Source organism: Phacochoerus africanus, chromosome 15 (genome assembly GCF_016906955.1).
Source record: "Phacochoerus africanus isolate WHEZ1 chromosome 15, ROS_Pafr_v1, whole genome shotgun sequence".
Lineage (NCBI taxonomy): Eukaryota > Metazoa > Chordata > Mammalia > Artiodactyla > Suidae > Phacochoerus > Phacochoerus africanus.
The window spans coordinates 90,719,914-90,864,092 of NC_062558.1; the positions used below are offsets into that span (position 1 = coordinate 90,719,914).

A 144,179-nucleotide genomic window follows, 5' to 3' on the forward strand; every position below is an offset into this window, starting at 1 on the left:
GCATTGCTCTCACTATGGCACAGGCCGGCGGTGCAGCTCCAATTCTACCCCTAGCCTGGGAACTTCCATATGCCGCAGGCGCAGCTGTAAAAAGAAAAAATACTTTTTCTCTCTTCTAGCAGATTTGGTCTGAGTCCGTCTGGCCTCATACATGTGATTTTAACCCTGAGTCACCTCTAACACATCATGGCAAGTTCATGACCAGCAGCCTAGAGTATCCACTAGAAACACTGACTCTGGAGTCGGCCCTGGTTTAGAATCCTGGGACACAGTGAATCTGGTTTAGAACCCACTGCAATCCTTCAAGGCACATAGTTCTATGACCCCCATTTTACAGATGAGGAAACTAAGTGCAGAAAGTTGAATTAATTTGCCCGAGGTCATTCAGGCAGACCCACAATGTGAGGCCAGGTGGTTTGACAGGGGACCGTGATCCAAATTGTTTGGGGGTAATACTAGTGGCCGCCCCCAAGCATTGTTAGGAAAATTAACGCAGAGACGCATGAAAAGCACTGAGCACGGTGCCTGGCATCGGGTAATCAATCATTTCATGAACATTATCAGCTAGTGTTATTATCGGCACCATACTCAGGAAAGGAGGCAGCTTGTGATTCACCTGCTCTAAGTGCCTTCCTAGAGGGGAGTGTGGAGTTCTTTAAGCCTTGGAAACCAAGACCACGTTTGTAGGGCAGCCTCATGGCAGCCAGGCAATCTGGGCCCACATTGTTCCCAGAGGTCAGTGAAATCTTGCCGCTCTTTACTCCCTCCAGCTAACTCTGTTTCCTCCTCTCCTAGGAGACAATTCCTGGCTTAAAAAAAAAAAAAAAAGCTTGGCTAGACCTTCCTCCTATTCCCCTGGGCATCTTCTCCTCCTCAGCAGGCTGGCCCAGGAGAAAGCCTGGGTCCTGAGACTGAGCCCTCTGCCAGCCCATTCCACCTCCAAATTTTCATTCTCCTTTCACTGAGTTTCTTTTTTTCTTTTTTTAATCTAGTTGGCTTTTAATTGCACATATCAGCAACCATTGAATAATGATTTTATCTATATTCTAAATTTAGGGCTGTTAAATGCAAAGCAAAATGCAGACACTTTCTAGCGTCTTAATTGAATGAAGGTCACAGCTATAACAACATTTAATTGAGCTATTTTTCATTATCATATTTTAATGACTTTGCACTGACAGTTCGCCTGCTTCTGAGGAAAGAGCATGATGGAGTCGTTTATTTCCCTATTTAGTTATTGTTTGACAACATCAGCTTCGATTAAGACCCTGCTTTATAGAACATTAATCATATTTGAATGAGCAAGGGGTATAAATGTAAACACATCTCCCTTCCCGCCACCGAAGCCGAGTCCCCACATGGAGGCTCACTAAACAAATGCTTCACAGCCATTGTCTGTTTGCATAATAGCCAACAATAGCCCGAACAACAATTCCCAGCTTTAATTGTCACCGCCCCTATCTCACCCTTGCACCTTTCAGAGAGAAGTTATGATCTTCCACTTCTGAATGCTCAATAATTGTGTCATTTATCTCAATTTGCAGTTCAGTCTTTAGGCAGCTATTGGCAAGCTGGCATTAAAAAAAGAAAGGATAAACGGCATCCTGGCCAAAGGAGATTTTCATTTCCAAATAATAATCAGTTTAATTTGCCCGCATATGACCAATGATTCATGTTCAGATTTAATAATCAGGATCACATAATCTGATTATAGGGGAAATAATTTGTTTACAACCCCCAATTTACTGCTCAGAATTCCATTATCTCTCTTCAGCCATTGGTTTTAAAGAGATACTAACATGACCCAGGGGAACCGAAAGCAAACTATTATATTTCCTACAATTAGATCTTTGCATAGTCTTAACCCCAAGCCCCTACATAAAGAAGAATAGAAACAGCATGGAGGAAACCCCATAAATAAAATGAATATATAATTGTGCTCAAAGAATAGCTCGCCCGGAGAGGCAACGCTGTGAATCTGTTCCTCCTGCGTTCGGGCCCATCTGCTGGGCTCAACGGGTTTGTGCACTTAAACATAATCACCATGTAGCTTCTCAAAAGAAACCCTGCTTAGACGCGGTCACCGCGAGCCATGCTCATCTCTGAGGCAGCCCTTTCTCTGCTGCCGTTTAAAGATTTTTAAATTGCCCATGCTCTTCGCATCCACTTCGCTGAAAGAGTCCACATACCGGGGAAAAGTTGGACATGATGCAATTTCTGGAAAGCAGATCCTACCCTGTTCCCATATGAAAACACAGTTCTCTGCAATTGACCGGCCTTACCCCAGAGCGGTCAGAGCTGCTTTGAGAATAGCATCTCAGCTCTTTTTTTTTTTTTTTTTTTTCCAAAGCAAGGAAATGGATGTGCATTGATGTAATTTAGTACCTTAGAGACGCGGACAAATTAGTGTAGAACATTATCACTAGTTAATTATGAATGACCGATTAATCAACCTAATCTAATATTCCACATTATGTTGATGTTATTAAAGTGCATCATGAAAATGACAGATAGTCTTCATTTGCTTTCTTTGGCCAAATGTGCACTCTGCAGTCATGATGTCAAAAAAAAAAAAAGTTTGCCAGTTTTAATATTAGAGAGTTAAATAATTAAAAAGAAGGGTTACCTGCACTCTGGCTTCTGTGAGGTTGATTTTCATGGCTAGCTCTTCTCTGGTGAAGACATCAGGGTAGTGTGTTTGGGCAAAAACTGCCTCGAGAGCTTCCAGCTGGTAAAAGGAAAAAATATTTACTGGTGAGAGGTTGTGGCTAGGTGAGAGGAAGCAGATGCATATTTCAAATTTGCTCTGAGTGGTGAGGAAGTAGTTTCACAGATCAAATAAGGGAAGGAGAGGGAGAAAAGAGCTCTTTGAAAAGATCCCACAGAAATAAAATTTCAACCATGGATGACTTAGTAGCTAAGACTCACCAACAACTTCAGCGCTTCCCTCAAGAAGTAGAAATGAGAGGGGCAAATATTTGTATTTCGCATGTATATATGTATTTTGTATGCATTTTCAATTTTGAATCTAAGAATGGCTTTAGGAATTAGTGCAATCCACACAGCTTTCACTAAAGGGCATAGGCGAACAGAAGCAACTTGCAGAAGCCCTTCGCTGTGTTAGTCCCCTAGAAACCACCTAGGGTTTCTGCTCTAGTGCACTTTGGGGGTGAGACAGATCTGAGGAAGGAGCCAGGTCCTGGAAACACAATATCGAGTTCCAGCCGCAGCCCTTCCACTTATGGGCGACAATACCTTTCATAAATCAGTCAACTGCTTGGGTTCCCGGTTTCCTCATCTATCTATTGAGGATAAGCATACCTGACCTGCCTTCCTCAAGAGGTTATTTCAAGGTTGAAATGATATTGCTGATGTGGAAATATTCCCCCAAACTATTAACCTAAGACAAACGGGAACAGTCCTCAGTGCCTCCTCATTTACTATCTGGGATCATAAGGTCAAAATCCTCTGCTCCTTCCCCAAACAGATTCCTAGACACAAAAATTGTTCCAGAAGACAGAAAGACCTAGATACCAAAATCAGTTGACCGTATTTCAAAAGACAAAGAAAAGCTGCTCAAACTCTGATTCTTTTGGAGGCAGGAAGTGGCTGACTCTCATCAGGGAAACATCATTACCTGCTGAAGAGTGAACGTGGTCCGGTTCCGGCGCTGTTTCCTCCGCAGAAAGCCGTCGTCGAAATCTCCCGTGGAGTGGTTGCCAAAGGGTGCAGTGCCTGCAGGGCACAAACTGGATCAACCTGAGCAGAGCCCCCGACCCTATCCCACCCCCAGTCCCCACACTGAGCCCCTGCCATGCACACTTACTCAGAGGCAGGGACGGTCCCCTCCAGACAGAGCCCTGTCTGTCCCAAAGCGCCTTTCTCTGCTCTCCTTATTAAGGCCACCTCCCCTTTTCCACTCTCTTATGCTCTCTCTCCCAGTAACCTTTGACTTTAAGCCCAACCATGCCTATTTCACAGGGTGAGCGGTGACTTTACCCTTGGCAGCCCAGTCCACCTGTGAAATTCTGGACTCTGAGCCCAGAAGGGTCACTGACTTGAGATGGAGCCCTCATTGGCCTGCTGGCTCCCAGCTGCACCTCTGTCCAATGTGCCTCCAGTGTATCCCTCCTACCCCTGATCCTTCTATAGAAGGCTCCACGTTTCCCTTTTGCTCACCTGTTATTTTACTTTCACTTATTTCTATAAACAGTGAGGATTAAAAGCTAGGGAGGGGGGAGGAAAGAAGTCCCCAAGAGCTTTTCACAGCACTTTTCTCCTAGAACTTCAGGACACGAGGAGGTAAGAAATTTATAAATGAATATTAATTACCATTGGTCACAGCTCATCAGCAACATCGTGGATCTGTTATATAGATGTCAATTAACAAGAAATCTGCCCCAATAGCGACCATCCTGAATTCCAAGCAGATTTTAAAAGGACCCTTCTCAAAGGACACCCCACCCTCTGGCCAGGCTCATAAAAGACCCACTGCTCTCGCTTCCCTTTCCACAGCCTCCAAAGCTCGTATTAAGCCAGAACAGAGTTTGGCCCCAAACGTGCATTCAGATCATTTTCCAAATGTGCGCCATTTATTTGACAGTCCACAATGGCTTCTTAGGAAAATAAACGAGCAAGTTCCCATTAGCCTGTGAATGCTGTACCTGCCATGGGCTTTGGTCTCAGAATCACTGCATCTTGGGCATTAGGAGCTGGCAAGTCACAATGCCCAGGCATCATCCCTCAGAAGGATCTCTGTCCCAAAGAAGCAAGATCATTTGGGCTCTTTAAAATTCTATCGACTAAAGGGGGTCCCTTCTACTTATTACTCTGTTCCCTGGTGCCGCATCCTTTGCCACCAGATCTCCACTCCCTGGCGAAGCCTTCCCCCTCCGCTGTCCTGACCAAACTGCTTTCATCCTCAAAACCCTAGTTACAAATATTTCTCTCCAGCTCATTGGAAAGTTCCAAGGGACAGCCTCAAATCAGTCTTATTTCCATTATTTTGTGGGAAACCAAATTTTCTCTTTTGAAACAAAGCACTTGACTGGTGAAGATGAAATGCAGTCTCAGAAGCTCTCCAATCACAATCAGCCTCACAAACATACCTGCTTGTTCCAAATCATTTCACAAAGTGTACCTATAACATCTTTAAGTGAAATACCACGTGTCAAACTTAATCCTAAACAAAGGCTGACAGTTCATCAAATTAATAAGAACAAAGATTGACAACCTAATAGAAAAGAGGAAAATATGAAAGAGGGCTTTTTACTTCAAAACAAATTGAGTGGTTACTCATGTTATGAAAATGTTAAGCCTTGTAATAATTAAACAAAACATTTTTGCAAAAAAAAAATATGCATAATTATACCCAGTATAGATAAGAGTGTAGTGAATTAGCATTTGCAGGAGCAGGAATTGGTGCAGCCTTATTAGAAGGTAATTTGACAATATCCATCAAAACTTTAAGTGCACACACAGGCATGGAATCTAACAATGTACTTACAAAGTGTGCCAAAATAGAATACTGTTCCTGGTAACATGATAACAGAAAAAAAAAAATTGGAAACAACCAAAGTGCCCAACTGCAGGCACTCTTAGCACAACTTATAATGGAATACCACACAGCTGTTTAAAAGAAGCCAGTAAATCTACATACACTGACATGGAAAAATTGCCAGAATCTTTTATTATGAAGTGAAAAAAAGCAAAGCCCTGAATGATGGGAGCAATATGATCACAGCACAAATAAGGCAAAACATATAGAGGAAAAAACTACATAAATGAGGATAAATGCAGGTAAAACTGTGTTTTTCTTGAAGGAACCACAAGAAACCAACAACAGAGAATATCTTCAGAAAAAGAGATAGTGAAGGAGGATCTCCCTTTTCAACGTATAAGTTTCTGTTCTATTTAAATTTCCTAAGCAGGTAGATGTAGTACTATTAAACTTAATATCAGCAAAATCATCTGAGAAGTGAGATTATGAACTATGCTTTGCTTTCTCCTGTATGCCTCCCTAGATTAATAAAAAATAAACATAAAAATTGAAAAACTGAAAGACAATGACAAGATATCAAATTCCGAAGGTCTGTCCTCAGCCTTTCCACCTGCAGCAGATCAGCTTCTCCCCGCTGACACTAAATTAAAATAAACATCCCTTTCTGCAAAACTGGCTTAGAAACGTATCTGCAAAGGAGTAGAAAAGTTCTTAAACACTCATCTCTTTTCTTCTGGCCACAGCAATAGATTCAGTGTCAATGTGGGAGATGTGCCCCAGGTGCAGAAAGGAGAGGTGAGCCAACTTATAGGAGCTGGGGGCAGCAAGCAGCTTGGGGTGCTGGGGATGTGAGAGGCTGGCCAGGACTCTCCTCAATCGACTTCTGCAACCCATCCTGAAGACAAGGCTTTTCCCTTCAGTCACCTAGGCAGCCCACCACCTGCTAAATGCCTAAACCTCAGCCTTCCCACTTTAACCAAAAGGGTGATCTGCCTGCGGGCATCAATCAGTCCAAACCTGAGGTTCAGAGATGCAGAAAAAGTGTGTCCACTGCACGAGCAAAAGATGTCCCTCCAGTCTTAGGGTACGATATCAGGGAATAGACCTGTCAGACCTTTATGTAAAGCCCATTGGCAGGGGTCTTTGGAGGTAAAAGGAGGTGAAATGCAACCAAGTTTATGACCTTCTCTTCTCAGAAACGCTGATCGAGCTTTCATGGCTGAAACACTGGTCCTCATTAGCCTCCTTTAGAAAATCCTATTGGACTTTTAAAAGCTTCCATGGGAAAAACAAGACAAACTTTCTGAAATCCCTGTGCACACTGGCCAGCTGCGGCCAGCTACGGTTCAAGGTGACTGGGGCAAGCAGAAGGAGCATGCTCTGATATCTCAGGGCCCCCAGCAACTCACAACTTTTTATTCTGCCCCATACCTTCCTGAATTTCTCCAAAATTTCACTTACCCCACCCCAAATAAATCAAAGGAGTATGCAGCCAAAGCCAGGTCCTGGTATTGCTCCCAGTTATGTAAATCCTAATAGCATATGGCTGAGACTACTGGCCTGAGGAAGGCGCTGTTAAAAGGTCAGAATGTGTGGCTCTGCACTTATCTGATGCATAGTAATCTCCTCCTTGTGTGAAAGGCCCACCCCTGGGGATCCTCCAAGACCAGAGATCCAAGCTGTCCCCTTCTCACCAACCTATCCCCCCCACCCCCCAACAAGCCAGTACAGAGACCATACCAAGGATCCTGAAGCGAAATTTTTTCAAAGAACTGGAGACCCTTAAAGACCCAAACCCTGCCCATGGGTTGCCCCCGGAAGGGGGAAGTGGTTAGCAATTGGGGTCAGAAACCCAGTAAGTCACAGAGGAGGAACCATGCCAGGGCAGTTCTGGCAGTGGCGGGCATGGTCATCCAGCTCCTGAGAGCCATATGGGCCTGGAACAGACCTTGAGGACCTGGAGCAAGATTGTCTTGGGCAGGAATTGACAGCAAGCTTGGCCTTGGGTCCTTCCTGCTCATGTCCAGCCCAGGACCATGCCGGCCACCCAGTTTACCTCCAATTATCAGTTTGTTTGCAAAACACCATGAAAGATTGATGTGGCCCCCCAGGCAGGGGAGCCCCGATTAAAGGCGTGACACCAGCATCTGTGCTGGGAGGACCCACTGGTCCCTGCAGCACTCAGAGCCCCTGGGGCAGCGGACTGGCCCAAGCAGGGAGGGAGGTGGGAGGCAGGTGGCAAGGGGAGGGAAGGCTGGAGCAGGATGTGGGGAGGGGGCCAAGGGCACTCCTACCCACCACCCTGAAGCATAGCCCCCCTCAGAGCAGGGACCCAACCAAACACCAGCCCCAACTGCGGCTTTGGTGCTTTCTGGCCGGCGCCAGCTTTTGGAGCAGCTCGTGGCTCCGCGCTTACTCACCCTCTAGCTGTGGCGGACAGTGGAAATAAAACATCGCGGTCGGCCGGATGGGCTGGACTGCCAGGACTCCGGAGAGTAACCACGGGATAACAAGATGCGCGTAGATCTGGCCTCGCTGCAAAGTAAACAGCGACAGACCCTAGGTCTCCCTTTGCCTTCGCCCTAGTCTAGCCCCAGAGCGCCCCGGGGCACTCCCTTCCTGGAAAACCCCCTCCCAACACCCTCAGCCCACTGTGGAGGCTGGGGGGGTAGGTGATAGTACTGTTGCTAGCCGGGCCCGGTGGGACAGCCCTTCGGTGGGGTCCACCACCTGGGCAGAAGTCCCCCCACCTCGGCTTCAACACCAAAACCACTCAGTCTGGTTCCCGGCTCTCAGAGGTCCCTGCTGCAATCCCTGCACCCAGGCCACCGCAGCCAAGTCCGCCAAGCACGCCAGGCTATCTGCACGAAAGGCAGCCCCGGTCAGGCAGGCAGCGAGCCCCAAGGCCAGCCTCCAGCTGCGGCTGGGTGTGTGAGTCCGGAGCCCGAGCATACCTCGGCGGGCGCCGGGCGGCAGGCGAGGAAGGCCGGAGCGTGACCGCCTCTGGTCCGCTCGCCCGGCTCGGCTGGAAGCGGGAGGGGCTCCGCGCGGCTGGCGCCCGCAGGACTAAAAAAGTGACTCGGGAAGTGGCCAGATGTCTTGCTGTCTGTCTACAGCGCGCGCCGCGGCTCAGCACTCGCCTTTATAATCTCACGCATAATTGGCCTTAATCTGATTATTTCCAGCGCTGTCTACAGCGAGTAACTTGGATAGGTCTATTGGGCCTTACAAATAGCCCACGTGGTGTAAGAAAAAAAAAAATCCGTCATTTTTCAGCAAACATCAGGAATGTTTTTCCTCTTTTCTTTTAAAAGAGGGTTGAAACAACCACTACTACTGCCACCCTCCCAAAAGCATTATTTTCTGAACACTTTACCCTACCTGCACTCTGAGCCCCCTCTGATTCAAACCTTCTTCCTCCCGGAGAGCTCGGCTTTGGGCTCCCCTTGTCAGAGGCCTGGCGACTCCCGGGCTGCGAATTGACAAAACGCTGCTAATTGTCGCTGCCGGATGGGTTTTGGGGGGACTCTGCACACGGCTTCCCTTTCCAAGCAACCGTACAAAAGGAAAGTTTGATTTTGTTCTCAGCAAGGGGTCCCTGAATTTATGTTCGCTTCTCCATGCAAATGATATGCGGTGGGACCCTTCGCAATTACTTTTAAAATGCATCCGAGGCAGACACTCAGCGGAGAGAGACCGCCCTTCCCTCTGCCTGGGTGAAAATTAAACTCTAAAGTACCGGGCTGAAATTTTCAAGTCAGGGGCGCGGGATTGGATCAAATCACATAAACTGCAAAAAAAGCAAGTCTAATGGCGCATAATTGGTTCTGTAATAGCATTACACCAGGATAATAGCCCGTTACGGCCCCCTGCACTATTAAGTGCTTCCCTGGCGGAAAGCCTTTATGATATTAAAGGGGGAATATAATGATATTTTGGTTATTAAATGCGTGTAATTAATTTATGCACCACTGAAAATAAAGTTGGTATTATGACCCACTCAAGATGCATCAGAAGATGCAAGTCAGACAACTGTTGATAAGTTCTGGTGTCTGTGTTCCGTCTAGACTCTGATTTTATTTTGGGACGATGGCTTCTTGGACAGACTGCATAAATTGAATATTTTATAAACATTTTAATGCTTCGTTCGGGAGCCCTGGCGAAGTGGTGGGCCGGGTCCCTGCACTGCCTGGGATCCCGCCTTGATCTTAAAGACACAGTGAGTTGGAAACAATAGGCCTGGCGGGCCCACACGTGGACAACCGCCCCGGTCCAGGGGCATCGAGCTGGAGGGCAGATGGCCCCGAGCGGATACCCCTCCGAAAACCACCGCGAAGAAGTTGCACCACCGCTACGGCAGAGGCAAGTCGGGGCCCGGTGCATTTTAGAGGCCCCGGGCCTCAGCCCGCCCAGGCGCGTAAAGTCGACCCGGTCACGCGGAAGAAACCACTGGAAACGCCGACTGGGTTCAGAGCGGAGAGAGCCTACAGCGCCAGCTCCGCCAGGGCCACTGACTCCGCAAGTCCAGGCGACCCGCCAGCGGGGAGTAAGCCTGCAAGTCTGGGAGGCTGCAAGAGAGCAGGCAGGGCCGGCGGGGCAGCTTTTAGCGCCATTTTCACTTTATCCAGAGGTCTGGAGCCCTGAGAACCGACCCTATTTCAGCCTAGGCCAGGAAGCTCGGTTCGTTCTCTGTGTGTGTGTGTGTGTGTGTGTGTGTGTGTGTGTGTGTGTGTGTGTGTGTCTCCCCCTCAGAGCACCCCTGCTCTGGGAAGCCCTTTTCGAGGGCCCGAGTCTCCCCTTGCGCGTCTGGGGCTGTCAAAACTCCCCCAAACTCCCACCTGCCCTAGGCAGCAGGTCCCCGCCTGCGCGCTCTGCGCGCTCCAGACCCAAATGCCTGTGAGGCGAGGTGTGGAAGACATCCAGTCGGGCCTCCGCCAAGACGCTCCAAGGAGCACCCCTCAGCACCAGGCACCCAGCACTGCGTTGGCCCCAGAAACCAACGAGGTCCAAGCCCTAGTCTCGGCTCCCTATTCCTTACATCCGCCGAAGCTGTTTCCTGTCTAAGCCCAGAGATGTTAGGGGGGCTTGGACAGTCTTGTCCTGGGTCTGTGGGCAGCGCACTCCCCAGCCCAGACTCGCCGGTCGGTCAGAACCCTGGACAGCGGCACCGGTTCCTCCCGGGCTGCAGAGGCAAAAGAGGCCAGTTAAAAGGCCCTGCGCTGCGCTCCCCACCGGTTTCCGATGTTGAGGAACCGAGCTCAATCCTCTCTCGGCCCAAGCCTGCGAAAGTTACTTGGGGACGCGCGCTCAGTACTCGAAGCAGGGGATGGAACTCTTAACTCCGCAGCCCCAACCGCGGTTCTTGTCCAGCGGCTTCAGCCGAGAAGCGCCCCGCGGCCGGTCACCTCCTGTTCCCGGCCTTCCCAGCGTCCCCGACTCGAGGCTGGCTGTCTCCCTGCTGGGACACTTAGCCGGCTCCCGCAAAACACACGCACCTCGCGCGGGGCTCGGAGCCAGCTCGGACCCTCCGCCTCGTCTCGCCCAAAGTCCCTTCCTGGGAGCCGCGAGACCAGGCTGGTTCCTGTTGGCAAACAGTGAATAAACAACCAACTAAGCAATCGTAGGAAGGAAAGGCTACAGCAAACTTTGATGACGCGGGCCCCTTTTTTTCCTCCGATTGTCTCCGACACCGACACCAGGGTCGGAAAGAGGTGACTAAGATGCATTCGCTACCGTCCCCCCCACCCCACTAAAAAAAGGCGTTAGTAACGAAAAGGTTATTTCTCCTTATTTCTTGTACGGTAAAATGTATTTTCCAATTAACCAAATTCACCGATCTGTCCCGCTTGGACAGTGATAATTTACAACCTAAAAGTGTACTTTCTTTATCTAAAGACCAAGGTGACTGCTTTTAATTTTCTCTAACCTCTTTACACTTGATGTTCACCAGACTCATAATGTTAATTGGCTTCATATACGGATCATCAGTTTAATGAAGAAATAAATCCTGTGTTGCTTTATGTTTTAACAGTGATTGCTTTAATGAGGAATGTGACGTGTTCCAAAATCAAAGCTGCAGGAAACATTAAAGGGGGCTTCCATGAGGACAGAAATGCTTATTTAAAGTTAAAACCATGGGTCATACTTCAACAGATTCTCACACCGCATGCCCTCCCCACCCCCACCTGGGTTGCTTCCAGCCTCTGAAAGGAGACAATTCTGTGGTTGGTCCTCAAAGCTCCATCTCTCCGTATTTAATACACAGCAGCCACAGTCTCCATTCCCTCTAAGAATCATTTTCTGGTTACTAAACAGGCATGCTACTTTACCTCCTGTCCAGCAGAGCAGAGAGAAGCCCAGAACAGAGTGGGGAGTTCAACTTTCAAGGTTGTTTACTTTTTAAAAAACACAATCAAGTGGGAAGAGAGGAACACACACCCTAAGATTTGGGTGCCAGGGTTGCAGAGCGTCTCCCCAGGGCAGTGCATCCCTAACACTGAAAATCAAAGACTCTGCTCTTAAAGACAGATCGCTCTGGCTTGGGCCGGCGGGCTCCTGCTGAACCAGGCTCTGGCCCCTGAGCTTATCTGCAGGGAATGTACTGGACTCCGTCTGGGTGATGGGAGCTTTCCATCTCTGTATCAATTAATAGGAGAGTAAATCCGCTTTCTCTAATGGGTGTTTGATTTTTCTAATTTTAAGCTTGTTCTATGAAGGGAGAACTGCCATCTCAAAAACAGTGAGAGCAGCAATAAAATGCTGGAAATTGGAGCAGATATACCTGGAAACCTAAATTGTCTTTCAGTGGAATAATGAGTTATTTTAAATTGATTCCTGAAAAGAATCCCCAATCCTTAGAAAATGTAGGGAGTTGGGGCTCCAGGTCAGTGTCTCAAACACCACACACGGTATTTATTTCTTGCCATTTGCTCTGTTTTAGGAAAACGAAGAAATATTTGGATACTCCACTGTTAACATCTTTTGAGCCCAAATGAATGAACATGTGTTGAATATGACATCTCAATTGTGCTCAGAAGCGATTTTTTTCCTACCTCCTTTTACAACTTTCTTTAGTAGAAACATTTTCAGTAAGCACAATTTTAAAACCATAACAATGGGGTAAAGTAGATAAAACACTTCAATTTTCAGGAGCAAAAAAAATCACACTGAATTCCTAATTATGTGTTTTGAAAGGGTCAAGGTGATTTTTAACATTGCTTTGTAATTAAATTTTTTCAAACCTCGCTGGTGTAATCCCAAGTAGCCATAGAGCTCTCCCAGGACAGAAGGTGCAGCATATGCATGCTCAGTGTGGACCCCACACATCCTCTAATTGTCAGAAACCCTATTGTCATTTTGCAGTTTGGAAAATTACCAAGAAAGTTTGGATTAGCTAAACACAATGGAATAAGTGGGAAAAAAGAGCAGCTTAATTGAAATTCCAGATGAACAAAGGGCTATGAACAGGAAAAAAAAAAAAAAAAAACGTGTATATGAGGGATAGATATGTATTTTATTATCTTTGAAATTTCCTATCATTCATTAGTTTTACTGTTATACAGAAGTAATAACAGCTACTTAAATACAAGCCAACTTCTGATAACTTTACCTGCTGTGGCACAGGGCAAAATATATTCCCATGTGGTTCCTGGGGAATCTCATATCTGGCGCTAGTCTGCCTAATCCTCCCAAGGTAAGAAAGCATTGCACCTGAGGCAGGCCCTCTGCCTGGAGTCTGTGCATACTGGTCTTCACTCAAGCAGGCTCCAGCCCTCATGAGCAAAGTGAGCTTGAGCAGGTCACATACTCTTTCAAAACCCCTCGTGACTTTCTCTGTGAAGGGGGAATTTAAAAAAAAAAAAATGCTTATATCAAGTGCTGGTGGGAGGAATAAAAAACAGTGTTAGAGGGTTTAGGGCAGTGAAGATATTCTGTATGATACTACAGTGGTGGATACTTTTGTTAAAACCCATAGAATACACAACTCCAAGAATGAACCCTCTGGATGATTATGATGTGTCAATGTAGATTCACTGATTATAACATCTGATGGGGGATGTTGATAATGGGGAGGCTGTGCATGGAAAACTATGCTAAAAAATAAAGTTTTTTTTTTTTAATTAAGAGGTGCTGAAAAAACAATGCCTGGCATGTGACAACCACTCATTAGCTACAACTGTTCTTGTTATTATTGACTTGCCTCTACTATGGCCCACCAGGGGGCCACATTCCTGGAGAGATGCTACCCTGAGCTGCTTGGGTAGTTACAGATGGCACCTGCTTCCTCTGGATGTCTCCAACCTGAGCCCACTTGGGACCAAAGCAACATCACCATGAGGAGAGGTCCTCTGCAGCTCATCCTCCTACCCATCTGCCAGTCTGCCATGCTTGTTTCCTTACATTTTCCCCTTCTTCATGCTTTGTTACTTGGTTTGTTGAGTTTTACTCAGCATACACATATTTGACTAGAAAACCTAAACCAAAGGCCCAGCTTCATCAAAGGGTTTTTTGGGAGGGATTTTTGGCTTTAAAGGCCACACCCATGGCATATGCAAGTTCCAAGGCTAGGGGTCAAATCAGAGCTACAGTTGCCGCCCTACACCACAGCCACACCAATGCAGGATCCAAGTTTCGTCTGCAACCTACACCACAGCTCATGGCCATGCCAGCTCCCTGACCCACTGAACGAGCCCAGGGATAGAACCCACATTCTCATGGATAATAGTTGGACTCATTTCCACTGTGCCACAACGGGAACTCCTATCAGAGGTATTTTATTTGGTCAACAGAAATTTTTTGGAAATGCATATTAAGTGCTTTTAGACTGGGCATGTCATCCCTTCTTGGCCACAGGCCCCACTATTTCACACTACTTTCCTCCAGGTCACCTCTCAGATCCGTGTGATCCACATGGTTCCAGCAAGCATTTGAGTTTCCTACCCCTGACATTAATTCTGTGTGAATCTATCATAATTTCCAGACAGATAACACCTTCTTTATCAAATGTTGGGTGATAACGGTAAGGGTGTATTAAGGGAAACTAAGCCCATCGCCTCTGGAGTTTCAGTGTCTAGTTCAATCCACTTCAATAACTATTTATCTAGCACCCACTCATTACTGGGTGCAAGAGACACAGACCTGATTTTTTGGCCTCAGGAGCCAGCCCCTGGAGATTCTGGCTATGGAAGAGTTGGAATAACCAGGAGATGGGAAACTGGCACCATCCAGTACCACACCAAAAAGCACTGGATTCCCTGAGTCTTCCCTGCTTTGCCCCGTAGAGCTTTCTGGAAGGGCAGATCTCAGAATACAGCCCACTCCCAGCTGGAGGAGGAGCTCCCATACTCATGCCATCCTTATGCAGCTTCAGAATGAGAAGCACCCTCCCTCCCCACAGCCCATGGACCCAGCCTCCTCTCAGTCCCCAGTGTTCAGACCATCACACTAGAGTCCAAGGGTCTTGACAGGCTCAGCAGCAGCTCTGAGCCTTCTGCTTCCCAATTCCAGCTGCAGCGAAAATCTCAAGGGGCTGGACCACAGTATGGAATACATCTTACCAGCGCACCTCCAGGATTCAGTTTCTAAGATCCCAACATCCAAGACTACGCTGATGGATCTCCTGGAGTCACTGATTTGGAGTAAAATCATTTTAGAAACATTTAGTTGGTAACTCTAGCCAGCTATTACTAAAGACATAATCATGAGTTGCTAATAAGAAAATTAAATCAATTTAAAGAAATCTCAAATAGGATCCAGCCAAAAATAGAAGAAAGAGCTGTCTTCGCATTAAATTATCTCACCAATAAATCTCTGGGAGAAATAACTTAAGGGAAGCTCTTTGGATTAAAACACTTCTCTGTGGGGTTCCCTGATAGCCTAGCTATTTAAGGATCTGGCACTGCTGTGGCTTAGGGCATTGCTGTGGTGCAGGCTCAATTCCTGGCCAGGAACTCCTGCATGTTGCAGGCACAGCCAAAAACAAAACAAAACAAAACAAAACAAACAAAAAAAAACAGGAGTTCCCGTCGTGGTGCAGTAGTTAACGAATCCGACTAGGAACCATGAGGTTGCGGGTTCGGTCCCTGCCCTTGCTCAGTGGGTTAACGATCCGGCGTTGCCGTGAGCTGTGGTGTAGGTTGCAGACGCGGCTTGGATCCCGCGTTGCTGTGGCTCTGGCGTAGGCCAGTGGCTATAGCTCCGATTCAACCCCTAGCCTGGGAACCTCCATATGCCGAGGGAGCGGCCCAAGAAATAGCAACAACAACAATAACAAAAACAAACAAACAAACAAACAAAAAAAAAAAAAACAGTTCTCTGTAAGAATGAAATTAGAGAGTTGCAGAATATTAAGAGGAGGAGGGAGATAAAAATTGGAGAAGATGGTTAATGACAGAAGCAGGACTGGAATCTATCTTCTAGCCCTAAGCCCAGTGCTCTTAGCTGCACCCTCTTTAATAAGGCATGTTCCTCCCGAAATAAAATGCACAGACCATTGCCCATGCTAAGTGCTCGATAAATGTGCAGAATTTAATTGAAATGACTATTAAAGAAATGTTTGCTACTTATTAGCAAATGATTAGTAAGGACAATGAAAGTCCTTCTAATTTCTGATAGACTTGAGTTATGTAAACACCTACAGTGGGAGGGAAGTAGGTTTTCAATCAGGCAGACTTGGGATCAACTTTGGCTTCTTAAGACCCCCTTTCCTTGTCTGCAGAGTAGGACTGACAACACCTGCCTTTCAATATCTGGGCAGGCAATAAGAACATGTGGAACAGCAGTAGATTAAGATACTGAATAGATGTCGGGAGCGGATGTAGGAAGGAGGAAGGAGAGGAAGGAAGGGAGGGAGGGAGGGGGAGGGAGGGAGGGAGGGAGGGAGTGTGAGGGCAAGGAAGGATAGGAAGGAAGGAAGGAAGTCAAGGCATGGAAGGCCTTCCTTCCTTCCTTCTTCCTTCCTTCCTTCCTTTCTTTCTTCTTTCTTTCTTTCTTTCTTTCTTTCTTTCTTCTTTCTTTCTCTTTCTTTCTTTCTCTTTCTTCTTTATTTCTTGTATCTCTCTCTTGTCTCTCTGTCTCTCTCGCTCGCTCTCTCTCTCTCTCACACACACACACACACACACAGAGAGAGAGAGAGAGAGAGAGTAGGTGCTTCATAACTGACTTCTCCATGACATCTTTGCAAACCTGGATTTCTAGGAATGTCCCCTTTCTCTTCTGATCATGCCATTCCTGTCCATGGTTATCCCCCATGGCTAAGGGTGCTACCCCCACCCACCATGCCCAGTCCACAGCACTGCTCATACAGTCTGGTTCTCCCTTTGTGACTTGGTTGGCTATGGCCTTGCCCAGCATGGATAGGCCATGTGTGTGCATAGCAAGACTGCTCAACACACTCCAATGGTAGGGTCCTCACTGACTCCATTCCCTCCTGCTGGCCTCAGCCTCACTCAACAGCAGGCTCTCAGAGCACATTTAAATCCAAACATAAATATCTATTGAAGGTAATTGACTGGTGTCTGAGCAAGGCTGATGCAGGTAACTCCCACCCCTCAGCCCTGTCGCCCATCAGTGAAGGACAAGGCTCAGCTTGACATATTAATGCACACTGGGGCACTCACCATGTGTCTGTCTATCCACACACTTCTTCATTCATTCCACAAATAGCTGTGGAGCACCGGTTTTGTGACAGGTGCATTCAGGGGATGCACATGTAAATAAGACCAAGGGAGGGAGGAGGTTGGTTTATCAGGAAAACCTCTCATGACCATTGCAGCAGCACTTGCCAAAGCCCAAGCTCCAGTGACAAGCTGCAACCCTGGAGAGGACCCCCGATGCCCAAGGCTATCCCCTCAACCCCCCAGCCTCGTGGCCCAGAGTCCTAGCCAGAGAGACTGAGTCCAGCTTCTGCAGGAGGGCAATGAAGCAGGGGTGGACAAGAGAGGTGAAGGTCCACCCCGTAGCTCAAAAATTCCTCTTCCCCTTCATCCCTCCCTCCTCCAACAGATGCTCACTGAGAACGATGTTTGTGCCAGCCTTATGCCGCAGGCAAGAGAAAAGAGATGTCTTTTACTGTGCTTAAAACCTTTTAATATAGTATATTTGTGTGATTTTTTAAACTAATATTATCTGCCCAAGTAGACAAAATGACGTGAAGGTAGAGAACAGGTCAGCATGGTTCATCATGATATTCTCAGCCCCTGAGCTCAATGCCTGGCATGCACTAGACATGCAATAAAGAACACATTAGAATAAGACAAGTGCTATGGGCTCTAGTCCAAGAGGCCATGGACATGAACGGAGCGTATGGCAGTCAGTGCTGGCCTGTGTCCTTCGATGTTCGATGTTCTCTGGGACAAGTCAGGGCATAAATAAGTACATGAATCAAGGGCCAATCAATCATCTGCTTTCCCCTGTATCTTAATATTGCTGAGGGCTTTCGAATAGTCACAGTCACCTCCAAGACGGTCATGAGCAAAGTGGACACACTGCCCAGGCTTCCAGGAAAGCAATGGATGAAAGCACATCTGGGCTGTTTTGCCCAATTCTACTCACAAACCATTCTGGCGCCTTCTCTCTCCCCACTCTGCAGCCCACAGTAGAAGACTGCACATGCTGTTTCATAGGCAAATCCCCGGTGCTACTTTCCAGCTCCCGAGTTCTCTTAGCTTTTTGAACATCATCTTCCCATCTGCAACAGAGAAACGATTCCCATCTCAGAAGTACTTTATGAGATGGTAAAAGGCTCCGTAGATGTGGTGGTGGTTAGCATGTGTGAGCTCCCTTTCATAAAACTAAAGGGGGCGGGGGAGGGTAACAGCCCTTCCACTTTCACATTCTCTGTCTCTCTCTGTCTCTCTGTCTCTCTCTGTGTGCCTCTCTGCTTCTCTCTCTCTTCCCTCCCCATTTCCCTCTCCTCCAATGCCCCCTCTGAAGTTCAGCCTCTCACTGGTGATACCTGTGGGTTAAGAACCCGACTAGGATCCATGAGGACACAGGTTCGATCCCTGGCCTCACTCAGTGGGTTAGGGATCCAGCATTGCCGTGAGCTAAGGCATAGTTCGCAGACACAGCTCGACTCTGGCATTGCCATGGCTGTAGCGTAAGCCAGCAGCTGCAGCTCCAATTCAACCGCTAGCCTGGGAACTTCCATATGCCACTGGTGCAGCCCTAAAAAGAAAAAAGAAAAAACTCTGCCCTACATGAGGGATGCCCATCTCCTTCCTTCTCAACTGTTGCTCTCCCAAGTGTGTCTGTGTTGGCTCTAACCTCTCACTACCTTCACCCTTTTAACCAAAAAATAGTGTTTGGATGCAGGGGAGGGAGGAGTGAAGACAGGGGTGGGGGGAAGGAGACCTTTGTTTCTTGCTTTATGAGGGTGTGGCCTCCTGGCTACTGCAGTGGAAGTTTTTTTTGTTTGACCAAGATCGATATTGGCTTTGTTTTATGGTGTTTGAAACCTGAAAATACTTGTACGGAGCACACCTGACCACGGTCCCTACTCTGCCCCTTTGTAACACTGGTCCCTTAGCACAATGATGATCTCTATCCGATTTCTGAAAGCATCTGAACTTACAATCTCTGGATAGATTTTTTTTAATTGATGGGTTTATGGCTGACTTTCCTTTTCTCCTGCTCCCCGGAAAATGTTGTCTACAGGAAAAATAAATCAATCAATGAATGAAATGTTAAGATGTTTTTGAAAAGCACATTAAGACAATGAAATTAAAAACATCCACAAACTCACAACCTAAGAGAACTGTGATTCACATTTCATTATCTAGCTTAACTGATATTTTATGTGAATTTAATTTGTGCATACTCTTTAAATTAAAAAAAAATGGGATCTAGCACTACATGGTTTAGTAGTTTCTTACTCACTTAACAATATATTGTGAATGTCTTTCTGTGTCATTAAATATTCTTCCACAGTATTCTTAGCAGTTCAACTCATAGTAAGGGTATATGTCCAGTTGCCATAATGGAGACCTATAACAGTGGCTCAAACAAGACCATTCATTTCCCTCGTATGCGGATGTCCAGTCTGGCCTGTTGGCTTTGCTCCATGAGGTGGCAGAGCTCTCTTTAATCTGCTTTCTCCGCCATCCCCGGAAGTAGTCCTTGTCCACACAGCCCCAGAGGACACCTCTCTCTCCATGTCTGCCACCAGGGAGGATAGAGAAGGGGGTAACACACCCTTCATCAGAGGGCACAGTGCTCCCAGTGTCTGGAGCTGCACACGTTGCCTCTGCTCTCATCCCCTCGGCCAGGACTGTGGCTACACCCAGCTGTTAGGGAGACACCTATGTACCCAGATAAACATCCTATTACCATGGGAGAAAGGAGAGTGGATCTTGGGGGACAACTGTCAGTATCTGCCATGGTGTTATTTCACCTGGGGGACAGTTGTGTACACCCGTTGTCATTCTCTTAAAACAACTTTTCAGTAGACAAACTGCTTGATCCAACAATAAGCATGTTGAAGAGTCCTGAGAGTCATTTGTGCTTCTTCCCAATTCTGGGCAAGCCCATTCCCACTTGAATATTTTGCTTTGGGGTTTCCCTTCCACCTTGAGCACCTTGCAGCTCTCCATCCTTTAACAGGGGAACCAGCCTGCCTGGGTAGTGGGCATCAGTGAGCCTAACCCCGAACTGAAAATCCAGTCCCACAGGTGGCACGCCCAGTTGCTGGTGGAAACCCTCTAGCTGCTGGTAGCAAAGTTGGAGACAGACAGGGTCTCAGGGACAGCACAGAAAGTCAGATACTGCTGGTGACCCATCGGGGGTGAAGGTCTGAATGGAAGCTGCTGACCATCCCCTCGCAAGCTGACCTTTGGGAGGCTAGTTGAGGACAAAGGTCACAATCGGGAAGCACAAATTAGGAGTTCCTGTTGTGGCTCAGCGGGTTAAGGACCCAACATTGTCTCTGAGAGGATACAGGTTCAATCCCTGGCCTCGCTCAGTGGGTTAAGGATCTGGCATTGCCTCAAGCTGAGGCACAGGTCGCAGATGCAGCTCAGATCTGGTGTTGCTGTGGCTGTAGCATAGACCGCAACTGCGGCTCCAATTCAACCCTAGCCCAGGAATTTCCATATGTCATGGGTGTGGCCATAAAAAGAAAAAAAAAAAAAAGAAACCTAAAGTAAAAGGACACTGGGGTGGGGGCTGGGAGGCTGCAGAGGCAGGTCCTGTGACAGGAGTGAGGTCAGGGCTTTCTTTCCCAGATTGAAGAGGAAGATATTCACAAGGTCAAAGACCAGGGAAGTCAAGACGCCGGGACACTGGCTGATTTCTCCCTGAGGCAGGGCACTCGGCAGTGGCCCTTGGGACTTCCAAAGTCACTCAGCTTCACCACCAGCTTACAACCTACAGAGTGACCGCACTTCCTGGGTCACAGGTCAGTATGGTAAACTCCATGAAAATGTAAGTTCAGGTGAAAAGGAGAGCAGGGCTAAGTGGGGGAAGGAAGGAAGGGAAAACGCTAGGCAACCCCATCTTGGGGAGCCAAAAAGTGGACAGGGGAGGGCTCTCTGTGTCCCCACTTCTCCCAGCCCAGTTTCCTTAGACGGGGCCAACTAAGTGTTACCAACAAACTAGGCAACTTCTGCTGTTATCGTGATGTCTCATGAAGCACCGCAACCCAGAGTCGCCCCCATGGATTAAAGCCAGAACCAACAATTGCCACCAGGTGGCACCAAACTGCAAAGACAGCAGCTCCTTCCTCCAGAGGAATTGCTGTGCAGACAGCTTCAGGTCCAGGACTGGAGCCCTCGCTGATTTATCTGGGTGTTGCCTGCTCCCACCAAGGCCCTGGCCCAGAGTGGGGGCTCAGAAGTTGTGTAAATATCTCCTGCCTGCAGGGTGGGTGGATGGAGCTGAGGCCCCCAGCAGGGTTGGGCACATTTTCTTTTTCAAGTGGGCACTACCGAGGAAGATGTGGGTGCACCCTGGGCCTCTCAAGTAGCTCCAACACAAGGACAGGCCTTCTCAGGAGTTCCTGTTGTGGCTCAGCAGTAACAAACCCTACTAATATCCATGAGGACGCGGGTTCAATCCCTAATCTCGCTCAGTGGGTCAGGGATCCGCTGTTGCCATGAGCTGTGGTGTAGATCACAGATCCAGCTCAGATGCTGCCTTGCTGTAGCTGTGGCATAGGCTGGCGGCCACAGCTCCAATTCAATCCCTAGCCTGGGAACGAGCTTCCATGTGCCACGCGTGAGGCCCTAAAAAGCAAAAAAAAAAAAAAAAAAGAATAGGAAGAAAAGAAAACAACAGGCCTTCCCAGGTGCCTCTGCCTCTGACTCCATCTGGGTCCACAGCCTGGGGAGAGCATCTTTATTATACAAATTGATGGTCTACCTCTATGTCTCCCAGGGTGAAGGGCAAGAGGTCACTGGGGTGTCCTAATGCTGCATCTCCTCTGGGGCGATCAGAGCCACCCCAGCCTGGCCAGCTGTCTTCCCACCCTAGTCCTGGCTCTTCTCTCCATCCGGGAAGCCTTCAAGGCTCTGGTCCTCACATCATCCATTCCCAGCTCAAAGTCATCTCTTTAAGAGAAGACCTCCTACCCTCTGCACTTCCCCCAACTCTCTGCTCTTCCCCTGCTTTCATTTCCTTTTCAGCTGTCAACACATTTCACATGTTCTGTTGGTCCATCTCCCTACTGGGGTGCAAGCTCAGTGGTGCATCCCTGTGTCTAGAATGGTACTTGACACACAGTATTCCACTGACCGAACAAACCCCAGCTCCTCCCCTGGCTGAACCTGCTACCGGCAGCCCCTGGTCCCCTGGGCCACCACAGCCAGGACTCCCACCACCAGGGCTCATTCACTACCCCTGAGAAGTGCACCTTCCCATGACAAAGGCGCCTTCTCCTTAATTACCCTGCTGAGGCTAAGTCCTGCCATCCTGGCTCTGCACCCCCACCATGGCAAACCTCATTCCCTTACAAAGTCCAGGGTAAAAAAAATCCAATATATTTTGTTTTAATTATTGCTGTTTAATGAGCCATAAGGAAACTACAGTGAGGGTGCAGGAAAGGAGACCATTTAGGGGAGGTGCCAGTGCGGAAGCTGCTGGTGAGTGAGAAGCTCGCTGCTGTGGGGGCTTCATTTACTCTCACCCTGCTGCCTCCCTGAGCCCAGAAGCCCATCACCTACTCACCCCTGTCTGCCTTTGGCTCGAGCCTACCACCCCAGCAGGATATGTGCCCTCACAGAGAACAGTCAGCGACCCAGGGACCAGGGGAATAATGGAAGCTCCCATGGGCTGAGTGCCTAGATTGCTCCCCCAGACTCAAGGAGGCAGCAACTTTTTTTTTTTTTTGGTCTTTTGTCTTTTTAGGGCCGTACCCATGGCATATGGAGGTTCCCAGGCTAGCGGTCTAATCGGAGCTACAGCTGCCAGCCTATGCCAGAGCCACAGCAATGCCAGATCTGATCTGCGTCTGTAAGCTACACCACAACTCATGGCAACACTAGATCCTTAACCCACTGAGTGAGGCCAGGGTCGAACCCGCAACCTCATGGTTCCTAGTCCAATTTGTTTGCCCCGTGCCACGATGGGAACTCCAGAGGCAGCAACTTTTTAAATCATCTCAGACAGTCTGATAAACCACACCAGAAAAGGTATCTTTTTTTTTTCATTTGTATGGGATTAAAGAGTTTACATACACTGCCTATACTATATTTCATTTCTTCGGGTTTTTTTTTTTTTTTTTTTTGAGGGGGTTGGGGGCCTTCTTCTTTCATGCCTATTTTTTTTTGTTGGAGACTTCATCATTCCTGCTGTTGGGTGCCCACGATTTCTATTTGTAAGATGCAATCATATTTTACTCTTCTGATGGATAAGCAATGAGGTCCTATTTTATACACAGGGAGCTATATCCAATCACTTGGGAGAGAACATGATGGAAGATAACAACGTAAGACAAAGAATGTATATATGTGTGTGACTGTGTCCCTTTGCTGCACAGTAGAAATTGATAAAACATTGTAAATCAACTATAATTCTTTTTAAATGTTAAAAAGACTTTACTCTTCTGTTTGTCACCTGTGTTGCACATGTTTTTCTTGGTTTATATGTGACAGTGGCTGTGTGTCCACTGAGGGTGATCCCAACTGCTCTGGGCTTTCTCCCTGGTGAACTGGGGGTTGTCCCCCAACAGCTCTCATGACAAGTCAGGGGGAGGCAGAGTCCTCCTTCGTCACTCAGGCGCTGGTTCTCTGGCTGCCCAGGAAAGGACACCCCTCCTCCCCAGCCCCCAGGAGGGTGCAATCTTGCCATGTCACCCCCATCACTTCCCCTCCATCCTGCAGGCTCGCATCCCTGCTTTTCCAGCACTCACTATATTCTAGTCCTACATTTAGGGTCCTGGATCCTTTGAATCCTTTTGTCTGCTTAGGAAGGGACTGGAAAATGAAGACATAGCCCTGGGGCACCAGTGACAGAATTCAGGGGAAAGGAACTATCCGGAAAAACCACACAGAGGAGACTCAGAGCCCCCTGCATGACAATTTCTCTTATGTGTGTTCATAGAAAAGCTTCTAAACTCATGACCAGTCTCTGAGCAGGAAGAAGGCGCCTTTCAAGCATCTGCCCTCCTTCAAAGGAGTGTTTGATGATGGAATCTGGGGAGGCTGTGTCAGCTGCAGAGAAGGTGGGGGGGATCTTGGAAACAGCCAAGAGCTCAGGTGATGCTCTGCTCTGTAGAGCCACATCAGATCACTCACAAACTGCCCCTGACCATCGAGAGCTGGAGTGCAGGGAGGAAGGGGCAGATACACACTTGCATGGGATTTCCTGGCTCAGCCTGACCCAGGTCTTGGACGCACAATAACTTGGTGGGGAGCAGAGGCACAAGGGGGGCTTGTCTGGCCCCTAATTACAGCCAGGAGATTATCGGAAGAAAGTGGATATTGCCTGTGCTTTCATCTATTCAGTCAACAAAGCATTGCCAGTCTAGAGGGGCCAAGACACACTCAGAGGCGTCCTGCTGTGGGGACACCTCCATGGTGAAGCAGCAGCAGGATCTGCAAAGCTAAATCATTCATACCCATCTCGCTCTGAGACAGCCAGTGCTCCCATAGACTCGTGCCTGTGCAGTTGGGTTTTTACTGCAAAATGATAAGCTTCTGTCCAGGGTGGGGGATCATGGTTCAGAGTTGGGGGACCCATGGGCCACAGTCTCTGAATGCCAAGCTGCTCTGCAGACTCCAACCCCACAGAAGGTAAGAAAGGAAGGTAAAACCACAGATCCATGGAGGGACTGTGCTAGAGCAGGATGAGACACTGCCTGTCCGCCCCCAGCTCCATCACGATGGGCTGATGGAAAAACAGTCAGGACTGGAATCAGGTCTTCAAGCTCAGGAGCTGTGCCATGGATGGAGCCTGAGAAGCTTCTTGCTGGTCCAACAGGCAGGACCCTGCAGGGGGTGGTGGGGAGTGATTAGGAGAGAGGGGAGGGCTGAGCAAGGACTCTGAATGCAGCTTCTGCTCCATCAGCACTAGTGGCCAGCACCCTCAAGCTCTGGGCCTGCTCACTTGGCACTTTGTATTCTTGGCATTTGTATTCAGTGCACAAAGGGCTGGGACTTGAGCGCCTTCATCTCTGATGTCTCCCCTGCCTGTCAGAGGGGCCTAGCACACCCCGCACACATCAACAGAGCCCTCCACCACTCAAGCTGAGTGTGAGAAGCTGTCCTCCCCATTGGGCAAGGCTTGGTAGTCTTCCAGGGAGCTCCTTGCCCCTGTTGTTGGTGTAGACGACAAGCAAGGAACCCCTGTTCCTTTTCCTGTCCACTTCCGGTCTATCTTGCCACAGCCGTCCTTCTGTGACCCACCCACGTTCTTCGTGGTCAGGACCAGAAAGCTCCTGGCCAAGGCCTTTCTCTGGACCAAGATGACACTTGGGAAAGACATCTAAGACATCTAAGTGCCAGGATCCAAACAGGTAGGAATCAAACAGATGGTCCTTTAGCCACATCACCTGGGTCCAAATTCTGGCTCTTATTAGCTGAGGTTTGCTTTTTGTTTGTTTGTTTGTTTGTTTTTAATAGTTAGCATTTACTGGGAACTTTCTGTATGCCAGTTATTTGACAGTTTACGTGCATTATCTGAAACCAGTCTTCACAATAGCCTCATGAAGTAGGTGCTATATTTACACCCATTTCACATATAAAGGATCACATCTTTGTAAATCTCAGTGATAAGTACATTGCTTTAATATGTACCAGTTTCCCTTAAGACAAACCAAATGAGCAAGCCGTGGTTTTCTGCCTAAACAGATCCAAGCCAGTGCATGTTTTTAATAGAAAGACAATACCCAATAAACACTTTATCTTTGCATATTAGCCATGGAAGATACATTAGATTCCATGCAGCTCCACCTGCCACACACCAAATTAAGAAAACAGAGATCAGCATCCCTGAGCACCATCACCAACTTGAGTTACTGCAGCACCAAAGAGCCCTGCCACACTGAATGGTCTTCTGTGCCTCAGTTTCCCTGTCTGTACAATGGCGGTAAGAATGGTATAAACCTCATAGGCTTGCTGAGAACATTAAATTCCTATGATTTGCTATGGATGAACTATTTTTTTCAGCCCAAGGCAACTTCCCCATAGGCTGGGCATTCCCAGCCTTTACTGTGCTAAGGGGATGCCCAAGTGCCCCTTAATGTTCAAACCCAATCCAGTGCAACACAGTTTGGGGCTTCCTGATTTCATTCATTCATTTCCTACCTTCACGATGTGAAACAACAGATCCAGGGCCTACTATTGACTTTATATTTTTATACAAATCACTTCACATTGGTAAACCCAAATTTATTTTAAGTGAACACTTCAAAGCACTATCATAACCCCAGTATCCTTTTGCTTCAGACTGAAAATAAATACGGAATACAAATGATACTCCAACAGCAATGAACATATATAGCACTTGGTTTCCTAATATCATTCCCCATTAAAACAGAAGCTAGGCTTGCAAACGCTATGTAATTTTGAAACTGTATGAGAATAAAAAGTAAAATAAATAAATAAATAAAATCATTAAAATTTTAAATTCAGGAGTTCTTGCAGCAAGGTGGAAATGAATCTAACTAGTATTCAAGACGATGCAGGTTTGATCCCTGGCCTCACTCAGTGTATCAGGGATCTGGGGTTGCCATGAGCTCTGGTGTAGGTTGCAGACACGGCTTGGATCTTGCATTGCTTTGGCCGTGCCGTAGGCTGGCAGCTGTAGCTCCGATTCGACCCCCAGCCTGGAAACTTCCATATGTCATGGGTTTGGCCTTAAAAAAGCAAGAAACAAACAAACGAACAAACAAAAAAAGAGGTCAAGGGAACACAACTCCTCAGAGAAATGGCTGATTCAGCTGGGGCAGGGAAATTACGCTGTGAGCCTGCACCATTGTGAGGTGCCAGGAGGCAAGGAAGTAGTCAAAAAGGCAGCAAGTAGATTATATCCTACTGAACAAAAGAAAATTCCATGAGTCTATCCTGCTGTAAATAAAAAAATAAGCAGAGACAGCTCTTCCTTCCAGTAAATGCCAATAATAAAGGTGGATAGAATGATGGAGTCAGAAAATCCTCTGGCACTCACCAGAGTAATCATGGATTCAGGCAAGTCTCATCAATGATGCCTAAAAGCAGTGGCAAAAGTTTAATGGGGAAGAGGATAGCCACATCATCTGAAAAGCAGCTCCTCACAAATTGTGTACTGAGCTCAAAGAGTTACATAGAGGGGAGGAGCCTGGGGGAACTCACCTTCCCCAGGTGGTCAAGGTCAGTCTGACCAATAAGGGGATGTGGCTGCTAAGGCCATGCCCTAAGGGAACACTGTACCACCTTTGCTAATGATGCTTCACCAAATCCTCATTGTGAACCAACACCCCAACGGACCTAAACCGAGAGAGAACTTGGAATGTCCCAAATTGTGAAGGTCAATTTGGAAAGGCCAAAGAAAGGTAGGATACTCCCACTTAAAGGAGACTAAAAGGATGGATGACCAAAGGCGGTGTGTGGTCTTGGGCAGGGTGGTAGGAGCTACAGAGGACAGAGTGGGACAGCTGATAAAATCTGACTGTGGACTTTGTGTAAGACCATAGCATTGCATCAATGTTAAATTTTTTGCCTTTGATAACTATACGGGGTATCTAAGAGATTGTCCTTGTTCTTAGGAAAAGCCCACTGAAATATTTAGGGGTAAAGGGCATGTCCACAACTTACTCTCAAATGGTCAGGAGCAAAAATGTGTTAGTGTGCGTGTGCGGGTGTGTGTGCGTGTGTGTGCACATGCGCACAAGTAAGTGGGGCAAAAAAGTGTAAACAGTTGGCGAATCTGGGTCAAGGGAGTTCTCTGCCATTCTCGAAACTTTTCTACAAATTTGAAATTATTTCAAAAAAGAAACATTTTACAACTAAGGGTATTGGTGTGCTGACCTAGATCCTCTGCTTTCGGCATCATCATAAAGAGAGAAAGGATAAGGTGGCCAACAGCCAGCCTGCAGCCCAGCAACTGTGTGTGGTGCCGAGGGTCCCTGAGCGTGACCTCACCTCCTGGGAATCAGAGTCAGAGCAGCCTTGGTTTCAGGTTGGGGAGGACTGGACAAGACTCCTCTGAGACAGTGTACAAGCAGCAGCAGCAGCAGTGCCCAGCCCAGAGCAGGCGCTCAGCAACGCTGCTTCCCTGAACTCCCAGCCCCTCCAGCCCAAAGGGTTGAAGCCCTCCCTTCTTACATCTGGGTGACACCAAGTAACTGCCAGCCGGGGGAGGTCAGGACAGGTGCCTGGCTGAGAGGAACCTTCCTCACTCCGACTCCAGGGTGATCCCAGGACCTGAGGGACTTCCATCTGGGGACATGGCAAGCCTGTCATGCGCTGAGCCCATATTCCCAACAGAGGAGGAAAAAGCTCCACAAAGCGCCAGGACCAAATTTGACCCAGATGCTGAAAAACACCAGGCCAGCCAGGGAACTGGCCTCCCCCTTTTTGATGAAGGGAAAGGACTCTGACGTGGGAATCCTTCCAGGAAACTGATCCAGAATGAAAAAGGAGAGAAAAACTTCATGCTCGGAAATGTCCACCAGTATTACAAGAGAAAATGGGAAACTGATGTTAAATTATGATATATTAAATTAGTAAGAACATGATAAACCTCACAGCCTTATTGGTTTGATTAATTAATTATATCTGCATGTGACCATGTTATGTCACTGAAAGAATTCTTAACACGGAAAAGTAAATGAAGGAAGACACCAAATGAAAAAATATATATAATATATTCTATTATTAAAAGTATTCAGAAGAAAAAAAGGCTGGAAGGAAATACATCTAGAAGTTAATTCCTGTTGCTCATGAATAGTATATGATTATGGATATTTTATTAGTTCCTTACTTTATATAATATCGATTTCCTCCAGTGAGCATGTTGTATCCCCTAGTTATCTTAAAAAATAAAAGTCCAGCTCCTTCCTTGTTATTCCAGGCCTTCTAGGATTACCTCCAACCACCCACCATGCATGTCCCAGCACAGACTGGACTCCCTGGTCTCACTCCTGGGACATCCTTCCTTCTCTGCCTACCAACGTCCATACATCTCTCAGGGCAGTCCAGAGAGCAGTACTTTTCTGCAGATGCTGCCTGGCCCAGAGCAGGTGCCCAATGTGTGGCTGAGAGATGAGTGAGTGCAATGCCACCTTCAATATCAGCTTTCCTTGGAATTCCTATCTCTTGGGCATGGGTTCATCCTATTTCTCAATAGTTCATTGAGAGCCTGTCGCCTCCAGGATTGGGTCTCTTTGCAAATAGAGACATTGCCTTCTTAACCCTTAGAGAATGGATTAATGGGCATACAGTTGGTGCTCAATAAACATGACCAAATGAAAGAGAAAGGGAGGACTAAGGGGAAGGGAGAATAAGGGGAGGAAGGTGCATTTGGAGACCTGATGAATTCACCCCAGAAACACAGAGCCCTTGCCCACAAGGCCCCCTGCTGAGGACATCCACTTGGTCTCCCTCAGAAGGAAGTCCCTGTGGCCAGAGGTCTAGTATCCATGAGGATGTGGGTTCAATCCCTGGCCTCGCTCCATGGGTTAAGCAAACTGTGATGTAGGTTGCAGATGTGGCTTGGATCTGGTGCTGCCCTGGCTGTGACATAGGGCTGCAGCTGCAGCTCCAATTCGACCCCCAGCCAGGGAACCCATATGTCACGGGTATGGCCCTAAATAAACAAAATAAAAATAAAAATCCATTTGGGAAATTTGCAGGCTTTATTTCTCAAAATATTTTTTTCTTTTCTTTCTCTCCTTCCAGGACTCCTGTTAAGCATATATTGATGCACATTTCTCTTTGGCTTTGTGCATTTTCCTTCACTTTTTTTTGTTGTTGTTGCTGTTATTTTTGGGGTAGCATAAATATCCATTCATCCGCAAATTGGCTGAATCTTTTTTCTTCCAGCTCAAATCTACTGCTGAGCCTGTCTAGTGAATTTTTCATTTGTTATTATACTTTTAGCCCCTGCGATTTGGGGCTGGAGGGGGTGAGAAATGCTGGCAGCACATCCCTCCCAGTTACTATATCCCTTGACTGGGAATTAAAGGAAGGAGCCCCGTTTTCTTGGCTAAACCTACCTGGGTTACAGAATCTGTCACCACACTGAGATAGGGAGGAAGCAGGAAGGAATACACTGTGGTTCAAGAGCCACAGCCTTTGGCTGTTCTTACAAGACTCAGTAGATCCTTTTGACTGTCTGTTCATCAACAGTAGGCCCTTAGGACTATTTCCAGAAACATTACATTTTCTGGGGGAGGGAAGGGGGTGTTTGACCTCTGGTATTTTGTCCGGTTATAGCTGTTTTCCGCGTTGCACATCTGGCCCTTCACACTGCCGTTCTGGAAGCGGGAGTCTAAAAGATGTTTTAATGTTGGAAAACGTAACTGTGAACTTTGCAACACTAAGAGAGATATTTAAAGGAGAGATCGCACAATTAAATCAATAGATGCAGAAAACGCATTTAATAAAATTCAGCACTGGATTCGCGGCTGGAAAGAGCATTTCCTTAACTTGATAAAGACCATCTGCCAGAAACAACAGCAACTGCATATTTAATGGCAAAATTTCAGAAGTTTATCTTCAACGTCAGGAATAAAGCAAGGAGGCGAAGCATTGTCATTTATATTTACTATCATATTGGAGACATATAAAGTGTTAAGTATTGGAATGGAAGAAATTCAATTGTTATTATTTGCAGCTGACATGATTGTTACAAATAGGACAATTTATAGACTTACCACAATTAATGAAAGAATTCAGCAAGGTTGCTAAATACAAGACCAATATGTAAAACCCAACGATACTCTTATCAACTAGAAAATGTGATTTTAAAAATGTCACTTATGGGAGTTCCTGTTGTGGCTCAGCAGGTTAAGAACCTAACTAGTATCCATGAGGACGTGGGTTCAATCCCTGGCCTCGCTCAGTGGGTTAAGGATCTGGCCTTGCCACGAGCTGCGGTATAGGTTGCAGAGGGGGCTCAGATCCCTCAGATCCTGTGGCTGTGGTGTAGGCCAGCAGATGTAGCTCCAATTCCACTCCTAGCCTGGAAATTTCCGTATGTCACAGATACAGCCCTAAAAAAGCAAAAAAAAAAAAAAAAAGAAACTCCAAAAGACAGTGGTTTAAACAAGTCAGGAGTTTATTTTGCTCTCAAGTAATAGGTGAAAGGAAAGCGCTCAAGACTGGCATCCTCAGGACATGACTTCTGCCCACTTCACGTCACCGCTTAAGCTCCCACATGCATCTCAGCCAACATAAGGGGAGAAGAGGGGACGCCCAATCCCTTATTTATGGGTCCCATCTGGACATTCTCTTCACAGCCCATTGCCTGGTCACATGGCCACAATGAACTATAAGGTAGGCTGGGAAGCAGGGTTTGAGCTGAGCAACCACATGTCCAGGTAAAAATCAAGACTTATCAGTAAAGGAGAAGGGAAAACTGGACATTATAGCAGCAGCCTCTGCCACATGTGCCTGTAAAGCCAAGTAAAATAGCCTGGAAGAATACATGCCAAATATAGCACTTATCTCCTGAATAGGAACAAGAGTAGTTGGGAGGCAGAGTATTGCTTAAAACGTCTTAAACAGTGATAGTGCATTCATGTATTAACTAAAGAATTATAAAAATTTCACAGAAGTTTAAAATCTTTTACTGTAGCTTAATACCAATATAGCATGTTAAATATATTAAATCTACATTGTACAAAGCTTTTAAAATTCCAAAAGTTAATTTTCTCTAAATGAATAAGTTACTCTATTAAAACCATCACACCAGAGCATCTGCCTCTGAGTCTGTCCACCCAGAGGCATGATGACAATGGTCAGAGATACCCACAGGCAAGCCAGTGACTACCCAAGGCCACAGCATGCTGCTGGCAGAGCTGAGACACGGCCTGGAGTGAGGACCACCTTGCTGTGACGGCATCCTAACTTTTTTTTTTTTGCCTCATAACATTTGATGGCATCTTCAACCTGATGAGAAGGCTACAACTTCCCTCGCTCAGTACAGTTTAGATTTCTGACAACAGAGCTATGATGCCCAAGTGCTTCACACTTGTGAACTGCATCAGTACCTCAACTCAAGAACAAGAGGGATGCAATTTTCCCATAGGCTGATTAATGATCACAAAACAAAAGCAAAAAACTTGGAGTTCCTGTTGTGACTCAGTAGTAACAAACCTGACTAGTATCCATGAGGACATGGGTTCGATCCTTGGCCTCACTCAGTGGGTTAAGGATCTGGTGTTGCTGTGAGCTGCGGTGTAGGTCACAGACCCAGCTCAGATGCTACCTTGCTGTGGCTGTGGTGCAGGCCAGCAGCTGCAGCTCTAATTCAACCCCTAGCCTGGGAACATCCATATGCTGTGGGTGCAGCCCTAAAAACAAAAAAACAAAAAAACTTCCCAGGAACAAAAGTCATGCGTTTTGACTCCCTTCTGAGCCAAGTTGTCAAGTTTAGGATGTACTGATGACCTGTTTAGAAGTCTCTTCTATTATTTCTAGATAATAACAGCAGGATGAAGAAAACAATAGAAATCTTCCTCCTCTAATAATGAATTGTTCTAAAAACTGAATAAAATGAACAAGCCAGAATCCAAAAAAGAAAGGTAAAAAATCCCAGTAAGAATTATGACTGATTATGACATCTCCTGTCAAAGGGGAGGGATTCACAGCCCAAGCTATTGAACAAAATCTCAGAATAGAAAAGTAAAACCCAAGTCCTCCAACCACAAGCTGCCCAGCAGCAGCTCTCCCCGACCCCTTCTCTCTGGATGGCAGGGAAGAGCATACAGGAGACCTGGACCCAGCTGCCCACTCTCAGCTGAGTAAGATACGAAGAAATGGCATGGGAGGAAGGCAAGCATGATACAGAAAAATGTGGGAAACAGCACGCCTGAGGAAACAAATCCAAGAAACAAACTGCACTGTGATAGCTCTAGAAGACATTTAAGGAATCCAAAGAATTTAAGAAATCCAATGAATTTAAGAAAACAAGGCTTCAGAGCTGACATGATAAAATAACAATGAGAAGGGAAGGAAAACAAGGCTAAGAAAACAAACTGTGGACCAAGACAACACCAGCACCAAACTCTAAACACGTTAACAACAGCCAGAAACAGAACAGGTGCAGCTGAAAACCAAACCTCTAAAACAGGAGAGTCAATGGTGAATGCAAAGGGGAAAGAGAGATGAAAACGACTGGACAGAAGGAAAACAATGATGCCTGATTCTAAGTTACTAGAATCCTGAGAAAGGCAGGTAATGAGTAACATTTAGTATGTTCAAGGTTCCCTCCCAGCATGTAAGCAGAGCGGTCTGGAAGGTGGAGGGTAGAATGGGGGGATGACAGTAGATCCTGGTGTGGTCTGGAGTGATGTTTGTGAGCATGTGCCTGTGTTGGTAGTTTTATTTATACTTACTTTTGGTTCTGCTTGGGTTTTTTTTTTTTTCTAATAAGATAATACATTTCATTTTCCTAAAACAAACAGTCACACAAGGGGGTGAGAGGTGTGAGGAGAAGTACCCTTTGTTTAAAGCCACTGAGGAAACTATAACTTTCTGCAAAGACATGTCTCATCATTTATTACCAAGCTATTCCATGCTTTACCAATAAAAATACCTGTCAATTTATGAGCACCTTAAACGGAAGGTCGTTTAAAGGCAACTAATATGATTCAAAAGGTAACAAATCTGGTCTCTTCTTGAGTGATCAATGATCAATTTAAACATTTAAAGCTAGGTACTAAAAACAGAACTGTAATCACATACTGATGAACTGACTTACTAGACAGGTCTAACTGAATATAAGACATGTTTTTAGCACCAAAAAGAATTCTTGGGAGTTCCCACTGTGGCACCACAGGTTGAGCAACTGGTGTTGCCGTGGCTACAACGTATGACGCAGCTGCAGCTCAGATTTGATCCGTGGCCTGGGAACTTCCATATGTCATGGATGCAGGCAAAAATAAAAAGGAGGAATTCTTGAGGAGTTCTGCTCTATAAACTTCTAAATGAGTAATAATGTGTTCCCTGAAGCAACTTCTGGGTAAAAGAATAAATACATATTCCAAGGATTAATGGTTAGGTCCCTGTTATAACATAATTCATTTTGGGAAAAAAAAAAATCCAGGTATTTTTTTAAAACTTAAGTTTCAGAGAAGAATTTCTTCGTCCTTAAAGTTTAAAGTATGAGGTAGTTATCATTCAAAGTAAACATCAAATGCAGTCCACTTTCATTGACAAAACATATGATTATTAATTGTTAGATTAATAACCAGAAATCTCTGCTAGAAAAAGTCAATTAAAAGCTCAGGAAGTCATGTTGATCAGCAATATTCTGGCTTGAGTTTCCAAATTCCTTCCCCACCAGAAGTTCTATGAAAAGTGCACAGATTTCTCAACAGTTCTCGAAAGACACAAGACTGTGATGCCGATAACCTGGGTTCGAACTCCTGCAGTATCTCCCGAGTGCCGGCCTGGCCGTCGACTTGGGCCTGAAAGGCAATGAAGTTCCTCATTTCTACCAGGAGCTCGTCGTGTTCCGTGCTGGAGGGCAGCGGGGCAGAGGCCTCCGGAACGTGCCCACTCTCACTTTCTAAGCGCGCTGGCAAAATGAGGTGGTTTCTTGCTCTCATTTTCGCCAACAGTGAGGAGGAAGTGAGGGCCCCGGATGAAAGTTCTGCATCTTCCACTTTTCCACTAAAATGCTCAGAAACACTGTCTTTTCCATCCTTTTTCAGAATGCCGTCCTGGAGAGAGATGATCAGCACATTAATATAGTTAACATCCAGTTCATGCTTCCACTTACTTCCCCAGAGGCTCTGAGGGGCCATAAAATAACACACATGCCCAGGGTGGTGAGGCTGTTGGGGAAAGACTGGGACACTGTCTAACGCAAAGGGAAAGGGAGACCCAGGAGTCTAAATCCACCCAGTCTTACAGAACATTTCCTAAAAAACAAAAAACTACACTCTTTGCTTCATCACCACCCTGAGTGGTGACTGCAGGGAGGGAGGGCTGGGCTTCCAGAAGGCTCGGCTCTGTGGGCCTTTCCTGTTCTTCCTCCCCAATTTCCCCTGATCTGGACACCATGGGATAGCGAACAGAATCAGAGCTGTACTTTTATTCCTTCACTTTCAAATCTCTTTCCTCTTTTATACCTCGTATGAATTTCCTTAGAACAACTCAAACCTAGCTTTTCTTCACATCACTACTGGTAAAATAATATAACATGGGAGTCAAAAAGGTTCTCTATTCCTAAATGTGTTCATATTAATCTAAAATAGGAATCTGAACCTGGGGGTTTTCAAATTTCCTAAGTAACATGACCCTTACGTAGAGAAAACTAAAGAAGAGTATGACATCACGAGAGGAGGGTGAAGCACTCCAGGCGTCTGGGGCGGGGCAGGGCGGGGGGAGAGACTGGCATGATGCTCTGGCAGCTAGTAAGTTACAAACAACATTCATGGTGGTTTTCTAGACCTTTATTGGAGCCAGTACCACACCTCCAGATGGGGCAGGCTATACATGCATCTACTCACACATCAGCCGTCCTTGTATTAATTTTCGGAGGACAAAACAGAGATTCCACTATAGATCTTGGGATTAAGACTTTGTCTCTTCTAGGAAGTTAGCCGGCTCTTTTATACATATATATGTGTATGTACGTATGTATTTATTTTAGGGCTGCACCTACAGCATATTCAGCCCCAGGTCAGGGGTCAAATCAGAGCTGCAGCCGCTGGCCTATGCCACAGCCACAGCAAGGTAGGATCCGAGCCACGTCTGTGACCTACACCACAGCTCACGGCAAAGCCAGATCCTTAACCCACTGGATGAGGCCAGGGATCGAACCCGCATCCTCATGGTTACTACTCAGGTTTGTTACCACTGAGCTACAACAGGAACTCCTGGCCAGCCCTTTTACATTCACATGAAAGTGCTTCATAATTGAGAACATAAAATACAAACATCAGACGCCATTATGCATGTGATTTTCTTCACATGCAGAATCAGGGGAAATTTTCACAGCAATTCAATCAAGCAAGTTTCACGAATGAAAAATAATCTCTCATGTTACCTGGCTTTTCTCCTTTGGAGATGCTGAAGAAGGATGCTGCACAGCGAAGTTGGAGTTCCTTTTCTGACCAAATCTACTCCTAAACAAGGAAAAGAGTCATAGGAGGTAAAATGTTACTTTGTGACTTAGAGATGAGGATGCCCTTCCAACAATTAAACTGTTTCAGGAGAAATTTCCTCCTGCATGGTTATTCCTTCATGGCCATGACGCTTCTGCTCTATGCCCTTAGATTCCTAAACTCTACTCTCCTGGGAAATTACCACTGCATCTCGAGTAAGAACCACTCAATATCCTTGTTCAACTTACAAAGTACCCTTGAAATCTAGGTAGGAAAACTAAAAGAGCACACTGGGAGTTTCCGTCGTGGCACAGTAGAAACGAATCTGACTAGGAACTATGTGGTTGCTTGTTCGATCCCTGGCCTCGCTCAGCGGGTTAAGGATCCGGCACTGCCATGAGTTATGGTGTAGGCTGCAGACATGGCTCAGATCTGGCATTGTTATGGCTGCGGTGTAGGCTGGTAGCTGTAGCTTCGATTAGACCCCGAGCCCGTGAACCTCCATACACCATGGGTGCAGCCCTAAAAAGTAAAATAAAATAAATAAAAAACCACATTGGTTAGCATTGTGACTACTGACTGTTGAAACGTGGCTAATCATCTTACTAAAGTTTAATCATTATTCTGTATCTCTTACTATTTTTTACGGCAGCACCTCCTAAGTTCTCCTTTCCTTGAAAAATCAACTTTGGAAAGGAGGAAATGAAAGCCAAGAAGAAGGTAAGATGAAAAATGCACTGCCCCAAACCATGAATCTTTGGCTGACCCAAACCCTGAGTGATTTCTACTTCTGCAGAGAAACAGGAGGAGGTACCCGGCCTACCCTGATTTACCCCCGGCCTGGCCAGCTTGGCCTCCTCACAAAGGAGGGTGGGGTAGTAGCCTCTTACTTTCTTCCTGCTGGGGCACCAGCAAGCCCCCTGTGACCGGTCCAGGTGGGAACACCAGACGCCGCTCCCAGACACCGCTGCCTCGAGAGTCTCAGTGCTTTAAGGGCATCCTGGGCCACGCGGTTGGCCTCCGCCTCCACCAGCATGTAGTCTGGACTGGCTCCGTCCATGATGGCATCATGCTTCATGACGCTGTGCACGCCCACTGGCAAGAAGAGGGGAAACCGGGGGTGTGTTATTTCAGCTCATACACAATCACCTGTTCTCAGCACAGGCTAGCTGGCTTTGGGTGGAGAAAAAAATCATGAACATTTTTGGCAGCTATTCACCCATGACCAACAGGACCCAGGAACTTTACAAATGCTGCTGCTCTTCATCTGTGTCTCTACCAATGAGGGAGGGACTATCAACTGTCCCCGCTTTGTATGATCACAGCATAATGCTTTAAATACCACACTTCAGCATAACCTCTTCCCTGCTATCTGGGAAATTTTAAAACCTATTAATGTATTTATTGAGGGGAGAAAACATAAAAATATAAACCAAAATCGCAGAATTTCTAAAAAGTAACAATCACAAAAACAACACATATGAGAACTCTGTGCAGAGCCTTAAATACTTACACCAACGAAAATGAAAAATAATTCAGAGCCTTAATTACTTCTAGCAATAAAATTCAGATCCTTAACTACTTCTATCAATAAAAATGAAAGAATAAAAATAAATGAACTAAATTCCAAGTCAAACAGTTTTAGAAAAATTAAGACCAAAAAAATTCACCAAAAACAAAAGCAATAAGGAAAATGTAATGAAGATTAAAGCATAAATTAAGGAGGTAGAGAAAAACCATGGATCTAACTAATAAATCAAAATCCTGGTTTACTAAAAAATCATAAAGTAGACAATCTACTAGCTAAACCTACTCAAGAAAAAAGGGAGAAATTCGCAAAATTAGAAATGACAAGGGGGAAATTATCATGAAACAGAAGCCGATTTAAAAAAAAATTATTCTAAGAGTATTTTCTACGCCACCATGCAAATAAACTTGAAAACTAGACAAAATAAATAATTGCTTAGGAAAACAGACCAGGAACTACAGAAAAAGTAGAGAAAGTTGACAATGAGCTACCATATGAGAAAGCATCAGGCTCAGATAGTTTCTTTCTGAGATGCCATGTTTCGGCCTGCCCACCTGCACCCATTCAGTGATCTCTGGTAACTCAAGTGCGTCACATCAGGACACAATGACTGGCGAGGCCTGGGCCAGGTGATGGTCCCAGGTATGACTAAGCCCGTCCTCCAGGGTCCCGAGCAAATGTTGAGTCTGCTTTCCTAATTTTTCTCCCTTGATATTGGCTGCCAGCCTTTCTACTTCCACAGTGCCTGTCTTGGCCAAGCCCCTGCCTTTCTCCTCCACAATCTGTCACTTTACACTCCTGTGGCTGGAAAAATCAGATAAATATAGCATGCAGAAAAATTTTCTACAATGCTCAGGTAGTGCAAATCTGTTTTAAGCACTACATCCCTCCTGTGTGTGCCCAGAAGTCAAGGACTACTGTTCTCCCGAGGTTCAAACTCTTCTAGGTCTCCAGGAAACAGAAGCGAATGTGATTTTCAAAAATGTCAACACATTTCAAATCTGAGTTTTAGAGGGAAAAATATTTCCAGGGGAGTACCCACTCCGCACTGTCACGAAAGGCTTCTACTGCTAGAGACAGCCCCTCATTTTCTATTTCTAGCGCATCTGCGGCAACTCAGCAGGAGGAATACCTGACTTTTTGAAAAGCTTTTCCAGAACGTAGTCGTCATTGCTGCGTTCCTTGACCTCGCTCTCATTTTCATTGTCTTGCCTCTGGTACTGCCTCTTCTTCACTAGGTGTGGAATTCGGGTTCCCTCAAACTTGGCGTCTCTGCGGTGCTTGGAGTTCTTAGGCTTTTGCTTTGGCCTCAGGTGTTTCTCCAGGGTCTCTTCTTCCGTCACAAGGTGTTTCGTTTTTGACTTGTGTTTCTGAAAACTAGTGTCCGTTTGTTCATTCTCCCAAAGGGGTTCTGTTTGAACCTGGCAGCTTTCTCTTTTATCAGAAAGACCCTCCTTTTCTTCGATGCTGTCCTCACCAGGAGTCCTGCACATTTTACCGATTCCTGGAGAGTCTGAACACTCCCCATTTCCTCGAATCCCTGAGGACTCCTGTAGTCTGGACTCCGCATCTGTTTCTCCTCCAAGTCTGTCACTGCTGGTTGGACTACGAGGTGTCTGAGGGGCATCTTTCAAAGGATCCTCTTGATTAGAAGTTGCTGCATTTATTTCAGCTCCCATAGCTATAGATTTCTCTTCAGATGACGTGGCATCATTTGCAGATGCGTTCGAATCAGGGAGCTTTTTGCCCATTGCAACGTTCTGGTCTGTTCCAAGGACGGGGTGAAGTTTTCTTTTTAAATGGCGTTTGGGTGTCTGAACATCTGACCCAGTCCCTGTGAAGAGGGAAAATCATGCTAATGTTATATTGCATATTTCTTATGTAATTCTTTACTTTAAGTTAAATTATTTTATGGAATACCTGCAAAAATAGCACTTGTTTCAGTGCTCTGGGATGTATCAGGACTGGTCAGAGTAAACAGCTCATAAAGATCATTGGACTTGAAAAATCGCCTTTGTTTTGGATCTTTTAGCACTCTATTTGTCAAAAACTGCTTGAAGATTTGTCTATAAAGATAAAAATTAAACTGGTATGAGACAATGGTTTAGCTCTACCTCAAAATCCTAAACATACTGTAATTATTTACTATTAGGGTAGAAAAATAATCAGGTTTAAAGATTTTTAATTTTTTTATAATGACTTTTATTTTTTCCATTATAGCTGGTTTACAATGTTCTGTACAGCAAGGTGACCCCATTACACATAAAAACAGAGAATAAGCCATCTAAGCTTATTTTAATGAGAAAACAAAACAAAAATTTTTAAAAAACCCTACACATATCTCTGAAGTCACAGCAACTACTGCTGTTAAGTTGGAAAGACTTCTTAAAAGCAGTATTTCTAAAAAAATTCTCTACTCCAAACCCTGATGACGTGCTTGGTATGCTTCCACAGCTTGCGGCCAGGAGAGCAGGCCCCAGTCAAGAAGCGGCAGCCGCGGGTACTGACCGGTGGTAAATCTTTTCTTCAATGGTGCCCGCAGTGAGAAGCCTGTACACCGTCACCTGCTTCTTCTGGCCTATCCTCCACGCTCGCTCCCGGGCCTAAGGCAGAGAGACGCACCTCAACAAGGGCCCTTCTCAGTGACCAGCGCTAAGAGCTGGTCGCTCCCTTCCACTCCTTTAGTAGAATCTGGGCTAATGAGGCTAAATACACCTAAGACCTATTAAGGAAGATAAACAGACAGGTGACAAAGACAGACTGAGCCAGCTCTATCTGAAAAACAACCCATGTTCATCCCCTCCCACGTTCTCTTTGTACCCAAGTCTAGTGTGAATGCTTCAGATAAACTGTAAAGACCCTTCCCACCTGTGCTGCTGGAGGGTGCCTTCCTCTAGGATGAAGACAAGACCTGACTGAGAGGTGAGCCACACGCTGAGGCTGACGTGCCACCCGAGGATGCTCCCGGGTGCCAGCCATCAGACAGCCCATCACAACGCACTCCTTTAAAAAATAAACAGACCTGTGTGTCTGTGCTTGGGTTCCAGTCGGGGTCATAGATGATGACTCTGTTTGCCCCCGTCAGGTTGACTCCTAGGCCACCCACCCGAGTGGTCAGAAGAAACACAAATATGGATGCGTCCTGGAGGTAAGACACACAACACTCAGTATGCACGTGGAAGACAGCTCTCACCTCTGCCTTCACATGCTCCGCACCTCTTGGGAAACCTCTTGCCAGTCTAAGCCAGGGGATTATTATGCCCTAGAGACCTTTGGTCAGGCAGGACGCAATGTCACAGCTCCTACTTTTAATATCAATTATATTAGCAATATTTAAGAGTTGGGTTTTCAAGAAGGAATTCTCTTCCTGACATTCTCTGTTTAAACACACACACATCCCAATAATCCAGAAATGCACCGAGCTAAAAGCATCCCCCACTCAATCCCAGACGCAGGCACTGTGGGTGTGGACCTCTCTCCCCCTCCCCTCTGCACACAGCAGCACCATGGGACTTCACCGCTATGGTCACATGTTACCTCATTGTATCTTGTGATCAGAGGTTGTCGTGAAGCTATTGTAGTGGTACCATCCATCTTGAGATAGGAATACTTTTGGGCTCTAAGGAATACTTCAAGTATGTCCAACATCTGTTTGGAAGAGGAGGTGGGGGGTTAAGAGTTTAAAATTCAAATGTACACCTTCAGTGAACATTTAACATTTGTGTAAATAGTCACGCCTTCCCCAGCAGGCAGGAATTAAAACGGGTTTCTTGAATTGAGGTAGATAAATATAACTATTGCAAGAGTATTTTTGGCATCTCCACACTGCTAATTCTTCCAAGTTTTGTAAAGAGCAGGGCATTTATTTGTGTTCAGACCCAAACATGCCTGTAATAAGCAAGCCTTTCTGAAAAAGCCAACCTCTGGGCACAACTCTAGAGAAAGATCCAAGCTCCCAAAGAGCTTTGCAGGCTGTCACCTCCATAGCAGTGGGTATAGCTGCCCTTGGAATCATTTTCTTAGAGTATGTCCTTTTTTTGAATTAATTCAAAAAATGGGACATAATCTAAAAACCGACTTGTTTCTTCTATGACGTTTACATACTCACCTGTCTGGACTGAGAAAATAGCAATACTCGTTGGCCCTGCTTGTGCCATATTTTCAACAAGGACTCAACAACTATCATTTTCCCAGAACGTTTCCAGTATCCAAACTGATCTTCCTCTAGTTCCTCGCCTGGAATACCTTTAAAGTTCTTGGGGCCTCCAGAAAAGAGATCAGGGTGGTTGCAGATTTTTCTTAGGGCTACAAGTCCAGAGAAAATCTATGGGATAAAAGAATTACACACACTCAGATTATCCCATGTAAAATAATATTCACCCAAGAAGGAAAGGAAGGAAGTTGTTTGATACGGAGCACAGATGAAAAAGTAATTCTTCACCAGCTTCTTAGTTTCCTCCCTGATCACAGCCTATTAGGAGCTGGAAGAAATCTACCTCTGCACATCTTCTTTTCCTGATAGGGCAACTTCTCTAAAAACAAAAACACTCGGGTGGACCAAACTGGAGTCATGATTTATGTTCCCTCTAGAAAAAAAGGTATGTGGTTCATAGCACATAAAAATCTGACCATCTTTTAAATTAAATGAGAAAGTCATGCCCATGCTTCTAGGCTGTACCTTCAAGGAGGACAAACCAAGGACTAAGGAAGTCTTACATGTCAAATGAATAAAGTACAACTCACATGTTAAGATAATGAAGCACGAAGAAGTTGAGGAGCTGACATGAAGCTTTTAACTACAGCTGAGAATAAACTTCTATGGGTGCTTAATGAAGAGACATTTACCCACATACATTGCTGACTCTGGCCAATAACTAACATGTTATTATTCACACAAAAATGTATAATAGACGGAGTTCTCGTCATGGCTCAGTGGTTAATGAATCCAAATAGGAACCATGAGGTTGCGGGTTCGATCTCTGGCATCGCTCAATGGGTTGAGGATCCGGCGTTGCCGTGAGCTGTGGTGTAGGTTGCAGACAAGGCTTGGATCCGGTGTTGCTGTGGCTCTGGCGTCAGCTGGTGGCTACAGCTCTGATTAGACCCTAGCCTGGGAACCTCCATATGCCACAGATGCGGCCCTAGAAAAGACTTAAAAAAAACCCAAAACGTATAAAGTAATTCTTCCTCCATGCACCTGCTAACCCCAGCAGTCTGGGACTGCTCCCCACATTCTGCACGGAATCAACAGTCCCTACAGGACCCACCTTACAGACCCCATTGCCTAGTGCATTCTTCCACTAGACCACACGGTGCTGGGTTCAATGGTAACAGTGCTGCAGTACAGGTGAAAGGGAACATGCTCAAATCATGGGTTCTCTTACTTCTGGAAGGGCTTCAAACTAAGTGAAGGTTCACACCCAAATGTTTTCAAGAGGGTAACAATCCCTGACTAGCAGGAGTTTCCTTTCCTCCTCCACTTCCCTTGGTCCACAATTCATTTCTCCAGCTTCTATTATTTAGCTGACCTGCATCTCTCCATTGAGAATTCTGTAAACTTCTTTGGAATCAATGAAATTTTGGTAGACTTTATGTTGCTCATCTGTAAGACGGCAAAATAAGACCTAGGAGGAGAATAAGAACGGAATTGAAAAAAAAAAATTAACAGAATGAAAGAATTAAAATATCAACAAAAGTTTCTAATCAAAAAAGCACAATGTATGCAATTTTAACAATGCAATCTTATCAAAAACAAAACAAAAATAACGATGCCACATCTCAGAGCTAAACAAGGAACAGTTCCCTCCTCTCACCAGCCCCCTCCATTATCCACTTTTTGGTCCCCATGTCACTTGGTTCCCACCTACTATCCCGGCAGCCTCTGAAGACTGGCTTCCTGTTCACGGGAAAGCCCAGGACTCCAGGCACAGCCCCGCTTCCATCCTGGCCTCCAAGTGCTCACACCGTCTCAACTCCCATGTTCCTCCCTGACACTTCACCTGGGCAAACCTGAACAGAGACCTTATCCTTGCCTGGTACCCGCCCCTTCCTGGAGTTCTGAGCCATCCTCAAGTGTCTCTGACAACAATGCCTACCCTGCCAGCCCAAGTGCGCCAACTACTCCGTGCCTTCACGTTTCCTTTCTGCCTCTCAGCTCTCCTGTTTTCTCCAAGATGCCCGCCACCACCTCACTGATTTTGTCCCTTGACTAATCACAAATCCACAGTATTTTCCTTTAGCTACCCCTCTGCTGCCCACTGCATCTGCCCTATAAACTTTCAAATGAACTGCCTGCCTCTCCACTCCTCTCTGCTAAGTGCTGAGCGCTGCTGGAGACCATCCCACCCAGGTGGTGTCCTCCACTGCCAACCACTGGCCTCCTGGGAAGGCCAAGAGGATCCGCTGCTCAGCACCTGCTCACACCAAGACAGCCCACCATCTCTGTCTCAAGCTCTACTTAAAAATATCAAACAAAAACAAAACAACCAAAATTGAAACAATCTATCAAATATTCATTTGCCTAGCGCCTGCAAATCGTTGTTGGTGTTACACAGCATTATTTTAAGATGGGTAAGACAAAGCCCTGTCCTCAAGGAGTCCCAGTCTAGCAGAGAACGCCAATGGAAAGCCTGGTGAGATCTTATAACCTCTCTGTATGCTTGCTGGGGGGATGGAAACCTCCAGGTGGGGGGATATCATATGCAAATACAAAGACAAGTGGCATGTGTTTACAAAGTGGAAAAAGATTTGTCCTGGCTACTTCGTGGACTGCAAGGAGACACGCTGGGATTCCATAGTGAATATAAGTTGGTGCAAATCAGCTAAATCAGTATTCTTGGTGGGGAGAGAGACATCAAAGGTATGTTGGTGGAAGGAAGACAAGCCTTGGAAAAATTAATCCAGGCCACAGCAACTGGTTGATCTGGAATTGGAGACAGCTCAGAGCATAGTGGCCTGAGAAACTGGCAGGACAGGGAGCCCTGTAAGGGGGATGGTAAGATCAAGGGCTAAATATAGAGATGAGTTTTGGGGAGGGAAGAGGCAGACCTCCAAGATCCTTTATAATCTCGACAATTAAAATCTACAATGCACTTTCTTTCAGATGCTGAATAGAAAGTGCAGCTGTCTATTAAGATAACAGAACACCAGGACGGAATTTAAAAGGATCATCCTTTTAAAACCTGAGTCAGATGGCAGCACTGCTTTGCTGGGCATCTGCTTTGCTGAACTGCCTCCTTAGAGTAAAACCCCAAGCCTTCACCACGACTAGTAGACTCTTACAATCTGGCCCCCAGCAGGCAATCTGGCTTTTTCCCTTAACCTCTCTCCTCCTGGCTCCTGCCCTCCAGGCTGGCCTCCTTGCTGGTCCCTGAATGTCCCAATGCCCTCCTCACATTCCAACTACCCATAATGCTCTTTCTCACATGACTCGCTCCTTCACCTTCTTTAGGCCTCTTTCAAATGTCAGTTTATCAGTCTTCTCTGACCATCCCTTATGAAAAGCCCACTGCCCCAAATCCTGGCCCTGGCCACTCCTTATCTCCCTGCTCATTTCACCTCCATGCTGCCATCTGATATACTTCTGTTTCCTCAAGAATAGATGTGAGTTCCATGAGAACAAATGTTTGCTTGTTCACCGCTATCTCCCAGGTATGTGGTCAGCACTTACTACAACCTGTAGCATGAATAAACTGGGGACTTGAGGGAAATGAAGAATTTTAAAAAGTGTGGCCACAGGAATCTGTGTGATAATAAAAGAGATCAAAGCCTGTGGACTACAGGTAGAGTCCTGCCTAGGTCAGAGGCCACAGCACGCTCACCTGGCATATGCAGGTGTACACAGATGGAGACCAGTCTGCCCACAGGACCAGAGACCACACCTGTTAGCCTCACCAACACTGCATGTAAAAAGCAGAGTGAATGACAGGTACTCCTGTGCTTTAGGAATGTTTTAGTAACTCGTGGATTTACAGACCTGTTCATTTTTATCTGGCAAAGAAAGGCTCATTTTGACATCCGACTTCATTCTCCGCAGAAGGTATGGATTTATGGTGTCTCGTAGGACACATGCACACTTATAAGCAGTTTTAACCTTTAATAAGAGAAAAGGGAAAACAATTACTGCATGTCTAAGGAATGCATTTGTCCTTACCTCTCAATTGAGCCCAATGTTTAAAAAAAATTTTTTTAAAGAATGATCAGTGGTTGTACAAAATTGTTGGAAATGGCTGGAAAATGGTCTGGCAAAATTACCATAAGTTCTATATACTCCAGGAGGTGGCAGCTTTCATAATAATATCATCAGCTAAAGTAAATACACAAATAAAACTTCTCATTAACCAAAATGGACCAAAAAAAACCCCCTTGTAATCCTGTGCCCTATTCCACCTCTATTTAATTATTATCACATAGTTAAGCCCTAAAGTAGAGATTTATTCGGTTCTCGACCACCCTCTAGGGAAAAAACTGCTTTCAAACAAATCTCAGTTTATAATCTTGTACTCTCCAACGGCTACAAAGGAACAGCTACCCTGCAAGACTGAAGATCAAACACTAACTTGGGGAAACACCGCAGCAATGGGAAGAGCAGATAATAAGCAGAGATTACTGGCCACTGGAGACTAGGAGGGTAAGTTCAAGTAAAGCCCTATGATCCCAGAAATGAAAGGTCACTCTAGCCTACAATGGAGCATATGGTTCTGTAATGGAGCACAGCCACATGAGATGGGTATTAACTGTACAGAGAAAAACAAAGACCCACAGTGCAGGAAACCACTCCCTCTGCAATTCACTTAAAGGCAAACAAAGAATTCAATAAATTATTGATACTTAAAAAAAAAATCTAAATAGGCTTAACAACCTAGTAAATTACTATTTAATGCAACGAGAAAACTTCCAACTAAAGCATAAACTTAAGAAAGTTATCAGCAAAATGAATAATAACAACAGCTTGACCATAATAAACACAGACAAATTCATGTTAAAAAGATTAACATGGTAAAAAAGAAAACATTTCAAAAGACCTTAAGAACACCCTCCTCAAGTTTGCATACATGTATGTGTGTATATCTTTTGCATGTATAAATATAAAAACAATTTTACTTGGACCAGCAGACAACAACAAAGAAGCCCCATTAAATTAACAACTTTTAATGACAGGAAGCCCTGTAAATGTATGGTTCAGACATTGATAAAAATTGCCTTTAAAATGATGATCAGGTACATTTCATGGTTTGTAATACACAGATGATTAAATTTCAGAATTAAACAAGACATTGCATTCCCATCAAGGAAGCAAGTACATTGTTTAAAATCTTCCTAAAAAAAAATATATATATATATATATATATACATACACACAGTGTGTTAAGGAAACTCTGCCCATATGCTCACTCCTACCCCCCATTTCTCTCGTCAGGAAGAATGAGTGAGCTGGCTGATGATGGTGGAAAACGAGGGCTGGGCTGGTGAGGGGCCTGGCAGCTCGCTCCTGCTCTCTCCTGCCTGTCCACCCTTCTGGGGGTTCTTTCCCCCTTCCCCTGCTCCTGGCCCACTTGTGGTGAATTCATAAGGGTGGGGGCTCAGAGTGGTTGGGGATGGGTCTGTTTTTTTTTTGGACTCTCCCCAGTGGAAGATCTTAAGCATCTGCCAGGGGTGGAGATGTGAGAGCAGGGAAGACCGAGAAACTCTGTTTTAGTCTTGATGTCAAACCACATTCTCCAGCCCATCCTTCCTAGAGAATCCTGAGCTTCAAGCAATAGAGCCAGTTCTATACTGAATTCTCATCTGTTTCTTGTGACTGTCTCTCTGGGAGTAAAAACACATGATGGGAATTCACTGTACTTCCCCATCCCTCCCACCTCCCCCATGCCTTGGGAAATGTTTACCTCGTTGAACTTTCTATTCCTATTCCTTCCTTCCTATTCCTGACAAGGCAGAGTGATACTACTCCCCAGGTCTGCCTCTTCCAGAGCTGAGCAACCTTAGGCAAGTTGCCAAAATGCTGAGTCTCCATAACCTTGAGTGTGAAATGAGGAGACTCAAGCAGATGACTCCTCGGGTTCTTTTCAGCTCTGAATCCCCTGAGCAAACTCAACGCACAAATGCAAGACACAGTCCGTGTTTCTGGAAGTTAATGCTCTTCCCCCTCAGCCTCCCCAGCGTTTGGGGTCCAAATCATGCCTGGTTCAGGAAACCTGTCTGGACTCCCACACGTGCTGACACCGGATAGCGCCCCTGACCACAGTGCTCATCGCCCTGTACTGGGGTCATCTGTTCATTTACCGCTTCCCCCTGCACTCTCTCCACCGGACCAGGAGTACTATTCAAGGGAAGGTTCTGATTGTCAACTGTTTCCCATCCTTTTAGCCCCAGCCTGATACACAAAATATCTGACAGACTACCTTCTTCAGATTCAATAATTACAACTACAAACTTAAACAAAAAAGGAGCAAATAAAAACAACACCTCTGCTCCCGAGGATTTGACAATCTAGAAAGGGAAAGGAGATAAGTGCACAAACTTCTGAAACAAGGACTTCAAGAAAGAAACGGACTATATTTACATTGTCTCAAAGTATCTCCCCATAAATGACTTATGAACTATAAAGGAGAAGGGGTCCCGTCAAAGAGTTTAGAAATCTGGCAAAACCACCTCACCCAAGTCATGAGACCACCACCAATGAAGGGACAGCACGTGCCTCCAGGTATGAAGCACAGAGAAAGGTCACTTCTGCACTATTCCTGCCAAAAAGGCATAACCTGAATCTAATCATGAAGAACGGAGGACAAGCCCAAAGTGAGGCATATTCTACAGATTATCAGGCCTGTATCTTCAAAAACATTAAGGGCATGAAAGCAAAAGACAGACCAGAGGAACTGGTACAGATTAAAGGAGACCGAAGAGACATGGAAATCACTGGAACAGCTGGAACAACATGAATGACATATAGATTAATAACAGAACTACATCAATGTTAAATTTCCTCCTGATTTTGATGTTTATACTGTGGTTATGGAAGACAGTGTCCCTGTTCTTAGGAAATACACACTGAAGGACTTGTAGGAAAGGAGCATCATGTCTGTAACTTGCCTTCAGGTGTGGGGGTGTGGGGGTGTGTGTGTACACTCATGGAGAGAGAGAGAGCGAGGGAGACAGGGAAGGGAGAGGGAGGGAAGGAATGATAAAATTAATATGGCAAAAATGTTAGCAAAATGCTAACAATTAATTAGTAAATCTCGATGAAGAGTATATAAGGAGTTCTTTTTTACAATTCTTACAACTTTCTGTTAAGTTTGAAATTATTTCAAAATAAAAAGTTAAAAAAAGAAAAAAACCAGGATAAATGAAGGACAATAGGGATTCAATAGAGGAAGAAAGCACTTACAAAAGTTAATTAAAAAGCAAAAATCATTCAATCTCAAAATTCAAAAGGTTTTATAAATGCTTTTTAGGGCACTTCTCTAATTTTAAAGGACTAAAATCTTTTTCTAGTTAAATACAGCAAAACATGTGAGCATCTCTCTCTCTCTCTTTTTTTTTTTTTGGTCTTTTCTTGTCCTTTTAGGGCTGCACCCATTGCACCCATGGCATATGGAGGTTCCCAAGCTAGGGGTCGAATCAGAGCTGTAGCCACCTACCTACACCACAGTCACAGCAACGCCAGGTACAAGCCGAGTCTGCGACCTACATCATGGCAACACCGGATCCTTAACCCACTGAGCAAGGCCAGGGATCAAACACACAACGTCATGGTTCCTAGTCGGATTCATTTCTGCTGCGCCACGACGGGAGCTCCGAATGTCTCTTTTGGTGGCAGACTTTATTTCTAGCTCAGTCATAACCTGGCAGGTACAGGCCTCCATCTAAGGGCTATGCAGAGACTCTGCCTCTTGCCAAGGCTGAAGCTTGCCCCCCTAAATGCCACAAACTGCCCTCCAGTCAGCTTTACCTCCTGACAGCCCTGTCTGTGACAATCCCACTCTACCAGTCACCCAGGCTGAAACCTCAGGGTCAGCTGCAGCAAGCTCGCCCCTCAACACCCAATTTGCTTTATCTTAACAACCTCCACGTCTTGTTTGTTCTGCCTTTAAAAAAATGCTACTTAAGGCTGGTGCTCTCATCTTCTTTCTCAGGACCACCGCCCACACCCAGGTCCAGGTCCTAATCACATTCCTGACCACAATTCCTACCAGTCCCTCAATGCTGGCCTCTCTCCCGTAACTACCTGCAGCCCGAGAAACCCTCCAAGAACAGCCGGCTCCCAGCCTCAGACACCTTCAGTGGCACCTCCCAGCGTAAGCGCTTATGCCTCCCCCTCAAAACCCCCACTGCCAGCATCTGCATTTCCTGCAATCAAGCATGTCTCTTCAAGGCTGACAGCCACATAACATGGATGCCATCACACTACTGCTCTAATATAGAATGCCCACTCCTCCCAACCTGTTTTCCAAAAATCAGGTTAAAAGACACATTTCTCAAGAAGTCTTCCCTGGTTTCCTCTTTTCTAAGCTTTTACGCTACTTTATAAGATGTACTACCCAAATTGGCACTATTATATGCTGTCCAGAACTGATTCACTTTGGTGTCATAATTCCTGACTGATCTTGAATACTCCACATGATTTTTTTGTTAAAAAATCATCAGGAAAATTATGAGCTATCAAGCTAAAATAATTCTGTGATTTTTATCAGATACCACTTTAAAAGCTTGGCCATTTCCCTTACACTCTGAATGACTTGGCTACAAAGCATGGTATTTAAGGAACATTTTAATATATGGCACAAATGAATGTTTCCACAGAAAAGAAAATCATGGACTTGGAGAATAGACTTGCGGTTGCCCGAGGGGAGGGGGAGAGAGTGGGAGGGTTTGGGAGCTTGGGGTCAACGGATGCAAACTATTGCTCATGAAAGGATTGACAATGAGATCCTGCTGTGTAGCACTGAAAACTCTGTCTAGATACTTACAATGCAGCACGACAATGGGAGAAAAAATTATGTATACATGTATGTGTAACTGGGTCCCCATGCTGTACAGTGGGGAAAAAAAAATGTGTTGGGGGAAATAACAATAAAAAATCAATTAAAAAAATATGTTGAAATGCCCCAAATGTTACCTGTCTGATTCGTTACCTGTACCGGGGAAGCGTTGGAATAGCCTCCCATGGTGATGGGGACTGAGAACTGCTCCATGAACACGGGCAACGTGCCCAACTTTCCTGGGAAGATGAAGTCAAAGAGCGACCACAGCTCACGGAGGTTATTCTGCATCGGTGAGCCAGACAAGATGATGCGATGAGGGGTGCGGAACTGTTTGGGGAAAGAAAGGACTTTTCTATTAAATTCACCTTTTAACAGATGGCCAAACTTACCCCAAAACACTTGCATGCGCTCTTGTTATTTAACATAACTCCGTATCATATTAGTCTACTCTAAAAGGCAGACATTTTATGCAACTTTAATTATTCAATTACACATAGATGAAAAAAAAAGCATGTATGGAAGCATTCTGCTCATTGTTCAAGCTGAAGACTATGGACTAGAGCTGGATTTGGTTACACTCTAACAACTGATCCCCACAAGAGACACACACTAAATAATGTGAATAATTAGAATTTTAGAAAACATGGTTAAAGGCAAGAATAAAAAATTTTCTGCATTAAGGCAAAACGTGTATTTCAAATTCCTACGCACAAGCACAAGGAAAGAGTCAATAAGTGCGTTACTAAATGCAGAGAGTTTATTAAATATGATCCACCTGGAAATGCCCTTTGTTACAAGAGGTCACACCTGTTTGCAAGCAAGGGTGATGGCAGCATTTGGATTTCGGATTTTGTGTCCTTCATCCAGGATCACGTAGTGCCAGTCATGCCTGCTAATATCATCTTGCATCAGTCGAATGTAGGAGTAAGAAGTGATCAAAATGCCATGGCAATGAGCAATATCTCGAACTAGTTTCTCCTAAAACGATGACAAAATGGTAAAGCCAGTTTTAAATAAGAAATTAAATGATCATGACTCTTAAAAATCAAACCTTGCAATCATGAAGCAATCTACAACACTTTATAAATATGTACACACACATAATACACACAATGTAATTACACATTATCAGCAAGTTTATGTTTCATTAATCTGTAAGTAGTAAACACTGACTACTGTAACCACTATTGTTGGGGAGGAGGGCGCAAAAGAAAGCCAGAAAAATTATAATACGTAAACACCCAATTTTTACTTTTCTAAAACATCCTTTATGTTAATCCTTGTTAAACTTAAAACAAGGTAGATGGAAAGTGATTTACTATTTTAAAACAAAAGCAAGAAAAGACAGAAAAGCCAAAGAGACAAGATAAATCCAGGAGCTCTAATAAGGTATAACATGAATTCAAGGAGGATAGAATAGAAAGGATATAAAAGAAGCGATTTTTTTTTTTTAATGACAGAAAACACCCTAGAGAGCCAGGCAGAAACATCACAAAAGCCATCCACCTGGGTATATACCTTCTAGATAATCTGAATTCCAAAAATAAAGAAAAAAGAGAGAAAACAGATTTTTAGTCAGAACAAAGCAGATTTTCAAAAAGATTCCCTTCAGAAGAAAAAGACTCTACGTGCATTGGATATCTTTTCCACAACACTAAAAATGTCAGAAAGCAAAGAGAAAGGCTTCCCATAATTCTAGGGGGAAGGCGAAGACCCTGGAATTCTGCGTTGATCCAAATTACCAGTCATACTTGACAGAAAATAAATACATAACTCCCACCTTCAGACATGCAAGCACAGAAGACAGACCAGCTGGAGATGGGTTACGAACAGCACACCCTCTCCAGCCAGTGCAGGGGCACAGTCACTAAAAGAACATGGTCCCTCCCTGCCCGGAGGAGGAGGCTGCTCAGGATGCCGCATGGGAGCAGACACCAGAGCTCCCCACCAGGATGCTCATCCCAGACAAGCACTCACAGCAACTGTCTGAGAAGACAGTTGGCCTATTAACCCCCAATCTACAGATGAGAAAACTGTGGCTTGGAGAGACAATAAACAATATTATGAGGTCACACAGCTGGAAAGTGGTGCAGTCAGGCTCTGAGTGTAGAAAAGCAGCCAATTCCAGAGCTAGTATTAGCTGACTATGAGGCAACACTGCTTCTTTCTTTACTATATTAAAAGAAAACATTTTAAAGAAACAATTACATGTACCATACATACCAGTTCTTAAATTATTAAAACAACAATTAAGTAAATATTAAAATATTGTTTTCTTTTTTTAAAAAAAATGTATTGGACTCTAGCTGACTTACAACCTTGTGTTGGTTCCAGGTGTACAGCAAAGTGAATCAGTTATACATATGCATACAGCCATTCTTTTTCAGATTCTTTTCCCGTACAGGTTATTACAGAGAATTTGAGCAGACTTCCCTGTGCTATACAGTAGGTCCTTGTTACTTATCTATTTTAAATATAGTAGTGTGTCTACAAAACATTGTTTTAAATACTAATGAAAACTGTTAAGAAGGGATCTAAAATATAAAAAGGAATATATTTTTCTGCTACTGTAATTCCAGTTTAACTTAACAAAACCTAAAGTGAGAACAGGAGAAAAGAACGGTGTACTAAAAACCCCACCTTATCTAAGAGTAGAATAAGGCACAGGTGATGGATACTTTTGAATTCTTTATCAAGAGATAAAAATAGGAGTTCCCATCGTGGTGCAGCGGAAATGAATCCAACTAGGAACCATGAGGCTGCGGGTTTGATCCCTGGCCTTGCTCAGTGGGTTAAGGATCTGGTGTTGCCGTGAGCTGTGATGTAGGTTGCAGACGTGGCTCGGATCCCCCATTGCTGTGGCTATGGCGTAGGCCAGTGGCTACAGCTCTGATTCAACCCCCAGCCTGGGAACCTCCATATGCAGCAGGTGCAGCCCTAAAAGGACAAAAGACAAAAAAAAATAAAAATAAAAAAATAAAAAAGAGAGACAGAGAGATAAAAATAGGTTGAAATACATTTGAAAAAAATCTAAGCCCATTTACCAAAACAGCTGCTACTTCAGCATAAATGTCAAAAAAGAAAAAAGATTGTAGAACTGTTAAACCACTGTCAGGAAAAAAACTAATAGGAAATAGAAAAGAATTAGAGAAATATAAAAGGTAGCAAATACAATAAACAGGAAGTGAGGTAGTTGGTTTCAGACTACACATTTATGTCAGGGTCTCCAGTGGGTTGTCAGCAGCGAGACTCTCTATTGGGAAAGTACAGCCAAAACCTAGCCTTGCGTTTAGGAGATCCAAACCAGAATGGCACTGAAAGTTAAGAGTAGGGGAACAATCAAAGGTATACCAAAGAAATGCAAACAAAAACACGGCAGGATCAGAAATATAAATATCAGACAAAAATAAAATGAACAGGAAAGGGAGGGATATTTTGCATTTTTAAGGAGCCAACACACGAGCAAGAAGAGCCATGCCTGCCTGCCCAGTGCACTGCACCGGAACTGAAGGCACAGCCCTCAGAGCTGCATGGGCCAAGTGGCACATCCACAGCCAGCAGGGACACAGCCACAGCTTCTGAGTTCAGCAATCAGAAAGAGAAGATGACGAAAGACAACTAAAAGGTTAAAAATTAGGGGAGTTCCCACTGTGGCTCAGCAAGTTAAGAACAAGACTAGTATCTGTGAGGTTGTGGGTTCGATCCCTGGCCTCGCTCAGTGGATTAAGGATCCAGCACTGCTATGAGCTGCAGATACAGGTCACAGTGCAGCTCACATCTGGCACTGCTGTGGCTGTGGCACAGGCCAGCAGCTGCAGCTCTGATTCAACCCCTGGCCTGGGACTTCCATATGCCACTGGTGCGACACTGAAAAGACAAATAAATAAATAAATAAATAAATAAATAAATATTTATTTATTTATTTATTTATTCAAGGGATCTGTGTATCACCATCAGTGAATGTCTTTTAACAGCTCTCAGCAGACCTCAGACCACATGAAGAATCTAAGGCTGAAATCAAACTGAGCAGCCAATGCAATCGGATAAAGAAGGAAAGTGGCACAGTAGGACAAAAACATTAGTGAAGCTTAAGGAAAAAACCTGGCAGACCTGATAAAGCAAAAAAACCTTTTGAAAAGACCAAAAAAACAGACAAACCTCTGAAAAGTTAGCTGAAGTAGCAGCTGTTTCGGTAAATGGGCTTAGATTTTTTTCAAATGTATTTCAACCTATTTTTATCTCTCTGTCTCTCTTTTTTTTTTTTTATTTTTATTTTTTTTGTCTTTTGAGAAACGTTAGAAGAGTCACCACAGATGCAAAGAACTCAAAATGTTAGCCAATGCCATATGCAGTCTAATGCCAAAAATCTGAACACTGACAGAGGACAGTTGCTAGAAAAATAAATTACCAAACAGACCCCCTAAAGATGAGACAAACCAATCAGACCAATACTGAAGAACTTGAAAAGAATGCTCTGCTTTTCCCACCAGAAGTCTACCAGACCCAAAGGGTTTTATGACTGAAGTAGGAATCGACCTTGTTATTTAAATGGTTCTAAAACACAGAAAAAGGATGTATTCCAAATCATTATCTTAAGGCTAGCAAAACCCTGTTTTTAAAACTCACAGATGCAACACACACTTGTGCATACCCCTCCCCACTAGAGATGTATTACTTTGTAAATAAAATCTAGCACCATACTAAGCTAATAAGACATCACTGGAATAGAAGAATAGCTAAATATCAGGATAACTGATACAGTAATTCATATAATCATAATTATACAAATTCTATAAAATTCAATATCTTCAAAAATGATATTATATTAATAAATAAGAATCAGAATAGTTTCTAATTCAACAGAATATAAAAGAGTGTAACAGGCACCAAGAAAATTTTGAAAGAGGAGAAGAGAAACTGTATTCTCATGTCATAATACAAAACTTCAGCGTCTAGAGCTATAATACCTGGTACTATTACAGGTTCGACAGGTGAAAGCTATACTGTTATCATGAATACTGTTCTGCCACCTTCCTATTCACAGTCTTTAATGCCACCATTAATACTATCTCCGGGGCCACAGTCATCACTTCCTGACTTTTTAACCTTATGATGAATGCAGCAGTAAACACCTGAGGGCTCACAGCCTCACAAACACAAGCACAGGTTCTCTCAGGCGTCACCTCCATCCACTTCTCCCTGACGACTGGCTCCACGCCTGCCAGTGGCCCCGCCATGGCGGCTAGTGTTCAGTGAAAAAGCAGCCGGCTGTCCCAAGATGCAATGCTCCACCCTGAGCTCATCCCACCAGCCCTGAGCCTTTAGAAACCAGAGCTGATTTCAACAGCTCCTCCACATCTAAATTTCCCACTGAGATTCTGGGCAGGCAGCTATCCCAACTCTCTCCCCATTTCCACCTCTTCTAGGAGGGCAAGGCAGCCAGAAGTCAGGAAACAGGAAGGGCATAGGGTGACAGCAAACTCACAGAATGCCCCGTGCCCTGATCTACTCCAGGCACGGAGCTGCATGTGCATGAAAGAATCAGGAGAGGAAAACAACAACGGTTTGGGGCTTGAGGTAGAGCAGAAGTGAAATTACCACTCATACATATAGAATGTCCATGGGTCACAGCCAAACCCTGGCCATGTGGATCCACTTGCTCATGACCCTGGAACTCCTAACTGCTGGCTGCATAGACTAGCCACAGTCATTCCACATACCCTCCAAGGAACATCACCCTAAACTGGATTCTGGACATCACAGTACCACAGTTAAACAAGATGCCAAGCCTCTCAAATACATTCCACCAGAGCAATGTTTAGCCTCTTTGGAGCATTTAAGAACTGAAGTTTATATGGAACATTCTGTAATGTTAGCTCTAGAAATATAGAATTTCTACCATATGCAGAAAGACGTATGATGACGAATAAGAATCAAGAAGATGCTTTTATAAAAAGAGTAAGAAAATAAATCTGTAATGTCATTGCAAATATAACCTCCACTTAACAGACACTGGGTAAAAACACATCTATTTGTTTTCACCTGATTCCATCTCAGAATTCTATAACTGCCTAGACCAGAGTTTCAATAACTGTGAATTGTTGAATATTATGGACGTCTCTATCCAAACACTTAAGACAAATCATCTCGGGCGGTTTCAAATTAAAAGCTTGTAAAATATGTAACCTCTCCTAGTTTTTGCAATTAATAGGGTACATCTGCAATTAGCCTGACTTACTGAATGCAGTGCTGTTGTCATTAAAAGATGTCTGTGAGAGTGCTGCTGTTATTATGGAGGCTCAGGAGACCAATCCCTCCTAGAGGGCAAACAGTGGACTGGTGGAAAACAACAGCCATAAATCACACTGTCAGGCAGCGGGGAGAGCGGAGTGGAGCACAGGCACATGAAGGCCATTCACGGTAAACACAGCACGGCAGCTTCCCAGGCAGGATTTACTGCACCTGTAATTAATTAAAATTTCCTTCAAGCTAAATCTTTAATAAACAAGGATTTGTGCTGACAATGAAGAAAAAAAAAAGGGCTCCAACAACATAATTTTACAATATCCCTCAAACAACAAGCAGAGCATCTATCATTTCTCGTACCAGGTGTATATACCATCTCGAAAGTTAATAGGAACTATATCACTTTGTGTTATAATCTGTGTACTTGAAGTGGGTCTGAAATATTTAGGAAACTTGAGGGACCGTGTGGCCCTTTTCTGCTTTTATTCATTATGTTTTTACGGACTCCCAGCTTTTCACAAAGCCAGGTCTTTTTATACTAGTGTTTCAGAAAACAGGCCTTTTTAAAGGACACGTGATGGTAGCTGCATCAGATGGCCATGTTTCTGTGTGGTCTGTTCTTTAACCACGCTTTGCATTTCCCAAAAAGAATCATAACATTCTATTTCACTGCTTCTATTTGGGGCTAATGCATTTAGACATGAGGAAAAAAGGTCTAGATGTGAATGACCGTGAATGTTTTTGATAAAGCAGGTATGAACCTTCTATCTTGAATGTATTTATGCTGAATCAATCAGAAAAGTCATAGCATCTTTTCTCAAGTACAGAGATGAAGAGATCTACTATTTCCTTCGTTTCTAATAGTGGGAATTACCTGAGTAAATGTTACATGCCAGGGACCCCACTAAGCTTATCAGGCACACATATTGACCCAACGAGTCCTCACAAAATTACCCCAAACTGCCCATTTTCAAGAGATCCAACTAGGCTCAGAGAAGCTAAGTGACTTGCCTCAGATCACAAAGATATACAATGGCAAATCCAAGATTCAAACCTTGTTCTGGTAATTATAAAATCTAGGCTTTTAAATCTTTACGCTATTGCTTCATTTCCTAATCCTATGCCTCTAAATGCCATGAACGGACCAAAATGATACATCTCCTTGAATTATCAAAGATATTCCACAGAATTACTCTATCTTACAGAGCAGGGTAAGGTGGGAGAGCTCCAAAGTGACAACTGTTTCAGAATATAAGCAAGAAATCTCTCATTACACATATTCCAACACACTGAAAAAAAAAATGGGTCCTTAATAATTAAATAAACTTTACAACACAGTGCTAAAGATGCCACCACCTACTGTGAGTGATGGGATAAGTATCACAAAACTGCCTTCTTTTATTATCGTTCCATATATTTTCTTTCCTCAAGAAAATGATTAGCTTTTCAAGGTCATATCCATTTTTTGGAGCCCTAACAGCATCAAATACATGCAATATTGTGTTTATAGTTATTCAACAAATAAACATTAATCAACTTACATATCAAGTTTCTCTCCGTTAGAAAACAGGGACCATAAAACATAATGAGAAAAGGAAAATCGTAGATTCCTATTAAATGAAATTTCAGCTGACCATTAAAGTAGATTCAGAGCCGGAAAATGTCTTTATCTGATTTGATCATTTGGTTGAAAATATTAGCCACATATTTTTTTGCCCAGTTCCTGGGTGTGTTTTTGATAATTCTAAATTATGCTGTCAACCAAAGAGAACATTAACAAAGATAATATAGGATCACATGGTGACAGAGGTGGGAAGCTAAAAGGCAATTTAAGGAAGAAGAATGATAAACACACTCCCTTTAGAAGTTGTTTGATCATTTTCTATTTGTTCTCTAAATGAAAACCTTTCAAAATTTTCAAAATTTTACATCTTACCAGTTACAACAAATCATTAGAAAAATAAAAATAATCTATATAAGCAGAATAATTCTGGCATTATTACCCATTTAAGTTATCTAAAGAGAAATTCCCCACCCTCTTTCCTCTAGCACTGAATGTCCTATGCCAGAGCACAACTATTACATTTAGACAGGACAGCCAGTGGGCACAGAAAGCTCCCCTATGGAAAAAAGGAATCTCAACCTATAAGGATGGAAAGGAAGCCAGACATTAGACGCTGGGTTAGAGGACAGACCAGCACTGACTGAATATCTGAATTGTGATTTTCTTTCTATAGTGTTTACTTTTTCCATTACAGTCACTTTACAGTGTTCTGTCCATTTTCTACTGCACAGCAAGGTGACATATACATGTATACATTCTTTTTTCTCACATTATCATGCTTCATCACAAGTGACCAGACTAAAACAGACAGACAGACCAATGGAACAGAACAGAGAACCCAGAAATAAACCCAGACACCTATGGTCAATTAATCTTCAATATAGGAGGCAAGAATATAAAATGGGAAAAAGTCTCTTCAGCAAGTGATGCTGGAAAAATGGGATGGTTGTATGTGAATCAATGAAACTGGAACACACCCTCACACCATGCACAAAAATAAACTCAAAATGGCTTAAAGACTTAAATGTAAGACAAGCACCACCAAACTCCTAGAAGAGAACACAGGCAAAACATTCTGATATCAACCTTACAAATGTTTTCTCAGGTCAGTCTCCCAAAGCAACAGAAATAAAAGCAAAAATAAACCAATGGGACCTAATCAAACTGACAAGCTTTTGCACAGCAAAGGAAACCATAAAAAAAAAAAAAAGACAACTTACAGAATGGGAGAAAATAGTTTCAAGCGATGCAGCTGACAAGGGTTTAATCTCTAAAATAAGCAAACAACTTACAAAACTCAACAGCAAAAAAGCCAAAAACCCAATTGAAAAATGGGCAAAAGACCTGAACAGACATTTCTCCAAAGAAGACATAGAGATGGCCAACAAGCACATGAAAAAATGCTCAACATCACTGATTATTAGAGAAATGCAAATCAAAACTACTATGAGGTACCACCTCACACCAGTCAGAATGGCCATCATTAATAAGTCCACAAATAACAAGTGCTAGAGGGGGTGTGGAGAAAAGGGAACCCTCCTGCACTGTTGGTGGGAATGAATTGTGATTAATGTAAACTCGGAGTTCCTGTTGTGGCTCAGTAGGTTAAAAACCGACCAGTAATCATGAGGATGCAGGTTTGATCCCTGGCCTTGCTCAGTAGGTTAAGGATCCAGCGTTGCCACAAGCTGCGGTATAGATTGCAGATGCAGCTTGGATGTGACTGGCGTTGCTATGGCTGTGGGATAGGCTGGCAGCTACAGCTCGGATTTGACCCCTAGCCCGGAACTTCAATGTGCCAAAGGTGTGGCCCTAAAAAGAGAAAAGAAAAAGAAATGTAAACTCTCTTACAATCTGACACACACCTGTAAGCTAACTGAGTGCATAGGGTGGGGACAAAGATCTATATACACAAATATAAAAGGAAGGAGCAAAGGAATCAAATGCCACTTGGTGTTTTAATCCAGAAGCCAGAGTTCTGACCTGGGAGGTGTTACTAACAAGGTTTGTGCAGAGGAATTAACACATTTTCAACACATTGGCATCACAAATGATAAACTGATATTAACATTAATACATTAATAATAAATTGCCTTTTTTTTTTTTTTGGCTGCACCCATGGCATATAGAAAGTTCCTGGGCCAGAGATCCAACCTGCACCACACACAGCAGTAACCAGAGCCAGAGTCACAACAGTGATGCCAGGTCCTTAACCTGCTGAGCCACCAAGGAATTCCTGATTGTGTTTCTAAATGGAGAGTCTGGTTTGAAAGATACAAAAGAACATCTTTTCAACTTTTGCATTACAGCTTACCTCTTTAGCGATCTGGGGTACTTTATAATGGAAAAGGAACTGTCCAAAGAGTTAAGGGTCAAACGTAAAAACACAAGTCTACTGCTTTTCCTCAAAAGTTAAGAAACTTCAAGTTAAGTCCTTGGTAAACTGTTAAGCACTAAAAAAATTATGAGCAAGCATATGTATGCACGTGTCTGTATGTGCAAAACCACCTCAGAAGGGGCATAACTATAAACAAAAGTGAAATAATTTATTCTCCAAGCAAGTTAAGGAAGCAAGTCTCACGAAAAGAGACAGTGACCAGTGTCAATTATACTTCCATTAATTAGTCAATATATTTCATTCACATGAAGGTTGTTCTTCAGGCTATAATAACAGCAGAAATGCAAGTAAGCCATGATATGGTATAGGTATGAAACGTATTAATTCACCAGTGCAAAATAAAGATAAACATGAAAAATATGCCTTTTAAAGACATTCACCAACAGATGAATCCTACTACAGAGTTCTGTAATACAAAACATTAGAGATGTCAATAGACAAGGGAAGTGAAAAAAGAAATAAAAAATGTTTTATGAGGGTGATAACAGAACAGTGATAACAATTTAGTTTGACTAGAAAAACAATCTAAACTTATTTTCATGCTGCTAAACACAAAATAACTTGTCTTTTTTTGTTTTTGATTGTGGCAGCTACCCCACTTCATTAAATTATTTCAACTCATTTGCTCTTTCATTTATCATTTAAAATTCCTTTGGGAGTTCCCGTTGTGGCACAGTGGTTAACGAATCCGACTAGGAACCATGAGGTTGCGGGTTCGATCCCTGCCCTTGCTCAGTGGGTCAAGGTTCCGGTGTTGCCGTGAGCTGTGGTGTAGGTCGCAGATGCAGCTCGGATCCTGCGTTGCTGTGGCTCTGGCGTAGGCTGGCAGCTACAGCTCCGATTCGACCCCTAGCCTGGGAACCTCCATATGCCGCAGGAACAGCTCAAGAAATGGCAAAAAAGACCAAAAAAAAAAAAAAATCCTTTGATTTTAACAATAGCTAATAAAAGCAAGATTCCGTCTCATCAAAACTGAGCCACCAAATTAGAGATAGTCGTGATTCACTTCTATCGCGATCATGAACAAAATGGGGATTTGGGGGAAAGGGGGTGCTGGCAGAATTGCAGACACTGGACTTTGGTGGCTGACATGTATGTAACTGAGCAAGGCAAATGCTGGACAGCTCTTTTAGCTGACACTGCTCAAGTGCTCTGAAACTCAGAACAGAGAGAACTCACAACAAACTGCCACTTCTTGTCTACAGAGTAACCTGCAAACCCACAGTGAAAATGTGTAACTGTTGTCTATTCAGCTACAGAGCACTTGGGATACAAAAATGATAAGGGTTGGTGTTCCCCCTGGGGTGCAGTAGGTTAGGAATCTGACCACGGCAGCTCAGGGTGATGTGGCGGCAGGGTTCAATCCCCAGCCTGGTATAGTGGGTTAAAGGTTCGGGTGATGCCATAGCTGTGGGGTAGGTCACAGCTGTGGCTCCAATTCAATCTCTGGCCTGGGAATTTCCATATGCCATGGAAAATAAAATAAAATAAAAAATGAGGCCACCCTGCAGAGCTTACAGTCTAGATTGTAAGTCCAGATAAGAATTTCAAAAGCTTAATATAAACTATCTATTGCTACCCGTATAAGAATAGGTCAAAACTTCCTTCTTGATGATGTGGCTAAAACTACGAATAAGTGAGGAAATGCAAATTTCAAAAAACAGTGATTCTACTTACATGGTGAACAAGGATTCAAAGAACAAAAACCAACTAAAAGGCAACACTACAAACTATAAAATTCTCAAAATGGCAGGCTGGTTTTTTGCTCATTAAAAACACACTTTAAAAGCATGTTAACAAATGGATTTACCAATTAAGAGCTATTACATTACATTTTGAACCCACTTTCCTAAAATTGTGTAAAGCCAATAATGCCCCAAATCCAGCCAGTTAAATGCTACATAAGCCCCCTGATTTCTAGTCCTACTCAAGCTACCAAGTTTGTGGCACCCTGCATGTGCTCAGTTGTGTTTTACTGGACAACAAACATGTCTCATCACCACTATGGACTGTTAGAATGATAAAGCCTAGTTGTTCTGAAAATACAGAGTTCTAAATTAACTCAATAAGTTTAAATGCATGAAACAAACATAGGAACAAACATTTGAGAGATACATGGATCAAAGCAAAAACAAAGCAGAGAGCTTTAAAACAAAACAAACAAAAAGGTACCATAATACTGTAGTGTTACCTTTTTGTGGGTAAAGGAACCAGTTTCATGCAGAATTGCCACTCTGAATGGAGGCCACCACGTGTGAAATTCCTTCACCCACTGATGCATCACTGTCGTCGGACAAACGATTATAGTTGGGCCCAACCCCTCGAACCTGCAACCAAAATGTCCAAGAAGAAAAGACAACCATGAATGGCAGCATATGGACAATCAACTGACAAAAAAACACATAACAGTCCAAAAAGAAAATCCTAGTTACTGAACTTTACTGACATTTTCTTGAAAGAAAAAGCTATTGGAGGATAAAAACCACTATGTGAAACCCTACAACCCCATCAATTAGTGGGGCAGGTGTTAAGAGGAAACACCAGCTAGTACATGAAAAGACAATGTCTATAACAAAGTAAAAGACAAACAAAAATCATCTAACAAAGGAGTTCCCGTGTGGCTGCAGAGGATTAAGTATCCAGCATTGTCACTGCAGCAGCCCAGGTCACTGCTATAGTGCAGGTTCAATCCCTGGCCCGGGAACATCCACATGCCACAGGAAAAGCCAAAAAAAAAAAAAAAAAATCCGTAACAAAAACACTTCTCTCTCTTCTTCTATTACAGATTACTGCAAGTATTATACAGTGTATTGTAGCCTAAGTGAATACAAGACTATTTCAATTGGTCCCAAGCTTTAGAGTATACTAAGAGTCTTCACCCCTAGGATTTCCTCCTCACAGCCCCAGGAAGTGAGCAGAACTGAAATCCTGCAGTGTTTGGGGCTGCTGAGGGCTGGTGTGCCCAAGGCCCTATGGTCACCAGAAGATGGATCAAAGCCTCAAGTTGGTTTTCCAACCACTGCAGCCCACTCTTGCTATATCATGCCGCTCACCTCTCAGTGGGTGAGCATCGGAGTGACCGTTCCACCCAGAAAGCCTAAAGGAATGCAGCCTACTCAGTTCCCATGGAAAGCAGCTGAGCACTGCGTAGCAAGAGTCCTAACAAGAGGCATGTGTTGACCCAGCAATCCCAGGACAAATATCTGTGTACCAGGATACTTTCAGTAGCATTATTTGTATTATGGGGAAAGTAGGCGCTTCCTGAACGTCTATAAATAAGAGAAGGCTTGAATAAACCATCCCATTTCCTCACGACAGCACAGGCTAGGTGAGGAGCACTGCCTGGGTCTGAATCCCAGCTCTGCACGCACTAACTGAACCTCAGCATCTCATCTTAAAATGGGGACAAAAATAATACTGCTCTTACAGGGTTATATGAAGGTTAAATCAATATCAAAAGTTCTTAGAACAGTATACAGTAAATATTATTAAGTTTTGCTAAATAAGATGGAATATCACATAACCATTAAAATCATCTTTGAAGAATATCTAAAGCCTAGAAAATGCTCATAAGTCTTTTAAAAAACAAAATTATTTAGGAATCACTCCTATTCACTTACACACCAGGAGCCAGTAAACTGGTCATAGTCACTGTCTCAACATCCATCTCTCCCCTCTCTCCTTCCAAAAAGAACCACAATCGTGTGCAGGTACCCCCTCTTCCTTCCTAGACATGTACTGGAGGATACTGACCACTCTCTGGCTGTGGCGAGGAGGGGAGAAGCCAGAATCTCAGTTCACCTGTGACCTGTCAGCACACAGCACTCCCCCAGCAACACTCAGCAGTCCACTGAGGGGCCCAGGAAGAAGAGCTGGCTCAACTCAGGTAAGGTCTGGGTTGGTTTCGCCTGCTGCACAGGAACAAGGAAACAGCCTGACAGCCACTGGCACTTGTGAGGCGATATGACCACTAGAATCGGCTTTAGAAGCCCCTGATGACATCACTGAGCTGCTCTGATCATGCTGTGTCTACAACCTACCTCCCCTCTGTAGGTTTTTAAGTGTACCACACATTTTGTGAACATTTAACCCAATTTGAGGCCAGGGTTTTTTTTTTTTTTACTTGCAGTGAAAATATCCTGATACATGGTGTACCCTCCATATAGGCAGCACCTGACTGAATCTGACGCACCCTGCCCTCCTTCTCTCCCGTTACCATGGAACAGGTGCCCTTTCTTTTTTTTTTTTTTTTTTTTTTGTCTTTTTAGGGTGACACCTGCAGCATATGGAGGTTCCCAGACTAGGGGTTGAATCAGAGCTACAGCCACTGGCCTACACCACAGCCACAGCAACGCCAGGTATGCAACCTACACCACAGCTCACGGCAACACCAGATCCTTAACCCACTAAGCAAGGCCAGGGATCGAACCTGCGTCCTCATGGATGCTACTCAGATTCACTTCCGCTGAGCCACGACGGGAACTCCCAGGTGCCCTTTCTCGTCTGAGCCCATAGCCCCACTACATCAATGCTCCTACATGGACAAAGCTGCTGCACTTGGGTCTTGCTGGGAGATGGGTGCTAGTCAGGGCATGAAATGAAAATCAAGCAAAAGTCAAGCTAACTATGGGACTCTCCTCAGCACTGGACTCACACTCAGCTGGTACTACCTAAGGCAACAGGGAGCCAAGACTGACAGATGACACAGAGTCACCGGCACTTTTTAAACTTTCACTCTCTGCAGCCTACCTTTTTCTGCCCGACAAGGATGCCAAATATCTGAAGCTGGATGCACATATCCACTGCACACACCTTCCCCATGCTATCTCATTAACCCCCACAGTTTCAATTACTCTTTCTACATTGACGATGCAAATCTCAGCCTCTAGCCCCAATCTTTTTTCTGATGTCAAATACCATACGCCTGGACGTCCAACTGCTGGCTGATCTCTCGGCTTAGATGTCCCCACAGCACCATACGTCATCCTCCTTGCACCTGGCCCTCCTTCATGTTTCGTAATCCAATGGGAAGAACTGTCACCTATCTCCAGGCACCTCAACTGGAAATCCAGGCCTCCTCCTTGGTCTGCCTCTCTTGATCACCTTATCGAAGCTGTACCAAGTTCATGTCATATCTACCTTCTAAATCCATCTCAAAGTCACCCAGTCTCCCCGTCTATACTGTTAACACTGCACTTCTGGCCACTATCATCTCTTACCTGGGTGACTGCACTTTCTAGCAGGATCGTTTTAAGAGTTCAAAATCTGAATGCCTCATTCTTTTGCTTAAAAGCCTTTCCGTGTTTGTCAGGACAGTTTGAATGCCTTAACCTGGCATCTGAGAACATGAAGATCTGACCCCTGCCCACCTCTTCAGCCTCACCTCTCAGGGCCCCCACCCAGTTGAGCACTCCCCAGCCAGTGCCATCTTCAGCTCCTCCAAAGTGCATACTCCTCTGACCTCTTGGCCTTTGCTGTGTCCCATCTTGCTCTCTTCACCTAGTCACCCTCTACCTGTCCTTCAGCCCTCAGCTTCTTCTATAGAGCCTTCCCTGTCCCTTTTTCTCCAGATAGGTTAAGGACCCTTCCTTGAAGCACCCACACCAGTTAGGACCTGTCAGAACATGTATCACCCTTATTGTAGTTGCGTGTTAGATCCTTCCTAAGCTCCTTGAGGGTATAGGGACAGCCTCTCTTCTAATGATCTCCATGCCTAGACCACAAGAGGTAACGAATGTATACTGGCTTTACTAAAGGAAAACGTTTTAAAGGCTGGAAGGAATTATACTGCAACGTTAAAAGAGATCATTATCTCCGAGCTGGGAAATCATGGGTGGTTTTTATTTTCTTGCTACAGTTCAATAAATGATACCTGAACTTAATTTTTTTTTTTTTGTCAATTAGAGTAAATCACACAGTACTCGAAATATTAAAAATAATCTTCTGTACAACTGAAGTACTTTGCAGTTCTAGTAGAATAACAAGCCATGACTTAAATGGAGTTTACCCTTATACTCCAATGTAACTAAATGCCTCCATCCACTTCTAAATCCTCTTAACCTCCAGCTACAGTCACTGTCCCTGCCCCTCTGCTCCGCAGAATGGGCTCAGATTGCAAGAAGCCAGGGGCTGACCCTTCCCACAGAACTAAACCCTGCTCTGCTCCTCCCCAAGGGCAGGTCTCCCTCCAATTTGCAGGCACTCCCTCAAATTCCCTGAAGGAATATGACTCTGCTGGCCCCTTCCAAGACCATATTCCTTTCTAAAAAGGATTAAATGCCCCATTCTTTCTATCCTCCAAGGGGAATTAAAGAGTTATCACCAATATGCACTTAGCAGGGATTAGGAAACAACCAATCAAAATCTATCTAAAATATTTAAAAACAAACTCAGTTTCAAAGAGACATGAATACATACATATGCTTTTACAGGTTACATAGCATTTTTGCTCATTTAAAACACACTTTCTACCAACTGCTAACTGATGACTCACACTCTGCCATTGGAGGCCAATATTTTATTCTGGCTGAACATCCATCTGGCTTTATTATGCCCTTTAATTTCTGCCATTCTGTCTATTAGAAGAGTATGGAGGTTTTCACACTGAGTGGCAATCTAGGAGCATACCTAGATTGCCCTGAACCACAGAAGGAGCAATCAAATCCATTAACAGTCACATCAACTGCACCACCTTTCCCAACCCTCAATACCGGTGAGAAGAGCATAACAAACAGCTAAATGTATGAGGATGATTAGCATCAATTACCAAACTGGCTACAATTCCTTTCATCTTTGATTATCATTGATTACCTAATGAGTTTACAACAAGCCTATAGCTCTATGGTCAAATATTTCAACCTGCAGGATGGAAATCTACTCAGAGCCTTGAATTTACTAGGAAATACAAAGTAAAAATATTTCACCTTTGAAATCTTATGAACTTTTTCTTGTCATTTACTTGTAATTAGGAATTTACTAAATGATATCAAAGTATTAACTGAAATTTGAAAAGTAAATAATTCACTTCCCCTCTATCATAAAATTCAGGGGGCCTATTATTATAATATGAATGGCAAAGTGAAAAGAAGATAGTGTACACATTATGAACTGGAGACACAACAACCAGTACAGATTTTTATAATAACCACATGTAAATATGCTTCTCCCTCACCTTTTTTTTCTTTTTAGGGCTGCACCTGTGGCATATGTAAAATCCCAGGCTAGGGGTTGAACTGGAGCTGCAGTGGGTTAAGCTGTTCTTAACCCACTGAGCCACAACAGGAACTTCACTTTCCCCTTTTTAAAAACATACACAATAAAACATATTAAAGAAACAAAAACAGGGATTCCCACTATGGCGCAGTGGAAACGAATCTGACTAGAATCCATGAGGATGTGGGTTCGATTCCTGGCCTCGCTCAGTGGGTTAAGGATCCAGTGTTGCCACAGGCTGCTGTGTAGGTCACAGATGCAGCTGGCATCCTGTGTTGCTATGGCTGTGGCTGTGGCATAGGCTGGCAGCTGTAGCTCTGATCCAACCCCTAGCTTGGGAACCTCCATATGCTGCAAGTGTGGTCCTAAAAAGCAAAACAAAACAAACAAACAAAAAAACAGGAGCTTCCTGATAGCTGAGCAGGATAAAGATCTGGCATTGTCACTTTTGGGCTTGGGTTGCTGCTGTGGCATGGGTTAAATCCCTGGCTGGGGCATTCCCATCATGGCTCAGTGGTTAAGGAATGTGACTAGCATCCATGAGGACGCAGGTTCAATTCCTGGTCTTGCTTAGAGGGTTAAGGATCCAGCATTGATGTGAGCTGTGGTGTAGGTCACAGACGTGGCTCAGATCCTGTGTGGCTGTGGCTGTGGCTGTGGCTGTGGCTGTGGCTGTGGCTGTGGCTGTGGCTGGCAGCTATAGCTCTGATTTGAGCCCTAGCCTGGGAACCTCCATATGCCACTGGTGCAGCCCTAAAAAAAAAAAAGAAAGAAAAAAAAAATCCCTGGCTGGAAACTTCTGCATGCTATGGATGGCCAAAATAAAAAGAAACAAAAGGAGTTCCAGTCGTGGCACAGTGGTTAACGAATCTGACTAAGAACCATGAGGTTGCAGGTTCGATCCCTGGCCTCGTTCAGTGGGTTGAGGATCCGGCGTTGCCATGAGCTGTGGTGTAGGTCACAGACACGGCTTGGATCCCGTGTTGCTGTGGCTCTCGTGTAGGCAGGCAGCTACAGCTCCAATTGGACCCCTAGCCTGGGAACCTCCATATGCCACGAGTGCGGCCCTAGAAAAGATGAAAAGACAAAAAATAAAAATTAAAATTAAAAAAAAATAAAAAAAAAGAAACAAAAATTTTAAAAAGTCTTTTACCATGAAGTTCCTTCTTGACATCCCAGAGACGTACACAATTTCAATGACTTGGTGACCTTGAAATTAGAACCACTAAGACCATCTCAAATTAGGGCCCCAAAATCTACAGCCTGCAAGCGTTCAATGGAAATGTACATAGCCAATGAAACAATGCTGGCTCATGCAGAACTTAGGTTTGACTATTCATCTATTTTTCTTTAGGACATAAACACAGAGTAGAACTCCAAATTCACCTAGTTTCAGAGGAGGACATACTATAAAATCATGAGAAAAATGTTACACAATTTGTTCTGGCACATGCACGTGGAAGGGACCAAGCTCCTCAGTACATCTCTATTCATAAAGATCCCAGTTGTTTGGATGATATATATCTGCATTCTGGGAAGGCACTTCTACCAATACTATTTTAATAAAGAAGATCTGGGCTATAGTCCAACATGCCACACTATTTCATTATGGAAAAGAGGAGATGTGCATTGATAGTTAATTGATTACAGCTGCTACTCATTATTAGCCCTGACTTCACTCCTAGTAGGACTGTCACCACTTGAGAGAGCATGTTTTAATTTTTCGATCAAAACTACACTGCAGGGATGACTTTAGGTTTCCCAGACCCAGCGTATTATACTCCACACAAGTTTCATGGTAATAGGAAGGGAAAGGAAGCAAAGAGATGGGAAATAAGAAAATCCCAGAAATCATTTAAAGGAAGAAAGACAGTCTTAGAAACTACCTGGGGTAGCTTGGAGCATTCTAGTTATCGAAACAAAAAAACAAAAACAAAAAAACCCAAGAAGAGGTATAGAGAGCCAAGCTAACCAAAGAGCTTTTTCAGAACAGAGAAAGCATTTTTTAAATGGTAAACTAATGGCATTCATAGATAAGAAAATGCTAATGCCCATTTTCAACTGTGAATTTTCCATTCAGATGGTTCGGATGGAATGTATTCATGCACGATGTAACAGAATTCTAATATCTGAAGAAAAAGCTCCACTTCAACACAGCTTCCTTGTAATAATAGAACATTCAGTATTTAGAACTCTGCAAATCTATTTTTCCCTTCCTATAGTTATATAAAAATGTCTAAAATATTCTAAAACTTTAAGTAACTGCTCACGGGAAGTGCTGATCTGCTTAATTAATGAATGGAGAAAGGAATAAAAACAAAGCAATAAACTCTGAAGATTTAAAAAAAAAAAAGTCTTTATTCAGTGGCTTATGGTTTGTATTTGGCTCTCTACTAAACATCTCTCTGCTGATGAACCAGACTGTAGGACAGCAACTCTCTGCTGTTGCTGCCTTCAGGCACATAGACACTCTTTTAAAGGGGTCACCAAACCACAGCTAGTGAGTGCCTGAGGTTTCTTGGACATAACTATCCCGTCAATCTCTTGCTGTTACTCATTAGCTAAGCCTATTGGAATCCAAGGAGCTCTTGGATTAACTGGGTTCAAGATCAAACATCCCACACAATTTACCTAGCATTGTTTTTCCCAATACTAATTTACGTAAAGCCAATTTACAGCTTAAATATGGAAATGCTCCCTGGATTTCAAGATAAAGTACTTCAATTCTACCACAGAGAACTAACACAGTTTAAACGATTATTCTTTCAGAATATTAAAGCATTAATAGTTCATTTAAATTCCTAACGAGAATAAAGATTACAACCTGAAATTAGTTTTCTAGCATTTTAGATAGTCACTTAGACTTTGGCTTTAAAATTTCTATAAAATTCTCAAAGACTGGGAGAGGGAGTAGAAAGCACAGTCAGCAGACAAGTAGGTAACTTCATTAGAAAGGGAAAAAAAAAAGCACCATCTCTAAATGCTATCATGTATAATGATTATAGAAGAAATTCACGAGAATGGCTTCTCCAAAGCTTCAACTTTCCCCATGAACAGACTTTGTACTTACTGTAATGCTCACCTGGTCTCCTGCCAGAACAAATATTTTAATGTAAAATTTAATAAATGGAACTAAAGGTATTATGTCTAATTTAAAATTCCATATTGTGTAAACTATTGATATTAACATAATTGAGTTTGTAAACAATCCATTTGTAGATGCTAACCTTAGACACTGTATTGACCCAAAATATCTAGTGGGGCTCATCTGCAAAATGAAGCATCAATGCCTGGAATTCATTAAAAGTGTTACATGTTTAATTTCTCCTGCCCTACAGCTCCATTGTCTCGTAAAAATTTTCCTTTGATGTCCCCCACTAAAAGAATTAAAGGAATATTGTAATTGAAATGTCATCAATAATTCACAAGACCTCCTCCACAGCAATACATCTGATGAAATATTAATTGAGCTCCACAGACTGACAGTCTGCAGAGGAGCACTTGCCTGTAATTTGAACCACGAGTCCTGATCTTGCTGTAGCTCAGACCTGCCAAGAAGGCAATTATCTGGATGGTCTTGCCCAATCCCATTTCATCTCCCAGAATTCCTCCTGCCTGCTGGCAGTGCAATTCCCACAGCCACCTAACACCTGTCTGCTGGTACCTACAACAACAAACACCAACAAGAAAAAGAAAATGGCAAATGGTGGATAATACAGATCATAACAGAAAGTACTCATGAATTAATCATTTGGCGAGGTTCTAGTACCAGTCAGAGAAACATGCCGGATGTGTGTTTTACATGAGTATTATATTTATAAGGTCATACATTTTTGATTACCTAGGCATAAAATCACAAATTTTTCTTTACAGAACATTAACACATTTCTAATTAAACTGATAGATGGGGTAGTTAGGGACTATTTCATTTCTTTTTCAACATTAGGAATAGCTTAGTAAACAAGCATAAACTTATTATCTTTTATTCAATATCTTTCTAGAAAAAAACCTCAAATATTTTTAGTTATATAAAGGTCCAACAATTTTTCTATGAAAGGACACATAAACATTTACTTTTTCAATCTGAACAGCATCCAAAAGCAGGACAGAAAACACCATGATTTACCTCATATACTGTTGAAAAGTCACTTGCAAATCATAGTATTTTTTATAGGAAAAATTAAATTAAATTTTAAGGCCATTAACAAGTCTGAATAATAGGGCTGCTCACAAAATTAGCACATAACAGATGATTCTGTCACATTACCAGCAGGTTAAAAAAAAATAGTTTAAAGACTCAACAACACAAAGGTCTTTTTATATTTTAAAGAACTTGATTCAGGAACTTTGTCATAGATACAAAAAGGTCAGAGCTATTAAAATTTTAAATAAGGAGTACAGGTCCAAGAGGAATAATACATTCCCCTCTAAAAAGAAAAAAGAGTTGGGATTTGCCTTTCTCTATCAATGGTATTTTAATTCAATAATCTAAAAATTAAGTTAAAAAAGGAATAAGGCAAAAGGAATTTTTGAGAGTAAAAGAAAGATTCAACATCATGGAATGCTATGAAGATTATATACCAAGTTAAAAAAAAATGTAAAGCAAAACACACTTAAAAGACAATGAAATCTGAAGGGTTTTTTTGTTTTTTGTTTTCCAAAAAAAACCCCAAAGCTAATGAGCTGCTCACCTTAAAAGAAGGTGGTTTTGTTGTTGTTTTACTGCCCCAATGTCTACTCTTTAGTACGTGGTACATCTACCTATAATCTCATCGTGGATTTCAGTTCTTGTTAAAATTAGTTTTTATACTCCTCTTAGTAAATATGTTATAATTAACTTTCCCCCAGTATTTTGCAAATCTATTCCACAAGTATGAATCTAGCTATTGCCATGATTATCTATCTTATAAGGAAAACTTTGAGAATTTTGTCACTTAAGTTTGCTAGTTATAATATATACACTGAGTATGCACCCTGGAGGAGAGGATTTAAAAGCCAAACACAGTGAAGTCTAGTATGGATAAAAGATTATTTAATTTGGGATGAAGGAAAAATTCTATTAACACATGGTATATAATCAGAAAATAAAGGCTACCAATCACCAAGGAGGCCTATTGCTAGGGAGGCACCAGACCAGGTGGTTTGGATACAGCCTCACAACCACCCATTTTATGGTTAGGAGATGAAGGCACAGAGGTGAAGTAACTTGCCAAGGGTCACACTGCTAGAAAAAAAAAAAAAAGAACAAGCCAGAACTGAAATCTGGAAAGAACCCCAAAATTCCAAAGTGATTCCACTTTGGAGACAATACTGACCAGCAGTTCTCAACCAGGGGTAAGGGGTGGGGAGCCTATTTTGCCCCCTAGGGGACAATGGCAATACCTAGAGACATTTTTGGTTGTTACAATTGGCAAAGTGCAAATGTTATCCAGTGGGTAGAAGCAAGAGATGCTGTTCAACATCCTACAATGCACAGAATAGTTCCTACAACAACAAATTATTCAACCCAAAATGTCAGCTGTGCTGAGGATGAAAAACCTTGTGAACGAGTTACACTGGACTAATCTCAGCTATGGAAAAAGATGTAGTCCAAAAAGCAAAAAGCTCTCCAAAAAACTGATGTACATTCAGAATCACTAAATTCTAGTCAATCAGCCTCCTTCTACTGAGGTATAGAACAACCATGGGACCAGCTCTTCTGGGAGAAGAGGGGCCAAAATCTCCCAGTGGTCAGTCCAGCGTCTTACCACTATACCACACTGCCTCCACCCAACAGGGATCCAACACCTCTCTCTGTTTGGGGCCAATCACCTTAAAGTGGGAAGAATCTAGAGAGGAAAAATCAAGAAATCATAAAAGGAATAAGAAATGGTGACCAGCATGGTATCTCAAAGGGAGTTAGGACCTCTGGATTCTTGGGACACATTCTCTGTGATTCTAGGCAGAGACAGTGTGCTGGATGCTTCCTCATCCACAAATGTAATTTCCAAGAGTATCCAAACAGATATGACTGTGTGTTTAAGAAGATGATGAACACTGAAGAAATGACTTAAGGAAAAATATCTATTAGGCAGCCCTGTAAGTCATATCACTACATGGAAATCCCCAACCATGACTGGGACATTGTACAAAGATGGCGAAGAGTGGTTCTCTCTTTCCACAGAGGCCCTCAAGGCTGCACCAGCACACTGACTGGCAGGCAGGTATCACCAGGTGAGGACCTGGGTGGCCTGGGTTCTGGCTCCAGCAGTGCCACTAACTGACTCAGGTTCTGTTGCTTTAATTTCCTAATAATAAACACTGTAAAACAATTATATACTTTATTTATTTTATTTTTATTTTTTTTGTCTTTTTTTTTTTTTTGCTATTTCTTGGGCCGCTCCCGCGGCATATGGAGGTTCCCAGGCTAGGGGTCAAATCGGAGCTGTAGCCACTAGCCTACGCCAGAGCCACAGCAACGCAGGATTCGAGCTGCGTCTGCAACCTACACCACAGCTCACGGCAACGCTGGATCGTTAACCCACTGAGCAAGGGCAGGGACCGAACCCACAACCTCATGGTTCCTAGTCGGATTCGTTAACCACTGCGCCTCGACGGGAACTCCACAATTATATACTTTAAATGAAATCCAAGCAATGGAATTCAGTTTTCAGAACCTCTGAAAAAAAAATTACTCTTGAGGGAACGTTAAAGACTTCTACACACTACTGTACAGTAGTAAAAAAAAAAAAAAAAATTACTACACTCTGCATCTCCCATGACCCTTAAGTATCACAAAATAACCACAGATAACTGGTATATCTGGGCATTGTCACATTCACCCAAGACTGCATTTACTAGTATTGGCTAAAAGTAAGGGCCAAGGATTAAATTTTGTCATTTGATAGCCAAATCACACAGTCAAATACATCTGCTGGGCAAATTTGCAAAAAAGAATTTTAAAAGTTAACCATGATCTTGCAGAAAATAGAACTTAAATAGATAAGTGTACCTGCTGACTCCCTTGTGTACAAATATACCCTGTTAATTTCATTCCACAGAGTGAGGTAAATACAGTAAAAATACATCTACAGCTTAAAATTAAATTGGCCTGGCTAAAACTTAATCACGAAAGAAAAATAGAGATTCTACCAATCCTATTATTTTTCTTCATATAGCAGAAGAAAAGGAACAGAAGTTTCATAACATTTATGAAATGTTTAAAATCTTGTTTTTGAGAGATGAAAAATGAAAACAAAATACTTTCCAGGAATGTGCAATTAAGGCAATTAAAAAAAATAACAACCTGTATTTACACCAATTATAGTAGGGTTAATAATCAATACACTGAATCATACGTGCTTGTGGTAGGCAAAGTTTGGTTCTATTAACTGTGAAATTCATTTGCTAGAAAATTCCAAATGTACAGAAAAAATACACATTCAACCTGATTCTTGGGGATATTTGCCAAATCACTTAATACACATGTAGAAGTATCCTGACTTTGTTAAATCAATTTGATCTATAAGCTGGGTATTCCTTTTGCTAGCACAACACTGATACTATTTGGCCTATTTCATAATAAGCAATCACTTTAGAGAAGATGAAGAGTTGCCAATAAATATTGTCTTTATTTACTTTTTCATAGTTAATTTTCATTTGGGAGGAGCAATAAACAGAGTAGCCATCTCTCCAGGCTATAAAATGTCTACAAAAATTACTAGAGAGATTCACGTTTGAACTACGCTCTAGTTCTGTCCAGTATGGCAACCCAACCAAAACACCTCACACCTTTAGGATTTAGCTTTCTTAGGTTTAGTGGGATAAAATAACTGCTACCTTTGTCCCCTCCACCCCAAGAGAAAAATGAATTAAAACTATAATAAAAGCTCTCCGAGAGGAAATATAAAAAGCCTGGTAGTGGTAGACATCTAGGACACATCTTGCACAAGTTTAGGGTATGGCTGACAGCTGAATCTACAGAGGAGATTAAACATAACCGTCTCGAGAAAAGAAGTTCCAATCATGCACCCAACTACAAGTGATAATGCAAGAGACAGAAAGAAGCTATTTAATGGTTTAACTTCCTATATGCATTGAAGAAGCCTTCCTAAAGTACTGTGTTAAGTAAATCCCAGGAAGAATGAGACTGCATTCGTGGGGCTCAGTATTTACATTATCATGGAGACGCACCCAGGCCTTGTAGGCTCCAGGCATGCCTTGATCACGCAGCATCCGGTTATCTGCAGCCCTAGGCCACTTCACATAGGAAACATAGTCAGTTTCCAATAGCAACTCAATCCTGAAGGTGTTTGCTTATATCTTCTCTTTTGATATCAGAATGACATCTACAGAAAATACTTAGAAGTACCTTCAGCCAGCTCAAAAGTATCATACCCTTAGGTACAATATAAGACACTAAGAAAATCATCTCTACACAGTTTTCTACTTCAACATAGAAGTAACCCCCCCCCCATATTGATTTTAATAGGCAACTCTTCTTAATGAATCTGCCTTAAGAAATTAGAGGTTTGGCTCCTTAAAACTGCTAAGAACAACAACAACAAAAAATAACGATGTAGATGGCTTTTAAATGTATTGCTTTCAGTCTGCTGAGATAGGTCCACATAGATTCATCAGTTTACAAACATACCCAATGCACACTTTAGTCAATTTATTATCATCTAATTTTAATGAACAGCATGTGGCTAAAATTTCATTTGACAGTATCTGTACTTGCAATAAATTGCTGCAAGTACCTTAAGGGCCCACAGGTAACTACCATGTAATTCCTAAAATATTAATTTGTACACAATGGCTTGACAACAATATAAAGGAAAGAACACATGGCACATACTTAAAAAGCTTTTTGAACAGAAAACCCGGCATTTTAAAACCTTCATCAAATTCAGCATCGCTTTCCTCAGAATCGTCTTCAAGCTTCAAACACTTCTCTTTGTCCTGCAGCCTCAGTTTATTCCATCTCCTACCATGAAAACAAAAATCATATTTTCATTATTTTAGTTCCCAACCAGATTAAAATAGATAATTCTAAGTAATGCATAGGAAAAAACAAAGTAGGATGGCCTTTCAAGCTTTCTACTGACATCATTACCCAAAATACTGATATTTAAAAAAAAAAAAAAAGACAATTGATTCTCTTTTCCTTCCTCCTCAAATTCAATTCTTATTTGAATTATTATAGCTGCTCTAGAAATATTTCTGTAAGGTCTCATTTCATTATCAAAACTACTCGCTCCTCTCCTGGCATACCCTAAGGGAAAATTTCTCTGCTAGTTCCTAAGATATATGAACTTAATTCTAGAAAAGATTCAGTGAAAATTTCAATATAACTAAATTTATAGATACTAACTGATCTACAGATACTACCTCCAAAATGACAATGTAAGAAAAAATCGATTTTATTTATAATTACTATTTCTGTGCTAAAGATAGGATGGTCGTGGAATAAAACAGCACAATATCTTAAACATAAAGCCAATTTTTCATCAAAATTACTATATGTTAGATTCATATATTGATTACTTAATTGGAGGGAGGCATCCGCAATATAAAAGTACTGATAGTTATACCACTGAGAAAAAAAATGCGTTCACTAAATAAAATCCAAGTTACAAATTTCATATGATGCTTTTCAAACACGAAATAAGATGAACATTTATATTTCAGAAAACTGACGCCATATATGTATAACAGAAGAAATGTCTAAAGATGTGAAAGTCTTAGCAACACGCCAAGATTGTTGGAAAGGTGCAGCCATCTAACTAGATTAATTTTGCACCCACATAACTGTAAGGAACATTCACGTCAAGAGTGGTGGTGGGGGGGGTGTCAATAGCTTCACATTTCTAGTCACTTCCAAACTAAAAGGATGGCTTTTTTAGTATACATGATGCAACTGACACTGAATTTCACAAAATGGTGGAAATGAAATAACGCTGATAAATGCTTTCAAAGTAAAAAACTCACAGGAAGGGAAGGAGAACAGCAACACAAATAAGAAGGTATTTATCTTCCACTGACTATGCAGGAATAATAGGGAAAGTGTGAGGGAAGATCGAGGAGAAAATGGAAGCATAACACTGCACAGGCTGCCTGGTTGTAGGAATGGTATGTTTTCTAGCACCAATTACCAAACCAGCACAGAGGCCAAACACCAGGGCGACAGGCGACCCCGTGCAGGAGCTACTAGAGGACCTTAAAGCACATCCTCTGATAAATTCTTGCCTTGTTGAAAACTTCAACCCTTCAACATAACAAAAGAAAAAGCTAGTTGAGGTTTAATTGTGATCAGTAAGAAAGAACTAGTTGGTGATCTGAAACTGCTTTGGGGAATTAAGAGAACCTATAAATAAGCAATGTTGGTGATTTCCAAAAAACATCCAAGAGAAGAGGTACGATACGGCCAGGTCTAAGGAAACAGCTGTCATATATACCCATAGGTTTAATATGCGACAATCTTTTTATGTAAAAAAATTAATGACCTTTTTGTGCTTAACCTCTGAAGGCAATCTCTTCCTCCTTTTTTTTTTTTTTTTTTTGGTCTTTTTGCCATTTCTTGGGCTGCTCCCGCAGCACATGGAAGTTCCCAGGCTAGGGGCCTAATCAGAGCTATAGCCACCGGCCTACGCCAGAGCCACAGCAACGCAGGATCCGAGCCGCATCTGTGACCTATACCACAGCTCACGGCAACGTCAGGTTCTTAACCCACTGAGCAAGGCCAGGGATCAAACCCACAACTTCGTGGTTCTTAGTCGGATTTGTTAACCACTGAGCCACGACAGGAACTCCTATTTGTATTTTTCTTTCTTAAAAATCATCACCATGAAGTTAATGAAATGAAGTACCTCCAAGTGGCTGTAACAGTCTTTGCTACTCTTCTAAGTTTCTCATTGCCTACAAATTTAATATAATAGTATACAGTAGTGGTTCTCGACCAAGGGCAATCTGGCCATCCTCCTTGGGCAACCCCTGCCCACCCCCCCACACCTACCCCAGGGTAATGTGACAATGTCCGGAGATGTATCTGGTTATTACAACTGCTGAGAGGGTGGGGGGACACACTACTACTACTTAGCAGGTGGAGGCCAGGATGCTGCTAAACATCATACAATGTCCAAGACAGTCCTCCACAACAAAATGTTACATGGTCTCAAATGCCAATAATGCCAAAGCTTTCTCTCCTTGTGGAAAAATCACAAAAACTACCCCAGCCACTTAAAAATACTTCAATATTTTGGCAGGAAGAAAAAGAAAAACACCAGAAGATGCTGACTTCATTAAGTGTGGCACAACAAAGTCAAATAGTTTACCTAAACAGTATCATACATTAAAATTCATTGATAAATGACAGCTATTTCCTTAGACTTAGCCAGTTAGTCTTTATGGCTATTAAATCTACCACCACATCACTCTGCTTCATCAGGGTTTCACCTTCCCCCATCTCCCTCCCTCCCTCCTAAAATATACAGGCACCATGTCACCACAGAACACACAGCACCTAGGAAACCACAGAAGCCACTACAGAAATGATTGCATTCCAGTGCCTTCCGATTCATAAAGAAAGATGAAAAGAGACGAATGTTTATTTCACTTGGCTAAAAGATGACTGAAGGTGGTGGGGAAAAATCATTATTGCCTACAAGTATTTGTATCACTGTGAAGACAAATCGCCCCAGTAGAATCGTATACGCATATTAAAGACAGAGAATACCAGGGTTAGAAAACCACAGCATGTGTAGTACAGGCTGAGAGATCCTTCTGTTATATACAGCAGTAATTCTATCCCATCCCAGATGCCACCAGGGTCTTCAAGTTGCTTTCTTTACTGTGCTTACTTGCTGGTCCTATAGCCTGGCGGGCTGAGTGATATGTCCAGCCAGCAGGTGTAAAAGGGGACTCTGTGCTATGAATAAAGTGGGTCTGACACATGCAATGAGCACAGGCCCAAACTCACAGACACAGACAGCTCTGGAATCAAATCCCACCTGTCATGTATTAGCATTTTAGCCCTCAGCGAGTAACTTAACCTCTTTGGCCTCTAAGTTTCCTCAACTCTGGAAGGAAGAAGAAGGATGAAGAAGGAGATGGGAAGACAAAGAGCATCTACTTCGTTGGATTTGGGGGAGGATTAAACAGATGCCACATGTAAAGCACTTAACCAAGAACATAAAAGTGTTCAATGAATTAATATTCTGTTATATACTATGGTACTTACTGACTGAAAACCTCACATAACCCTGAGTGAACTATTACTATGTTCACTTAGAAAGAAAGAGGCATTATATAGTCCCATACAAGCTGCCTGTGATAACGCAACTCACCACAAGTGTTTGACAGAATTTCTGAACATGTACATTTGAACAAACTGTGACAATCTGTCAAATGGATGCTCAGTAAATTATAATGAGTAATATCATCACTCAATATCATAAGTAAAGACACCTAGGCATTAGATGGTATCTGCTGGAAGAGCTCCATTCGAAAGTTCTATAACATATTTGTAAACAGTAAATTGTCATGAAGTATGGCCAACCTTCATACAATAGTAACAAAAAGATAGCTACAGAATGACATAAAATTAGTTGGGGGGGTGGGCCAAAATTAAGATTTGGGCCCAAGGGATCTGAAATCTTAAAAACTAGCAATGACTTCAAGATGTCTAAATTCTGTTATTTCAATAAAGAAGCTTGGAGTTCCCTTCATGGCTCAGCAGTTAATGAACCCAACTAGGATCCATGAGGTTGCAGGTTCGATTCCCGGCCTCGCTCAGTGTGTTAAGGATGTGGCGTTGCTGTGAGCTGTGGTATAGGTTGCATACGCGGCTTGGGTCCTGTGTTGCTGTGGCTGTGGCGTAGGCTGGCAGCTGTAGCTACAATTCAGCCCCTAACCTGGGAACTTCCATATGCCTCGGGTGCAGCCCTAAAAAGCGAAAGCAAGCAAGCAAGCAAGCAAGCTAGATAACTGACCTTAAAGGTGGGAGAGGGCAGTAAGAAATCCAATATTTACATTTTTTGGAAAAGAAATAACTTCATGTTTTCTATCCTCTCATTTTAAAAGAGCCACACACGTTAAGAGTCACAGCTGCAGCCACATAAAACCAAGCAGGCCTGGTGTGCACTGGCAGGGCTGCCAACTCCCCACACGACTGCCACACTCAGCCCGCTGCTGACTCTGCTGGCAGTGAGTCAGAGGAGAACCCAGCAATAACATAAACTTACAATTCCAATCAGATGCAGGCAGGGAAAATGCTCCTTGGCTTTGCCACATTCACTCAGGAATGAGGACCTGGCCCAGGCTGTGGGGCCTGGGGCTGATATTGCAATGATGATCTATCAGGAGTACTCGGACCCAGGGCCAGACTGCAAGCAACACGGTACAGCACATGCAGCTGAACGGCACCAGGCACAATACTTCCTTCAGGTGTAACAGTATTTCCTTCTGTTGTAACCTACCGGCATGCCCTGTCCATGGAACCCTGAGAATACACCTCAGAAGTTAGTTTATTGTCAAAGGGGAATTTCCAGCATTCCAAAGATGTTCAAAAGCCTAAGCAGGAAAGCCCAGCTAGCTGCCATGATGCCATACCTCACAGCCTCCTCATCTATGTGCGTCTGCAAGCCCTATAGTGGCCCGAACCTCCCCCACCACCCACCTAACACCCCCCACATACCTGTGGACCCTTCAGACCTCCGCCCAAGTAGCACCTGTGGAAGAAGAAGCCTTCCCTGACCTCCATCCAGTCCTCCAGGTGCCTGCCCAATCCACAGCACCTTGGGCACATGTGGTGTCTCCACAAGAATGTTAGCATCTACTCGAGTGTGAGCATCATCTGAAATCCACATCTGTCTCCCTTTTAGACTGGGGGCCATTTGAGGTCAGAGACTGTCTCGGTCATTTTCATATCTCTGGAGACTAGTATAATGCCTGCCTTCCTAGAGGCTTGATAAATGCTGATGGAATGAATGAATGAGGTTCAGAATTTAGGGATAAGGATGACACCAGGGATAGAGAAGCACTGCCTAAAAATGGTTCCTCAGAAATGGGTCCAGGAAATGTTCTAGTCTATATTCTCCACAGCCGACCTCCTGCTGCCTTTCCTACCCCTTCTGCACGCCTGACTTTAACGTACCACTCCAAGCTATAGTCACTGCATAAACATAGCTAGGGGCCTCTACCAAGAATGAGGCATGGCAAAGGGGGACTGCAAACTCAGAGATTTTTAATTTAGAATTTTATAAAGGCGGGGGGAAGGAAAGGACGGTAAGCTCATTACAGAGAGTGACAAAATTTTGCAAGTTACTTCCAAGTCCTGACTTCTGTTTTTTGGGTTTCTCAGCAGATTCGCTTTGCAACAAGACTGGGTTTTGCACACCAGCTGAGGGGAAGAAATCAGGAATCCTGAGTTTGGGTCCAAGCCTCCCTAGGACCAGGTGGGAAAAGCTGGGCAAAAGATTCAACTTTTTATGAAAGAATTCATCTTCTAGCAGAGGAAAAAAAAGAAGTTTTACTAGCCCTAAACTAGATTCACATTACTAGAAAGGAAATGTTTCTAGTGTTCCCACTTTCATCTTTTTCTTTAATCCATACATGTAATAGTCACAGCTGCAACCAAATAAAATGAAGTGCCTGTTATTTGCTGGGAGGTTTTCTATCTCCTACAGTCCCTCAGACTCCAGTGGCAGCCGTTAGAGGAGAACTCAGGGGAAAAAAGGCGCACATGTAAGATACCCGCTGAGAAAGGAAACTGGATGCAGGCAGAGAGCTACATGACAGGTCTATAACAAATAAGAGGAGGTCCAAACTTCAGAAACAGCAGGTGACGCCACTGCATTTGTCTCTGCGACCACAAAATGAGCCAAATAATAGGTTCTTATAGGATTAAAGGAGACAACATATGTACTATATACCCTTTGGAAACTTTTTAATACTACACATGTCAGTTACCACCTTGTAATTATTGGCAGGAGATTATACCAAAAAGTAAAGTTGAGAAATTTTAGTTAACTGTAGGTTAAATACAAATGAAAAGTAACAAATGTCAAAACACCTATTATAATCTTGGGTAGGCAGAAGGTTAAGTGCAGCCCCAAGTCTAGAAGGCTGCCAGGCCTGTACTATTAGCCAAGATCGAGGTTATCACAGTTGCTCTGAGCAACACGTCCCACAAACAGTGCAGGAAGGAGTGTGGAAATCAAGCCTTATAAGGCACAAGAGAAGGATCCACAGCACTGACCTCAGAACAGAAAGAACTGTAAGAAGGCAAAGTTCTTGACCTACCCACACTCAGAGCCAATGAGCAGACTGTGAGGCTGGAAGAATGCCCCCCTGGGTAGATGTCTAGTGCCCCCTAGTGCATTCGAAGGAGAAATAATTTTTTATTTCTCCCCAATTAGTGATAATGTACTTAGAGTCATATAGAAATTTAATCAGTAAGTGGACCTTAATCATATTTTTTAAAAAGTACGAAAGGTTAAGAAAAAGCTAGCATCAACCAAACTAAGTTTATAAGAGCTAATGAGTTGGAGGTGGATATTAACACCAATTGTCAAAGTGCTTTTTACCTTGGAAAAGAGGTCACCTCTTCATATTTATCAATATTTATACAGGCTCTTCTTCATGGTTCTCAGAGACCCTCTTACTGGCTTGATGGAATCTTTATAGTAAATGTTTTACCTAGTGGGCATTTAAATAGTAAGACCAGTGAATATGTATTGAATGTCTGATGTTTGCCCAATATCTTAGGTGTTTACCTTTCCCCCTTGAAGAAGGTAATGGTAAGATCCCCGTTTTACAGGTGCAAAGATAGACAAGATCTCATAGCTACTAGGTGGGACTTGGGCATCCTGATTCCCTGGCCTGTGACTTCTAACCCCTATGTCTCCTTAGGTATCACTGGCTAGCTCTGGACATGCTGTGTTTTGAAATTATTTATACATATGTATTATGTATGTGGTTTTTTTTTAATTTAGAGTTGAAGTAATAACAAGGAATAGTCATTGATGAGCCCTGTGTGCTGGGCACTGTTTTAAGTATTTATATGAGTTGAATAATTTCATCCTTACAACCCTGAGACACATACTATTCCTAGTCCCAGTTAAAGAAAGGCAGGCAGGGAGAGGCGGAGTAGCCTACCAGAGATCACCAATGTGAGGCTTCAAACCCAGGGTCTGTGCTCCTCACTGTTGCATAATCTTGCCTCTCAAAAAGCATTTTCAAACTTCCTAAAACCACCCCCATCCTCATAGTACCAGCCAAAAGGTCAATAATCACCTCTTTAAATGCTATACAATGAAAACAACTGTAACAGAGCAAATCAAATGCTAAAGTGTCAATTCAAATTTGTCTCAGAAAATATCAGTGCTAAGGCCTGAGGAGGGGGGAGATGGCCTCCATGTCTGTACAAGAGCATGGTTCTTCCCCACCCTGATTCCGGGCATGGCGAGTCAAAACTCACTTGCCGCCAGACACCTGCCGACTTTTCCAAGTTAACAGTAAGCTCAGCATGGCAGTTCTTGTGACTACACATAATCTGGGCTGCACAAAAACATAAGATACACTTAATACCAGACAAACCAATATACAGGCAGACCTCAGAGCTACTGCAGGTTCCGTTCCAGACCACTGCCACAAAGTGAATATTGCAAGAGAACTAGTCACGTGAAGTTTGTGGTTTCCCAGTGCATGTAAAAGTTATGTTTACACAGTACTGTAATCTATTATGTGTGCAATGTTATGTCTTTAAAAAGCAATGTACATACCTTAATTAAAAAATACTTTATGGCTAAAAAAATGCTAACCATTACCTAAGGCTTCGGAGAGTCATAATCTTTCTGCAAGAGTAACATCAAAGATCACCAATCACAGATCACCACAACAATTATAGTAATAACAAAAATGTTTGAAATATTGTGAGAATTACAAATATGATCGAGATACAAAGTGAGCATCTGCTATGGGAAAAATGGCAAAGACAGACTTGCTTGAGGCAGTGTTGCCAGAAAGCTTCAATTTTTAAAAATCACAGTATCTGTGAAATGTGATTAAACAAAACGATAAAAGGAGGTGTGCCTATACTCAAATGCCTACACCAATCCACACAAAAGGCAAAGAATACCTATTAATAGGAATTGCAATAGGATCTTAGTAGCCTGAGATCATGTATTGATAAAATGAACACACCCTCCTGAAAATTTCAAGGAAGTCACATATTTTGCTGCTTGAAATTCACAACTGACCTTACTGCTCTGTTTTCATTTTTACATCACAAGGGCCACCGAGGTCTATAGCGACTATGAGGGGAAAAGTCACATATCATACAGTTAAATCATTCTTAATACAGGGTGAAATTCAAATCTTGGGATCATGCTCCACTTACTGCAATATCCATGAAAGAAATTCTACAACAGAAGCACAGTGAGTACAATCTGATTTTTAAAAATACATTCAAGGCACCAAGCTGGGTATTTAATATAGTTTGCATTTCTGTAGTGCAATAGGTTTTCTATTTCAGACAGCCAAGAATCCCTTACAGATTAGTCTAATTTGCTAAATTGAGATACTCGGTGTTTTACTTTTCTTATCTGCCTTTTTATGGTCTATCTGGGCAGACTTAATTGGCACATCTGAGCAGATGAAATACCCTCAGTTAGGAGTCCAGATCTCACTGAGTAAATTAAGACTGATGCAGACAATTATGCACTGGAGCTGAGGATGAGAGGTGTGTGCAGAGCATGAAGCAGAATTAGTCTCCATTTGTGTCTCAGCTTCATCATTTAAAAGAAGCCAAGATGCTCTCTAAGAAAACTCCTTAAGGGAGTTAACTTTTTCTTCTTTCTTTACAATACAGATTCCTAGAAGAGAAAAAAAAAAAAAAAAGAACACAGGTTTATTTTTTGAGAAATTAACTCCCAGAAACTGATAACAAGAACAATCTTTAAATAATTTAGGTTTCTGGATCAAATCTAGACTAAACTTTAATTAAATTCAGATTTTTTTAGAGATACCTGGGTCTTTTAAAAAAAATGTATAAACAAATCAAGGTCTACAGAGTAATTTGGCCTTTGCCTAAGTGTGACCTCAATCCATGCAAAGATCCAACTGCAGGATAAACATGGGACAAGAGCAGTGCAAAGGGAAGGGCTCTAGGCAAAGGATGAAAAGAGGCTCCATGAGAACAACAGAATGGAGACAGAGCATCTGGTGTGTGGTTCGAGGACACAGGGGCTGTAGCAGCATTTCAAGCAAGGCATGGGACCACAGCAAAGTAGCACTGGTGCCCATCAAGAGACAGGAGGAATCAGTCACTGAGGCCATGGTCTTCTGAGTCCACTGCATCTGTCCATGCTGACAGACCACCCCGTCTTGACTCAAACCATCAGCAGACCTCTTGCCCTTCCTCAGGCCTCTCCACTTACTGCTATCCTGGGCAGCTGACTTCAGCTTTCTCGCTTTAGTTCCTATCTCCTATGGTGTGTGAAGCCTGAACCAATGACCCACACAAAGTGAAGCACTGCCAGGTGGTGAGCACTCGGTGTCAGCTCTCTTTGTTCTCATACAACCTCCTCCCATCCCCCATGGATGCCACCCCTGGTTGGGACCAAATTTCCAAATCCAAGAGACTTTTTTCAATGTTTACCCCCCTTGGCTTGACCCCTCTCAGCATATGAAAATACTGAAGATGCATATATACAGCCAGACCCTCCAAATTAGGATCCAACTCTCCCCTGGCCACAGAAGCCTCAATGCTCAAGGGAGAGGGCAAGGAAAATACTGTTTTCCCAGATGATCAAGCCTTGCAGAGGCTTAAAAGATATTCTGTACGATTTACACAATACATGGACCCATCCAATCTTTTTAACTCGGAGTTATTCACATTAAATAAAGTAAAATATGAGACAGAAAAGCTTCTAAGGTCAAAAATGTGCTAAAAACTAGTTGCATCAACAGGCTTCATGACTAAGATTCAAGTTACACCACACCATGAGGCAAATTCTATTCCCATCCACACCAGACTTGTCAGGTTTTCCAGACTCACCCCCAATCTCTCTAAATTATCCAGTTGGCTTCAGTTGGGATTTAGTTTTCCAGTCCAGGGAGGTAGCGGCAGCTATGTCCTGATTTTTGGCACCACCTTGTGGCCATATCTACATATTGCCCATTCTACCCAATTCTATAAATGACAGGAAACTGACATTTACACAACTCTGTCCTGACTTCAAATCCCAGCTCTTACACAGGGAGATGATGGGCAAGCTGATCAACTGGAAAGGACCAAGATAAACCGTCTGTACAGCCTACTATAATTATAACAATGGAAAGATACATACACAGGGGATCAAAGACTGGAATGAAATGTAGAAAAATAACCCAAAAAATAACCCCAGAGGTGTGAGTAATTGTTTAATCTTAATATGATCTTAATATTATCATAGTTTCGCTATTTTAACCCAAGGAATTCTCAGAAATGAAAGGTGGGGGTTACAGTGTGGAATGCCTTCAAACTATTCGGAAGTACCAACTCAAGTCAATGTCAGGCTGTGATCTCAGGGGCTTGGCCCGAAGTGCCAGATAATCTGAGGCACCACCTACTGAAGAGCCTGTTTCTGAAGTCTTCTGTGTTTCACTGACTGAGGACTGGAGTGGGGCGGCACTGATTTATTCCAGCAGCAATACCAAGCTAACTTTGGGCTACAGCTGAGCTTACATTCTCAAACCTGAACACACCTACCAACAATTCTAACCTCCTCCAACGTTTCCTAAATGGGAACAAGGTTTCCTAGGATGATGAAGAATGCCACCAACCTCATCTCAGAATTAGTGGGAGCTCAGTCAAAGCACAAGTGTGGTGCCTCCCCTTCCAGGCAGAGCCTCAGAGATGCCCCCCAGGTGATTCTGAAGCACACACTCTCATAAGAACCAGATGGTGTATTACATACAGCACTGAGCTGAATAAACTGATCCCAAAGTTCCTTCTCAGGCCCTCTCTTATGTAAACACACTTGTGCAGGGTACATAAAAGAGGATTTTAGGGAAAATCATATACAAACTGAATCTGCTAAAAGCTATAGCCTCATAAAGGAAAAGGGTATATAAAAATCAACTTCTATACAAGTAGTTCCCAAACTTGACAGTACATCAGAATCATCTGGGAAAGCCTTTTTAAATTACCGCCTGGCAGCCCCACGTACACTTCTTGTAGCAGTACCCCCATGGTGGGACTCCCAGTGATTCGGCAGAATGAGCCTATGGCCTGGGGGGTCTTTGCTTTATAAAAGTCTATGCTCATTGCCAAGGAAATACAGCTGTTAGGTTAGCACTTAAACACCAATGGCTGGCAAATGGAAATAGAAGGAAGAGCTTCAGGGTATGGGTTTAGGTCAAATTATAAACACTCACCCTGGTCATACCAGCAGGAGACAGCACTTATTTGGATTGCATCCTCTCACTTAGGGTGTCACTGACCTACCCTCCAAGTCTGACCCAAGCAGTGCTCACCGCTGCTGGGAAATAGGCAAGAGTTGGTGACATTTTTTTGTGTTGTATCTTAAGGTCGGCAAACAGCTGGCATGAATGCTGCCGCTTCCCCCTGCTGACCCCGTGCCATGGTAGACATCACCAAGGAACTGGCACTCCTTCCCAGGGCAGGCAAAGGCCGCAGTATCCCCTGAAGAGATTACCACTGCCCAAGGTGGGAGGTGGCTGGCAAGGTGAGGGCTCGTGCCCTCCCTGTCCTAAAGTGGACAGCTCAGAAACCAGACCTCTCTGCAGACCACAGCCACCACACCAATAGCCAAGGGAATCCAAATGAGACCCCTGAGGAAACAAAGTGCCTCCAAAGTAGGTATTTCCCTGTTCAATGACGCACTTGAAGTTTGGGAGTTTTTAACCTGCATCCTAAGTCCACCTCAACATATCTGAACTACATACCAGACCCTGTGCTGGGATGAACCTCCTCCACAAAATCTTCCCCATATACTTCAGTCCAATTTCATTCTTCCCTTCACACTGGTTAGGTCCTATTTATGCCCACATCCCCTAAAAGAGAGCCAATTCCTTGCAGGAAGCCCTAGAGGCCAGTCCTAGAATGGAGATGCACATTCATGCAGTGAGAGCAGAGACAAGCAATGAGGTTGACCTCATATCTGAACTGGGAAATGAATCAATGACACTGAGGGAACCAGGACTGTCTACCTCTGATGACCTGGCAGGGAAAGGTGCACAAATGAGACATTTGGTCTTCTAGGCCACTCTGGGCTGCCCGGGCTGTCTGGACTGGATGAGCTAAGTGATATGTATGTACTCACCAGGGACACATGTCACTCAACACTGTGTTATTTCTATTAAGTGTTTGGCTCCTGGAGCTCCCAGACCCTCACTTTCTAAATCAGCAATGGATTTTAAGGAAGACCTTGCAACTGAGAGCCATACTCTAGTGGAAATTTAAGCACCACAAAACTAAGATAAAAAACAATGGATGCTTTGTAAGATCTGTTAGCACTGACATGAATAAGAACCGACAGAATATTTGCTTCTAAGAAGTGGCTCATCCATCATGGTACATTATCAGAGGTATGAAAATCAGGGAACACCACTAAGGAGACAGCCTCCAAATGTAATTGGATGGAGAAGAAAGCAGGATAAAAATGTGGGAAAGGCAAAATACACAGGCAGTTTAAAAGATGGTTAAAATTTCCAAGACTGATCTGAAGCCTTGAGCTAAGTCAAAGAAAACAGGACCACAGATGCTATTACCCAGATCCAAAAAACATTAGGCTGTAGAAAAGGCTTGACAAGAAATTCCCACGGAGCTAAAACCAAAGATACCTAGTTAGAACTAATCTAGAGATAATAAAACCTAAGACTCCCTAGTTGAGAGACTAAAGAGGATGAGATGTCTAGGAGTCACCCACTTTTATTTCTAAGAGTTCAAAACAGCGTTATAATTAAAAGGGTTATAACCAACACATATTTAAGTTCAAAAGGTACCTAACCTGTATACATTCCTAAATTTTAACCATTAGGAAAAACTCATTTTCTATGTTGTAATATATATGCATATGGGGCTTTATTCTGATCATCCATCATCAAACCACTGCGAAGATAAGAAATCCTTAAGCCTTTTTCCTCACTGAAGAGAATACCACTGCAATTTCAATCTGTCTACCAAGATCAAAAACAAGATATAACAAAATATACAGTGACTGGCAGTTTTAAAATATTAACATACTTCTCAATCCTGATCATTTTATTTTCTTTTAACATCCCCCAACCCAAAGAGTACCGAAGGAGATGTAGTATAAACACTTTGATGTGGCTATCTGCAGTTAACAACTGCCCTAATAACTGTAGATATAAAATTTTAAGAGCTAGTATTTTGGTAGTAATTAGAGTTATTGATATTTCCAAAATTCATTTGAGATTTTACTATAACTTTAGCAAAAAAAAAACAAAAACAAAAAAACTGGCTTCTATTATGGCTTTGGAAATAACAGTTTTACAATCTTAACATTATTAAGAAAAACTTATTGCCATGAATTTAAACTTAACCCATATTTAAAAATCAATCAAAATAAATTGCTCTTGATCAAAGTACTGATATACTTAAAATATATTTAACATTGACTCAATTTAATGGGAAGAATATTCACTCCATTTATGATCAATATGTTGAAATTAACACTTTATTAATTCTCTACACTGGTTAAGAAAAAGACTAACGCCACTCACTGTTCAACAGTATTGAGCAATACCCCTCAGACAACCTTACAGATATTAAATGTGCAAAATAACTTTTAAATTGCAATGAGAGATGACAAACATTAAGCCACTCCTCAACTCTGTCTTGCTACTACTTCAGTGAGAGTGTGACAGCTCTATTTAGGTTGCAGGTTCTCAAATAATTTATGAAAAGAACTATGCTGCATCTACTTCTGAAAGGTTAGGGAACATACATGGCAGTCTGGATGTAGGGTGTCAGCAGTTCTAAATAACACAAGAAAAGGATAGCAGGTCAATCTTCTTTCATGAAGGCCAGTGGAAAGCTACAAGAATTACAATAGACTAGGTCTCCTAACATTAGAGAACAAGAAAAAACTGTTGAGGACTGGGGAAAAAGCCATCCTGGGAGCACGTATTTAAAAAGTAACCTGTTAAGGGGAGTTCCTGTCGTGGCGCAGTGGTTAACGAATCCGACTAGGAGCCATGAGGTTGAGGGTTCGGTCCCTGTCCTTGCTCAGTGTATTAACGATCCGGCGTTGCCGTGAGCTGTGGTGTAGGTCGCAGATGTGGCTTGGATCCCGCGTTGCTGTGGCTGTGGTGTAGGCTGGCAGCTGTAACTCCAATTAGACCCCTAGCCTGGGAACCTCCATATGCCATGGGAGCGGCCCAAGAAATGGCAAAAAGACCAAAAAAAAAAAAAAGTAACCTGTTAAGCAGATGCCCACATTCCTCTGAGTTTCTTGGTGCTCTCAGTAAGCCAAAGTTTGAGACCTGAACAGTGCCACACCCAGGTGTACGAGACACGGTGGAGACACAGCTGGTTTTCCGGGCTCACAGAAAACATGTAGCAACAGGAAATGCTGACTCCATGAACAAACATGTTCACTTTCCTTCTATCTTACTTATATCACATACTGATAAAGTCACGGAAATAAGCCAAATCTAGTCTCTGGCATAAAAACAAGGGCAGTGAGAAGGAAGCCCATTTTGGGCACGATATGGTTTAACCTCTGTAGAGAACTACCTTTTCAAGACAAGGAGGAGGGATTTAGGAGAGCATGCTTATTCTTCCATACACTACAGCCTACATCTTGGCTCCTCTGAAATTACTTTCACCCAGCATACACGACATAGGCCAACCTCCTCCTTCTGCTGAACGTGATGGCAGGGACTCCCTCTCCTGCTGAAGGCTCACAGCTTCTGCTTTAGTCCTTTGCATACCTCCTGCCCCAGTCCTACGTCTGAGCTCTTCTTCCTAGACTTGCCCCCAAATCTGAATGACAACCTAGAAGAAGAAACACCTGATGGATCTAGCAGGCTAAAGCTGTAGGAAGTCCAGCTTTGGGGGTCTAATATATTAAGCTGGACTAGAACGCTTACTCATTAATGAACGTGCTGCCTAAAGCAAGCAGTGCAATGCCCGCAGACTGACCTTAACCGCTGTTTATAATAATCTTCATCTCCATCGTCTCGGCATCTTGCTACTTTCCGACCTCCTCCACCCACTCCTGTGCCTTCAGCTTCTTCCCCAGAACTTGGAAAAAAGTCATCATCAATATCCTGCACCGTGACTTTCTTCTGCCGTTTCCGGTGACTGAGCACCCGCCTCCATTCATCCTCGGACAGGTCGGCCCCCGCCGCCTCCTGTGGCTCCTCCTCCGAGGGCAAGTACTCCGACTCTTCACCCTCAGAGGCTCCCTCTGCCTCGGGCCGCATGTCATACTCCAAGTGTCTCTTTCCCTTTGGCAGTCCCACTTGCCCCTGGAACTGAAGGGCCTTCTTCTGGAGTTTCCTTATGCGCTTCTCCAAGCGCTTATCTTTTTTCAAGAGAACTCTGCCTTTCTTGTCTGGTTTGTTTTCACTGCGTGTTGAGCTGGGCTCAGAAGTGACTGAGGCCAGAGCTTTTCTAGCTGCTCTTTTATTACAGGCTTGCTTCTTTCTTTCAAAAGACAGTTTTGCTTGATCTGCCAAATACTTTTCAAAGCCTGACGCTTCATTGAGCATCAGTTTTCTGGGCTTTTTCTCCTGCTTCTGAGGGATCTGGGTACCAAAAGGTGTCATCTGGCCAGTGCGGACGAGCTCTTCCCAAGCGGCCTCCTGCACAGGCATGAGCATGCTGCCGAGGCAGGACGGCCCCGCTTCTGAAAGAAGGATGACAACATGTTGGGCAGAAGCACATACTTTCCAGGAGAACAATAGATATATGCATTTATTCAATATATTTTGTTAAAATCACTGATGTACTAAAGTATATTATATATGAAGAATAGAGGAGTTCCCACCGTGGCTCAGTGGTTAACGAATCTGACTAGTAACCATGAGGTTGAGGGTTCGATCCCTGGCCTTGCTCAGTGGGTTAACGATCCGGCGTTGCCATGAGCTGTGGTGTAGGTCACAGACATGGCTTGGATCCCACGTTGCTGTGGCCCTGGCGAAGGCCGGCAGCTACAGCTCCGATTAGACCCCTAGCCTGGGAACCTCCATATGCCACAGGTGCGGCCCCAGAAAAGACAAAAAAAAAAAAAAGAATAAAATTTACTATAGCAGTCATGCCACATTTAATATACTCCTATTGAAAAAGATAACATCTCACTAACTTTTCCCAAAATACTGCATTATAAATACACTCTCCATGCATCCAGGAGATGGAATTAAGATGGCGGAATAGAAGGACTGGAGCTCAACTTCTCTCCTAAAAACAACAAAATTCACAACCAAAGGCTGAGCAATCTTCAACCCAGTGGACCGGAAACCTTAAAAAAGATATCCTACTCCAGAAGACAAAGAGGAGGCCACATCAAGAGGTAGGAGGGGAGATTACGTGATATAAACAACCCCATACCTCCCGGGTGGGAACCCCACAGACTGGAAACTAACTGGTTCACGGAGACTCACCTACATGAGTGAGAGTTCTGAGCTCCACATCAAACTCCCATGCGTGGGGATCTGGCACTGGGAGAAAAAGCCCCTGGAGCATCTGGCATTGAAGGCCAGTGGGGCTTGTGCACAGGAGCTCCATGGGACTGGGGGAAACGGAGACCCCATTCTTAAAAGGTGCACACAGACTTTCACGTGCACTGGGTCCCAGGGCAAAGCAAAGTCTCCATGGGAATCTGGGTCAAACCAGACTGTAGTTCTTGGAGGACATCCTGGGAAAACAGGAGTGAATGTAGCTTGTTGTGAGGGAAGAACATTGAAAGCAAAGCTCTCGGGAATATTCAGCAGCATGCCTTTCTCTGGAGGTGGCCATTTTGTGAAAATCTGGCCCCACCCATCAGTGCTGAGAAGCCCCAGGGCAAACAACAATCCAGGTGGGATCACAGCCCCACCCCTCAGTAAACCTGCTGCCTAAAGAACCCCCAGGCACACAGCTGCCTCTAATCCCATCCAGAGACAAAGCCCCACCCACCAGAAGGATTAGAACCAGCTCCACCTACCAGTGGGCAGGCATCAGTCCCTCTCATCAGAAAGCCTACAGCAAGCCCCCATACCGACTTCAGCCACAAGGGGGGCAGACACCAAAAGTCAGAGCGGCTACAACTCTATTATCTGTAAAAAGGTCACCACACCAAAAACCTATAAAAATGAAAAGACAGAGAACTATAACTCAGATGAGGGAGAAAGGAAAAACCCCCGAAAATCAGCTAAGCAATGAGAAGATTCTCAGCCTCCAGGAAAAAGACTTTAGACTGTTGATGCTGAAGATGATGCAAGACATTGGAAAGAAACTGGAGGCAAAGATGGATAACTTACAGGAAACACTGAGCAAAGAGATACAAGATATAAAACTTAAACAAGAAGAGATGCAAAATACAATAACTGAAATAAAAAATTCACTAGAAGCAGCTAACAGCAGAATACAGGAGGCAGAAGAACAAATAAGCGAGGTGGAGGACAGATTAGTAGAAATTACGAATGTGGAATAGAAAAGAGAAAAACGATTGAAAACAAATGGAGAGTCTCAGAGAACTCTGGGACAATGTTAAACGCATCAACATCCGTATTATAGGGGTGCCAGAAGGACAAGAGAGAGAGAAGGGAAAGGGAAAAATATTCCAAGAGATAATAGCCAAAAACTTCCCTAACATGGGAAAGGAACCACTCATGCAAATCCAGGAAGCACAATGAGTACCACATAAAATAAACCCAGGGAGGAATACACCAAGACACATATTAATCAAACTGACCAAAATTAAAGACAAAATCTTGAAAGCAGCTAGGGAAAAGAAACAAACAACATACAAGGGAACCCCAATAAGGTTATCGGCAGATTTTTCAGCAGAAACTCTGCAGGCCAGAAGGGAGTGGCATGATATACTTAACGCAATGAAAGGAGAAAACCTCCAACCAAGATGACTCTACCCAGCAAGGCTCTCATTCAGACTTGGAGGAGAAATCAAAACCTTCACAGATAAACAAAAGCTAAGAGAATTCAGCACCACGAAACCAGCCTTACAACAAATACTAAAGGAACTTCTCTAGGCAGAACAGAAAAGACAGCAACAGGAAACAAAAATACCACAAATGACAAGGCTCACCAGTAACGGTATATATACAGTAAAGACACAAAATCATCCATGCACAATCATGCCACCAAAATCAGAAATCCTGAGAAGAGGTGGGTACAAATGCAGGAGATGCACTTGCAATTAAGAGAATGACAACTTAAAACAATCTCATATACATATAGACTCATATCAAAACTTCAGAATAACTGCAAATCTATGCATCCAAAAACCAACCTATTTGTATGTAAGGTAGAGAGAAATTTTGCCATGTTTCCTTATTAAAGGGTAGCCCTTAAGGAAGCAATCTCAGGTTTCCATGTCACTGCAAATACCAGCATTCAGAGGGACTTAAATTCAGAAGACAGCAGAACTGAAAACAGACACCTGAAGAATCAGCATGCACCTACACAGGTAAAACATAAATGTTAACTCTGCACTGTCCAATAGGGCAGTCACCACGTGGCTATTTAAATTAATGCTAAGAATTCATTTTCTGTTCTACTTGCCATATTTTAAGTGCTCAACAGCCAAATGTGGGTAAAGGCTACCATAATGAACAACACGGACAGTATTTCCATTATTGCAAAAAAGTTCTACCGGGCAGCATCGTGTCCAGTGTGTGAAGGTAACTGACTGAAAGGATGAGCTAAAATTGGAAGTTATGCCATAATAATAGAAAACTACTCAGGGAGTTTCTGTAGTAGCACAGCAGAAAAGAGTCCGACTAGGAACCATGAGGTTTGGGTTCAATCTCTGGTCTTGCTCAGCAGGTTAAGGATCCGGGGTTGCCATGAGCTGTGGTGTAGGTCACAGATGCAGCTCAGATCTGATGTTGCTCAGATCTGATGCTGCTTAGGCCAGCAGCTGTAGCTCCAATTGGACCCCTAGCCTGGGAACCTCCACATGCCATGGGTTCGGCCCTGAAAAAAAAAGAAAAAAAAGAAAACTATCCAGAATCATTCCTCTTTCAATAGCTGAAATTAATCTCTGGCAAAATTAATTTATCCTTAACCAACATCCCAAAAAAATAAGGCTTAACAGGAAGAAATCCATTTTCTAAAACCTACATTTCTTGTAGGCCAGTAATACCATAGCGCACAACTTATCTTAAATGTGCACTGAAGAAAAATACACATCAGAAAGTACAAAAATCCTAAGTGTACAGCACAATGAATTTTCAGGAAAAATATACCCAGACACCAGCATCCAGATCAAGTAGTACGAATTACTATGAACCTCCAGATGGGCCCTTCGTGGTGCTTTTGGATTTGAGGAAGTAACAATCCTGGGCCAAATTTTACCAAAGAACATGGTAGGAAGTAAAAGATAGCACCAAGTTTTAGACAGCCAGAGAGGAATGAAAGTTTTTTTATCAATGAGAAATATGACATTTCCGCAGCAGAAAGCACTGGTCATAGGCCCAGTGGATTCTGAGACTGAACTTTAATGGCATATTTCTCCAATATTTATTTTTTCACCTCAATTAATTCTTCACAATTCTCTTATCTTACTAAATAGACTTCTGGGGCTAGTAGAAAATACTTGCTTGAAAGGCTTAAATGCTAAGAAATTTTAATCTGTATTTCAGGTAGTAAATAACTGAACAGCTACCAGTAACTTCTAAATACACACACACACTTGGATTACAAAGATACTTAGTTTCAGAGCTTATGCCTCTTCCCAAAAGGTTTTCCAGAAGCTGTCCATCCAGAGCAGTGATACAAACAAAACTATGGCCATGGTATATAACCTGAATTAAGGTGCCTTTTCTTAACAGAGCTGATGCTTGGAAAGCCTGCCAAATACGTCCCCCAAAAAACATATACGAAAGCAATCTGTGAATGTTGATTGATGATACTGGGTCAACAAAATGAAATTCAATCAAAATGTTAGGCAGCTTTATGAAATTAATTATACAAGAATGTTAAGATTTCGGAAGTTCCCTCCTGCTGCAGAGGGTTAAGGATCTGGCATTGCTGCAGCGGGAAGGCAGGCCACAACTGAGGCGCAGGCTTGATCCCTGGCCCAGGAACTTCTACATGCCCCAGGCTTAGCCCGCTCCAAAACAAGAATGTTAAAAATTCCAATTTATTGGAGTTCCCATCGTGGCTCAGTGGTTAATGAATCAGACTAGGAACCATGAGGTTGTGGGTTCGATCCCTGGCCTTGCTCAGTGGGTTAAGGATCCAGCGTTGCTGTGAGCTATGGTGTAGGTCACAGACGCGGCTCGGATCCCATGTTGCTGTGGCTCTGGCATAGGCTGGCTGCTACAGCTCCGATTAGACCCCTAGCCTGGGAACCTCCATATGCCGCAGGAGCGGCCCCAGAAATGGCAAAAAGACACCCCCCAAAAAAATTTCCAATTTATTAAACATATGCTAAATGTGCACCAGGAGCCTGTATCGGACCGATAGTTAAAAATTTACTATCATTTTCTGAAACCCCATAAGACTTAAAAGAGATTTGGTTCTACCAGCACAGAGAATAAAATTTTCCTATATCTGTTTTGACACTAAGTAAACAAATGTATTTTTCCCAACACTCAGGCTGAGACTGGAGATACACCCTCCACTGACTAGCGGCACCAGGCATCAACTCTAGAACAAAGACGCTGTTCCCAGTATCCTCACCTGCATCCTCCTCCTCCTCCAGACTGGCATGATCTATTTCAACTTGTACCTCTGCTCCTCCAAGGATGGCCTGGAGACGTTTCCGTTTTGCTGTGATCTTCTTCAGCTGTTGTTCCTTGAGGGATAAATATTGAATACAGAAAACAGCAATGTGGTGACCAAATGCTAAATACAAAAGACAACTATTACAAAATTTTGAAACTTTAACCAACAGCAAAATAAAATCAAAATAAAACCAAACTTCCATATGCTACTATTACTATAGAGAATCTTATCGGAGCAGCTGCCACTTTTCCCTCAGGCAGCATCCCTGTCCTCAGCCACTCTCCTGACCTGGCAGCACAGCCCTCCACACGCCTGAGCACTTAAGCCCACCTGCACTGACGCTCCACTGGCTTGGGAGGTGAGACTGCTCTACTTGGTTTCCCCATTACACACTGAGCAAATCACTAAATGTGTCTGCTTCTGACCTCAGCAGGCTTGGGCTATGAGGTCAATAGGCTGTGGGGATAAGAAACATAAACATAAATGTTCAAACCGTTGAAAATGTCAGTCCCCTTTGGTAACTTACTATATTTACGGCTGTCCTCTATAGTATCCTACCCAAGCACAAAGCTTTAAAAGGAAAATCTATTCTGATACACCCTTTCGCTCTGCCCACCCCAGATCCCTCTTTGTCTTGCCTCCCTCTACATCACCGGAGCCCAGATACCGGGCCATCCTTAGGACCTCCCCAGTTAACTAGGCCTATGGTAGCTGGTACTTCTTCCCAAGGCCAAGAATACTTAAACACTAGACATGAATGTGGGGCAAGGGGACATCTCAATTATAAATATCATGCTGTAAGACCTATAATTCACAGTCTCTTGCAGGTTTTCTCTTAGCAAACTCTCACTGAAAACAGTCTCTTTCTCGGAATAATCTACTCTCATTGAAAACCGCCTCTTTCTCGGAATAATCTATCTCAAAACATCAAAGAGCTGCTAAAGAAAAAAAGAAATATATAACTGAGTTAGCCTAGTACCTAAAATGGCCTAAAGTTTGGTCCTCTCCACTCCTTGAAATCCCAGGCCACCAGGAGCCCAAAGTCACAGAAGGTGCACATTAATTCACATGCTCCCATCAGAGGCCAAACAGTCCCCTCTCTGCTTTGGAGAGACTGGCTGCCTCAAGCCACCGTGAGCTCTGATTTTTGGGCTGTACTGTGGGGTCAAGTGAAAGAAGACGGTATGGTGAAGATAATGAACCAGTGAGTGGAAAGCAAAAAGAGGAACTGATTCTAAACACTTCCCCACAAGCAGAGCTTGAATAAGATTTGTGAAGACTGTACTTACTGCAGGCACAAGGCTGTCAATCGTTTTGGAGAGCAGCAACAAAATGATCAAAACTCGCCATTTCTACCTACTGCAATATATTTTCACCAAGTGTACACAAATTACAAAAATGTTTCAAACCTCATAAAAACAATGTCCTAAGAGCAAGTATTCCCTGCCCTCAGGTCCTACAACCCTAAGCACAGACCCACTCAGTGTGGGTGGGTGGGTGATGTAACACCCAAGGCCAGCCCCTCAGAACAAGTGGGTGAGGGGCAAAGGCTGGATCAATAGGAAACACAGTGTAGACAGTCTGCACAAGCAGGCGCTAAGCAGGAAAAAAGAGCATGTCCACCCGAGATATGGAGATTGCATGAGAGGCTGGCATGCCAAATAGGAACCTAGGCTGGGGGAAGGCAGTGGTGATGCAAGGGAGACTATGAAAGCATCGAGGAGGAGGCACGCAGAGGCGAAAAAAGAACTTTTCTCAATTATGTATCTACAGGTACATGCGTGTATGTGTTTTTAAAAACACTCTTTAAACAGAGGATGTTAAATGGAGACAGCCAAGAAATACACTAAAGGAATTCAAATTTTTCTATTGTAAATTTGCTTTACATCTTACAAGTACTTTTCAGAATACCTGGTTCCTAAATATTACATGGGCCTAAAAAATGATTTTTTTCAAAAATGCAAGGCTCGGAGTTCCCGTCGTGGCGCAGTGGTTAACGAATCCGACTAGGAACCATGAGGTTGTGGGTTCAGTCCCTGCCCTTGCTCAGTGGGTTAATGATCCAGCGTTGCCATGAGCTGCGGTGTAGGTTGCAGACGCGGCTCGGATCCCGTGGCTCGGATCCCACATTGCTGTGGCTCTGGCGTAGGCCGGTGGCTACAGCTCCGATTCGACCCCTAGCATGGGAACCTCCATATGCCGCGGGAGCGGCCCAAGAAAAAGCAAAAAGACCAAAAAAAAAAATGCAAGGCTTAATGTGTTATTTGGAGTCACCTTGTTGTATTTCTGTCGTTTTACAGAATCAAGTTTCCTGTTGATGTCTCTGTTGGTGGCAGCTTGAGGGCTAAGTTGTTCGATAATTTTATCGATTTGCCTTAAGGATGTTGTACATGACCTGAAAAACAAGAGAAAATGTCTATTTTCCACTCTGGTAAGATTTTTTTATAGGATAATATAAAGAGAGAAATGCTAAAAATATGTCCCTTTTATTTCTTATTAACTAAAAGACAAAAGAAACCAAACCAGAATGCATATTCTTTCCGGCCACAAAGAGAACCTGAAGGGCTGTTAGAAGTCTAAGATAACTGCTTGTGTTTTTCTTTAATCTGACTAATTTTAATCAGCTCATCCCAGTTGCAAGTGGATTCATTCATTCTACAAGCATTTTAAGGGTCTACTTTATTCAACAGACTCTAAAAACAATGTGCAATAAATTGTCCTTTTATATAAATGCAAACTTTTAAGACTATTCTTTAGAGTAGTTTTAGGTTCACAGCAACACTGAGAGGAAGGTACAGAGATTTCCCATACACCCCCCGCCCTCAAATTCGCACAGCCTACACATTACCAACAACCCATATGTGGGTGTCTAAAGCCCATGAAGGAAGTCTCCTAAAGTTTGGAAAAGTATTAAAAATACTTTTTTTTTTTTTTTGCTTTTTAGGGCCACACCTACTGCATGTGGAGGTTCCCAGGCTAGGGGTCGAATCGGAGCTACAGCTGCTGGTCTATGCTGCAGCCACAGCAACGCAGGATCCGAGCCAGGTCTGCAACCTACACCACAGCTCACAGCAACGCCCGATCCTTAACCCACTGAGCGAGGCCAGGGATTGAACCCACAACCTCATGGTTACTAGTCAGACTCATTTCCACTGCGCCACAACAGGGACTCCTTAAAAACACTTAAACGCTTTCTTATATAGGTCAGATATCTGTAACAATACTTGTCTTCTGCACGATTAGAAAACTTACTTGCTGTCATATTACACTTTGTAATGCAAAGAAAAAAAAATCAATTTATAATACATTGCTCCTAAAATGGACATCACAAAATTATAACTCCCAATTTTCAAAACACAAATTCAACCTTGACACCTGCGTAATTTGCTATTTGTATCCTTCATGGATTTCAGGAAAAAAGACGTCATCAATGCAAGTTACTGGCAGTCTAAGCACCCTGTGCCACCATCTGTCCAGTGTCAGCCTGCCTTGTGACTCTGCAGCGCCCTGCACTGTCATCTCTGCAAGCAGCAGACACATTTCTGAGGTCAAATGGAAAAGGTGTATTCACCACAAGGAATCGAGGTCCTCACACCTGAAGGTCAGACTATAAATATCTGAGAACAGCTGTTACTCGAGGGACCCAAAGAACACACCAGAAAACTGTTAGCAGAAAACATGTCCTTTAAGCGTCAACAGCCACCTGTACCAAGGGGCAGCCAAGTGCTCCACAGTCCTCCCTCCCCTCCCCGCCTGCCCTCCTCCCCAGCCACTCCTACCTGAGCCTGCACCATCCCTCAACCCAGTTCTCCCCTGCTCTTTGCTGCTCACCTGACACTGCTGAGAACACTGGCCAAGGGAGGGCAGATTGGCCATGGAGAGCAGCGAGCTCAGTCCTCCGCCCTCTTTTCTAAACCAGGTCCAGGGGCTCCCCCACTTCCCCACCAATGTGTCATTCTCAACACGGCCCAGGTCTGTTTCTCATCTAAAACACAAATGACCTCTCCATGGGATTTCATCTCTCCTCATGGAGTCAAAAGTAGGATGGAAGAAAGGAAAAGCCGGGAGTCGGTTCGCATCATTTCTAGAACTGTAACCAACAAGACAGCCCTTGGCTTAGGGACAAGAAGAGGCAGGTGAGGGGGCAGGTATGTTCCCGGTATTTCAGGTAGCACCCACTGACACTTGAGGAACACTTCTCCTGAGAACCATTCTGTGCTCATGCTGTGAGATCTGGGGCATCGAGAATAGCACTTCTCTCCAGGGCCTCGTACTTAAACAGACTGCCGTGAACTGAACTGAGACCCTAACTCCTGTGTACAACGCTCCTGAGGGAAAGGGCCGGGGTTCAAACACAAGGTCAAGGACCACTCTGACTGACTCCATCCCCCAGTTGAAGGTTCTCTAAATCTCCAAACTTTCATAGCTATTGTCTGAATCTCACCATCATACATACATACAAACCCTACAGAGAGAAAGTGGTCCACACTCACGTGAGGTCGTCCAGGACTGATCGATACTCCTTCTCCGCGTCAGCAAGCTGGGCTGTGCGGCTGGCCTCCTGGATGGCGCTGTCCACCTGCCGAAGCACACCTTGCTCCAGCACGTCCTGGTCGTAGACGTCCACACCCAATCCCTGCAGCTCCAGAGCCTGTGAGCTGGGCTCCACTGCCTGGATCTGATGTCTATCAATGTGCAGGAGGGCTGGCCCTCTCCTCTGAACTTCTGCAGGGCACCCCTCAGCGGAACAGGATGGTCCGTCAGCAGAAGAAGACAGGAGGCTCTCCCCCAGCTCCACACCGACACCATTTTCCCGCTTGATTGTCGCTTCTTCACTCTCACTGACATCCTGACTCTGTAAACAGTCTTGCTCCTGAGTTCGACTTGAGTGGGGGATTCCTTCATTTGGCATCTTCGGAAGGCTATCTAAAAAGAAAAAATGTTGCAGTAAGCTCTTCAGTTACATAGAATTGATAATTATTTGGTTTCTTAAATATTTTATAATTAAAGCAGATTGATGTCTCAAAAGATCAAGAAGTAATCTTCCAATTACCTAAATTCAAGTTTTCAATACTATTTTTCTTAAAAGGGCATAAGCTATATAACTTCTTGAGTTCTGATAAGTAAGAAAAATTAACCAAAAAGGGGAGGGGGGGCAGGAGAAAGAAGAGGAAGAAGAAATGCAGTACCATCAACAAAGGACACTGGGGTAGCCAAGCTAAGAAATTCTGAGTGATGCCCATGGAGTCTTCTCCGAATCAGCTGAAGTCACCTCCCTGATGCTTGCCAATCTAGCCTCTTCACTGCATTATGACACAAATGACCTACATTACAGTGGCACGATCAACCGTAACACACAGATTCAGTGATGTGAGGAGAGAGATCCTGTACAAACCTGACACTACAAACTTTTAGGTTGAACATTTACTCTAATAAATAGAAACTCTGAACAAGAGATAAAGATAGCATCATTCAAATCAGAATCTGAGGAAGATAAAAATATTCTCAAAAATAACTCCATTTCAATGCATGTTAATTTCCTCACCATCAGGCTGGCAAAAACATAATGGCTTATCCAGTACACAAGAAAGGCATCAGCTTCACACAATGCTTGGAATGTAAATTCATAAGATTCTTTTGGAAGGCAATTTAGCAGCATCTAAATTACATCTAAGATGTAAAATGCATATTACTAGGTATTTATTCCAGAGAAATACTCACAGATGCACAAGGATATTTACTGTAGCGTATTTTTAACAGTTTAAAAAAGGCATTAGGTATTTTCAGTGATATTCACATAGGAGCCAAGTAAAATGGAAATAGGTCCATAGAATGAAAGCATTTCTATTGGGAAAAAAAAAAAAATGTGTATCTAGTTCATGTGGTTAGAATGCACTCAAAATGATCTGGAGATATATTTTAAACCTGCAGCAATTGGGAAGGGGGAAGCAGAAGAACAGGGAGAAATAAGGGGGAATTTTCATGTATTACTCCAACTAAGCAGAAACTCCCCGAATGTGTCTGCCATATTGCCCATATAGCTCCATCTAATAAACATAATTATTTATTTATTTATTTTTGTCTTTTGTCTTTTTTGTTGTTGTTGTTGTTGTTGCTATTTCTTGGGCCGCTCCCGCGGCATATGGAGGTTCCCAGGCTAGGGGTCGAATCGGAGCTGTAGCCACCGGCCTACGCCAGAGCCACAGCAATGTGGGATCCGAGCCACGGGATCCGAGCCGCGTCTGCAACCTACACCGCAGCTCATGGCAACGCTGGATCGTTAACCCACTGAGCAAGGGCAGGGACCGAACCCGCAACCTCATAAACATATAAACATAAACATAAACTCCTAATAAACATATTTAAATACACTATTTAAAAAAAAAAGTGGGAGTTCCCGCTCCGCCATGACAGGAACTCCTAATAAACATATTTAAATACATTATTTAAAAAAAAAAAAGTGGGAGTTCCCGTCGTGGCGCAGTGGTTAACGAATCCGACTAGGAACCATGAGGTTGCGGGTTCGGTCCCTGCCCTTGCTCAGTGGGTTAACGATCTGGCGTTGCCGTGAGCTGTGGTGTAGGTTGTAGACGCGGCTCGGATCCCGAGTTGCTGTGGCTCTGGCGTAGGCCGGTGGCTACAGCTCCGATTCAACCCCTGGCCTGGGAACCTCCATATGCCACGGGAGCGGCCCAAGAAATAGCAACAACAACAACAACAACAAAAAAGACAAAAGACAAAAGACAAAAAAAAAAAAGTGGCAGCCTTTCTTTTTATTTAACTGAATAATATAAGGTTTCTTTCAGCATGAAATGAATACAAGTTCCCCCAAGAAGCCCCACTCATTCCTCATTAAATAATATTATCCCAGAGGCCAAGTACTGGGAAATAAAGATGCCAGGAACTTAGTGTCATTCTGCCCTGAGCACCTCGGTCTCTAGGGAAGGCACAGTAACAAAACAGCAGGGCAGGTCTGTAGAAGAGGCCCAGACAAGAGGCCAGGTGCACACAGAGGAAGGGACGGTGTTGGGACTGGCATTCAAAAACACATATGAGGAGGAGTTACTATCGTGGCTCAGTGGTTAACGAATCCGACTAGGAACCATGAGGTTGCGGGTTCGATCCCTGGCCTTGCTCAGTGAGTTGGGGATCCGGCGTTGCCGTGAGCTGTGGTGTAGGTCACAGACGCGGCTCGGATCCCGTGTTGCTGTGGCTGTGGTGTAGGCTGACAGCTGTAACTCCATTAGACCCTTAGCCTGGGAACCTCCATATGCCATGGGAGTGGCCCAAGAAATGTCAAAAAGACAAAACAAACAAACAAACAAACAAACAAACAAAAACACATATGAGGAGTTCCCAACATGGCTCAGCAGGTTACGAACCTGACAGTCTCTGTGAGGATGTGGCTTCTATGCCTGGCCTTGCTCAGCTGCTTAAGGATCTGGCATTGCCACTAGCTGTAGTTGCAGATTCAGCATGTATTTCCACATGGCTGCAGGTGGAGGCCTGCAGCTGTAGCTCTGATTTGACCCCAGTCCAGGAACTTCCATATGCAGGTGTGGCCATTAAAATAATAATAATAATAATAATATATATATATATATATTTGAACTATATATATGAACTAAGAGTTGAACAAGTGACCCAGGATCTGATATACAGGACATGTAGAATACATGCTAAAAGGAAGTAATAAGGTTCAGAGGAGTCTAAAATAACAAGTCTGGTCTAGACAACTGAATCACTGGTGAATTCAGGCACAAAAATATGAATCGGAAAGGAAGCAGATGGAAAGCAGGGAGAAGCTGGGGGAAAGCTGCCAGCAATGTGTCCAGCATGCAGGCAGAGATGAAATCTGGGCTCTGGAGAAAATCTGGACAAGATGTCGATGCCCCGACAGAGTAAACAGCCCCAGGGATCTCAAGTTTCTATCAGGAAGCAGGGATCCTTTTAGAGGGTAAGAAAGGCTGACACTGAAAAGGTTAAGTGAATAGCAGAGTAAGAAAGTTCCTCCATTTGGGTCTTTCTGGTTATTTTCAGAAGGATCTGCTTGGCATTCTATCATTTTCAACAGAAAGAGCAGGATTCTGGTTCAGAGCTTTCATAGTAGCTGGAACTTAATAACTCTGTTTTCATTGTTCTTACTTGAGTGTATATATATATATATACACACCAAGATCTCTTTTTCAGTTTATCAAGACAAATCAACCATAATGTTAAGTAATACAGAGTTCCCCCTTGTGGCACAGCGGAAACAAATCTGACCAGAATCCATGAGGATGAGTGTTCCATCCCTGGCCCCACTCAGTGGGTTAAGGATCGGGTATTGCTGTGAGCTGTGGTGCAGGTCACAGACAGAGGTGAGATCCCATGTTGCTGTGGCTGTGGCGTAGGCCAGCAGCTACAGCTCCAATTCAACCCCTAGCCTGGGAATTTCCATATGCAGCAGAAGACCAAAAAAAAAAAAAAAAAATTAAGTAATAATGTTGTAGTAAAATAGCAAGCTTAAAATAATGATGTTAAAACTTCCAATAATAGAAAGGAGTAAGAGGGAATAATTAAAAAGGAAAATAATATGGCAAGTTCAGAAGGAAACTAGAAAAGGTCCAGCAGATTTGGAAATTAGTCACTGGTTATCTTAGTAAAAGAAGTTTTAGTGGCAGGAAGGGGACAAAGACCAGACTGTAGTGAGTTAAGAAGTGAGTAGATGAGGAAATCAAGGCCACAAGTGGGTGGCCTAACCCTTAAGGAGCTTGGCGATGGCAAGGAGATGGCTGGAATAAAATAATCATGGGTTGGGTGAGAAAACTAGGTCAAGAAAAACTACAGGATGCAATAGCTGGCAAGGAGCAGGGAAATAACCTACACAGCAGTAGTTTAAGGGACTGCAGCAGGGAAAGATCAAGTACAGAAGTAAACAGGAGGCACAACACATCTTTTTCCAACTCTGGCAGAAGGATGACTCCTAATGTAGCTAAATTTGTAAGTGCCGAGGACAGAAGGTGACATAGACCACAGAAAAAAATATCCTGTAAGGTAGGAGGTTTGGGCACTTCCTGAGTCAGGGGATCAAGTTGGGATGGGGGTTGGAGAAGAGTAAGAATCCAGAATAAATAACCTGTAGAAAAAAAAAAAAAGTGATGGGGGAACAAACACTGGTGACAGGTGTGGAGGGCTTACCTGAGGTTGGTCCCCCCAAACCACAGACTGTCAACAACCCCCAAGGCCGTGCGGGCTCTTCCAGTAATTACAACCCCACGGGAAATGCCACTGTTGAGGGTCTTGAGCGCAGAAGGACAAAAAGATACGGGGCATGGGGTAAAGATGCTGAAAGGAGAATAGTTCAAGTAACTGATCTTGAGGTCCAAGATGGGTATATTAAACAACAACAATAACACAAGAAGACAGAAGGGGCTGGAAGAGGGAGGGAAGGTGGGTGGGAGGATGATAAGATAGGAAGGAAGGTATCAAGAAACCCCCTGCAGAGTGACTGGAGACCAAAGGGCAAGTCTCCTGGGAATAGAAGTTGAAAACTAGGAGGTTTTCATCAGAAGGTAAAGAGTTTCCCCGAAGTGAAACAAGTTATCCATTCAATGAGTATTTATTGAGAGTCAATCACACAGGGCAATGTACCAGGTTCACTAGTTTCTGTCCCCATAAGAGCTTAAAGTCTCTTGCGGAAGACATGAATTTTACGAAATATATACATATATACACTTGCATATATAAATATGTATTCATATTTAAACTATACACAGACACACACACAAATCTAATTATAATAACTGCTGTAAAAGGAAAGCACAGGATTCTTTATGACAAAATAACAGAGGAGGCTAAATGACAATGTGGAGTTAGGCATGAGGTGTAGAGGCCTCTTGATAAAGTGATATTTGACCCAGTATCTGAAGGATAAAGAGGAGTTAACAGGCCAAAAGTGAACATTTTGCAAAGAAACAGCATGTGTAATTTCTAAGGCTGGTAGGAGCTGGTGTGTTTGGAAAAATGGAAGAAGGCTGGAGCAGAAGTTTTGATTTTATTTTACATGAATATCAGAGTTAAAGGAGATAATAATGACTCCATTTATTGTGTAAATTCTACAGAATATCTTGTCACACTCTACAAGGCTTAATCATCTGAGAAAACAGCGTCTTCATTGTCCTCCTTTAAGCACTGGGGTCTCTGTGGCATGCGCTGGATTCTGGTTTGGAGGTCTGGTTGTATACGTGCATACCCGGGAGGGGAAGAGGCATAAGTGAAGATGGAGGATAGACAAGGGCCAGATCACACATGGCCTGGAAAAACGAACTTAAATTTGTCTCCAAGTGTAATGGAGTGACTCTGAAGCGTTTTAAACAGGCAGAAGACGGGCACGGCTCAATTTATATTTGTAAAAGACACCTGGGCTGCGGTATGGATAAAGGATTGGAGGAAACAGTGCAACACGGACATGTTGGGACACGTACGAATGAAAAGTGACAGGAGCCTGGAACAGGGTGACAGCAGTGAAGATGGATGCTACGTAGGAAATCTTTGTTACGGCATTTCAATGCAGACTGCTCAATTTCCTTCACATATTCCCACTTTATCATACCCATGCCTGCAGTAGCTGTGACATATATACCGATTCTCTCTTTCAAGTAACAACGCTACTGTTTTAATCGAGATCAAACAAGGCCGAGCTGATTCTGCGCGTGGGGGCCAGACACAAAGCCGAAAAGTTGACACTCACTCGCCAGTTCGCCCGCCTCACGCACACCCAAAGGTTGGGACCCCAGGTCCCCCCAGGTGAGCGCGCCGCAGCGTCATTTCCGGCCGCAGGTGGGCTGGCACGCTTGGCGCGCGCTCAGCCCGAGAGCCGGCTCCTGGCTGCCTGAGCGGATAGGCTCCTTCACCCCAGCCAGGAGTCAAGGAGGGGTCGAGGCCGCCTGGGGAGCCCCAGCGGGCCCCAGACGTGTCCCGACCGAGGATCAACCCGGCCGCCAGAACACTCACCCCAGGGCCGCGCGGCCACCCGTACCGACACGTAGATGCAGCGGCCGCCGCCCGCACCATAGAACCGGACGGGGACCCGCCGCGGCGCATGCGTCTTCCGTCCGCCTTAAGCACCGCCCCCAACAGGAGCCTTCGGGCTGGAGGGGCTGGGGCCTGTGGCGCATGCGCCGGCCTCTAGGGTTTATTTTGAACTGCGGGAGAAGCCACGTGGTTTGAGCAAAGGATGCAGCCCAGCCCTTCTACGTTCTAGTAAGTTGTGAATGTTGTCTAGGCTGATGACTAGTGGTTTGTGGCCGGCGTCTTACTCGTGGTGAAAAATACCTCTCTGGGAAGACGGTTATAAGAATTAAAGGGCATATTTCCAGAGAAAGAGAGAGGTATACGAGTGTGCGGTGCTAATGTAAGTGCTTACATTAAAACCGTGAACCCTAAAGAGAAGGTAAGCTTGGGGAAGAGAGCTGGAGAGCGTTACAAGTTTTAATATCCACGCGAAGTAGACGTTGTGACCTCTCTTTGGTCATCTGGCACGGCTGTTAGCAAGTGAAGAATAGGAAGAGGACTGATTTACCTCTGTTCCCCCTCTCCATCCGCCCCACCACACACACACAGTTGGTAGTGTGTGTGCAAGTGGGCTTACAGGAGTGTCTTGATTGCATTAGTGAGTCAGTCATTTAATATTTATCCTCAGGTCAAAGAGGTGAGGACGATTTTGAGCAAGGTGAGAGTTTAGCTTAGAGCATTGAAGAAATGAAATATTCACGCACAAGTTCAGAACAAAGGTAGGAAATTGAGCACCACCTGAGCCGGGAGTAACCCAGAATGGGTGACAGTTGTGCCACGCAGCAACTTCTTAGCCTGGGGATTCCTACTCCAGGAGAGGGTGGATTTTCCAGGGGCCAGAGCCCGTAAGTCCTCTGGGAGTGGCAGTGGTTGTGGGAAGGACGTTTGGGAACTAGGTAGGGAAATGTCTTCCTCATTTTGAAGCCTGAAGGTGGACAAGAAAGGAGAGTTGGGAAGTGTACTTGATTATGCTCAGTGTATCTCTCCCATTAGCAGTGCCAACCTACATGTCTGGAGCCATTGCACAGGAAAATATAACTTGTTCTTTAAAAAGAAATAAAGAATTGTAGTGATCTCTTGAATACAATAAAATACTGAAAACAGTAACACATTGGTAAGATATTAGTTCTAATGCTTGGCTATGAAATCAGATTCTCCCAGATATATAGTGGTTCCCAACCATTTTGAAAATGAAGTCCCCTTTTTAATGTGTACTATTTTGGTGAGCCCCTATGTATCATTCAAAATTTGGACAAGATGCAGGTGGTACACTGAGACTGGGTAGTTGAGGAAAATTGATAATGTTTACAAAGGTGTAGGCAGGGTTTAGGAAAACAACTAAGGATGGCATAGTAACCCTGGGGTTAGCAAGAGACCAGGAGCCTCTCTTCCCATCTGTTATGTGCTAAGTTGCATCCCCTTAAATTCATTTGAATTTGTGTTTGGAGATAGAGTCTTTCAAAGACCCTAAAAACCGTTAAGTGAAAAATGAGGTTGGAGTTCCCGCTATGGCTCAGTGCGTTAAGGACCCAGTGTTGTCTCCCTGAAGATGCAGGTTGGATCCCTAGCCTTGTTCAGTGGGTTAAGAATCTGGCACTCCAATTCTACCCCTAGCCTGAGAACTTCCATATGCTGCAGGTGTGGCCATAAAAAAAGAAAAAAAATGAGATCAATAGGGTGGGCCCTAATCCAATGTAATTAGTGAAGAAGAGGAGTTTAGGACACAGACAAGCACAGAGGAAAAACCATGCAAACCCCCATGGAGAAGACAGCCGTCTGCAAACCAAGAAGAGAAGCCTCAGAAGAAACCAGCCTACCAACACCTTGATCTTAGACTTCTGTCCTCCAGAACTGTAAGAAAATTAATTTCTGTTTTTTAAGCCATCCAGTCTGTGGTACTTTAAGGGTAACCCTAACGAGCTAAATACACCATCCCTGGGCCTGAAGGGATGATGGAAGGACACAGATGCAGAAGAAAATAGCTGAATGGAGAAGACCACTCAGCCAGAGAGATGCACCAACCCATGGTCACTTAGCAGGAGGGAACAGGGAAAATAAACACTCTGACCTCACTATCCTCTGATATTTCATCTGCTGGTGCCTCCCATTGGTCAAAACCACTAAAAGCCAGAGGATAAGGAAGCCCGTTGATGCCCATACATATAGATCATTCTCTAAGAGCACAGGGCAGGATAGAGAGAGATGGACAATGGGTCTGGAGCATCAAATAAAATATGCATCATACCCCACACGATTGTAACTATCCTTTTAATATCCCTTTAATTTAGAAAATGCGTAATGATTCAGCGTCACTATTAATTTAGTAAAACTTTGTACATGAATTTGTGTTTAGTTAAAGAATCTACATACTTTTTCTAAGCCAAGTTTCCCCTGGCCTCTCTAGACAGAGGGGAGCCATAAGGCTGTAGTAGCAGCAGATTTTGATGATTCCTGTGCCCATCTGAGTATTCAGGAGCCTTCTTTTCACTCATGCCCTTACAAATAAAATTAATGCACTAGAAAAGAGAGACTCCCTCAGCCCTTCCACCATGTGAGGACACAGCAAAAAGATGGTAGTCTAGGAAGTGGGCTTTCTCCAGACACTGTACCTGCTGGCATCTTGATCTTGGACCTCCCAGCCTCCAGAACTGTGAGAAGTACATTTCTGTTGTTCATAAGCTGCCCAGTCGATGATATTTTGTTAGCAGCCCAAATGGACTAAGAAGATAAGAAATAATGGGATTTTGGAGTTCTCACTGTAGCACAATGGGATTGGCAGCATCTGGGAAGCGCTGGGACACAGGTCCAATCCCCAGCCTGGCACAGTGGGTTAAGGACCCAGCATTACTGCAGCTGTGACTTAGGTTGCAACTGCAGCTTGGATCTGATCCCTGGCCTGGGAATTCCATGTGCCACGGGAGGCCAAAAATGAAAAGAAAAGGAAATAGTGGTATTTTTAGTAACTTATTTGTAATACTCATTTACAAACTTAGACATCTGGATGTCAACCAAGTCTTGTCTTTTCCTCCCTACTCACTTAGTCCTCATTGGTTCTGCGTCAGTAGCCTACACCCCTACTCCACCTTCTCCATCCCCTCTATTGAAATGGGTCTTCTCCCTCTTGTTCCTTACGCATGTGTTTGCATGCATTTGCGAGAGGGACTTAAGACACTGCTCTGATCCTGTCTAGTCTCTGCCTCAGACCCATTCCGATAGAATAAAATCCAAGCTGTTTAACATATCCAAGCCATTTTATTAACCTGCCCAGCCTGAGTTTTTGCATCATTTCTGTTCCTCTCTCCCTGGATATGCTCAAGGTTTAAGGAACTACTTACTATTCTGTCTGTGGTGTGCTGCTGTGGGCTCCTACTGGCGGGCAAGCCTATTGTGTGCATCTTTTCTCAACTATTTTAGTCTGCTCAGGCAGCCATAACAAAAGAGAGGTGACAAACAATAGATAATAATTTTCTCACAGTTCTAGAAGCTGGGGATATCCACGATTAAGGTGCAGCTAATTTATTCCTGGTAAGGACTCTCTTGCTGGCTTGCAGACAGCCACCTTCTTGGTGGAGAGTTCTGGTGTCTCCCTTCTGTTCTTATAAGGGCATCAGCTCCATCAGATTAGGACCCACGCCACTCTCTTAAAGCCTCATTTAACCTTAAGTACATCCTAAAGGCCGTGTCTCCAAATACAGTCACAGTAGGGAGTTAGGGCTTCGACATGTGAGACAACGGGGGGGGGGGGGGGGGGGGGGGGGGGAGACACAGTTCAGTCCAAGCCAACTCTGCCTTCAGTGACTTCACATTAGTAGCTTGAAATTGGCCACATAGGAGTATTTACCTTCAGAAATAGACAAATTATGAATCAGGGCTTTTTGGTGGGAGGGGGAAGTCAGTCTTTTCCTAGCATACCCCTGCTTCTTATTCTCAGGCCTTTGTGACTTTGCACATGGAATTCTCTCACCTGTTCCAAACTCAGCCTAGACGTTTTGTGAAGCTTTCCTTGATCTTCTCAGCAGAATTAGACCCTTGCATCTCCTCCAAAGCCCCAAACCAACATTTCCAAAATCTCTGGTATAGGACTTGTTTTGGATTTTATTGCATTCTATTTAACAAGTACTCATATGACCCTGACTGTGGGCCAGGTTTTGTCCTGAGTGCTGTGCGAATACCAGCTCATTTAAATGTGACCAGAATGCCTTTAATTTCTATTTAGTATTCAATGTAAGACACTCTCCCCCTACCCTTACAAAGCAGAAGGACTAAGTTGACTCTCACTGTTAAAAACTTCAGGGCAATACCAATGCATCAGTCTTGTTCTCTATTCCCCATAAACATGAAATTTTACATTCCCCCTAAACATATATTAGAATGTGTTGAATACTGTACAAATTTGATAAATCAATAAATAAAGGTAAGAAAATATTGTTTAGGGTTATCTTGGCAACCACTGGAAAAACTAATGTTCAATATCTTGAATAAATGAGCAAATGATTTTAAGAGGAATGAACAAGAAACATTATCATTGATCTATTCTTCATAGTAATGGAAATGAGAGTATGAGCATAAAGAAGAATTTAGCAATTGTAAGAGTAACATGAGGACATGAAGATGTTTACAGGATACCTAATTCCAGCTAAAATTCATAGAAAGAAAGTGAATTCATGTGATCTTAGTGTGCTGTACACCATGGGGCAGTTTCATTTGTTCATTATCAGTGCAGCTCCCCAAGCAGGCAACTCTCAAGAATGCTATTAAACCAGTGGCCGCTAGAGGAAGCAGAGCACCAGCTAATGGGTTTGAGTAATATCATTTCAACAGATGCATTTTATTGAGTGGCTACTATGAGCCAAATACTCTTTGGATGTGGGGGACACAGGTGAACAAAGCAAAGTCCCTGTTCTCTTGGGACTTACATTATATTAGAAGGAGAAAACCACAGATGCTTTAAATAAAACATTAAGTAATAAGTCTGCTAAGGTAAATAAAATAGAACAACATCTTAGAGGTTGCCTGGGATGCCCCTGTAGTGGCTGTGAAGTAGTATCTGAATAGGAGGCATTCGAGTTGCAGCCTTAATGATAGGAAGGAGATACCCATGCGGGGATTAGGCTGAAGAGGATTCTTGGCAAGAAGTAGTAGTACAAAGAGGACTCAACAACATCAACTTGGCAAATTTAAAGACTAGGAATTGGGGAGTTCTCTTGTGGCATAGGAGTTTGAGGCTCAGGTGTTGTCTCTGCTGTGGCAAGGATTCAGCCCCTGGCCTGGGAACTTCCACGTGCCATGGGTGTGGCAAGATAAATGAATAAATAAACTTAAAAAAAAAAAAAAGACAAGAAATTGCACCACTGGCTAAAGCCAAGAGGCAAGATATTGAGAGCTCTGTAAACTAGCTATGGAATTTAGATTTTATTCCAAGTGCAAATCAGATCCATTGGATGGTTTAAAATAAGGAAGTTACATGATAAATTATATTTAAAAAATTTTTTGCATAAATATAGTCACATAAATCAAATAGAATTGAGAGTCCAGAAATAAACCCACATATCTATGCTCAGTTGATTTTCAGTACTAGTGTAGCAACACCATTCAATGGGGAAAGAATAGTTTCTTCAACAAATAGTGCTGGGAGTTCCCTTCATAGCTCAGTGGTTAACGAACCAGACTAGGATCCGTGAAGACAATCCCTGACCTCGCTCAGTGGGTTAAGGATCCAGTGTTGCTGTGCGCAGTGGTATAGGTTGCAGACAAGGCTTGGATCCTGCGTTGCTGGCTGTGGCATTGGCCAGTGGCTACAGCTCTGATTGGACCCCTAGCCTGGGAACCTCCATATGCCGTGGGTGCGGCCCTCAAATAGACAAAAAAAAAAAAAAAAATGGTGCTGGGACACTGGATAGTCACATGTAAAAGAATCAAGTTGGGATCTACCTCACACCACATACAAAAATCAACTCAATATGGATCATAGACCTAAATGTAAGTGCAAAGCCCTAAAACTCTTAGAAGAAAACGTAGAGGTAAATCTTCATGACCTGGGATTTGGCAATGGATTCTTAGATATGACACCAAAAGCACAGCAACAAGAGAAAAAATATAGATCAGTCGTACCTTATCAAAATTAGAAACCTTTGTGCATCCAAGAAAGCTATCTAGAAATGGAAAAGACAACACACAGAATGGGAAGAAATATTTTCAAGTCATTTATCTGATGAGGGCCTAGTATCCAGAATATGTAAAGAACTCTTCCAACTCAACAACAAAATGAAGGAAAAAAATAAGCAAAGTACTTGAATAAATATTTCTCAAAAAATATTTATAAATAGCCAATAAGCACATAAAAAGATACTCAACATCATTAGTCCTTAAGGAAATTTAAATCAAAACCATAATGAGATACCATTTAGCACCCACTAGGATGAGCTGTGATCAAAAAATGGAAATAACAGGTGTTCATTGTTGGAGGTAGCATAAAATGTTACGGCTGCTTAGAAAGCAATTTGGCATTCCTCCAAAGTTGAACATAGGGTTAACATATGACCCAGAAATTCCATGCTAAGCATATAACCAAGAGAATTGAAAACATAGGTCCACACAAAAAAAATATGTACACAAATTTTCATTTTAATAAGCAAAATTTCAAAAAATCCAAAAGTCCATCAACTGATAAATAGACAAAACATCGGATAACCATACAATGGAAAATTATTCAGCCATAAAAAGAATGCGGGAGTTTCCATTGTGGCTCAGGAGTAATAAATCCAACTAGTATCCATGAGGATATGGGTTTGATCCCTGGCCTCACTCAGTGGGTTAAGAATCTGGCATTGCCATGAGCTGTGGTGTAGGTCACAGACACAGCTCAGATCTGGTGTTGCTGTGGCTGTGGTGTAGGCCGGCAGCTACAGTTCCAATTCAACCACCAGCCTGGGAACTTCCATATGCTGTGAGTGCAGCCTTAGAAAGACCAAAAAAGAAAAAAAAAAAGTAGTACCTATGTGCTACAACATAGGTGAACCTTGACAACGTGATGCTGTGTGAAAGAAGCCAAGGACAAAGAACCACATACTCTGTGATTCCATTTATATGCAATGTCCAGAATAGGCAAATGCATAGAGACAAAAACGAGATTACCGGGTACCAGGGCCCCGGGGGGGAAAGGAAAGTTGGAGAGTGACTGCCAGAGCTTGGGGTTCATTTTGGAGTTGATGAAAGTGTCTGGAATTAGATAGTGGCAGTAGTTGCACAAATTTGCAAATACTGTAAAAACCACTGAATTTTACACTTTAAACGTGCATCTTGAGATGTGTGAATTATATCTCAATAAAACAATTTTTTTTAAAGCTCTAGTGACTTGGGACTTGAACCCTTGTCTGTCTTGGAAACAACCATCATATAAATGATCCAAATGGACATCAGGTCAACTCAAGACCTATAAGTGGGCCCATCTTAGACCATCCAGCCCCAAGTGAGAACTGACCTGAACTTCAGGATCAACACAGCTGACCCATAGAACTGTGAGAACTAATAAGTATTGGTGGTCCGTGTGTTTTTTTTCTGTGGAAGGGAGAACAGACTTGTGGTTGCCAAGGGGGAGGGGAAGGGAGTGGGATGGACTGTGAATCTGGGGTTCATAGGTGCAAACTATTGCCTTTGGAATGGATTAGCAATGAGATCCTGCTCTATAGCACTGGGAACTATGTCTAGTCACTTATGATGGAGTATGATGGAGGATAATGTGAGAAGAAGAATGTATATGTGTATGTGTGACTGGGTCATTTTGCTGTACAGTTGAAAGTTGACAGAACGCTGTAAACCAATTATAATGGAAAAAATAAAAATCATTTTAAAATAAATAATAAATAAATAAATATTGCTTGTATTGAGCACTGTGTTTTGGGGTACTTTGTTATGCAGCAGGAGCTAACTGATATGAAATGTGACCCAGAAGGCTGTCACCAGGCTCAGTGCCAGAGATGTGGTAAACCAGATGGCTTCTTTTCGAGGGTTCATGGTACCAAAGGGGAACTTGCCATTTACACAAAGGCACAAACAGCCAGCAGGTCACTGTACTGTCATTTGTGGAGCAAACAGATCCACAGGAACTCTGCAGGCTGCACAGACTGCCAGTATTTAAAGGAGAGGCAGGAATGAGCAAGCTGAAAGAGAGCCACTTCTGCTTCCCTGAGAGCAAGTGGTCTCTAAGTGGGACCCTTCCTCACACAGCCCCAGAGCACTGCACACAGATGAGGAGGGGAGACAGGGAGGAAGGGCAGGCCATATGCTTTCCTCTGTTTCTGGAGACCTGGGCAGAGGATCCTAACTTTCAAATAAGCTCACTTACACATCTTGAGAATATTTACCTGAAAGGATGCAAAGACTTCAACCCCATATTAGAATACTGGCTAAACTTAGCAGATATAACCTGTTTGATGTTGTCTAACAAAAGACCGAGTGTTCATTCCTCCCCACATTCTGGAACCAAAAAAGGGACCTGAAAAAGCAATGCTGACAGTAGAGGTTTTTAGAGCAGGAAAGCTTGTGCATGCACAGTGCAAGATTAAACTCCCCAGTTCAGCCTGTTACATCCTCATTCATTTTTCTCTTCCTCAGATTTGGGGCTAGAAATGCATCTGGCCCCAGGCAAGTGGAATATAAATGTCTGCACGTCTTTGCTCACGTTCTTCTTCTCCCTGGGTTGTCTGTGCCATGGTGTTCTCTGAATCCTCCATGATTTACCTCAAATTCCAGCCCTTTCATAAACCCTTCCCAGGCTGCAGGACATCCTCCTCACTCTCTCAGTCCAGCACAGCACTCACCAGACTGTTTTGTAACTGGCTGGGTCAGCATCCATCTCCCCCACCAATGAGGAAATGGGATCTCTGCTACCCCACTACCTCCCCCTTCCCTCTAGGGATACAGAATGCCACCCCTAGCCCTGGCCCCTCTCCCAGAACACAAGAACTGTCCAACTGCTGTCTCTCAATGCATCGGCCCCTTGGGGACCACAGATCTCAGAGCCATTGGCTCTTCTAAGGTTTTACCGAGTGGTGACGCTTTAAACACTCTCCTGCTCCATCCTGGCCTAAGCCTCTACCCACCACCCACCTCATTTCTGTGAGGGTTTTGTTTAGAGACTCACAGTTTCCTCAAGATGGCTTTTAAGACTTCCTGCTCTTTGCTGGCAAATTGTTAATCAGTTTGTAGCAGCATAAATAAAATTAGAGGGTTTAATTAAAACTAATGAATGAGTGAGTGGAGACCAGCCCAGCCACTTTGCTCTCTGAGCCTCAGAGCAGTAAATAATGAAAATGTCACAGAGCGTGTGATATGTTTTAGCAGAAGTGAAGGGCCAGCCAAGATGAGGCCACAGAGAGCACCTCTACCAGGGTGCAGTTTGCAAGTAGGTGGAACCCCCATTTTCATGTATCTTATTAGCTAATTCTGTAGGAACTCCTCTGATTTTCTGGCCTTTTCAAAAAGGGGGTGGGGGAGAGGGTAGCACACAAGATGCCCGTTCTCTGTATAGACTGGGCGTGCTTTAATGTCCTAGTCTTCCAGAAGGGAGCAGTGGCAGAGTGATGGGGCCACACTGTAGGCAGTGGACTAAGGTCTGGAAATCTGACTTTCTCAAGGTGGAGAGGGGAGAAGTGTCCCACGTCCCACTTGCCCTTCTGCTGCTTTCCCAGACATTCATGTAGGTATAAACCTGTGCATCATTGTTTGGACTCGGGCCTGAACTCCGTGTAAACATAAAGTCCTTTTCGTACAGCTTTACTAAGGAATTTTCTAGATATGCAACTACCATCTGAGCAAGAGAAGCTGGGACTTGATTTGCCAATATTTTGAAAGTCACATCCCCAATGGCATCCCTTCTCCCTGTACCCCCTTCTCTGGTCTAAGACCTGCATCAGCCTGCTCATCACTTTCAAGGTGATTCTACCCACAGGGGCAGGGTGGAGGCAGGACTCCAAGATGACCTCATGATTTCTGCCCCTCCCCCACTGCTGGACACACTCTTCATTGTCCCCAGGGCTGTGAGTGTGATGGATTTTACCCCTGTGAACTGGTTATGTTATATGGCACAAATGACCTTAAGAAAGGGAGTTTTCTGGGAGTTCCCATCATGGTTCAGTGGTAATGAACCTGACTAGCATCCATGAGGTTGGGGGTTTGATCCCTGGCCTCACTCAGTGGGTTAAAGATCTGGCATTTCCATGAGCTTCGGTGTAGGTCACAGATATGGCTGGGATCCCACGTTACTGCGGCTGTGGTGTAGGCTGGCAGTTGCAGCTCCAATTCAATCCCTATCCTGGGAACTTCCACATGCCACAGGTGCAGGCCTGAAAAAGCAAAAAAGAAAAAAAAGATAGGGAGGGTTTCCACATGGGCCTGACTTAATCACCTGTACCCTTTAAGAGCAGAGAGTTTTCTCTAGCTGGTGACACAAAAGAAAGGTAGCAATTCCCAATGAGCTGCTGCCACACTGAAGAGGGAGGAGGCCACAGGGCGAGGAGGGCAGGTAGCCTCCAGGAGCAGAGAGCGGCCCCAGCAGACTGCTGGCCGGGACACAGGCGATGGTTCTACAGCTGCAAGGAAGTAAATCCCACAACCAATAAGAATGACCTCTCAGAGCCACCAGCTGAGAACTCGGATGCTGACCCTCGCTTTCATCCCATGACGGATGCTCTGCACAGTCATGCTCCCTTGTGGTCAGGCTATGCCAGACTTCTGACCTACAGAACCAGGAACTAATAAATGCTGTTTTCAGCTGCTAGGTTTGGAGGAATTTGTTGTGCAGCAATAGAAAATGAATACAGACCGGCACTATTTTCCTGGGTGAGGTATTTGCAGGGTGATCTGAGGAGCAGTAACTGTAAGGAGATGAAGCCCAGGCCTGAAAGAGGGAAAAGTGAGGCATGGGGGCGCAGACAGAGCCAGAGGCTGGGGAAGATGGACGGTCCAAACAGGGGATAGGAGTCAACCTTGGTGTCACCAAGTACAAGTAGCAGTGGTGAGTTCTCTTTATTATAAAATATAGTAAATCAGCTATTCTTCAATAAAGTAAAATGTTTTTTAAAAAACAAATACAGAGTTCCAGTAGTGGAAATGAATCGGACTAGAGAACCATGAGGTTGCTGGTTCAATCCCTGGCCTTGCTTAGTGGGTTAACGATCTGGCATTTGGCCTTGAGCTGTGGTGTGGGTTGCAGATGAGGCTTGGATCCTGCATTGCTGTGGCTGTGGCATAGGCCAGCAGTTGTAGCTGCATTGGACCCCTAGCCTGGGAACCTTCATATGCCACAGGGGCAGCCCTAAAAAGCAAATAAAGTAAAATAAAATAAAAAAGAAATACGATACTTTATTTGTAGCTGGCTATTCTAGGCTGAGTCAATATGGAAGTGATACAGGTAGGGAATGAGGAACAAAGGCTCAGAAATAAGCAAACGTCCCAGGAAAAAATCCCCAATTAACAAAACAATATTCAAGAAAAGAAGGCAAAATCCTCTCAAACAATTAATGGGTTGGGATCACAGCTTTAATTTTAAAAATGGTAAATCCTTACTGGGGATGAGGGTTGGGAATCGTAGGCAGTGTGGTGTGTGTTGTTTTCCGATTGATAACAATTGAGGCCTTTGGTCCAGGAGAGAAAACGCCAGGCTCAGCAAGATTCCAAAGGGGAAGCAATTTGGAAATGATTTGGAGGAGATCAATTCCCTGCCCAAAAGGACTAAACAAAGCCAAACCAGAGCTTTTTACACAAATGATTAGAAATGAAAGCAAAAATTTCATCCAAGCAAAGGTGTGCGCATGCACCACATTGGCCCCTTGGTGTCATTTGAAGGAAATTAATGGGGAGGGCCAAAGAGATGGAGCCTGCATTATGCAATGCTCCAGAGACCTGCCTGTGATTTTGTTCCTAGTGTAGCAGAAATAAATGCTCCCAGCAAGCCTTCAGGGAGAAATAAGACGTGTGCATAAGTAAGATTAATCAGTAAAGCTAGCTAGCATCAACCTAATGAGTCATCTTTGACATCGTAAAATTTGAAAACTACAAGGTTGTGGCCTGTCAGATCTGTGCATTTTCAGATGCAGCAAAATAGGGCCGCCCAAGTGTACAGCGTGGGCAGCTTTTCATCAGGCCTGGCAGAGAGGAAGTGATAGAAAAATGGTTGCTTTGGGGTTTATTGACCTAGCGTGGGATTGCTCCTGTGAAGACCTGGGGTCAGGGGCTGGGGTGGAGAAAAATGAAGTTATGGGGGCTCATGCACTTTCTCCCCTCAGGAAACCCCATCCTTCTTGTCAAATAAAGCTCCCAGGGAGGCTGTGTTTCCATCTGAACAAACCTTGCACCAAGATTTCCTGTGTGCAGCAAAAGTTGGAAAAGGAGAGGCACAGAGAACAGCCAGGACAAGACATCCATGGGGCTAGACTTCCAGAAGTTTCCAGGCCTGGCAGAAGAGTGTTTGGAGTGGTCTTGTGTTCACCCTTGCTGCCAGTTCTCCATTCCCATTTGTCACCAGATCCTGTAGGCCAGCCCTCACCTAGAATCAGTCCCTCATTTTTTCAGTGAGTCTACACCTGCTCACACACAGCTTTTACTTCCTTTGAGCCTGGAAATCTCTCCATGGCTCTCCCTTCCCAGTTCTTATTATCCCAAGACTCAATCAAGGACAAGCTGAGGACCATGGTGCTGCAAAGACAAAATTTCATTTTTTATGGCTAAGTAGTATTCCACTGTATATGTATATACCACAGCTTCTTTATATGTTGATGGACACTTAAGTTGCTTCCATATGTTGGCAAATGTAAATAATGATATTTTAAACATTGTGGGACATGTGTCCTTTCAAATTAGTGTTTTTGGTTGTTTTTAAAAATATATATACACTCAGGAGTGGAATTGCTATGTGATATAGTAGTTCTATTTTTAGTTTTTTAGAAACCCTTATCCTGTTTTCCACAGTGGATGCACCAATTTATATTCACACCAACAGCGTAGGAGGGTTCCTCTTTCTCCACATCCTCACCAACATTTGTTATTTGTGTTCTTTTTGAGGATAGCTGATCCTGGCAGCTCAGATGGACCACATTCTATCTTTAGCCATCCAGTTACTCACAAGCCTATAAACAATACACCAAGCCCAACCAATAAGCATTTATTGTTTACTTGCTCTATTCCAGGTTCTGTGCTTGATGCTCAGAAGTCAGAAATAATGAGAAATTCAGAATAAAACAAAATCAGATTTTGAGAGGAAATGCTAAGGACAATATTTACTCTCCCACGTGGAAGAATAAAAAATCTTGTCAAAATACATGAAACAATGGATTTCATCACATCAGACACCAGACAGTGAAACATGGAGATTCTCAAGAAATACTTTAAAAATCGAGATGAGCCCTACAATTGCCTTGGCTTACTACCTGGAATTTCCAGTCCACAGTACCCAGAAGACCCAAATAGGGCCAGAAGACTCTGATTTGAGAACATGGAGCTGAGAGTCTGGGACAACCAGGACAGCTAGAGTTGTAAGGTCAGAGCACCAGAGAGGAGAGAGAACTACAGAGACTTAGAAGGAGTCTCTCTTAAGGATTTGGCAGAGTATCGACCAGCACACTTGTGTAAGGAAAGTACCGAGGTCTGGGAAAGGAGCCATTCAAGACTATTAGAGCGAACAATGCCCAGTGCTCGCACAGTGGTTGGAATAGTGCCTGTTCTTACCAGGCAGACAGAAAAACCTCATAATCCGCAATAGAAATACTCAAGAAAATCTTGTCTCAACAAAGCAAAATGATTAACCCAGGACTGGGCACAGCTCCAGACTCACCAAACAAATCATAAATCAAAACTTAAAAGGATCAAACTGTCTCCAAGTGAATTAACTTCATCCCAGAACAAAGCTCCAGAAGATTTGTAATAATAAAAAAAAATATTCAGCACCTAACAAGGTAAACTCACGATGTCTGACATTGGATCAAAGATTACCAGTCATTCAGAGAGGCAGGAAAACATGATCCATAATGAAGGTAAGAAAGTTATTTTTAATAAGACCTAAGTTAAATCCCCGAGATTAAAACTACAATGTATGAAATGAAATACATCCTGGATGGGATTAATGGAGGAGTAGACACTGCATAAAAGATTAATGAATTTTTAAACATTGTAATAAAAATTGTACAAAATGAAACAAGGGGTGAAAATGAATTTTAAAATGAAAAGATCGTCAGTTATTTGAAGGACAACTTTAGGCAGTCTAACATGTGTGTGATTGGAGTCCCTGAAAAGGACGAGTAGAAAATATTTAAGAAATAATAGCTGAAATTTTTCCAAGCCTGATGAAAACAATGAACCCACAATTCTATGAAACTTAGCAAACACAAACCACAAGAAACATGAAAGAGGAGTTCCCATCGTGGGTCAGAGGTTAACAAACCCGACTAGGATCTGGGAGGATGAGGGTTCGATCCCTGGCCTTGTTCAGTGGATGAAGGATCCAGCATTGCCCTGAGCTGTGGTATAGGTCACAGACGTGGCTTGGATCCTGCGTTGCTGTGGCTGTGGCATAGGCTGGCAGCTACAGCTCTGATGTGACTCCTAGCCTGGGAACTTCCATATGCTGCAGGTGCAGCCTTACAAAAAAAAAAAAAAAAAAAAGAAACATGAAGGAAAGTACACCAAGCCATATAATAATCAAATTGCTTAAAAGCAGCAACAAGAAGAAAATCTTAAAAGCAATCAGAGAAAAGGGGCATGTTATTATATACAGAGAAACAAAAGATAAGGATGACTATAGATTTCTCTCCAAAAATGGTGCAACCAGGAATGCAGTGGAGTAATATCTTTCAAGCACAGATAGAAGAAAACCTATCTAGATGTCTATACCCAACAAAAACATCTTTCAAAAACAAAGGTGAAACTTTTTCTGATGTATGAAAGCTGAAAGAATTTATCACAAGCAGACCAGAAATACAAAACATGTTCAAGGAAATCCATCATACAGAGTAAGATAATACCAGATAGAAATCTGAATCTATGCAAAAAAACAAAGAGCTCTAGGAATGGTGACTATAGGGGTAAGTGTCTAAAACTTTTTTAAAAAATTATTTAAGTTGACTTAAAAGATAACAATTTAGGAGCTTCCTGGTGGCTCAATGGGTTAAGGATCTGGCATTTTCACTGCTGTGGCTTGGGTTGCTGCTGTGGTGTGGGTTCGATCCCTGACCCCGGAACTTCCACATGGGGTGGATGAGTATGGCGAAAATAAAATAAAAATAATAGTTTAACCAAAAATGATAATGATATGTTATATTCCCTAGGCTACCAGGCGAGGGGATTTGGGGGCAGGGGACAGAGGAACAATGAGAGTGTAAATCTAGGTGGATCTAAAGAAACTGGTCTTGTAGGTTGTCCCCAGGCTGAGACTGAAGAACACATCAGAATCCATATAAGTGGGGTCTATGAGAAGAAGCAAGCCATGCCTGCCTCCTGGTAAAGAGCAGAGAGAAGCATCAGGGGAAGTCCTAGAGGGAATGGCTGCCCAGGATGTCCATGCAGAGGGGATCTCAGGCAGCTTCTCAACAGAATGATTCCTGAGAGCCAAGAGCATTACCAGAGGCAGGACGGAAGTAGACCTTAAGAAACCATCCAGCAGGGATGAAGGGTGCTCCTCTCCCCACCCCCATGACCTGCACAAGTACATGACCCCAAGGACCAGAAGACCTCTGATCCACAAAAACTGCTACCAAGATTTACTTTTTGCTTCTTTTCCCACATTTCCTTGACTCTCATGACCCAACAGCAAATCAGTAGATAAATTCAGTGAAATAAAGCACATCCCTGGCTAGTCCTTCCCCAGGCAGCAGGGTATGGAGCTGCTGATTCTGCCTGCCACCACCAGGGGGAGAGTCACGGTGGGGGAGGGGGGAGGGGGTGTGGTAATTGAAAGATGAGCCTTGAAAGATGCGTATGATTTCACAGACCAGAGAGGGTGGGGTGAGTGATTCATCACCAAGACGCTTGAGAAAAGGCTCTTGGGGTGTTCCCCTTGTGGTTCAGTGGAAACGAATCCAACTAGTAAACCATGAGGTTGCGGGTTTGATCCCTGGCCTCACTCAGTGGGTTAAGGATCCGGTGTTACCCTGAACTATGGTGTAGGCTGCAGGCACAGCTTGAATCTGGCATTGCTGTGGCTGTGGTGTAGGCCAGCAGCTGTAGCTCTGATTCAGTCCCTAGCATGGGAAGTTACTTATGCTGCAGGTGTGGCTCTAGAAAGGAAGGAAGGAAGAAAGAGAGAGAGAGAAAGAAAGAAAAGAAAGAAAGAAAGAAAAGGCTCTTAGTTTGGAACCCCAAGAGTAGAAGCCATGGCTGTTTTCCCCTGTGTTCCCGTTACCCAGCAGAGAAACTGAACCAAGGATACATAGACAGAAAGATGGATGGGTAGATGAGTCTGTGGATGAATGAAGGTACTATGACTATTTCAAGCCAGGTAAAGGAGACTCAGGGAACCTAAAAGGAGTGAAATAAAATAAGCAGCAAATTCAAGTGTCTCATACAGTCAAGCTCCAACTCATCCTTATCTCATGTTGTTCCCTCTGCTGGGAATGCCACTATTCATACTTTGGTGACAAGCTCCAGGCCAGGCTGAGAGCTGGCGAGGTGTGATGAATGCCCAGTGTCCCTCCATCCTCTCTTACCACCCAACCTTCACACTACAACCCTGCCCAACTCCATGCTGGTCTCCAGTGGCATGCTCCCCCTCACATGGCTGTTCCTTTCTGGGCCTGATTAACACTGATTTGTCCTTAGGTCCATTTGAGGGCCCAGAGAGGGGTCTCCACTCTCTTGCATGGGTTTTCTCTCCCGACCACTGCCAGACGGTTGGGGGTTGGTCCCCTCAATTGTACTTCATATCTCCCCTCCTCCAAAACATATGGGGTTATTTTATTCCTTCTGGGATATTCCAAACACCAAAGGAACAATCCCAACTACCTGTCATCCAGCCAAGAGCAGCAGCAGCACCTAAAACAAAGCGTTAAATGTAACAAAAGGATGAGTTCATAGATCAGCTGAAAAAGAGGTAGCAGGGGTTTGTTCCTTTCTCTCCACACACCTCACAGAAGGCCCTCTTCTGTCCTGGAGTTTGGCCATCAGAAACCCAGCACATGGCTCTCACATAGCCTCCAGAAGCAGAATCCAGGGATCTGTTATGTTATTTATATGATATACAGACCTAAGCTTCCTGATACTAGGCCAGGTTCACCATTTCTGCAGACCTGGGCCACTGGTCCCCTAAATGCCCTCTGGCCCTCACACAGATGCTCCTTCAGTCCCTCAGTGTGGGGAGGGTCAGGGTCACAGACCTCAGCCAGAGCTGGGGAATGGGCCGACTTTGGGCCAGCTGCTGCCTGGCCTGTGTGGTGTCACAGACACCACAGGACATGCAGGGAGGTCCCAGGGAACTGAGTGTGGCAACCAAGCACAGGGACAGGACAGTAGAGCAAACATGGCCTGGAATCTTATAGGACTAGGAATAGGGATGGTTCTTTTTGCAGAGGCTACTGTCTAGTTATGGGGCAAAGGGCAGGGGCATATCAAAATAGATTTCCAAGGGAAAATGGCAGCCTTAATGTGTGTAGGAACGTGTGTGTGCTTGTATGTGTGTGCCATGAGTGTCCATAATGACACACACACACAAAGTATTTACTGCAGGCCTCGGGACTGCGCCAGTTCTGTACTTGGCTTAGATCTTATTCCTCAGGGAAACCGTCCCTGACTCCCCCAGTGCAGTAGCTTCCTCTTCCTAGTGCTCAAAGAATAACCTCTGCTTCCCCCATGGAGAACCCATCCCACACCTTCTGGCCAGAACCTTGACCACAATAGATCCAATAAGAGACGGAGGGCTCTCAGTCAGTGAGTGACAGTGCTTCCTGTCAATATCCAAGGACCAGCAGAAAGAAGGGTTTGCACTGTCACCTCCCATCACAGCTCTTCTGCATATAAACAATCCCAGCTCAGCAACTTACAGCAAAAAAGCATTTATTTCTCTCTAAGAGTGGTGGGCAACTCAAATGGGATTGGCTAAGGTTGGCTCTGGGCCAGGACCAGCAGCCCTGGAGCATGACTTTCTCAAGGTAGGGAAAAGAAGCACAAGATTCTAAATCACATCAGGCAAGGACACAAAAGCCTCTGATCACAGTTCCATCGGCCAAAGTAAGTCACATAGCCAAACCTACTCCAGAGGGGGCAAGAAATTTCACTCTCCCAACAGCAATCTGGGCAAGAATGGGCAGAGGGAAGGTAGTTGGTAGACTGTACCATCCATGCTGTCGTGCCCCCCAGATGGTGGACTGTGTGAAGAGACAGCGTATCTCGCACTTGTGCTGAACTTCACCCTCACCCCCAGCACCCAGCTCAGTGCCTCCTCACAGTGTGCTAGTGAAGGTCAAAGATATTTTAAGGCAAAGACAAATAAAGCCCTGTCTCCATGCTCCAACCTGACCACCACATTTGGGAGACTCACTTCCTCATGGCTCCTTGCGAATGGTTAATATTATGTATCAACTTGGCTAGACTATGATGCCCTGATGTGTGGTCAAACAGCTGTCTAGATTTTGCTTTGAAGGTATTTTTAAGATGAGATTAGCATTCAGATCAGCAGGCTTTGCTAAAGTGGATCACCCTCCATACCGTGAGTGGCTCTCATCAATCGGTTGAAGGTCTTCAGAGAAAAGGATCAAGGTCCCCCAGGGAAGAAAGCATTCCACCTCCAGCCTTTGGACTCAACATCTCTTCCCTTCGTCTTCAACCTACCAGCCTGCCCTGCAGATTTTGGACTTGCCAGTTGACCTTCTCAAGGTGAAGAGCAGGAGCAGGAGACTCTAAGCCACAGCATCACAATCACACAAGCAAATTCCTTAAAATAATCTCTCTTTCCCTCTCTGTATAAATGCACATCCTATTGGTTCTATCTTTCTGGAGAATCCTGATTAAAACACCCATCATGCACATTGGTCCTCTGGGGCCCAACCTCTGACCTCCTCCCGCAGGGTCAGGCCTTCCTGAGGGCTCTGTGACCTGGGTAGGGGATGATCTATGAATGGTCATGGGTCAGAGTGGAAAAGGTCAGGTCCCCTTCCAGAAACCTCAGAGCACAGAAGGGTCCCTCAGCAAATCCTCAATGAGACGGCCGGCTTGCTGTCTGCTTTGATCCCATGCCATTTTTTAACCTGACAGCACCTCTGAAGCATTTAATCCCTTAAGATGATCCTCAGGAGGGGTACACATGCTGAGTGGTCACATAAATTTGAAAGACACTAGGTAAGCTTATGACAGGTTCCAACAAGTCCTTCACTAAAATACAACACAACACAACACAGCAATAATAACCAACACCTCCAAAGCCAAACCTGTTTTCCTTTGTTTAACATAGCACAGACCCAGCCCTTCATCCCCAATCTGAAATGCCTGCAGAAAAATGATGTGCCCCCTGCCAGAACTCAAAGAGTTTGCAGGAATTAGAAGTTAGGCAAACCAAAATTAAATTTCCGTCACTAAATAGCTTGACATTGGCTGTCAGCATCCCCCAAGCCCAGATAAAATAATGATGCCTCTTGCTGTGAGAGAACCCAGGGAAATGCCTTGGATATGGCCGGTGCCCATAACACAGCTGGGAAGTGATTCTCCTTCTCCTGGGGACAGATGGACTGTCCTCTTGGCCTTCAGAAAGCATGGCAAGGCCGCTATGTGTCTTCCAAAAGAAAAGTGGTCTAGGAATCTGCTCTGAGAAAGGAGGACATGTCTCAAGCAGATGTTTGAAAGTCTCTTGCTTGAAAATGACTGCTTTGGAGTTCCTGTCATGATTAATGAACCCTACTAGTACCCATGATGACACAGGTTCAATCCCTGGCCTTGCTCAGTGGTTTAAGGATCCGATGTTGCTGTGACTGTGGTTTAGGCCAGCAGCTCTAGTTCGGATTTGACTCCTAGCCTGGGAACTTCCATATGCCATGGGTGAGGCCCTAAAAAGATGAAAGAAAGAAAGAAAAGAAAGAAAGACAGAAAGACAGAGAGAAAGAGAGAGAGAGAGAGAGAGAGAGAGAGAAAGAGAGAAAGAGAGAAAGAGAGAAAAAGAGAAAGAAAGAAAGAAAGAAAGAAAGAAAGAAAGAAAGAAAGAAAGAAAGAAAGAAAGAAAGAAAGAAAGGAAGGAAGGAAGGAAGGAAGGAAGGAAGGAAGGAAGGAAGGAAGGAAGGAAGACAGACAGACAGACAGACAGACAGACAGACAGAAAGAAAGAAAGAAAGAAAGAAAGATATAGGGAGTTCCCGTTGTGGCACAGTGGTTAACGAATCCGACTAGGAACCATGAGGTTTCGGGTTCGATCCCTGCCCTTGCTCAGTGGGTTAAGGATCCAGCATTGCCTTGAGCTGTGGTGTAGGTTGCAGACACGGCTGGCATCCTGAATTGCTGTGGCTCTGGTGTAGGCTGGTGGCTACAGCTCCGATTCGACCCCTAGCCTGGGAACCTCCATATGCCGCGGGAGTGGCCCAAGAAATGGCAAAAAAAAAAAAAAAGAAAGAAAGAAAGGAAGGAAGGAAGGAAGAAAGAAGGAAGAGAAAGAAAGAGAAAGGAAGAAAAGAAGAAAAGAAAAGCAATGAAAAGAGAAAATGGCTGCTTGGCTTTCCCTGGTGGCTCAAGGGGTGAAGGATCTGGCATTGTCACTGCTGTGGCTCAAATCTCTTCTGTGGTCAGGTTTGATCCCTGGCCCTGGAACTTCCACTTGCTGTGGGCATGGCCAAAAATAAATAGATACATAATAAAAAATTTAAAAATTGAAATACTGCTTGTTTTTTTATGGACCAGTTTGAATAAATTATATATAATAAAGACATGTGTAAGTCATTCTGAAAATCCTGCTGGCTTGCTCTTTTGATATATGCCTTAAAAAATAAATTGGGGGAGTTCCCGTCGTGGCGCTGTGGTTAACGAATCCAACTAGGAACCATGAGGTTGCGGGTTCGGTCCCTGCCCTTGCTCAGTGGGTTAACGATCCAGCGTTGCCATGAGCTGTGGTGTAGGTTGCAGACGCGGCTCGGATCCCGCGTTGCTGTGGCTCTGGCGTAGGCTGGTGGCTACAGCTCCGATTCAACCCCTAGCCTGGGAACCTCCATATGCCGCGGGAGTGGCCCAAAGAAATAGCAAAAAGACAAAAAATAAAATAAAATAAAATAAATTGGGGGAGCTCAAGTTACTGCTGTGGTGTGGGTTCTATTCCTGGCCCTGGGGAACTTCCACATGCCACGGGTGCTGCCAACAAAAAAGGAGGGGGGATAAAAATAAATTAATTAACCAATAAATTGGGGGGGGGGAATTGTCTCCTTATGCCCCATATAGGACTGAGGAAATGTTTTATAGCTGTCACTGTGGATACATGATGTTGTCCCAAAGAAGGTGACAGAGGTCAGAACACTCCTACCTTTTATTGAAACAGTTGCCCCACCGTCCTCGTAGGGTTTGACTGAGGCTACAGGAAAATGCACAGAGTCCTCCCATCCCACCTCATTGCCAAGCAAGCCCCACAAGCTCTGCAGAACAGGGCCACGTGAACCCTGAATCACAGCTGTCCCTGCCGAAAACACGTGGGTGCTGCATAGTACTGTATACAACTGGGCAGAATAAAGGAGGTGTGACACCCTCAGACTGCATTCCTTCTCTAGGGGCCCACTAGTTCCGGTTCAGGGTGAATGAAGCATCAAAGGACAGTCTAGCCTGGAAAAGGGATGCAGTCCAGGTCTTTGCACACCCTTAAACACCTACGATGTGCCAGGGCCTTTACAGACATTATCTCACTGAATCCTCAGGAAATAGAATATCAGAAACTCACCCAAGATCACACCAACAAGTGACGCATCCTGAATTCAAATCTAGGTCTTTCAGCTGTGACAATTTCAGATTTCTTGGCTCTGCTTACATAGAGATCAGTTCATAATCCTCAAGTGCCAGGGACAAAGTGAGACATTTTGACCCCGCCATTAAACTCCAGGACTTTGTTCACAAAATTGCCTGAGGGGAAAATATAAATTTGTTAAAAATTCAACACAAAGTACAGCATAAAAAAAATTAATTTGCTAAAAAATGAATAAATTCATAACAATGACCCCCTAAAGGAAACACACAGAGGTAGAAGTTATACTGGTGAAACTGGATATGGATTTTTAGCCCAAGGAATAAATCTTCATGGAGAAGTTTACAAGGGAAAAAAATGTATCCCAGCGAAGACTCTTTTCATGAAATAAAAAATTAAAGTGAAAATGAATGTCGAAGCCATCAGAGGAAGAGCATGTCATTCTCAAGAGTGACCAGACAGTGGCAGCAAAGACCAGTAATGGACTCCTTCAGGCCCACATAGTCTCTGGACCAGTAAGGAAGGTATAATTTCAGGCCAGAGCAAAGCCCTGCTGAGAACTTGTTAGAAATACAAATCTCAAACCCCACTGAATCAGAAACTGCTGGGGGGCGCCTAGGACTCTGCATTTTACCTAGCCCTCCACCTCAGTGCTTCTCACACTGATCATCAGCAAGTAGCATTTTCCCCATTTGCCTTGGTTCTCCTCTGGGAAGGAAGGCCTTTCTGTGCAGGTTAAGAGCCTGTTGGAACCAAAGAGCCTGCCCCTGAGCCCCAGCTCTGCCACTTCCTAACTCTGCCATCACTTCACCTTTCCAAACCTCAGCTGGGAGACAAATAGAGACCCACAGTTCCTAATAGGCAATTTAAAAATCAAAAAAGCACTAAGTGCCAAAAGATAATAACTCATGCGGCTGCAAAATCTGTCTTGATCTAACACATTGGGTGGCAAAACCTGCCTGAACTGACTTGAGTCTTTGTATGTTTCTTGGGGTCTGTACTGATGTTGCAAAGTGGAAATATTCACTGCAGAAAATACTGATGCATTTGATTAGCGGGTGCTTCCCCAGACCATGCTGGGAAGTTACAAAAGATACCGCACATGCATTATCTGATTTTTTACTAAAATATGAAAAAATTTCAATTCCAAACCCCTAAAGCCTCAGGGTTTCTGATGAAGATTTGGGGCTCTTTGGTAGCGAGCTGACAGGGTGGCTGGGGATTACATATAGAGCCATGTGGCAAACAGCTCACTAACTTGGCTGGGAGAATCACAGATGCATATGCTGGTGGCACCCTCCTCCCCAGCCCCAGGCTTCCCTTCTCTGGGTCTCACCTCCTTCTTCAGGGGCCCTGGGTACTTTGCCCTCTCCCCAGCCTCAACGCCTCCTGTGGGCCTTGCCAGTTCTGCGGCTGTGGGCAGACTAGGTATGGCCCTCCCACCCACCAAGACACCCCCAGAGTCCCTCCTTCATCTCACTTTGAGCCCTCAGCCAGGCCTTCCAAATTCAGAGCAAAGCCAAACCACCTATGCCTGGCAGCTTTCTCCCTCCACCCCCATGCTGCACCCTACTTCTAATGCTGAAGAATGGATTAAAAGGGAGTGTCTTTCAAAGGTTGTGCTATGTTACTGGTCTCTGTCAGCCAGTCAAGGGCAGAACCTGCTTGTTCAGTTCCACAGCACCTGATGTCTGGTTACTCAGAAGGCTGGGAGGCATGGAGGCTTCTTGGGGGGATTCTCAGTAGCTCCTCTTGTTTTCCAGGGTTTCCAGGTCCCCTGAACAAGTCATTCAAAGACCTTTCAGGCTCCTCCACTGCTTGAGGACCTGGGCCTGCTTGGGGACCTGGACCTGCCCCATGAATAAAGCTGGAATGTGCATCTCCCAACAAGGGCCAGCTGCTGTGGGTGATGGGTTTCACCATGACATGAGGTCTGATTTTCACCAAGACAGGGCCCCTCAGCCCTCACCCAGGCAGCTCTCAGTTCTGCCAGAGCCCAGTCCCAACCTATTCCCTTCCAAGGGGCTGCAGCCAGCTCTCTGCTGCTGCAGGCTTGCAGCCCCAGGGGTCTTGAGTAGGGTAGGGAGAGCTCAGGAGACAAGGGGTGAGAGCCACAGGCTCTAGGACAGAAGGACTCAGGTTCCCTAGGCAGAGGGCCCCTGGGGACCATCTCAATGATGGCTTTATTGAGACCCCAGACAAGGTGAAGGGAGCTCTGAAACGCAAGTGACTATGGGGTCAATGGTCAGGCTCCTTGGGCTAAGGTCGCCGTTCAGGACTCTTGGGCTGTGTCTTGGCGGATTCAGGACCAGCAGTAGGTCAGTGCCATTAACCCTCTCTCCTCCTGGCTTCTCTTCTCAAAGTCACACGCCATCAGCCCAGCTCATCCCACACATTACCACCTGGCTCCATGGAAAACGCCTGCATATTATGCTTCCCTCAAACACCCCGTCCACCTCTGGGCTTTCCTGAAGACAGGCTGTCTCTAGGGACACCATCGCCTTCTCACCCTCCCTTTGGATTAACTCAACATCACCTCAAGGGCCTTGGAGTGTCAGCTCCTGTCACCTCCAGTTCTCTCCTGCCCCAGGACACTTCATGGCCCCTTATCAGAGGGACCGTGTACTCAGGTCTTGCTATGTGTTATGCGTTGTCTCCCAGACAGTGGCTGAGGCAGAGAATGGCTCAGAGATTCCCCCTGCATAAACACGTTGTTGGGGGGCAGTGGTGGGTAAGATGCCCCTTCTCCTCCCAGCCCTCCCCAAAGGGTAGCAGAGGGATTAGATACCATGAGGCCTCCGCATTCTTCCCCAGTCCCAGCCTCTCTGCCTCTTGGTCTGAGCAGCCAGTGTTGGACCTCCAGGGTGGGAGAGGGCGTGGCTGGCTTCTCCTCTCTTTCTAGCTAACGTTCAACTCAGCACCACTGCCTTTCTGCCCTTTCTACGTGCCTTCCTGGGGCATCCATTCCAGGGAAGGGAGGCAGTAAACAGAGTCTGTGAACTATGCATATGAGGTCAGGCACATTTGAAAAAATAAAGCAGGAGTTCCTATCATGGCTTAGCAGTAACAAACGCGACTAATATCCATGAGGATGCAGGTTCAATCCCTGGCCTCGCTCAGGCGGTTAAGAATCTGGCATTGCCATGAGCTGTGGTGTAGGTCGCAGATGCTGCTACGCTGCTCAGATCCTGTGTTGCTGTGGCTGTGGCATAGTCTGGCAGCTACAGCTCTGATTTGACACCTAGCCTGGGAGCTTGCATATGCCAAGGGCGTGGTCCTAAAAAAAAAAAAGGCAGAAGAATAAAGAAAGAAAAAGGAAAGCATCCAGAGTAGCTAAGAAGCACTGGGGTGGGATTTTAAGTAAGGTGGCCTGGGAAGGCATTACTCGTATATGTGCCGATAGGAGAAAGATGAGGAAATGAGCCCTGCAGATGGATTACTTTCCAGGAAGAAGGGAGAGCAGGTGCAAAGCACTGAGGTGGGTGAAGCAGGCATGTTTGGGAAGGGCAGGGTCTAGACCAAAGGGCCTGAAGGCCACTGGGAAGGCAGGATGCTGACATCTAACCATCAAGGGACAGTAATTAAACAAGATGGCATCATTCTCTGTTTAGCTTGCTGGGTTTTTGGTTTTGTTTTTGTCTTTGTCTTTTTGCCTTTTTTTCTTTTCTAGGGCCGCACCTGCAGCATATGGAGGTTCCCAGGCTAGGGGTCCCATTGGAGCTGTAGCCGCCAGCCTACACCACAGCCACAGCAATGCCAGATCCGAGCCACGTCTGAGACCTACACCACAGCTCAAGGCAATGCTGGATCCTTAACCCACTGAGCGAGGCCAGGGATCGAACTCACAACCTCATGGTTCCTAGTCAGATACGCTAACCACCAAGCCACAACGGGAACTCCAGTTTAATGGTTTTTTAAGGTAATAACCGTGGGTGCTATGAGGGTGAGAAGAGGCACCTTCCTAGTTAGTAGGAATGGAATCAGCATCATGCTTTTAGAAAGCTGTTTGGCTTGATGAGTTGAGACATAAAAATGGTCCTACCATTTAGGACAGTCATTCCACCTCTGGGACTATATCCTTGAGAAAAATCCCAAACATGGAGATCTTTATATTACTCTCCTCAATTAGCCATGAAAAACCAATTGGCTTCCTGGGGCCCTGGCATACAGGCCCTCCCTGCCAAGTCCCAGGGTTCTGCACTCCAGCACCCCACCCCTACCCCCAGCCCCTGGCCCAGCCTCCTACCTAGGACACCTGCCTCAAGGTATGACCTTGGTCTTCTCCCCCACCTCATTGGTCAGGGAGCCTACCTTAACCCCTCCTTCCTGCCACTAGAGGAAGGGCAGGGGCTTTCTGAGCCCATCAACTGTGCAGACTAAATACTCCACAAGGATGGAGGTTGGAAGTTGCTCAATATCTGAGAACATTCCATGTTATACCGTCTGCTACCAGATGGCATCCAAGAAGTTCAAGTGAAGAAATGGCACCTGTCCACCTATCACTTAGTCATTTGCAAGCTCACGGACAGTCCACTCCATGCCAGCCTGGCCAGGCAGGGAGCCTGAGGTTGGTCCAGCCCCCTGCTGGGGCCTCACAGCCCAGAGGAGACAGACACATTCCCTATGAGGGTGGTGCACATGTGCCACCAAGAATTCATTTGAGACAGTTCCCATCATGGCTCAGCGGTAATGAATGCAACTAGTATCCATGTGTGGACTCGGGTTCAAGACCTGGCCTCGCTTAGTGGGTAAAGGATCTGGCATTGCCCTGAGCTGTAGTATAGGTCACAGACATGGCTTGGATCCCGCATTGCTCTGGCTGTGGCATACATCGGCCAGCAGCTAGAGCTCCAATTTGACTCCTAGCCTGGGAACTTCTATATGCCACTGGTGCAGCCCTAAAAAGAAAACAAAAAAAAGGATTCCTTTGAAACTAGTTTAAATGGAGTTTAATTAATAGCATCTCAATTACCTGGGCAAATAGTGCTCTGGTTATTGTTCTTGATTCAAAGTCGATCATGCTTTCAACTGAGTCAGATGATCTTCTCCACAGCCACCACCCACAGCTGTCTGGTCCCCACACCCATGTGAGGAGAGGTCCTTGAACACCTGCCCTCCTGTCTCTGGCTATGAAGTCTGTGTCCCTGCCCACGTCACCACCTAGAGCTCCAGGGCCATGCAGGGATTCCCCTCCCCCACCCAGACAACCCTGAGTCGGGACTCACTATAGAATTTGGCTCAGGTGGTCAGTATGGCCACTACATCAGTCAGGGGTTCTGGGCCATCTGGCTGTGTGCCCAAAGGGTCAGTTCTTTCCATCAAGATACAAGGTTTTTCCCCAGAACCTCCCAGGCCCTCACCAGGAGTTTGGAGGTTGGAATCCTCAACTTAACAGCCTAGACTTTCTTCTTCCCAGGGCCCTGTCTTATCACATGTCCACAATACAGGCCCCCAAATTTCTTCTGTTGTGTTTTAACATCTTTGTGCCTCAACAAGAAAGGGTCAGAACTCAGCTCCCTTTCCTCTCGGCCAATGTCTCCAAAAAAGAGCCACTTTTTATGTGTTTGTTCCATAACCACAGTTCTGGGTGCTGAGGACACAGTGGTGACAAATCTGAGAGGGTCGCAGTCTGTGTAGGAGAAGCATTGGCAGTTGTCTGTGCACAATCATAGTCAAGGCCAGGGGCGTTGCTGTCCTAGAGTTAGCTGTCTGCTCTCCAGTCCTGTCCCTCATCCACCAGCCCTCCCTCACACCCTGCTCGGCCTGGCCCCAGATTCAGAGAGGGTCCTGGTACCCACACTTCAGCACAAGTTATCTGCCCTCTCACCCCTGGAGGGTCAAGAGCTGTGCTCAGGGCAGAGACACCCCCAGCTATAACCCAACCCTGGGGCGGGGGAACATGCCAGCAATTCTTTTCATGCAGGCCATTCCCAAGGGTATGTGGGCAAATGCAGCAGGCTCACTGTGGCCTCCACCCCTACCTGCATTCTAAGCCCTGATTAATCATCAAAGCCACATTTGTGAGGGTTGGGAATGTGGCTCTGGGGCCCCGACCTGGGTTCAAACTCTGTCTCCGTTGCTTCCTGGCTGTGTGACCAGAGTGAGTTATTTCATCTCTCTGTGTCTCAGATTCATCAGATAGACATGGGAGAGACTCATAATATCAATCTGATAAGGTTGTTGTGAGGAATCCATGAGCCAGTGCCAAGCTTTTCAAGCTATGGGTCATCAACCCTGTTTTGGTTATAAACCAGATTAGTGGGTTGTGATAAGAATTTAACATAAATGTAGTGGAAACCAGAGCAAGCTTCACTTTGGAAGACTCAGTACACATAGCTGTATGTGCTCATGACACCAGCCAGGTCCAGATGTTTTCCTGCCTGCAAAGCTCCACTGTAGGCTTGGGAGATGTTAGATGGATTAAATACAGCCCAAGGTGAAGGAAAGACATTCAATCAAAGCCTAGAATCCATTCTGCAAGTGCTAGGTTAGAGGTGTGTGCATGTGGGCAAAGATGCTCTCTACGGTAAGTAACCTATTCTGCTGGGAAAGAAAACATGGATGACAGTGAGACATGGTGTGGCAGGACCAGGTGCACCAGACAGGAAGCCATGCAAGTGTGACAAGTAGAAAAGCAGCATGGGCAGGAGCTGGCATGACACACAGAGGGCCTTGAAAACCAAGGTTAGCTTTTGAATTTGACCCTAGGCAAAGGGAACTTAAAGCTGAGCTTGTGAACTTGACCATAGGCAAAGGGAATTTAAAGCAAGATGACCAATTTAACAAATATCTATTGAGTGCCTACTATGGGGAAGAATTATGTTGTAAAAGCTGACTGTGAGAAGAGGTTGAGGGTGGTGTTCAGGAGCTGGTGGCAATACCGAAGGCAGGGAGATCTGTCATGAGGCTACTGCAATGGTCCTAGCATATAATAAGGATGGAGGTCAGAATGTCTGGAGAAGGAAGGGACAAGTACTGCCTCTGTATCTGGGGCTGCGTGGTCCTGGGGAGGATGGCAAACATCACAGAGGTCAGAGGGAAAGAGCAGGGCTTTGGAGGTCGCAGAGGAATTCCACAGCCCCGCAAACACGTGGCCAAATGGATAAACTCATGGGCATGAGTCAGACGACCTTGTGACCTTGGCACATTACTCAATCCCCTGCATTGCCAATTTTTAAAATAGAGCCCAGAAGAACACTTAGCTCACAGGGGTGTTATGAGATTGAAAGCTAATAAAGGTAAAAGCCTTCCACTGTGTCTGGCACAGAGCCAGGGATCACACCAGGACTCCTTGCTGACCTTTCTTACATCACAGACACGCCTAGAGAAGGTGCTGTTGGGCAGTTTGGGAAAGGGCCAACTTTCAGCCACTCAAACATGAGTCAGGGAGACTTGGCTGACTTTGCACTGCCAATGCCTTCTCCAGATCATGTTCACAACTCAGACCCATTTGTCCCCAAAAACTTGGAGCCTCAAGGTACATTGTATGCAGGCCCATGCAGGGCCGCCCTTTCACCCAGTGGGGTTTCATCCTTGCAGCTCCACCATCCACACCTAGGGTATCTCTGAGAGGGAATCTTTTCAGAGGCTTCAAGACAGATCTTGAACCTGTGGCCATATTATCTAAACACAGAAGATTTCCCCAGTTCCCCATGAGGATGATCACTGAATAACCATTTGAAGCAATTGGCTCTGAAGCAAGCATCTTCCCTGGATTTTTTTTTTGTTTTCTTAGGGCTGCACCCATGGCATATGGAAGTTCCCAGGATAAGGATCTAATCAGAGCTATAGATGCTGGTCTACACCACAGCCACAGCCACAGCCACAGCAATGTGGGATCCCAGCCATGTCTGTGAACCACAGCTCACAGCAACACTGGATCCTTAACCCACTAAGCAGGACCAGGGATTGAACTCACATCCTCATGGATACTAGTCAGGCTCATAACACACTGAGCCACCATGGGAAATCCCTCCCTTGGATTTTCACTGAGCCTTTCTGTGTGCAGAGAGTGTGCTGGGTACCGGGGATGCACTGACGCAGTACTGATGCAGCCCTGTGCAGCATGCATCTGCAGGGGACACTCTTCCGAGGTAGTCCTCTGCCCTCCCTCAGCACTGGTCTCCATGACTTCCCTGCCTCAAACTTACACTTTTCAGGTCTGAAAAAATCTGAAAATGGATGTGACTCTGAATGATCAGTGCTTGCTTTCTGGATCAAGACAAGACTCCAAAACCAGGAGAAATGGCTAGAAGCCTCCATTCATCTTCTGGGTTTTCCCAACAGAGCCAACCCTGAATGTAAAATGCAAAGTTTCTCTTAAACATCTTTTTGCTTGCCTAACTGGTTAATCAGGGGAGTATTTTGGCGAGGTTGCATGTTCAAATGCCTTAAAACAAATCTCTTTCCTGGCTCTCCTCAGGATATATCTGGAATATTTTTCAGGAACACCTCAGCTTTGCTCTAAGTGCCCCTCTGTCCATCTCAGGCTCAACAGAATCTTGGCATGATGAGGAAGTCTATCCTTTTTAAAATTGATAGGAGTTCCCCTCATGGCTCAGGGGTTAACAAATCTCACTAGAAACCATGAGGTTGCAGGTTCGATCCCTGGCCTTGCTCAGTGGGTTAAGGATCCAATGTTGCCGTGAGCCATGGTGTAGGTTGCAGACGAGGCTCGGATCCCGAGTTGCTGAGGCTCTGGTGTAGGCTGGCGGCTGAGGCTCCGACTAGACCCCTAGCCTGGGAATCTCCATATGCTAAGGGAGCGGCCCTAGAAATGGCAAAAAGACAAAAAAAAAAGTGATAGGCTTATTCTTCCATTTCACAGCATCAATCGGGGTGCTGTGTATCAGGTGATGAGCACAATCCAGCCACCCCAGACCCTATCTATAAGGACACACACCCTGGTAAAGGAAACAGACACAGGAACACATTCTTGTGATACAGTGTGACAAATACAGTGATAGACATATGGTACTGGCCCAAGGGAAGGAGAATTAGGTTTTATTTAGAAGACAAAGAAGCTTGATTTTTTTTTTTTACCATAAAAGATGAATAGAAGTCATCCAGGCAGCCAGGGAGAGGTATACATTTTTAAATTTATTTTTCAATAAATTTTATTGAACTATAGTTGACTTAGAAAGTTGTGTTAGTTTCAGGTGTACAACAAAGTAAATCAGCTATACATATACATATAGCCATTCCTTTTCAGAATCTTTTCCCACATAGGTTATTATGCAGTATTGAATAGTTTGCCCTGTGTTATGCTATGCAGTAGGTAAGGAGAAATATATTGGACAACAGCATTAACTTACTTCACAAGAAATCTCATTCCATCAATACCAAACCCTGTGATGCATTGTCAATGCACCCATTTCATAGACGTGTAAATAGGTTTGGAGAGGTTAAGCAACTTGCACAAGATCAGAGAGTTAGAAACCTGAAGAGGAGAGACAGCTCTGTACAATTTTTTTTTAAATGACAGAAACCAGATCCAGAGCATTTAAGTAAATTTGTTTAAGGCTATACAGGTGATGGAATAAGAAAACCATTCCAGCATCAAATTGAGGCCATAGAGGTAGATGGATTATAGAGGAGCTTCCATGTCAAGCTAAAGAATTTGGACTCTTTCCCACTGATGATGAAAAGGCTCAGAAGGGTGTGGCAAATTCATATCCACTCTAATTTATCCTGCCCAATAAGTATAACCCATAAATTCTAGAAGTGAAGAAGTGACACCAGTTTTAGTCACAATGGACATGTCCAGGGAAAAGATAATTTTATTTAATGATGTTATTCTATTAAATGATCGTATTCTATTTAATTAGAATTACTACAACTCTGGAAGAAAAAGACAGAATTTAATAGCAAGCTGGGGAAAGAAAGCACCAGGCAATTTACAAAAAAAAAAAAAAGGAAAATACAAATGGCCAATAAGCATGAAAATGTACTCAGCCAATTAAAACTGTTATATAATTAAAACAATAATGAATACCATTTTTCACCCATCAGATTGACAAAAGGGAAGAAGAAAAGAGCGTGTGTTAGCGAAGGCATTGAGGACTATATCCTCTGCTTTGTAGGGATACATATTCATACAGCCACTTTGGAGTGAATTTGGAAGTTTCTTTTAAAATTTAAAAAGCACACAGATTGCTGGGATCTAAGTTGTTGATGAGTCTTAGGGGGGAGCATCCACATACAAGCACAAGCAGATTCATTGCAACATTGTCACACCTAAAAATTAGGCAAAACCCAAATATCCACCTAGGGAAATAGCTAAAAACACTGGGGTATGTTCATAACAACAAATGCTATGCAACAGTTAAGAAATCGTGCCATTTCTTTATAGACTAAAGTGGATACATTGTTGAGTGGAAAAGGAGAGAACTGCAGAATGATACATACATAACATCTCTGTAAAAATACTTATTTAAACATAAAGAGGCTGTTTATGTTACATTTTCTATGGGTTGAGATATGCATGGAAAGGGTTTAGAAAGGGCTTGGAAAATACACATAAAAACAGTAATGGTGGTAGTATCTGAGAGGTAACAGAAGGGGCCAGGGTTGGGGGCCAGAACAAAATATTTATAATGCCTTAATTTCTATGAGCAATCTCTAGGAGAAATTTTTATTTATGTACCACTTATGCAATTAATTTTCATTTTAATAAATGTAGAGATGGATTTAAAAACCACTGACTCATCAGCTCCTATGCAAAGTGCAATGGCCAGTGCTCTGTAGATGGCATATCAGGCAAAATCTTGTTATCAGCCATCTAGACACAGATCTTGCCTTCAAGGAGCTCTCAGGCTGGTGTGGGGGAACAGGTCCAACATCATGTGGGATAGATTCCCAAAGAGGAGTAGAAAATGCAATGGAGTTCATAGGGGGGAGGGGCAGGGGAGGTTATTCACATTATTTCGGGAATCAGGGGAGTATTTATGGCAATGAAGAAGAGGCAAACCTGGGCATGGGCCAAGAGAACTTCCGCTCAAAAGTGCAGAGGTAGGAGTTCCTGTGGCCATTAGGGAAGACAGAGAACAGGAAGGCATGGTGCATGTGTTGTGTAAAGCCATGAGGCTGGGAGAAGCCCAACCCTAGTTACATTCAGCAGAGGCCCCTGAAAGCTGTTGTCAGTCCCTGAGAACTTGCCTGACACTTTACAAAGAAAAGAAGTTTGGCACCCATGCAGGAATGGGTTGGCTAGGTCAGGAGGCAAAGGACAAGTTGGAAGGTAATCGATTGCCCCTGTGCAGGGTAGATTTTGGGGGCAGGTGTGGTCTTGATGGAGGAGGGAGATGAACCTGAGAAACTCATTGAATTGGGCGGGACGTGAGTGGAGGGAGCAGAGACAAAGGGAATTTGAGGCCCTGCTCCCACTCAATGATTCACAACAAGTGTCAGGAGTCAGAAGGAGAGTGGGGAGTTCCCGTCATGGTGCAGTGGAAATGAATCCGACTAGGAACCATAGGTTTTGGGTTCCATCCCTGGCCTCGCTCAGTGGGTGAAGGATCCAGCATTGCCCCATGAGCTGTGGTGTAGGTCTCAGTCGAGGCTCAGATCTGGAGTAGGCCACCAGTGGTAGCTCTGATTCGACCCCTAGCCTGGGAACCTCCATATGCCATGGGTGCAGCCCTAAAAAAGACCAAAAACAAACAAACAAACAAACAAACAAAGAAGAAGAAGAAGGAGAGTGGGCGGGGGCAGCCCCTTCTCTGGGAGCTGCACAGAGGAGCTATGAGTTCCACTCAGCGCAGGGGCTGTGGTCCCTTTCTTTCCTCAGTGGAGCACAGCTATGCTGTGCACAAGGCAAGTCTGGCCCCTAAGGACAAGCTGACCAAGGGCAGGCAGGCAGGCACGTAGTCCTTCTGGCTTGCAGCCACCAGACTCACAGGCTTCCGGGAAAGGCTGACAGGGCTGCTCTGTTCCTTTGAATCTGAGAATATGTGGCTGGGGAAGCCTAAATTAATTAAGTGATGCTGAGGCCCTGAGGCCCTCCTAAGGAAGCACACAAGGGAGGGAGTAGTGAGGGCAGGATAAACTGCACCCGCACCCACAGTACTGGAATCCAGAGAGGCTCATGAGCTTCATTGGAACTAAGCCGGCACTTAAATGCTTTCTGGGAGACAAAGAAATAATAAATCAGGAGTGGGTGCCCCACCCACACACTTGCGCCACCGTCAACCTGCTTCTCCACAGAAACATGGTCATTTCACATCTCTGGGACCAGATGGACCAGATGTCTCCATGAAGCAACAAATGGCAAAGCTCTGGAACTGACTTGGCCCAGGACCATTCTCAGAGCCAAGATGGACTGATGTCTCTCTCCAAAGCATCACTGCCTCCAACATAACTCCCCAAAGACCCTCTCCCCAAACACACACATGCACTAGAACTCACCCAGGCACAGGTGCAGGATGGCCATCCTTCCATCCCCTCCCCAAGCTGCCATATATTAGGACTCCCCAAGTCCCCAACAAGCTTCACTATGGCACTAGTCAAGCATGGAAAGAAATTTGTTCTAGGAGACTGTGGTCACAACTATAGCCAATGGATAAAATGAGAAGAAAGACTGTCAGTCAGAAACCACTAAGCTGTCTCTATTCATACAAAGCAATCATAATGAAGCTTGCACTAAGTGTCAGGCTTTAAGTAGATACTTTCAAATAAGTCATCTCATAATCTTCCTTCATCCTGGAGCAGGACAGCAAGGTGACTAAGACCTGGATGCTGGAGCTAGTCTTCATTTGAATTCTGTCTCCACCACTTGTGGGGTCTCTGTGGATAAATCATTATACCTCAGTGTCCTTACCTGTAAAAAGGGTATATGAAGGCTGATAAGAGGATTAAATGAATTAATGTTTGTAAAATGCATAGAACAGTTCCTGGAACCTTATAATCATGTCTATGTGCCTTAAAAATAAGTTCCTTCCTTTACTCATTCCACTTACATCAAGTACCAGTTATGCACTCTGTAGCAACGGTTACTATATCTGTTTGAGAAAGGAGAGGGAAAAAATGCTTCCATTTTCTCCAACAGGATTGGAGAGTTCCCCTTTGCCTGGAAGTTATGCTCTGATAGAGGAGTCTCTGGAAAGGAATTTACCAAGAGTTCTGATTAAGAGGAAGCCAGGAGTGCAGGTGGATAGAGAGGAGAGGCCCTTGTTGGAGGCTGTTTAGCAAGATGCAAAGCC

General features: G+C 44.1%; 2 protein-coding genes across 2 annotated transcripts in view; both read right to left on the bottom strand.

Moving 5' to 3' along the window:
- The window catches only part of DRGX (dorsal root ganglia homeobox), a 31,483-nt gene extending 23,529 nt beyond the window's left edge, over positions 1-7,954 (bottom strand). Inside the window, exons 1-3 of the mRNA XM_047759566.1 lie at positions 7,921-7,954; positions 3,638-3,735; positions 2,627-2,728 (exon numbers count right to left, since the gene is read on the bottom strand). Coding sequence (XP_047615522.1) covers positions 2,627-2,728; positions 3,638-3,735; positions 7,921-7,954 — 234 coding nt within the window. The remainder of the gene's footprint in view (positions 1-2,626; positions 2,729-3,637; positions 3,736-7,920) is intronic.
- A 24,445-nt stretch (positions 7,955-32,399) lies between these two features.
- On the bottom strand, positions 32,400-109,111 carry ERCC6 (ERCC excision repair 6, chromatin remodeling factor). The gene is made up of 21 exons (XM_047760512.1): positions 109,020-109,111; positions 102,518-102,950; positions 100,299-100,419; positions 97,980-98,094; positions 92,274-92,982; positions 76,959-77,087; positions 71,628-71,786; positions 63,102-63,237; positions 51,510-51,680; positions 50,853-51,029; positions 45,695-45,811; positions 43,248-43,343; positions 41,828-42,043; positions 41,257-41,367; positions 40,742-40,861; positions 40,228-40,322; positions 39,640-39,785; positions 38,852-39,553; positions 37,082-37,286; positions 36,134-36,212; positions 32,400-34,802 (listed from the first exon to the last, which is right to left on the bottom strand). The coding sequence occupies exons 2-21, from the start codon at positions 102,934-102,936 to the stop codon at positions 34,380-34,382; spliced, it is 4,446 nt and encodes a 1,481-aa protein (XP_047616468.1). The 5' UTR covers positions 102,937-102,950; positions 109,020-109,111; the 3' UTR covers positions 32,400-34,379.
- Positions 109,112-144,179: the final 35,068 nt, after the last annotated feature.

Coding starts and splice junctions, on each gene's coding strand:
- ERCC6 (XM_047760512.1), bottom strand. CDS start 102,936: ATGCCAAATGAAGGAATCCCCCACTCAAGTCGAACTCAGGAGCAAGAC. Junction 51,681..63,101: donor GTTCCTTTACCCACAAAAAG/GTAACACTACAG, acceptor TCATCGTTTTAG/GAGAAACTAGTTCGAGATAT. Junction 39,554..39,639: donor AACAAGTGCTATTTTTGCAG/GTATTCCATAAA, acceptor CCCTCTTCACAG/GGACTGGGTCAGATGTTCAG.